Source organism: Theobroma cacao, chromosome 1 (assembly GCF_053813885.1).
Source record: "Theobroma cacao isolate CCN51 chromosome 1, ASM5381388v1, whole genome shotgun sequence".
NCBI lineage: Eukaryota > Viridiplantae > Streptophyta > Magnoliopsida > Malvales > Malvaceae > Theobroma > Theobroma cacao.
In genome coordinates this window covers 17,166,568-17,279,181 of record NC_142639.1, presented here as the reverse complement: position 1 = coordinate 17,279,181, position 112,614 = coordinate 17,166,568, and the positions used below count along the sequence as shown (strand labels likewise).

Sequence of the window (112,614 nt, the reverse complement as noted above, 5' to 3'; positions counted from 1 at the left end):
AAGTTTAGTTTAGGTGGCTTTTGGTACAAGTAATGTGATTGCAGGGAAAATAATATTGCAGTGTTTGGTATATAAGCAAAGTAATAATTAACATGTAAGACAGATAAAATTGCAGCGTTTGGTTTACATGTACTCTACAAGGAATGTAATGTCATTTTCCAAAATTGTCCCTATTTATTAAAATGTAAGTTTAATATACTTGTATCTTTTATTGTTAAATTTAATATAGTAGAATCTTTAAATATATTTTTAATGTCATATATTTTATTTTTATTTTTTATTATAATCTTATATTTTTTATTTTCATCTCTTAATATAACTTTCTATATTATATATTTTATTTTAATTATTTTCTTTTAAAAGATAATATAAATTTCATTGATAGTCCCATGACTACTGAGAATAATAAAAAGACATTCTCGAAATCTATATAAAAAACAAATTATAACATTATAAAATATTTTTAACAAAGTAATAAAGTTGAAAGGTAAAAATATCTTTAAAAATATTATAAAGTGCAATGCAATCGATTGCATTAGTTTTAGGTTGCAATCACATTACATCCATTGGCTATAATGTGATTGCATTGTAATCTTACATTACAGTGGTTTATTGCAAAACAAACATTGTAATGTAATTTAATTGAACACATTGTAGGGAATGTGCTCTCGTTTCCTTTTACCAAACGTTACCTTAGCACAAAACATTTACAACCAAATGGATGAAAACATGCAATGTTGGGCTTTTTACCTTGGTATAGCTCATTGGGTGTTTTCTTTAGTATTGGCCTAACCCCTATTTAGAATGTAGTATGATGTGTTAATTGCTTCAGCCCATAAATATCTAGATAAGTTATTTTCACACAACTTAGTTCTAGCCATTTATTCTAATATTCTATTTATTCTCTCAATTACTCCATTTTGTTGTGGAGTTTTAGCAGCTGAAAATTTATAACTATATCTTTTCCTATCGCATAAATCCTCTAAGCCTGTATTCTCAAATTCTTTTCTATGATCACTTCTAACATTAGTTATTGTATATCTTTTCTCATTATCAACCTTCTTGCAAAAATTAGTAATAGCATTTAAAGCCTCATCTTTTGTGGCTAAAAATAGTGCCCAAGTGTATGTAGTATAGTCATCTACAATCATAAAGCCATATGATTTTCCTCATAAACTAATGGTTCTAGTTGGTTTAAAAACATTTAGGTGAAATAGTTGTAATGGCCTAGAGGTTGTAACATCATTCGTTGATTTAAGTGAACTTTTCTTGTGTTAAAAATAGAGAATAACTCGATACCTTGATAACTCGGAACGATTTTTCATTAAATATTGCCAAGTGACATGAGAATAGCCATCAACAAAAGTAGCAAAGTATTTAAAACTAGACTTAGACACAATAAAACAAGGACCCAAAACATCAGAATGGACTAACTCAAAAGTGGACATAGCTTGCTTATTGACTCTAGAAACTGAAGGGAGACGATGATGTTCGGCAAACTAACATGACTCACAATCCAACAATGATACATTTTGAAATTGAGGACATAATTTTTTAAGGGAAGACAAAGAAGGATGTCTTAACTAACAATGCATCTCAAAGGGGGTCAATACACTTGAACAGGCAACAGATATTGGCACCTATGTGTCATGGTAATAGAAACCTCCAAACTCAAGACCTCTACCAATAATGCACTTCTTCATAAGATCCTGAAATAGACAATGCACCTCAAAAGGGGTTGTTGTTTGATTTTCTACCCACATAAGTATACGTATCGAAAAGATAATATAATAATGTGTAAAGTATCGTTCTCACAGTGAATTGTTTTAATTCCTATTGTTAAGTACTAAAATTGACACACCTTAATCTTATCCAAACAATTAAAATTATATTCAAAACTAATAAACTAATAAACTAAAAATAAAACTAATCTAAAATTTATTAGCAAATTTACTTTATTAAATTTAAGTGATTACCAGATGTAAGATCATGATGTCTCTCAATACTTCATCTGATTATTGTCTTTCTTTCTTAACTCAGTATAATGGATTAAGTTGTTAACCTAAAGTCTTAAATTATTTACAAGTCTCTATCGAGTTTCTCATAAAAATATCTTTTTCAATTAATTTACTATATGTCTATGCAAATTAAATTGAAGAAAGATTCATTAAATTCATGCTTTAATCTTGGCTACGCATGGCCTATAGGTGTATGTCTACCCTATATACAAATTAAATCATCTAATCAACTAAGTGCATTCGATCATAGGCTATTCTCTTCTAGGTCTACTTAAATCTCCTTCGTCAAAATTTAACTTAGGTTTCCAATTCAATCTAATTAGTGGCCAGTCAACTAGAAGCATTAAGAACATAATAAAATAAACAACTTAAATCCATAAAATATAGGCAAAAGAGAGATAAATAAATCAGACTGCATATTGAGTTCAATCATAATCTTCGATAAATAATTTAGTTCATCATCAAGTCACACATTATTATCAAAATAAGTTTAAACATTGAAACTAAACCAAGAAAAATAAAGAATAAAAAAACTCTAAGAGTGAAACTCTTGATCTCCAAATCTTCTTGAATCCTTCAATTTCTTTTCAGCTTTAATGAGCCTTTTTTCTTTTTAACGATTTTGTGGCTTGAATCTCAGTTGTCAATCTGGTGACTCATTCTCTTCCTTCTTAAAAGTCATTCAAAAGGTTGTTTTTTATAGGGCTTTGAAGTTAGGGCAAGTTGAGTGAAGAAAGAAGTCAATTCCAATCAAGATTTCTTCATCAGACTACGTGGGCCACGACCTGGACCAATTAATTAGCAGAAATCACAATTGTTTTAGGATTGTTGCAGTGCTTCAAATTTGACATGATTTTTTACCACTTTTTAGGCTAAACTAGGTGAAGTATAGACATAAAAATTGTAGCTTTTTTACTTAGCTTTCCAATGGTCCAACAATCATCTCATTCAGAGTTCTTAAAGAGGGTTATGGTTGAAATACCGAAACATATATAGTGAAAGTTTTCACCTCAAAATTGCTCTCATTCTTCCCTTGAAATTCTCCCTTCATTAAACACCTACAAAAACACAAATAAATTAGCAATAACCTATCTCAATCACATTAACACTAAATTAAGCATAAAATTAATTAAAATTAGATTGACTCACCTAAAATAACTAACTTAAAATAATTTAAATAAAACTTATTAATTTCTATGCATTATTACAAGAACTAAGTTAAATTACTATCAAAATTAAGCCAAAATAACTCTATATCATAGAGTTATCACTTCCTCGAACTTAATATTTTGCTAGTCTTCGAGCAAAAGGTAAAAAGAACTAACTTATGAGAATCAAATTCAGATAGCGAAAACAAAATAAATATATTTATTTCTACTAGAGATAAAGTGCACCAACTTAATGATTTCCTCATAATTTGCTCAAAAGTATATCTATCAATCATTAACTTACGGAAAAATATAGGCATCATTTAAATTCATGTTTCAATTCCAATGCAAGAACATTCTCGAATGGATTTTTGTGTGTGTGTAAAATCTTTTACCAAGAATATTAAGATATCCAAATGAGTTTAAAGAAGTACAAATTTCTAATTAGTACTAAATTCCATAGGTTTACTTCATCTCTCTCTCTCCACTAATATAGACTAACACCAAGCTAGGGATCAATAGGACTTTAATAAGCTTGTAATGTATGGTTAGGGTCAAGGTAGGATAAGAGATATTAATGTGGCTCAAACCACCCTAAGCACTTAATTATTCTACGACCTATATATAGAGCTCTATTTTCCTTCCCACAGTATATCTTTTCGTCCACATTTGGACTTTTCTTTTATTCAATACATTTGTTTTTTACAATTTCACACCCCCAAACTTATTTTCTTTGTATTGTAGGTAGTGCGGTGATTTTTAAAATCTTGAACTTTTTCTTTTTTTTTTTCACATCAACATCACATTTCTACCTTTTCTAACATTTAGCTCAATTTAAATTTCCTAAAACAATATACATGCTTAGGACTGAAGGTTGTAAAATTGAAAATTTTATTTTAAGGCTAAGCTCAATTATTATGTAGTTAAACAAAGAAAGGGGAAATTAGGCTCAACAGGGTACACTAGGGATACAAATTTAACAAGGTTCACTTTTTAGGCTCAAATGGTCAAGAAACGACCTAAATCATCTCCCTAACTAAGTATTGCCTAGGATTTTACCTCAAGAGAAAATCAAGCAAATTCTAGAATTCATGACATAATCTAAAATTCATATCAATATAATCATTCTCTAGATATTTAGAATAATTCAAAGTAAAAGATATAGTGCTCAAAATTGCGAAAATCATATTCTAACAATGATACTCAGCGACAGAATCTAGCATGAATCCAAACAAAAACTTTATTAACCTAAAGTTAAGAATTCAAAACAACTAGTTATCATCATCAGATAGGGGAATTATTGAAAAAAAAATTAGCACAACTTTACATTAGATTCCTAAAATTAGAGCAAGTAATAAATTAAATTACTAACTAATCCACATTATTTAAAAATCTAAATACACATGCAAATTAAATCTACAGCTTCCACAAAATATTTACCACCAAAAAAATAAATAAATTGACCCCCCCAAACTTAATCTAAACATTATCCTCAATGTTAGAAAAAAATAAAGAAAAGGCAAAGAATACTCCCCTGATGGTTAAATGAGTCTGAAGAAGCTATAATCTTTGTTCTTTTTCTTATCGTCATTTTCCTCATTGTCACTTGTGGGAGGATTTTTTTTTAGTACAAAAAGAAAAAAATAGAGATTAATGTAAAAATAAAACAATTGAAACAAAAGATAAAGAAAACAAAAGTTTGAAGTAAGATTAGGAATGCTTGTTATTAATATTAACAAGAAAGAATTAAAAATCAATTCCCCAACAATGGCACCAAAAACTTGTTGTTCAATTTTCTAACCATGCAAGTATACTATCGAAAAGATAATATAATGATGAGTAGAGTATCGTTCCCACAAAGATTTGTTTTAATTCCTATTGTTAAGTACTAAAATTGACACACCTTAATCTTATCCAAACAATTAAAATTATAATTGAAACAAATAAACTAATAAACTAAAAATAAAACTAATGTAAAATCTATTAGCAAATTTACTTTATTAAATTTGAGTGACTACCAGACCAAAGATTATGATGTCCTGCAATACTTCATTTGATTATTGTCTCTTTCTCTTAATTCAGTTTAATGGATTAAGTTGTTAACCTAGAGTTCTAAATTATTTACAATGTCGAGTTTTTCATAAAATATCTTTTCCAATTAATTTATTATATGTCTATACAAATTAAATTAAAGAAAGATTCATTAAGTTCGTGCTTTAATCCTAGCTACGTATGGCTTCTAGGTGTATGTCTATCATATATGTAAATCAAATTACCTAATCAACTAAGTGCATTTGATCATACGCTATTCTATTCTAGGTCTACCTAAATCTCTTTTGTCAAAGTTTAACTTAGGTTTCCAATTTAATCTAATTGGTGGCCAGTTAACTAGAAGCATTAAGAACAAAATAAAATAAACAATTTAAATCCATAAAAAATAAGAAAAAGAGAGATAAATGAATTAGATTGCATATTGAGTTCAATCATAATCTTAGATAAATAATTTTGTACATCATCAAGTCACACATTATCATCAAAATAAGTTTAAACATTGAAACTAAATTAAGAAAAATAAAGAATAAAGAAACTCTATAAGTGAAACGGTTAATCCCTAAATCTTCTTGAATCTTTCAATTTCTTTACAACTTCAATGAGCTTTTTTTTTTTCAACGATTTTGTGGCTTGAATCTCAGTTGTCAATCCGTTGACTCATTCTCTCCCCTTTTAAAAGTCATTTGAAAGGTTATTTTTATAGGGCTTTGAAATTAGGCCAAGTTGGGTGAAGAAAGAAGTCAATTCCAATCAGGATTTCCTCATCAAACTACGTGGGCCACTACCTCAACCAATTAATTAGCAGAAATCATAATTGCTCTAAGACTGTTATAGTGCTTCAACTTTGACATGATTTTTGACCACCTTGTAGGTTTAACTAAGTGAAGTGGTAAACATGAAAGTTGTAGCTTTTTTCTTAGCTTTCTAATGGTCCAAGAATCATCTCATTTGGAGTTTTATAGAGAGATTTATGGTCGAAATACCGAAACATATGCAACGGAAGTTTGCATTTCAAAATTGCTCTCATTCTTCCTTTAAAATTCTTCCTTTATTAAACACATACAAAAGTACAAATAAATTAGCAACAACCTATCTCAATCACATTAACACCAAATTAAGCATAAAATTAACTAAAATTAGATTGACTTACTTCAAATAACTAATCTAAAATAATTTAAATAAAACCTACTAATTTCTATACATTACTACAAGAACTACGCTAAATTATTATCAAAATTAAGTTCAAATAACTCTATATCATAGAGTTATCATGGGTCAATACACTTGAACAAGCAATGGATCTCAACACCTGTGTGTCAATGTAGTAGAGACCTTCAAACTCATGACTTCTACCAATAATTCGCTTCGTCATAAGATCTTGAAATAGATAAAGATCGAGAAAGAATGAGATATAACAATTCAAGGCATAAGTGAGTTTACTAACAAAGATTAGATTAAAAGAAAACTTGGTAGATTTAAGACATTGGACAACAAAATTGATGGAATTGGATTAACAGTTACAGAACCAAGAACACAAGAGTTTGATCCATCTGCTAAAGTAATATTAGAGGAGGTTGTATGTAATTGGAAAGTGGAAAATAAATTCGAATTACTTGTCATGTGATCTAAGGCAGCAGAATCAATGACAAATTTGGATAATGTGGAAATAAGACATGTAGTAGAGTTACCTAACTCAGCGATAGCCATGACAAAAGAAGGAGTGGATTTTAACGATTCTTGGTACAAGAGAATTAGGTAATTCATTAGCAGAAACTATAAGTCTTATAAGAAAATGAAGTATTAGAAGCTACAACATTTGCTAACTAACCTCATTAAGACTTATTTTCGAGTTTCTTATAAAACGCTTTGTATGGCCTGACTTATGACAATAATAGCACACAATTCCTCTTAACTCCTAACTACGACTATCAACATCTTGGTTAAGATTACCCGTTCCCCCTTCTCTATTACTACTCCTATTATTCTGAGGACTTACAAGAGCATTGTAATTAATCTGTGCCAACGTGGAGTTGAAGGTTTTTGTATGAAGTACTCTCGTAAAGGTGTCATGTAGGGAGAAAATCTTGGAACAAAAAAAATATAAGATTTTACAGTTTTAAGCTTTAGAGAAAGACTTGTAAAAAAACTCATAACCGCCATTTGCTCCCATTGAGCCTACTAAACTTTCACATTAGGACTAAAAGGCAATAGAACATTAAGCTCCTCATAAAATTTTTAAAATCCATAAAATAGGTTGTGAAAGACCTATCTTGTTTCTCTGCATGATAAAATGCTTTACATACCTCATAAATAGGAGAGATATTCCTTTTTACCAAAATACAAAAAATCTAAATAATCCATCAACTTTTTAACAAACTCATAATGATTAATTAGACTAATAATCTCACTATTAATGGAATTTTGAATTTGTAAGAACAACTATGCATCTTCCCTCATCCAGTTTTGCCTTGTATTATCAGTAGAAGAATTATTAGTAATATAATCATCCTTATCGATGCTTATTAAATAAACCTGGATTATCCTACTCTAATACAGTAATTAAAACCATTAAGTTTATGCTCTGTGACCTTTGTCATCACAAAAATCACATCAATCACTATCATTGATTTTTTCTCTAGCATAAACTCTGTCGTCTTAAAAACCCAATAACAAAACCCAACATGAGTACCAAACTATCTTGTTGAAACCTTTCGGCTTAAAGATCATAAGAGAAAATCAAAGTGAAAATCTCCTACAGTTAGCCTTCACGTGCTGACGTGTAAAACAAAATCAGAAACTAAAAGTGGCATGTGACAATTACTCGCAAGGACTCTAGTGGCAGGATTTTAGGAAAAAGTTGATCAGCAAGTGGATCTCTTCCTAGTGTTGTTTGTGATATTAGATTGTCACCCTATATTGGTGACCTAGGTTTGGGTTCATAAGAGATACTAAGAACTCTGTTACAAAGGAAACAAATTTGCCAAACCTGGCTCTAATACCATGTTACTTAGGAAAAAAAAACTCAGCATTTTTCATTCATAATACATCATCTATATATAGAACCTAAACATCTTTAAAATAAGAAAAAAATAAAAAAATAAAATCCCTATAATTATGATGATTCTCAATCTCTATAATTATGATAATTTTTAATTTTTATAATTATGTTAATTAATAAAGGAATATTTATAGATTTCTTATTGTATAACAAAGACATTTTACAAATAAAACATTTTTAATTTGAGATGAATAATTTTTACTAATTGTACCAATACTTTCTATGTAAGATTTTGAGTCATCTCTAAAAATCACATTTTTTCTTTTTTTTTTGTTTTAATTCTTTGAATGATTCTTTGTTCCCGATCATGTGTCTAGAGCATCCACTATCAAGGAACCACATTCTTATTCCTTGTGCTCTTGATTTTAAGCATGTATGTTCAACCTACAAAGAGAAAATTTAAATTTTTTACTTTGGTACCCAAACTTTCTTGGGTCCATATGAGTTAGTGCATTTGGTTCATTTTGGAACCCACTCCAAATTTACTACCTTGCCATGTAAAGGTTTGGTTCCTTTTGAAACCCATACACTCTTGATAACTTTTCCTCTATATATAGTGATTCTCAAAAGACAAAAATAAATTGAATTTCTCACTTTTTGGCAGCAAATGCATCTAGTGAATGAACCATGTTTTTCATTTTCTTTGATAAAGAAATTCTTTAAATGAGTTTATTTTTGAGTGCTATTAAAACCTAGTCCTTCTTTAATCAGAGAATGCTCATTGTGTTTCAAGCATGTCATTCAATTTTTGTTGACTCATGTGAAATTTTGAAAATGAATAATGCAAGTTTTCATTTTTCTTTTTCAACTCATTTCTTTCAATTTCCAAATTCTTACCTATGCTTTCTAGCTTTCTACTTTAAGTTTGGATATGATGCTCTTATATTTCAATATCTTTTCTTCAAATTCAAAAATAATATCATCATACGCATTTTATAGTTCATCAATTGAATATGAGTTCTCATCTAAAGTATATGAGCAATAATCATAAGAAGTAGAGCATACCATGGAGTCTTCAAGTGCCATTAAGCAAAGGTTGGCAAATTCTTCTTTATTTTGAGAATCATCATTATCGCTTTGTGTAGTAACCATTGCTTTTTGCTTGAAGTTCTTTGAGGAACTCTTTTAGTTTGGGCACTTATACTCAGTGTGTCCTAATTTTTTACACTCATAACATATCAAGTGATCTTTGCTATGTTCTCCCTTGGGCATATCTCTTCTAAAAGGTCTTCTACCTCTATAGTTCTTTCTCATAAACTTATTAAACTTTTAGTTAGCATGGCTATGTCCTCATCCTCCTCACCATCATCTCCCATGCTTCTATTTTCTTCCTCAATTGTGGATTTTAATGTAATTCCCTTTTTCTTAGTGTCTTTTTTCCTCTCATCATCTCTCTTACTTTCATGTTTTAAGGTCATGTCATAGATGAGTAGTGATCTTAAGAGCTCTTTTAATTTGAAGTTGTTTAGGTGTCTTGCTTCCTCAATGGTTGTCACTTTTGGTTTTCATGATTTTAATAAGCTATAGAGTATCTTCTTAATTAGTTGAGAATTTGAAAAATATTTTCCTAAGGCTTTTAATCCACCAACTATTTTTTGTGAATCTCTCAAACATTTGGTTTATAATCTCACCCTCATTTATTTGAAATAATCATAGTCATGTGTACACAATCCTATTTTGGATTTCTTAACTTGGTTTTTTCCCTCATTAGTGGTTTTTAAGGTATTTCAAATTTGCTTTGCGATTTCACACATGGCTACCTTGTTAAATTCACTAGCACTAAAGGAGCAAAGAAAAGTGTTGTAAGCCTTATAATTTGTTTGTATCAATTTTTTTTCTTTATCATCCCACTTTCTCCTAATCTTAACAATTATCTTTCCATCTACTTCCTTATAAAGGACATGGAGACCATCTAAAATGACATTCCAAACCTCAAGATCCATAGATTAAATAAACATTTTCATCTTTTTTCTCCAATAAGGGTAGTTTGTACCTGAGAACATTGGAGGTTTTTGAATTGAATGTCCCTCACCAAGAACAATTGCGGTGATATCCATCTTGATGTGTTGAGCTTTGCTTTTAAATCACTCACGGTTGTTAGACTTGCAAGGTTGAGCCCTAGCTTTGATACCAATTGCATGACCTTAGATGCTACCACTTCGCTCAAAACTAATTGGTGATAAGAAGGCGCATACTTTAGCTTTATATTGCATTTAGCACACAAGCATCCATGGCATTTAATTATAATTCAGCCAACACTTGAACTTCTGCTACGGGATAATTGTTGCCAATACCTTGACCAACAAATCAAACCACAAATTAAAGGTTAAACCAACGATAATAAAAAACATGGGAAACAAAAGGAAGGAAATACTTGAAAAGGGTGGGTACGGCAGTGAAGTTCTACCACGCAAATTGGTGGAATCAATAGTGAAGTTCTATCCTACAAATTGGTGGAAACAATGACAGAGTTTTACCTTGCAAACCAATAGAATTGGGGGCTGAAAGAGTAGCTTAGATGACGGAGAGCTTGGGTCTACCATTATTCACAATCAGGTAGTGGTCAAGGGGTGGGGATGGGCTCTGGAGGCGTGGGTTGTGAAGGGTTAAGGTTGAGAGAGGCAAAGAAAGGAGAAGAAAAAAATGGGTGGGAAGGAAATTAACTCTATTAAATAATTAAAATTACTAACGAAATTACCGATATAATTTTTTGTCAGTAAGCATGATTGATGTTTGATTGACATATGGCCATACTTTTCTCAACGAAAAATCTATCAGCATTTTGAAAACACTCATCGATATCTTGCTGGCATTTAGGTTAGTAGCTACTGATTGAAATTCTATTGGTAATTTCGTTTTTATGTTTCAAACCCCTAACACTTCATTTTCCAGTTATCGACGAAATTAACAACAGATAATTCTTTTGGCAAGCGTGATTGACATTTGATTGACGTTTGAGTTTACTTTTCATGGTTGATGGAATTTTTGTGGGTATTTTACAAATTTCGTTGCTATTTTCTAACCCCAAACACTTTATTTTAAATTTTTCAACAGAATTAGCGATGGCCATTTCCATTGGAAAAGGTGATTGACGTTGGAGTTTACCTTTCCCCATTGACGAAAATTCTATCTCCATTTTTTAAATTTTCTTTGTATTTTTGTTGCAATTGCTGATGAAAATAGCATTGGATGATTTCGTTGGCAACCATGATGGACATTTGAATGTACCTTCTTGATTGACGAAAATTTCATCGCCATTTTTGAAAATTTTGTCGATAAACTACTGAACTTTCGCAAAGTCATTTTCGACTGATATTTTGTAGGGATATTTCATCGATATCTCTGCCAATACCTTCTATCCTTGCAAATGTAATGCATCAATAGTCTTTGCGCTAATTGCTGTTATTACCCGCCAAATAAACACCAATCGAATACTGTCAAAAATTGTTCCATCAGAGTTTGTTGTCAGTATTCCGTCGGTGCTCTACCAAAGAATTGCATAGATACTATTCATAAAAAATTCATCAACAATTAGTTGGCATTTAACAATAGAGTATTACAAACGAACACGATTCCATTGATGAAGCTCAAATTTTTTATAGTGAATAAGAGTGGGACACAGAGTAAACTTTATTTACTTTTTTAATTTAATCTAAAAAATTCAAAAATCCATTCTTGCACACCCAATCTTGTTATAAATTCAACCTTTCTTCCTTTGACTTTTAACTTCCATTGATTGATACTCTGATTGCTAAATGACATGAATATTATTCAATACTATATTGGAATAGCCTAAATAACACTTAATAAAATCTAAATGTTATTCTAAGTGTTAGTGTTCAATCAATGTAAGAGTCAATGTCTTACCAATTTCATTTTATTCAATACAAAAGGAGATGGTGGCATAATTTCATTAATGGTCACCTCCATGGTCAAATACCATTGGACATGGATCAATGCTCATGTGACAATTGATCTCTACATATACTACTTTTTTCTTTATTTTTCTTTTATTTTTCATTCCTGCCCTAATATTATTTTGGCACAGGATGGGCAATGGTCAACCTTGGCCGACATCACACCTGGTAGGGACTAATTTAGCCTCAACTGGTCCTACTAGAGCTACCAAGGACCAAAATTTCTGCTCCTTGAATCCGTATATACAAGTAGGGCTGTGCAAACGGGTAGTTCGGTTAATTCGGTTACTGGATATCCAGTAACCGAACTAACCGAACTCCTATATAAAACTAACCGAAACCGAACCAAAGTAAAAAACTAACCGAACTAACCGAAATCGAACTAACTCGGTTAGTTCGGTTCGGTTATCAAAAATCGAACTTAATAATTTTTTTTTTATAAAACAAAAAATTATTTATTTTCATTAGTAACCTGTACATTTGCAAAAGAAGGCAAAACAAAAGAATTGCTAATAATGTTATTTACTCTCTTTCGGCACCTCTTTACTCCCAAATAGGGCTTGTGTGACAAAATATATGAAACAAAGGTAAAGTCAACTTTAATACAAACACAAAAATGTACATATTTAGGGCACGAAAGGTAGAGTCAACTTTAATGGAGACACAAAAATGTCCAATACCCTAAAAGTTCCTACAACTCCCCTGAATATATTTAAGAAACAGAGCAAGAAATATCCCACAGCAGCACAACTATAACCAAAAATCAAGGAAAGATGCTGCACTTTTACAACAATTCAGATATGCAAAAAGAAAAAAGGACCTACATCATTTCGATCCTTATAAATTTCAACATAGTAGAAAAGCAAAAGATCCAACAACAACAAGAACATCCAACAACTAACAACTATCATTACTGTCATGATAATTAAACATACAAAACAACAACAGAAGGGGGTTCAGATGGAAGGAAAGATGCAGGAGACAAGAGTGGTGCAACAAAGGGAAGTGCAATAGCAGGTGCTTGGGTTGGATTTTCAGCAGCAACCTAAAATATAAAATTCAAGAATAAAGACTATCAATAAAGACTATCAATAAAGGCTAAACTTTTTCAAGAATACAATAATATAAAATTGTTAATTTGATAAATATTTAAGAGTATATTTATCAAGTACTAAACCTTACTTGATTACCTTAAAGATTATCAAGTACATTGTCCACTGCAATCTTTAACAACTCTACAATACATAAACAAGAATATAAGAAATAAAACAATAACATATTAAAAATTGAAACAACAAAAACGAAATGATGATATAAATAAAATACTTACCTTCATCAACTTTCTCAAGCTCTGCCAAATCATTCTCAGTGTCATGAAGATAATAGGAAGGTCCACGTTGCCAATCTTGAGCACAAATAAGAGCTTGCACCATCTTAGGCATTAAAGAACTCTTATATGCATCAAGCACACGACCACCGGTGCTAAAAGCTGATTCCGAAGCAACTGTGGATGGAGGAATTGCTAAAACATCACGAGCTAGTAGGGCAAGAGTAGGATACCTATGACTATTGAGTTTCCACCAAATGAGAACATCAAAATTGTCACGACCCGGAACCTCCCTCAGGCCCATGACAATCGCCGCGACGTCCCGATTGACACTCATTATCCGGAATGCCAACCGAAATCCCGCAAGGCTTACATATCAGTTTCTTTCCTTTCCTGTGAGCAATCATTGTTAAATATCGAGTTTTTAGAGAATATATACTATTTTAGATCAAAAACAATCAAAATAAAATTTTCGCCACACAAGGGTATTTTGGTCATTTTTTTCTCAAAAATTTCGAAACTGGCTAAAACGTAATATACAAGTACAAAACACATAATTCATATTCAAAATGAGTTTAAAAGTCTAAAATCTTCATTTAAAACGAAATTACGGTTATTTGAATATAATAAGAAAATAAAAGAAATATTAAGGAAAATATTCTATTTTCTTATAAAACAATATTTATAGAGTTATACGTGAATAATTTTTATAGCGTAAAAGCTAAATAAATTTATTCATACTGAAATACAGTAAGCCAAAATATTTAATTTAATTTACAATAACAAGAGGGCCCCCGAATAAACAAAAGTAAAGAGGATTGTGAACCTACGGTTTGGAAAATGCAGATCCAATGGTAGTCCTCGATGAGATCAGCTATCTACAGTCTATACTGAACCTGAAATGGGTGGAAAGGAGTTGGGTGAGATTTTGCAATCCCAATGAGTAAACAGACATTATCATAAATATCTAAAGGTGAGTAAAATGGAGGCAAGTTTAAACAACAAATTTCAACCCATTTCATAATGTTTTCAATTTATTTTTTAAACTATAAAATATTTGTAATTTACTAAAACAATTGTTAAGGCTTATGTCTTTTATTAAAACAAGGCTCAAGCCAAAACTAATCCTCGGGGATACCTTGGTCGAGATATCTAACCGAGTCCGCCAAGGGTGTTAAAATATTCACACGTGAAACACATTTTTATTTTTAAAAACCAGCCGTTCCTTGGCGTTGGCCGAGTTACACATTCACGTGAGGGTTCGACGTGAAGTGAGCTCTAATACTACCCCAGGAGTTACCCTCCTCGCCTCTACAACCGGAGTAACTATATAACTGGGTTTACCGTGCCCCTCTAATAGGCAGTCCACGGAAACCCGTCACTGCAGTGACTAACCCACCAATTTTAATAAAATTTCGACAGTATAACGTGGCTTTTATTTATTTATCCAGCCTGCATAGTAAAAACAACTTACATAAATTTCCCAATGCATTCACAAAATATAGCCACGTATACTCATTTCTCATAAGCCATTCCTAGGAAAATATATATTTTTCAAGTAATTTACAGCCTCCAATTACTCAATTTCATAATCAATATAATATATTTTTATTTGTCACATTTATTCCTAAAACATCAAAAATCTCGTTTTAATCTCGTTCTCATTTCATAAAATACATAAAGGGTATTTAAAAATAAACTCTAGATAATTTACAATAATAATAAGTTTACTCACCGTTTGTACAAACTAAAAGCTTTCTAAGCGCCCCGATCACTACTCGTCGGGTACGACTTCTTTGCCTTTTTTGGAAGGCTCTCTTCTTAAACACATTACAAAAATTTACACAATTCATCACATTGATGCTAAATCACTATATAATTAACTTAAATCCTATACTAATGCATGGTATGAAATGCAATAGCCTAAAACGGCTTAAACGCGGAATTAACCTATTTTTGGCACTTTGCCCGATAAATTACTAACGCGCTCCATTTTAGCTCTAAATCTTCCCATTCTCTCTCCAACATTTCTAACCATTAAATATCAGCCAATAACCTTCTAAAAACAACAAAATCAGCTCACTCCCTTCCTTGGAAAATTCGGCCAAAAATGGAACATTAACTCGGTTAATTTTCTATTTTGTTCTTCTATCACGTTTAATCGTTTTTCATCATTTTCTCTTCATTTTTCTTAGAATAAAATCAATTCATCATCATTGTACAGCATTGAGCATCCAGCCAAGAGTGGGTATTGTGAAAATTTAATGATTTCTTGCCCAATTTAATTTCTAAACACATTTAACTAACTAAAACTATCAATTTAACTAAAAATCAAAACCTAAAAATTTCAATTTCTCTCCCCTAGAATTTCATCCAGGCCTTGATATCACTTTTTGATCTCTCTCCTCAAGCATGCTAAATGGAAATAAAGGCATAGGAAAGGTAGAAATCAAGCTAAAATCGAAAAATCTTACCGTTAGACGCGTAAACGGTAGAAAACCGCGAATTCCCCTTTGAATTTTCTTGTTTCTCTTTGGTTTTTCTTTTTTTCTTCCTTTCCTCTCTATTTCCTCTCTTGTTCTTCCTTATGGCCGGCCATCACTTAAAATTTGGCTTTAAATGGGCTGACTTTTCATTAAAATAATATTATATCATTTTAAAAAATGCCACATGTCACTTTCCCATTGGCCCATTTTTAAAATTTCATCCATTTGTTTCTAAATTTTCACCATACACTTGTCTCATATATTCATAGCTTAGATAAAATTCTCAGACTCATCCAAAGTCTCGGTGGAGTAATTTTTGAAATTTACACTTTTGCCCCCGTAAAAGTCAAAAATTACATTTTTGCCCCAAAAATTGAAAAATTGCCCATAGACATATTTTTCATCCCTTATACTCATAGCATTCTCCAATTTGTCAAATTTGATCTAAATTCTCTCAAAATCTCAAATTTTATCCGTGGGTGGCAACATTACGATTTTGCCCCTACACTCCAAAAATCCCCGGAATTAAACTTTTTCACTTCCTATCATTAAATTATACTCCAAATAGTTAATCTTGGTCAAAAATTTTACTCCATGATCAAATTATTATCTTAGGTGGCAAAATGACGATTTTACCCTTGAATATCAAAATTTCTAATTTTACCCCAAATGAACCCTCGAACTCCGAACAATCATTTTTAGTCATTCCTGGACTATAAAATATTAAATTTCATCCTAAAATTTCTATTTGAACTAGTTCGAGGTTAAATCAATTTAAGTGTACCGTTAGGTACAATATCGGGTTTCGTCTATTCTTAGGTGCTTTTCTAGCGTAATAACATGCTACTCAATGCATGTATGTCATGACATGTATTTATAGGGTCGGGTTTTACAAAAATCATCACTATCGGTTGCATTAGGCTCATTTAAATTCAAATACTTCTCCAATTCAGACTTATCCTCTTCCCTACCAATTGCAATCTTATATCTCTTAAATTTATTCAGAAGAGCAACACTAGCACTGAAGTCAACATCATCATTAAATTCTGAAATTTAGCTCACTTGGGATTGGCTATTATCACCAACTTTCTCAATAGGAGGTTGTACATTTTTCTGGTATTCAACAAGCAACTCTTCCATTATTTTCTTCAAACTCACACAAATCGATGAAGCCTGCTCATTCGAATACATTTTCCTCAAACAAAACTCCACAAATACAAGTTTTTTCCTTGGATCAAAGAACAGAGGCAACATAAAGCAACTTATTCATTTTTTCTATATTTCCCCAATACTTATCAAATTTCTCTTTCATTTTCTTTGCCATTGTTTGCAACTCAACATCAGGATGCCTTTGTCTATCTCTCATAATGCAATAAATACCACAAATATCATCAAGAAAAGTATTAATAGTGGCATAAGAAATACCTGAAACTTTTACTGTGAGTGTGTAAAAATGTTTCAAGAAAAGATTCAACCTCCTAACATTTTCCCAATCTTCATGTTCAGGTATCCCATTTCCCATCAACAAATCAGTTCTATATTGAGAATCAGCTTCCTCAAATAAAGTAAAGGCTTCTTCAAACTTTTGAGCTGTTTCTAACATCAAGTAAGTAGAGTTCCATCGAGTACTAACATCCAAACACAACAAATTTTTTGATTGAATATTTGCAGACTCAACACATTCCTTAAACTTTGCTAACCTAGCAGGTGACTGTCTCACATATCTAACTGCCCCTTTGATACAAGCAATTGAATTATTCATTTCCTTTAATCCATCAGTGACAATGAGATTAATGATATGTGCAATGCATCTCATATGTAGGAATTTGCTTTCTAAAAAGCTATTTCCTAAAAAGTTCAATTTTTTCTTCAAATATGCTATTGCAATATCATTGGAACTAGCATTATCAACAGTAATAGTGAAAACCTTACTAATCCCCCAATCACGCAAACATTTATCAATCATTTTTCCAATGGCCTCACCTTTGTGACTATAAATGGGACAAAAGTTTAAAATTCTCTTGTGTAATTTCCAATCATGGTCTATAAAGTGAGCCGTAAGACACAAATAATTCTCTCTTTGAATTGATGTCCATGTGTCTGTGGTCAGAGAAACTCTAAAAGAATATGTTCTCAATATATACTTGAAATGGTTCTTTCCATCAACAAAAATGTTAAAGCAATCTCTAGCAACAGTCCATCGTAATGGCACAATAAATCTAGGACATGAAGTTGCCACGAATTCCTTAAATCCTTCCCCTTCTACAAATCTAAAAGGTAACTCATCTCTAATGATCATCTTAGCTAGAGACTTTCTAATGGCTTCTTGACTAAATTTTCAAGTTCCTATGGACCCATCCCCTGATTGAAAAGCTAACTCAGTTTGAGTAAAATCATTAGTAGAACTAGGAAACTTTTTGCAAGAATTCATGTGATTCTTCAATGAAGTTGTGCCATTTTATTTAGTATTAGCAGAAAGTACCCTATCACAATAATTGCATCTAGCTTTTTGTTCACCTTGATCATTGACGAATCTGGTGAAGTGTTTCCAAACTTCAGACCTCGGTGGAAGTGCTTTCCGTTTCTTAGAATTGACAGCATCACTTTCATTAGTGGAGATTATAGTTTGCTGTGTAGTTGGTGTTAGTGACGCTAACGGCATGGCAATAGGAGTAGATTGCGTAGCAACATTACTAGGAGTAGAAGTTGGAGCTAGATTATCACTTTCACTTGCCATTGAAATCTTCAACCTGGCACTCAAAAAAAATAATTAATTAGCAAATTTGTCATGATAACTTTTTGTTGGAAAAAATTAAATGCTAAAAAATTTGTAAAAGGAACAATGGGCTAAACTTAATTAATCAGCTTTACACCTTGAAACATAAGAAAAAGAAAATAATAGACTTTTTGCTTCTAATTGTCAAGAGCTTAAGTGTGTTCTAACTAAATGGTTGTCCATTGAATTCAAATGAGAAAATTCGACTTGTATTCAAAGATTAATTGCTCAAGGGAGCTTGAAATAGTAAATGAATATAAATGTCATGCCAATATTTTCATTTTAATATTGATGGAAGAAAAAATTAACATATGGTACTATCACATTCAATGAATCAAATTTGTGCTGATATTATATTGGAGGAAATTAAAAATAAATGTCATAGTTATTAAAATCAAAACATTAACTTTTAATTGTTTAGTAAATTTATTTAATCATACCATCTAATGAGTAAACAGTAATCACACTATCAATATTTTATTTTCTGAACATGTTGGAAACTTGGAATTGTTGAATGAAATGAGATTGAGCTTTTAACTATTAAGAATTTAATTTCTTATATGTAAAATCATTACTGTCATGATAATTTCTTAAATGAAATGAAAGAGCAAAACTTTTATACAATTATTGTCGACAAAATTTAATTTCTTAAATGTAAAATCCTTACTATCATGATAATTAAACATACAAAAGAATCAATCAAAATCCAACAAAAAAAATACAAGTAAAATTTTTCATAAGTTAAGAATCTCGGCCTTTTCAAGTCTGTTATTACATGTCTAGGCAACTTCCACAGGAAATTAATGCATTTGATGTCCGTTTGTGTAACTAACAACTATCATATCATGCATCCATCTCTCAAAGCCAGTTAAACACATATGGCAGATTAGTTCAATTTTTTACACTGAAAAACAGAGAATAGACATGTCTAATCATGACCGCCCTTCCTTGATTATCCATGTTTACAGATATTAACATAATTCTAGAAAATTATATTAACTATGATATTAACAAGTAAAATGGAAGAAAAAATTTGGCTAAAAATCCGATATTTACTTGTGAAAATGTAAAAACTTGATGGCTAGAGTCTTTCTGTCACAACCTGGAACTCCCCATCGAGCCCGTCACAACCGCCGCGAGGCCTCGACATACATTCTTCACCCCGAATGCCGATCGAAACCCCGCAAGGCTTAGCATCAACTTCCGCATCTCTTCGGTGAGCAACAATTATTAAATCTCACATTTAAAAAAAATCATAAGTCATTTTCAAATAAGAACAATAAAATATTATTTTCTGGCTCATAGGGGCATTTTCGTAATTGTTCGTCAAAAATCTCAAAACCTGCTAAAAATGTAGTAGGTAAGTAGCAAATATATATTTAATGATTTAAAAACAAAATAAGTATCTAAAACGTTCATTTGAAAGCAAATTGTTAACAACTAGTACTATTAAAAAATAATCAATAAAATATTTTATTTTCTCATAAAATAAATTTTTATAGAAATATTCGTAAATAATTTTTCGCACATGAAAGTAAAGTAAAAATTGTATGAATAGAAATACAGATAACCAAAATATAAGTTTTGATCTGCAATGACACGTGGGCTCCAATTGACCAAGAGGATGTAAGACTGTGAACTCTTACTTTTTATAATGCAGTTCCGAGCTTAATTCTCGTCCTACTCGACTATCTACAAACTGTCCTGAGCCTGAAAAATGTATAGGAAGAAGGGGTGAGATTTTATAATCCTAGTGAGTAAACAGATACCATCTAAAGTATCTAAAGCCGAGTAAATGGAGACAATTAAAATAAGTCATCATACTGTAATTTCATTACCTTTCAATTCATTTCAACCAAATAAAATCAATCCATATAAATCGAGTAATCAACTTGGCTTATGAATTTCTTAAAACTTTGGCTCGTGCCAAACTCATACTCGGTGATACCTTGCGCAGGGCATCCAACCGAGTCCGCCAAGGCTATTAAAATTTTATATACACTTAAAATATAATTTTAGTTTAAGAAAAATACAGTCGTTCCTTGGAGTTGGCTGAGTTCCCCTTCACGTGGTGGTTTGGCGTGAAGTGAACCCTAAGCTTTACCCCAGGAGATACCCTACGCGCCTCTCCGTTCGAGGTAATAATATAATGGAGTTTACCGTGCCCCTCTAATAGGCTGGTCCATGGAACCCCCTCTGCAGTAAATAATTAATATATACTCCACCAATTCAATAAAATTTATTCTAGCATGGCATGACAATTTATCGCAATCTAGCCTCTCAAGGCTGAATACATAGTATAAATAATTATAACACTAAAATCAGTTTAGCCATTCATGCTTATTTATTGTCATAAGCCATTCAATTCAAAACTATAAATTTGCAACACAAACTAGCAGTCTCCAATTACTCTATTTTCAAAACCAATATTCGATTTTCCAGAAAATTTATAAAATCATTTTATAAAATTACAATTTCTCTTAAAACATAGCAATTTACCATTTAAACTCATTTTTTATAAAATCACACAATTGTATAAAACTACTCTAGATAATTAAGACGATAATAAGTTTACTCACAGTATTAGGAGTAGAAATACTCCTATATTCCGCCCTCGGGTGCAGTCTTTTACCCGAAACAATTGACTCACCACTTATCCATAATCTATGACACAAAATTCAATAAATTGTGTCAATTTATCATAAATTATTTCAGGATCTTATCCATGCGTATGCACTAGATAGGATTTGAAATGTTTAAACAATCGCTTAATTGCGGTGTCCGACCTAACTCGCTTATACACGGTGTAAAGTCTTAAAATCTCCAATTCGACTCCAATTCCATCCATTTCAATTTCAATTATCCAATTATATCCACAATACCTCAATGACTGTGAATTTGGTCCAATTTATCAGTCTGGACTATAAATTACGCTTTTACCCCTAGTGGGTAAAAATTTCAATTTATTGCACCGAAAATTCCCATTTAATTTCCAACCTCATAATTCATCATTTTTCCACCCAATTCTCTTAAAATAAAGTCAACCTCATCCTCACATACCATTGGCTAGATTCGGCCTAGAGAAATTCATGGAGAAGATAAATATTTTTCTTGTTGTTTTACTTATAAACATGCTAAACTAACACTAAACACTAACATAGCTCAAAATCAAATTTATCTAACAACTTTCTCTCTCTAAACCCATATGACCAGAATTGAAATCATCCTCAAATCACATGATTCAACCATGAAAAATGATGGGAAATGCATGGGAAACGTAAAGCACAAGACAAATTTAAGAAATGTTACCTTTTTTCACTTGATTTTTGAATTTCCACCTATTTTCCCTTTAAATTTCTTAGCTAGGGTTTTATTTTCTCCTTTCTCTCTCTTGTTTCTTGCTTGGCCGAATGTTGAAGAAGAAGAATGGGTGGGCTGATTTTTTTATGCCTTTTTATTGTTTAATGAAATAATATTATTTTATTCATATTTTAAATATTTTATTAATTCATTTTTTTTCTAGCCATCCACTTGTCCTACTTTTTCCACCATGCATTCCCTTTGACTTATCCAAGTTTTAAGTAAAATTTCCAGATTTTTCCAAAGTTTTGGTGGAGCAAATTTTTTAAAATTACACTTTTGCCCCCGAACTTTTCAAAAATTACATTTTTACCCCAAAAATTGAAAATTTGCCATAATGCATAATTTTCACTCCTCATACTCATTTCACACTCCAAATAATTAAATTTGATCAAAATCCTTTGAAAAATTAAATTTTCGATGTCGGATGGTAAAATTACCATTTTACCCTTTTACTCCAAATTATACTGAAATTAAAATTTTTCACTTCTAAACTTCAAATCTTACTCCAATAAGTCAAATGGAGCCAAAAATATTTTCTAAAAATACCTTTTTTGTCCCCAGGTGGCAAATGACCATTTTACCCCTGGATAGCGAAAATTCTGGTTTGACTCCAAATTGATCCTCAAACTCCGAATCGTCATATTAAACCATTCTGGGACTTTAAAATTCTTAAGTTCATCGTGAATTCTCTATTTGATCTAGTTCGAGGTTTAAATCAACTTTATTGTACCTCTAAGTACAATACCGACTTTTGTAAATTTTTCAAGACTCTCTTAGCATATAAACATGCTATCCACCACATGTATGTCATGACAAATATTTCTGTAGAGTCGGGCTTGTCATCTTCTCCCCCACTTGGATCAACCATATGATCCTCCTTCTTGATTGACTTCGACATCCGGCTAAATATTAATATTTTAATATTATTTTATTAATAAAATATTATTTTATTCTAAAAATTTTATCTTGTCTCCTTGGTACCCAAAATACCTTATTATTCCTAACTTGACTTCCAAATTGCTTTTTATCTCACAAATTCTCCTTCGATAAAATTATTATTATTTTATTATTATTTTTTCACTTGCGAAATATTTTATCCTAAACTACTCCTTTCATCTCTTATCACTTTTAAACATTTTAATTGACCTCAATTTGCATTCGATCAACTTTATTTATCACCATATCAAAGTATGGGGTATTTCAATCTCCCCCACTTAAATAGAATTCGTCCTCGAATTCCCGTCGATGTTGCGTTATCAATCTCCCTCTATGATCCTGCTCCTTGTTCCTTCTATAGGGACGTTCAATTTGTTCACCTCATTCACCTTCAGTTCAATTAAATGCTTTATTTATGGCACTTATCATCCTTTGGAGCTGGATCAGTAATACTTTTCATAACCATGATCTCTTATATCGAGACACTAAGCATGCCTTTATCACCATTATTAAATTTGAACCATAACTTCACCTCAATTATACTGATTTCAATCACATATCATACTTACTTATGTATACCTAATCATCATTTTATTAATTCGCTCCGTACCAAATTTCTCAACCTTGATTCATCCATCTTATACTGGTCCATACCCTTCCTTTATTAGAGTTCCATTAAGAACTTAAACAATCCAAGGTTTACCTTCAAAGTCATTCATAACTTTAATCGTTCATTACATGTTCGTTAATACTTTAGCTCACTAACCTCTCTGAACACTATTTCAAAATCTCTCAATTATTAATAACCATTCTTCACTTTAGTTAGTAAAATTATCAATTTCATATATACATAGATACATGCATTTTCAAATGTCAACATCTCTCTTTATATATAGGAATCCATGTGTTCACATGCCTTGGACTACATTCCCCCTTTATTCATCCGTATCCTAATCCTCGTTTCAATATAATAATTCTTATAGTGCATGTCAACCTTCTTATTATACTTGTGTATAACTTCATATCATTCATATCATTTCCAACCATATGTTTGAGTTTCCTTATATTATATATCATTCATCACAATGTCATCTCTATTGAAATATAATCTATTATGTGTGTATGCTTTATAATGCTATTGATGCCTCAAAGATTTATCTCAACTTGATCATTGCATCTCATGCAATACCATAATTCCTAAGAGTCATCCTTTTGTCCTTAATCATCTTTCATGCCTCTATATTACCTTGTATCTTTCTTGCATTACGATATTGATTTGTCACTTAAGACTCAAACCCATTTGAATCATGTATGCCTTAAGCATTTTCGAATTCCAATTTTCATAATATATTAGGAAAGTTTCATTATCTGACTTCATTTTCAAGGTCAACTTCTATCATCGTTTGTTCCACTCCTTCATATGAACATAACATCATTTTTCCTTAACTAATTTATAAATTGTACTTGAAATTGTAAAACTTAAAACTAGATTCTCCTTAAGTATTTTTCAATATTAATACTAATATCACTCTCAGCTTACAGCTTCCTTTTTATAATCACATAACTTAGTGCTTGCTTTAACGAGATCCAGAGTAAAACTTCTCTTGAGTATTTCCTTGGGAATATCTATCTTAAAGTTATGTCTCACAGCATGTGATCCCTTAACTTGTGATTTAGCCGTTAGGCTTCTCAGCAAGTTTTAAAAATTTTACGTTTCATACTTGCTATGTATGATTAGAATCTCTTCTCAAAGATGTTTATGTATTCTTAAAACACTTACTCTTAAAGATATATAAATACGTACTCATCCATTCAATCCCTAACTCGTCTTCATAGGTTTCTAGGGTGTCACACAATTAGCCTCATGTCGTTCCTAACTCTTGTCATTTTACTGTATCAAAATAGATATTACAAATTCTCGTAATAATATTCTATATAAACTGATTTCCTATACCAATCTCGTAATTCTTCCTTCACACTTTCATTATTTGGTATCTCATCTCAATATAGTCACTTCAAGAATCTTTCAATTTTTTTCTTTTAATTATATGCCTATATACAAGGCAATAAAGAAGTTTTTCAATTCATTTGGGTAAACATTCTCCAGAATATTTAAGACTCCCAGATAACAAAACACAATGACCAACAACAAAAATTCAATTTGTAAGCTCACTATTATGTCACTCCTATCTTACTCATGCATCATAAGCGTGAAGTATTCGGAGCATTACAGCGTTGAACAGTCAATGTTGAAGTACTGTAGCTATTAGAAATTTTCTCATCAAAGCTATTTGTTTGCATTCAAAGTCACCACATCAATCATTCTCAACCAGTGGTTTCCCTTTTAGATATATATCATGAGTTCCATAAGTATAGGTACCTTCTATTTTCTTGTCATACACACTAAGCCAGATCAATACTTTCATCTCATGTCATCTTTTGACGTTTATCAACATTCATAAAATTCCACCTCAAAACATCCTTTCCATACAGTGTAATAAATTCATGATAAATATACCACTCCACACATAAGTTGCTTACTATCTACAACTTTCCTCAAATTTATCGTCATCCCTATCCAATTATCTTCTTTGTCTTATACTCCAATAATTTTATTGACTTTCGGTATAATTAACTACGATAACAGCTCAGCTTCCTCCTTATTTTATTCTCACAATCCTTACTGAATCAAAATTTTATATTCCTCATTTTCCATAATTTAACTTCATTGGGTTATATTTGGCCTAACTATTACCTCATAGTGTCATAACATCACTGAATAATCCCCTTCATGCTTAAATTACAATCATCAACTTAATCACGTTACCTATTTCGAATGTCATTTATAACCTTATTGGTTCTTTCTATAACTTTCCTCAATAATTATATTACCAATTTATCTCTGTTATACTAAAAGATTCCCATACATATCTAATTATTTAAACTGCTATTTTACATTCCGTTCGAGTCATACAAAATAAAAGCCACTCTTAACTCCTTTACACAAGTAACTACTACATTTTCCCTTAAACGACACTTGCCTAGATTTATGACAATACAACTTCAACTAAAGTATTAAACATCTTTAGGTTCCTCATTGTCTTGATCCGGGCACATCAATGGATCCTCTTCCTCCTGAGATTTTCTCTTTTGTTCTTCAATCTAGGCTTGTTGTATTCTCCTACGTTCCTCATCACTTATCGGTGCAGCATTTCTTTCACAACCGGGAGGAAAATATCGTACAACGTTCACCCCTTTCCTAAGACGAATATCTTCCCTTGCAATTGCCTTCTTCGTATGTTCTCTATGGTACTCTTTGGATTGTTTCAAAAGGAAATCCATTTCAGTTTTAGAATATTGGAGCTACTCTCACTTTCAAAATTTCGGCTACTCTCAAAGCGTTCCTTATTATGAACCCATTCTGCTAAGTTTCGATGAATTCTGTTATTAGGAATTCGGGATGGACCACCTTCCGAATCACCTGTATCAGGGTACCATTTGCTTCTAGCCGTAGAATCTAGAGATCCCTCGTTATCACTATGAGAGGTATCGGGACTACCACCTCTTCTAGACATGGTGTGTATGTCACCAGTGTACCTCAAAACCTATATGCAATCAAATAGTAATTACTTAATCATTCATGTATCCCAAAAGTAGGTAGGTTTATATATGTAGATGCATGCATTCTACTCAATCTAACCTAACTTAACTTATCTTAACTTAATTGGACTTGGGACCACGCAGTGTCAGTGTGGATTTCTTAAAACAATCTTAAAATAAAAAACTTTAAAATCCAAAGCTTTAAAATCAAAATATCTGATCTTTAAACCACGCTCTGATACCAATCTAAAATTGTTACGACCTGGAACTCCCCATCGAGCCCATGACAACCGCCGCGAGGCCTCGACAGACATTCTTCACCCCGAATGCCGATCGAAACCCTGCAAGGCTTAGCATCAACTTCCGCATCTCTTCGGTGAGCAACAATTATTAAATCTCACATTCAAAAAAAATCATAAGTCATTTTCAAATAAGAACAATAAAATATTATTTTCTAGCTCATAGGGGCATTTTCGTAATTGTTCGTCAAAAATCTCAAAACCTGCTAAAAATGTAGTAGGTAAGTAGAAAATATATATTTAATGATTTAAAAACAAAATAAGTATCTAAAACGTTCATTTGAAAGCAAATTGTTAACAACTAGTACTATTAAAAAATAATCAATAAAATATTCTATTTTCTCATAAAATAAATTTTTATAGAAATATTCGTAAATAATTTTTCGCACATGAAAGTAAAGTAAAAATTGTATGAATAGAAATACAGATAACCAAAATATAAGTTTTGATCTGCAATGACACGTGGGCTCCAATTGACCAAGAGGATGTAAAACTGTGAACTCTTACTTTTTATAATGCAGTTCCGAGCTTAATTCTCGTCCTACTCGACTATCTACAAACTGTCCTGAGCCTGAAAAATGTATAGGAAGAAGAGGTGAGATTTTATAATCCCAGTGAGTAAACAGATACCATCTAAAGTATCTAAAGCCGAGTAAATTGAGACAATTAAAATAAGTCATCATACTGTAATTTCATTACCTTTCAGTTCATTTCAACCAAATAAAATCAATCCATATAAATCGAGTAATCAACTTGGCTTATAAATTTCTTAAAACTTTGGCTCGTGCCAAAACTCATACTCGGTGATACCTTGCGCAGGGCATCCAACCGAGTCCGCCAAGGCTATTAAAATTTTATATACACTTAAAATATAATTTTAGTTTAAGAAAAATACAGTTGTTCCTTGGCGTTGGCTGAGTTCCCCTTCACGTGGTGGTTTGACGTGAAGTGAACCCTAAGCTTTACCCCAGGAGATACCCTACGCGCCTCTCCGTTCGAGGTAATAATATAATGGAGTTTACCGTGCCCCTCTAATAAGCTGGTCCACGGAACCCTCTCTGCAGTAAATAATTAATATATACTCCACCAATTCAATAAAATTCATTCTAGCATGGCATGGCAATTTATCGCAATCTAGCCTCTCAAGGCTGAATACATAGTATAAATAATTATAACACCAAAATCAGTTTAGTCATTCATGCTTATTTATTGTCATAAGCCATTCAATTCAAAACCATAAATTTGCAACACAAACTAGCAGTCTCCAATTACTCTATTTTCAAAACCAATATTCGATTTTCCAGAAAATTTATAAAATCATTTTATAAAATTACAATTTCTCTTAAAACATAGCAATTTACCATTTAAACTCATTTTTTATAAAATCACACAATTGTATAAAACTACTCTAGATAATTAAGACGATAATAAGTTTACTCACAGTATTAGGAGTAGAAATACTCCTATATTCCGCCCTCGGGTGCAGTCTTTTACCCGAAACAATTGACTCACCACTTATCCATAATCTATGACACAAAATTCAATAAATTGTGTCAATTTATCATAAATTATTTCAGGCTCTTATCCATGCGTATGCACTAGATAGGATTTGAAATGTTTAAACAATCGCTTAATTGCGGTGTCCGACCTAACTCGCTTATACACGGTGTAAAGTCTTAAAATCTCCAATTCGACTCCAATTCCATCCATTTCAATTTCAATTATCCAATTATATCCACAATACCTCAATGACTGTGAATTTGGTCCAATTTATCAGTCTGGACTATAAATTACGCTTTTACCCCTAGTGGGTAAAAATTTCAATTTATTGCACCGAAAATTCCCATTTAATTTCCAACCTCATAATTCATCATTTTTCCACCCAATTCTCTTAAAATAAAGTCAACCTCATCCTCACATACCATTGGCTAGATTCGGCCTAGAGAAATTCATGGAGAAGATAAATATTTTTCTTGTTGTTTTACTTATAAACATGCTAAACTAACACTAAACACTAACATAGCTCAAAATCAAATTTATCTAACAACTTTCTCTCTAAACCCATATGACCAGAACTGAAATCATCCTCAAATCACATGATTCAACCATGAAAAATGATGGAAAATGCATGGGAAAGGTAAAGCACAAGACAAATTTAAGAAATATTACCTTTTTTCACTTGATTTTTGAATATCCACCTATTTTCCCTTTAAATTTCTTAGCTAGGGTTTTATTTTCTCCTTTCTCTCTCTTGTTTCTTGCTTGGCCGAATGTTGAAGAAGAAGAATGGGTGGGCTGATTTTTTTATGCCTTTTTATTGTTTAATGAAATAATATTATTTTATTCATATTTTAAATATTTTATTAATTCATTTTTTTTCTAACCATCCACTTGTCCTACTTTTTCCACCATGCATTCCCTTTGACTTATCCAAGTTTTAAGTAAAATTTCCAGATTTTTCCAAAGTTTTGGTGGAGCAAATTTTTTAAAATTACACTTTTGCCCCCGAACTTTTCAAAAATTACATTTTTACCCCAAAAATTGAAAATTTGCCATAATGCATAATTTTCACTCCTCATACTCATTTCACACTCCAAATAATTAAATTTGATCAAAATCCTTTGAAAAATTAAATTTTCGATGCCGGATGGTAAAATTGTCATTTTACCCTTTTACTCCAAATTATACTGAAATTAAAATTTTTCACTTCTAAACTTCAAATCTTACTCCAATAAGTCAAATGGGGCCAAAAATCTTTTCTAAAAATTCCCATTTTGTCCCCAGGTGGCAAATGACCATTTTACCCCTGGATAGCGAAAATTCTGGTTTGACTCCAAATTGATCCTCAAACTCCGAATCACCATATTAAACCATTCTAGGACTTTAAAATTCTTAAGTTCATCGTGAATTCTCTATTTGATCTAGTTCGAGACTTAAATCAACTTTATTGTACCTCTAAGTACAATACCGACTTTTGTAAATTTTTCAAGACTCTCTTAGCATGTAAACATGCTATCCACCACATGTATGTCATGACAAATATTTCTGTAGAGTCGGGCTTGTCATCTTCTCCCCCACTTGGATCAACCATATGATCCTCCTTCTTGATTGACTTCGACATCCGGCTAAATATTAATATTTTAATATTATTTTATTAATAAAATATTATTTTATTCTAAAAATTTTATCTTGTCTCCTTGGTACCCAAAATACCTTATTATTCCTAACTTGACTTCCAAATTTCTTTTTATCTCACAAATTCTCCTTCAATAAAATTATTATTATTTTATTATTATTTTTTCACTTGCGAAATATTTTATCCTAAACTACTCATTTCATCTCTTATCACTTTTAAACATTTTAATTGACCTCAATTTGCATTCGATCAACTTTATTTATCACCATATCAAAGTATGGGGTATTTCACTTTCCTACAATAAAAAAAAAGGTAGATAAATCAGACCTCATTGAACCCTAAACCCAAATCAAGGAAACCCAGATTTGAAGAAAAGAAAGAAAAAGAAGAAAAACCCTAACCCAAATAAAAAAAAAGGTAAAAAATCATATTTAAAGAAAAAGAGAAATAAGAAAGACTAAGCAAAAACTCTGAGTTGAAAAAGAAAAAATCAAATTTGAATAATAGGGCTTACCAATTGAGATGGAAGTCTAAGAGAGAGAGAGCCTTCAAAATCGACGATCGCTGTGGTGTGTATGTGTGAGAGTTTGAGAGAGAGCCTTCGAAGATGGACAGGAGAAGAGAAAGCGAAGAGTGGAGATGGACAGCTCACTAGGGGATAGATTTGCCTGAAGATGGACTGGAGATGGATTAGAGATGGAAGGCTCATGGGGGAATGGTAGAAAGCCAAAAACCAGAAGGCAGAAAGGGATAACTGAGATTGGGAATATTTGGGTTTAATAGTTTTTTAGATAAAATGTCTAAAATGCCCTTCGACTAGTTCGGTTAGACATTTTTCTAACCGAAATCGAACCGAAGCAATTATACTAACTGAACTATTATAACCAAAAAACTGAACTAACCGAATCGAAAAAATCGAACTCATTTCGGTTCGGTTCGGTTGTTCGGGTCGGTTCCAATTTGCTCACCCCTATATACAAGGCCTACATCTACCTCCAATGCCGATTCCACGTTGCCCAAAGTCACATCGGCCCCTCCCTAGATTCCTGACAAAGAAGGAGAGTGATACCAAAACACACACCTAATTGTTTCCACATGCTTAAATTTCATTATGCCGTATAATGTGTTCAAATTTTGTCATTCAATGAAAATAAACAACATATTTTTTTAACAAATCATATTGTAAAATAAATAATTAATTGAAAATTAATATATATATATATATATATATAATATGCGTGTGTTCAGTTTTAAAGCAAAAAGGAAAATGAAGAGAAGTTCAGTTTTAAAGCAAAAAGGAAAATGAAGAGAAGTACAAGGAAAAATACACGACGATGGAGAACTTAATGAAAGTCAAATGTTGACATATGAAAGCATAAAATTTCAAAATGTCTCTAAATTATTTAAAAAAATTTAAATTAATCTTTATTTTTTTATTACGATCAATCATATTCTTATACTTTTATCTTATCTTAAATATGCACTTATTATTAATAGTTGATTAATTGTTATTAATCAAAGAGTACTTATCATTTTATATTATATGGCATTAGTATGACATATAGATATAGCATAAAAAACGATGTTGTGGTATGTTGATATGGAATAATAACATGACTATATAATATTTTTCGCTCTTGGCATCAATATTATGTAAATATAAAATGACAAGTAATATTTTAATTAATGACAATTAATCAATCTTTAATCATAAGAACTTATTTAACTTAAAATAAAAATACATAGATTTAATTGACCATAATAGAAATATAATGACTTATTTAAATTTTCTTAAATAATTAAAAAAAAAATTCAAACGTTATGAATATAAAGTATATTTGACATTGATGCTTTAGATCAAAGTGGTGCAGATTGGTTGCTATTAAAATTAGCATAGAAGGAGATCAAGTGCCATTTTAACTTGTAGAATCCAAGGCTTGAGCAGAAAACAAGAATGGTTATATCCCGTTTCTAGTCGTAATTGGACTATTTTTTTGTATATATCCATAACATAAGTAAAAGGAAGCCCCAAAGGGGCTTCCTCCTTTAACCACGTGGAGGGCTAAGAAAAAAGAGAAAAAGAAAAGAAGAAGAGAAGTAGAAAGAGAAAAAAAAAAAAACTAGAAAGAGGCCCGTGTGCAACGCACGGGCCATAATCTAGTAATAATAATAACAAAGCACTTTCAAAAGCATCTTTTGCAAAAGCATGTTAGAAGCCAAATGACTCTTTGAAAAAGCCACTGGACTCTCGGGGTGACAAGACTGAAATTGAAAAAGCATCTTTAAAGATTGTAAGGCATTTTCGTCAAAATTCAAAAAGATAGTAGAAACTTTCGAAATTTTAATGAAACTTTGTAACAATTTTCAATATTGTTTGTTAAAGGCATCTTCAACAATATTGTTTATGAATTTCTTTATAAAAGATTTTCTGAAATAAAAGTTGCAAATTTTCATATTCTTTCTTTGAAGTTTCAATATTTCTGTTTCAAATTTGTTTTCGAGACTTCAAATTTTCAATATTGTTTTCAAGATTAGTTGTCCCAAATTAACTTTCTGTCTACCCTTTTATATAAGCATTTTGTTTGAAAGATTTATACTTCTTAGATCCTAGGTGACAATTCTATAACATACATAAAAAGAAGCCCTTTTGAGGCTTCCTCTTTGGACCACGTGAAAGGTATAAAAGAAAAAGAAATAAAAAACAAATAGAAAGAGACCCGTGTGCAACGCACGGGTCATAATCTAATATACTTAAAATAAATGTCAAGCCACCAGGATTAGGTCATAGATTTAGGTTAATCTACGGTGCCACTTGTCAACAAAGCAGGAACGTACGGCAATTAATTTATTTGGGTCCCATATATATTTTCAGGCAGAAATTAAACAATCACATGTATTTATGCATGAGGGTGAGTCCAATCCTAACTCCTGGAGACGAAAAGTTGCAAGCCGTGGAGAAGCACTGACCAACTCTCGTAAACTCTCCAATTCATTTTTCAAGAATTCAAGGATTAAACTGCAAGTGCAAATCTTGTTCTTGGTACGTGCTTTTTATTTCTATTAATTCTTGTTTCGTCATCATCATGAAGGAATATTGAAGAAGAAGAAGAAGAAAATGTATTGCTCATTTGTTGTGTGAACTTGTACTTGTTTCTCTGATTGTCAGAGTTTTTTCTTGTCTTTCTTCTTCTTTTCTCGGTTGTTTTTCTTCTTCTTCTTTTCCCGGTTGTTTTTCTTCTTCTTTTCTCGGTTTACCTTGTTAAACCAAAACAACTATGTATATTTGATATCTGCAGTTCTTTATAACGTTTTTAATTTCTGCTTCTCTATAAATCTACATGGTTTCTTCAGTTAGTAATATGCTAACTATATTTGTACTCACAATTGCACTGCTTTAATGCCCTGCTACTTTGTTTCTTGATATTCTCCCCGGTCTTTCATTACTAGCTTATGTTTGGATCTTTCTTGAGTAATTGCCACTTGTGATTTTCTTGGATATAATAAGGTCTCCGCTCTTCCATCTTAGACTTAAATTTCTTGATAATCTCCAACTCTCCTTTGTTCCATTTCCACTTTACTAATTTTTGTTTCTTTAAATGGACCATAGCATTATTCCAAGCAAGATTACCGCTAGAAATGAACACCGGAGGGAGGGACGGAGACGATGGAGTCAGAGGAGAGCGGGGCAGAGGAAGTGGTAGAGACGCGGGAAGAAGGGGCAGAGGAAGTGGTAGAGACGGGGGAAGAAGGGGCAGAGGAGATGGTGGAGGCAGAGGGAATGAACCAGATGAAGCCTCCTCTTCGCAAGCAGCGACACAAAATCCTTCCTTGGTCGGACAAGAACAATCACTGCCAAGTCACTCCTTGCATGGTCCCGATCAGCCAGCTCGACCCTCCGTAAGTCCGAGAAATCAGACCTTTCACCAACAGCAGACTTCAGGACAACAGGCTCCTCAAGATTCAGAACATCAGAGGCTGGCAGGTCACACAAACTTGCGTCGTAATAACCTTCATAACGAAGCAAGAAATTTTCCGTAAGTCATGCCACATGTTTATCTCAATTATATTTTTCCTCTCAAATCTTCGTTTCTGTTGGCAAATACGTATCTTTCACTTTTAACTGACACCCTGGAATTTTATTTGCCGCACCAAGCCCATCTGCATCATTGCCAGTTAGAGTTGTACGACCGCAAAGGCATGATATTGCTTTACAGCTCAGAAAAAGAAACGTTGTTGTTGGTTCTCAGCAGAGTTCGTACACACCACTTGCTTTGTTCAACTTTCTAGAGCCAAATAATTTTACATTGAACTGTCAGGAAATGAAGTCGTCTCTCACAGCAATGTTCTTTTTGCAGCTCGTAAGTCTGGTTCATTCGGAATTGCAAGGGAGAAGCCAGCGACAACGTCACAGCTAGGACCTTCCTTTCCTCATAGAAAGAGAAGCGCTACTGATATATTACTAGCTGACAGAATATTAGCTGCCTTTCTGTGTATGAACATTAGTTCAAATTTCTAAATAAATACCCAATTTCTTGCTTATGGAAAATAAGAATTGATGTCTATATATACCCATCGGCAGCATTGCCTGTTCAAGCGTGGCTTCCAGATGGAGTAGCACAACCGCAGAGGCAAGATGCTTTGGAGCGCAGCGAAAGAAACGTTGCTGTTGGTTCTCAGCAGAGTTCGTACACATCCCTTGCTTTGTTCAACTTTCTGGAAACAAATAATTTTACATTGAACTGTCACGAAATGAAAGACTTTCTCTCACATCAAACTTCTTTTTGCAGCTCCTCGGTTTGGTTCATCTGGAATTGCGACGTCACAGCCAGGACCTTCCATTCCTCGTAGGGAGAGAAGCGCTACTGGTATATTAGCCGACTTTCTGTGTATGAATTCAAATTTCTAAAGAAATAACCAATTTCTTGCTTAAGGAAGACAAGAATTGATGTTTATATATATATATATATATATATATATATATATACATGATGCAAAATTTCTAGCTTTTTTTTTTTAGGTAAATCAACTCCTTTAGCAGTAGACAGAAAACAATATGCAAAATTTTCTTTATGAAAAGATTTGGGGATGGAACCTTTCCTAACAATAAGTAAATTCATAGAAATCCTAATTTCTTTCCAAGCAAGAGCAAAGATTTCTATAAAAGACGCTACATGGAGCTTATGACAGTGTAGAAGCCGCAAGTTTCAACCAGGAACTCAATAGCTTCTTTAATAGAAACAAATGACAGAAGTTTCAACCAGGAACTCAAAAGCTTCTTCAATAGAAACCAATGACAGAAGATTCAACCAGGAACTCTATTTGGAAAAAGAAATAAGCCAAATTCCCTTATTATCAGATTAAACATCACCTCTGTATTCATTTATATTCATTCTCAATGCTGTATAAAGGTTGCGCAAAATGATTTCCTTCTTGGTCAGTCCTGAGGGCTTATATTCATTTATTGATGTAACAAATAGTTGTCTCTAGGATTGGCTCAAAATCAGGCGCTAACTCAACACTTTCCATTCAAAATGGTTATTGAATATTCATTTATTTCTATATTGTCATATGAAGCCAATTCTGTTGCTAATGCTGCATATTTTTATTTTCAGCTCGTAATTCAGGTTCATTTGCAGGAGCAGTTTCACTTCAAGGGATGGGTGGATCAATGACACAAACACAAGGAGACCCTGTTGGATCCTTCCATCAGAAGGAGGAAAAGCCTTTCCCAGATTCTGAGCCGAATTCATATGCAAAATCTGGTTTGGCCCTCCGTCAGAAATTTTCACAGAAAATTGTTTGTTAATTTGCTTTTCAATATATACAGAAGCTATACTAGAGCACCTGTAGTTTTCAAGGTCTTACATTTTCTGTGTGCTTAACAAACCTGAAGAAATTATGACTTCCATAACTAAATCACATCAATTATACAATGTTAAAAATTCAGTACCCTTTCTCGCAGCATGTTATAAGAAGTTGCCTTTCATTACCTTTCTGAATATCAGATTGTTTTGTGCCAGTGAAAAAGAGAAAGAAATCAACAGAAAGCACGGATGGCAGCGATGAGCAAGAAGCCCCCTCAGCAAGTGATATCACCATCAGAGAACAGCAGCCAAGTAGCAGTGCGAGACCGACAGAGGCTCACCAAGGCAACCCTGATGATTCTGACGAAAGCTTAGATACAGATTTAGGGTGAAGCAAAAGGCAGTCACAAATAAACTTACAAGCTTCTTGCATGCATGTGCTAACTGATGAAGGGAGAGCTCAAATAAGATCCCAGCATTTAGCAGAACCCCAACTATTAATTGCACAGATCATTAAGTATGTGGGTCTTGATGGAGAAGAAATGGCTTATCAATGGTAGAGCCTTTCTTAGAGTTGTTGAGGCTTTAAACTGAGTTAGTTTGTAGACTTTTGTGAGTTGAAGTAGAAATGGCATCTAGATCAGAAACTTAACTGCAAATGATGATACTTTTTATATTTCATCTCACTAATGTTGCTGTGCATATACAACATAAGAACAATACACACATTAGATCTCAGAGATGTGTGACCTGTAATATCTTCATTCTCGGAAATCAGGCTTCGGCATCCCCAAAGGAGTCCCTGACGCTGACTCAAGAAGATCTCGAAGCTCCTTTACATGGCTAGTCATCCTGCTGATTGAATAAGCCTTAATCATGGTTCTATAGGTGACCTTATCAGGCTTATATCCTTTCTGCTTCATCATTTCAAGCACCCCTTTCATCTCTGAAAAGCACCCCATCCTACCATAAGCATCCACCAGACAATTGAAAAACACAGTGTCCAACGTTACATCTGAATTTTCAATGAACCGCAAAACACCTGCAATTTTTTCAGCTTTTCCAGCTTGACCATAAGCCCTTACCAGAGAGCAAAGGGTGACACAACTAGGCTTGATTCTCTCTGACCGCATTAGCCTAAACAAATACTCCATCTGTTTTAAATCACCAGCCCTTCCAAAGGCATCTATGACTACATTGTAGGTAACAATTGTCCACGAGTAATGGTATTTTTGCATATATTCCATTACAGCACTCATCTTATCATAGTTTCCAGTTTTCCCATACGAGTCTAGAAGAATGTTGAAGGTCTTAATATTGGGCTGGATACCAGCACGCTGAAACTTCTCATAACACTTCTCCATTGTTTCAATTTGCCCACTGCTGCCAAAGGCTCTGATTGTGGAGTTCATGGTCCAAACATCCGGTCCACAATCCTTCTCCCGAAGCATCTCCACAAGCGTCATTTCCATCTCTTGAAACCTTTCAGGAAACAAAAATGATGAGTTATTTCTCAGTATGTGAACTTCAATCTCTCCATATAGTCACAAATTTTAAGCCGATTTTCTTTTGTATGGAGATCCATGTCTCATCAAAAAGTTTTGATTTTAAAACTACTCTGTTGCATTATAATCATGGCAACCAGATGTTACATTCCTGAAATTTTTGTGAGGGATTAACAAGATACATTTTTGCTTTGCCGTAGGCGTCAATAAGGGTGTTGTATGTAACTGTGTTGGGCCTGATTCCCTGACTTGCCATGTCGGAAAGCAATGCCTGTACTTTGTCAAAGGCTAAAACTTGCAGGCATGACTTTATGAGGATTGAATAAGTCTGCACATCAGGATGACAATTAGGAGTGTCTTTCATCTCCTCCAAAAGGGAAAATGCTTTGTCAAAGAGAGCACTCCTACCGTAGGCAGACAAGAGGGCAGTGTAGGCTTCATGGTTAACAATACAACCTTCATCAATCATAGCCTGGAAGAGATCATGGGCTTTCTCAGGCTGCTTACATTTCCCAAGCATGACAATAAGCTTAACATATATAGCAGAGTTGGGTCTGTACCAAAGCTGCTCCCGTAGTAGCTCAAAAACCTGAAAACATAAAGATGCAAAAACCATGTGATGAGCCCGGTATTGTCACTGGAGTATGAGCTCTAGAAAGTTAAGATTGTTCTAAACACAACAATGAGAAAGTAGAGAACACTGACAACCATATGCGGAAAAACATGAGCTCAAAGTTGAAAATATTCCAAAATTAAATTGGATCCCCAAACACTTAGGTGCGCTTCTTTTCTTGACATAGCACACAACAAGAATTTACAAAGATAAATAAGCAAAATCATAATTTAATCAGATGTTAGTGCATGATCCCCATCTGCAAATTATCTGCAGGCACTTAAGGAACTCTATCACTCAATTTGCCCTTCACCTCATGGTGGTCATCTTAAAGCAACCATCTAAGTTCACATTATATAAACATTGCTCTTTCATACAAGCTATCCGAGTATGCTTTAGCAGTCATATCAACTGGCATGCTCGTTCATTTCTTAAGCGAACTTCTCCACCATCAAGCCAAGCAGCAGCAGTCTAATGAAGCAAACTCTTACCAGAGTTTGACCCAAGCAACCTGAGCAGCTCTAACTTAAGATTGGCTTCACCTTTATGGCAAATTTGGATGTTTAAAGCAAGTGTCAAGGTAAAGATATGGTTCTACTGTTAACTATGGTACTCAGGCAATGCCTAGGGGCCATTTCACACAATGGAGCAGGGTGGTGGGGAGCCATAGGAATCACCACACCACCCCATGGTGCCAAACACACCCCTACAAGATAAAGGGCAATGATAGAGGCCAAAATTTTACTTCAAGCCCACTCTCTAAAGATAAAGTTGGTAAAAGGAGAGTCAGTAGATAGAGTCTAGTAGCAGTTAAAACGCCAAAAATAAGCGCCCCTTGCAGAAACAAGTTTATCATACACGCACACGCAATAGGGTATGAAATTACCATAATATCCTTAGTGTGATTTTCACCCACCACATCAGCCCCCTACTCCACGACCCTAGATAATATAGGTCGGGCTAAGGGAGTAAAGGTACATTGGACTTGGTGGTTCTATCAAGAAGTTACTTGCAAATGTTGCTGCTCATATAAGGTTTACTCTAGAATTGTTAGAGCAAGGTTAGAAGTTGGTTTTCTATACAACTTATGGCTGGATGACATAATATGTAGAAAGATTCTTAAGGTTTGAGAGTTGTAGTTGATGCTCGGAAGCATTTGTTCCTCATCCATCTAGTGTTCTTTTGGTTTTCTTTAGGTGTAACTCGAAATAAAAGACAGTTATAATTTATTATTCCCACTTGTAGGTAGTAAATACTTAAGGAGAATGCTTTTATTTCATCCATTATTTTGATCTTTTAAGGTGTTTTGTTTTGTACCAAATTATAAGGAAAAAATGGCAAAATTGTAAGCTCACCAAAGTTTCCACAATCAAGAATTGAGAAAGACCTTTTCTAGAGAAATTTGAGCCAAGTGGAAATGGTCGGCCGTTCCCACAAACAGTGCCATAATGTTGAAGTAAAAAAGAAAATCTTAAACGGTAAGCTTGTTTCTATAAGGAGAGACTAATTCTTCACTGTTACTAGAATCTCTTTCTCTACTCTCTCTCTTTAATCTCACTCTTCACTATCCTAATTGTTAGAAAATTTGGGAGAGAAGAGAGATGTTTGCAATAGAAAATTGAGCTAGTTGAGACATGACCATGATTCCCACAGGGAACTCCAAATGTTGCAGTAAAAAGAATGATTTAATATGATAAGCTAGTTTTTGTAATACTCAATTTAAAATGCTTGTAAACTCTCTTCCTCTATTCTCACTTTTTACTGACCTAATAATTGAAGAGTTAGGCTAGAGTAAAATGTCTGCTTTGCTCATTGTCACCTTGTCTTGTAAATCATCAACTAAGTACCATCATTGATGATAGAACTAGAATTTTACCTCAATATCTAACGTTGTCTGTGAGAATGGTGGTCTTATCTCAATTAAAGGTGGCAATTCGTGTAATTATGTCATAATTGTGTTGTGTCACAGTAGTGTCACTATTAAAGTATGGGCTGACACAAAACATGACACAATTAAATAATCATGTCAAGAAGTCCTATTTGTTAAACAGGTTACCCAAGATAACATGAATAACAAATTTAGCTAAACAAGAAGTGTTAAAAGTACAACACAACAAAACACAATTGACCTTTTTAAAGATGGTTAATTGATTAAATCTATAAACTTTAAAATATAATTAATAATTTAATAAATGATTTTAAACAATTAGATATTTTGAGTTATGTGGGATAATAATTAACAAGATTAATTAATCATGCCAAAATGGGTTCTAGAAACTCAACTCGCATTAATCATAGAATTTTTCATTTCAAGATCCAGTTAACATAATTGTGCAAAATCAAAAACTTTTTTAAGAACATGTCATGTCATTGAGTTAAAGGTGAGGGTATTATGGTAATTTTCTGTACCCGATATACAGTAAACTTATATTCATAAGAACTATTTTCATTGCCAGTGAACTCTATCTCCTTAATTCCCTTCTCACTACTGACTTATCTTTTCTCACTATTTACTGACATGGTCATGGAAGAGTTGGACTGTGATAAAACTTCAGCCTCTTTGGACTGTCACTTCTTTTACAGGACTGGTTAAGCACCATCATTTATGGTAGAACCAGATCTTTACCTCAACAATGTACAAGATAGGTTCTTAAATTCAAGAGGGCAAGAACCATTGTCACAAGTAAATACTTGTAGTATGCCATGAATTATTTTTAAGGCCTCTATCAGAAGATTACATCTTATATAACCAATTGTTTTTAAGTCTGACAACCCAAACTTATCATTACGCCGAATTACTTGTTCTACAAGAGTTGCTACATAACAAATGAAAATCCATATAATAAATGCAAAATCATAATTGATTAAAATTAAATTTTTTGTTATTATAAGTATTAAAGCAAAATATGTATTTAGTAATAAAAAGAAATCTTTTTTAATTTTTAATCTTGAAAATATATATTTATATATAGTTACAATTTTTTTTCTTTTTCTTCCAAAAGCAAAGAGCAAGTACATTAGTCACTCATCAAAGACCCAAAACCCAAACTTTATAAATTTCCCATCAACCTAATATACCCTCCAAATAATGAACCTCCAAAAGAAACCATTTCTCCAAAAACGAAAACCAAGGTAAAAACTCTAAATTTCAATCAAACAACAAAAAAATAAAATAAAATAAGAAGACAGACCTTGAGAGCAGACTCCCAACGCAAAGCAGTGATTCTGTCATGAAGGGCTTCAAGCACAGTCCTGGGAAGCAACTTCTTGGAATTGTTGGGTCCTCTCTTCTTTTCGATCAAAGCTTTAGTGGCCTCTCTTCGCAGAACGACGGAAATAGCCTTCCTTGAAGCTATCTTCCTGTTCACTTCGTCTCTCCTCTCTCTTACCTCCCTCTGTTTCAGCTCCTCTGCATTTACAAGTCCTCTATTTTTTCTTCTTCTCTCTGTCACTGTTAAGCTACCCGTTTCCTCTTCTGCATTTTTGTGTGAGGCAGATGCTTCGGGTTTGGACGCGGATATGTGTGAAAACCGTATGGGTTTATGGTTTTGAGCCGGTCGCCGGTTCACAGCCTGTGGAAATGGGTGGGGGTGGCTTGAGAGTGAGGCCATATGGATTTTATGTTTTTCCTGTTTTGAGTTTGCAGCATGGAGTGGTTAAGGAGCAGAAAAATAAGAATTGAAGTTGGCGTGGCTTTTGGGACTGAGAAAGCTGGGCTGGGCTAATAAATTCTTATAAAGGCCCAATTTAAAGAAAATATGATCAATATTGATCTTGGTGGGCCTCTGCCCTCAATTCAAACCAAATGTTCCTAAAATAATAAGTATTAGAAATGCACCCATAGGTTGTAGATGGATATAAAAATACATCTCTATTAGTTCGGACTGGTTATAATCTAACATGGATTTTGTACACATTCAAATATGTGATAAAGTAGTTGATGTGTGATTTTTATGTTCAAAAAGTAGAAATCCATAATTTTTTAAATAAAAAGCGAATTTTGTATAAAAATAAAACTTTAGAAATGAAATTATGAATTTGGGTCATCCGAATTTCAAAACATTTGAGAAAAGCACGGACAACTCCCCCAAGTTGGAAGAAAGGAAAGAAAGATCTGGAAGGCAAAAAGAGGTTGAAGGAAGAGTAACACGAAAGCAGTGATGGACAATGGTATAGGAGACACCATCCCTCAAGCCAAATAAGCAAAAGGCAAAAGCCATTTCAAAACACAGATTAGGTAAGCCCTACGGGGAGATGTGAGCTTATGACTAGTTATGCTTTTAGGGTAATAAAATTTGTCTATGACTTCTAGCTTACACCATTGAATTTCTTTTTGTATTTTTTAATCACCTTTTTTATCTCAATTATTGTCTTTATTTTAATATTTGACCAAATGAATTCGATTGGAGGGAATGGAATAGTCATTTCTCTTATATTCTCATTCTTAATATAAAGCTGCATTTGGTTCAATAAAATAGTTATTCGTCGAAATAACCATTCCAAGAGAAGCCTAAATAGCTATTACCAAGGCTTCTCTTGGTAATGGCTATTACAAATTGTTGGGAATAAAAAAAAAAAAGTTGATTAGATAAATATACCATTTTACAATTTAAAAAATTACCTTATAAAAAAAACTAAATCTATTTTTTCTCTCTCTCTTCCTCACTTCTTCTCTCTCTCTAAAGCACAAAGACACAAAATTTTTTACTTTATTTTTAAAAAAAGGAAATAAAAATATTTAAATATTATTTAATATATTAATATTATTTAACTATAATAAATATTATAAAGAATATTATTTAATATTATTATTTGAATATAATAAATGTAATAAAGAATATCATTTAGTATTATTTAAATTTAATGAAGAATATATTTTGTCTTTTAATATTAAATATTATTTAATTATAATAAAAGGTTTAATTATCTTCTAATACAAAATATTATTAAATTATAATAAAAATATATTTGTATTTTGATGAAAATATTATTTAATTATAGTAAAAGTTATTTTGATTTTATTACTTAGAATATTTTTATCTTTTAACAAAATAAATTCTTTAATTTTAATAAAGAGTATTTTTTTTTAATTAAAAAATTTTTAAATTTTAATGAAAGGTATTTTTATCATTTATTCATTATTCTTTAACTATTCTTAAAATTATTTCTGCTTACCAAACAATGGAATAAGTAATAATCGTAATTTCTATTCTATTCTATTCTCATAAACCAATCTACATAATAGATATTCTTTCTCTATTCTATTCCTTTGGAATGACTGTTCTATTATCATTCTATTCCTTCTAGTGAACCAATCATACTATTAGCATTATCTTTATGTTGTAAATTTTATTTAGATGAGGAGTTATTAGCTTATAAATAGACCCCTTACTTCATTTGTAAATACACACTTGAATAAGATCTTCTTACTCCCTCTAAATACTTTCTTTTATATTTCTCTTATAATTGTTCTTTTGAGTTATATTTTATAGCACGTTATTAGTATGATTCTCTAATCTCTCAAGTTTTGTTATGGATTAAAGTAATTCAAACGCATGTGGTATAATCGCCTTAGTGAATATTTGTTGAAAGAAGGCTATAAAAATGATTCTATATGTCCATGTGTTTTTATAAAAAAATTTAGATATGAATTTGTGATAATTGTTGTTTATATTGATGATCTAAATATTATTGAAACTCTTAAAAAATTATCAAAAGTTGTAGATTATTTTAAGAAAGAATTTAAGATGATAGACTCTGGAAAAATAAATTTTAGTTTGAGTTTTCAAATTGAATATTTGATAAATAAAATTTTTATCCATCAATCAAATTATATAATAAAAGTGTTAAAATGATTTTATATAAATAAAGCACATTCATTAAGTTCACTAATGATTGTAAAGTCATTAGATGTGAAAAAGGATCATTTTCGACCTCGTGAGCATGATGAAGAACTTCTAAGTCTTGAAATATCGTATCTTAGTGTAATTAGAGCACTAATCTATTTTGTTAATAATAAACAATCTGTTATATCATTTGCTGTAAATTTATTAGTAAGATATAGTTTTTCTCCAACTTAAAAATATTGGATATTTCGATATCTTCAAAGAACAACGAACATGGACTTATATTACTCAAATATATTAAAATCGAATTTAATTGATTATGCAAATACAAAATATTTATATGATCCACACAAAAATCGATCCCATACAAGTTACTTATTTATATGTTGAGATATGACTATTTTATGGCATTCTATAAAACAAACTATATTTGCTATTTCTTTTAACTTTACAGAAATTTTAAAAATTCATAAGATAAGTTGTGAATATATCTAATTAAAACTTGTAACTCAACATATCGGACAAAAGTGTGACTTGTCAACTAAGAAAAAAATTCCAACAACTTTATATGAGAACAATACCACTTGCTAAACATAGTTAAATGAAAGATACAATATGCAACTTCGAGTTGTCAATTATATCCTTTATGGAAATGAAAAACAGACTCGGAGAATTTCTGATACAAGTATTCAACTAGCTCGGACTTAGAACAAAACATATTTCACTAATTTTTTTTTTATAATTGAGAGAGAGAAGATTCAAACTCTACTCTTTAGGCGGTGAGATTATGCATCAACTAGTGAGCTAAATACTTGGGTGTATATTTAACCAAAATTTTTTCACTCATGATTTCTAAGAAAATAATGATATTAATGTTCAACAAATTCGTTCAAGTGACAATCTAAAAAATTTATTCATCAAAATCCTTCTTACTATAACATTTAAAAAGTTGGTACAAAAAATTGAAATGCTCCATTTTAAAGATCACCATTTTCTTACTTGTAGGATATCAACATTGAAGAATACAATAATGAAGACCAAAGGCAGTAAATGCTTGAGAAACACAGCCTGTCATGGTTATAAATCCTCATTTGTACGATGCAAACAGTTCACAACTAAAACGGGTCCAAAGAACCTACTGAATTGGCCACAGATGGATATTGGTGATACAGATATTTAATTCTCATCAATCTCACAGTTTATGACCAATGCTCAGCCTCAGCTTACTCTTGATCAAGGTGATACTTAATATGGAATCCCAACCATCCTGATCATAACAACAAAAGGATATATGTTTCAATTATCAGGAGAAGATGCAGGCCATATATGTAGTAAACTAGATTCCAACACTTGCATTTGATTTTCAACTATCAGATATTCAATCCTTATAAAAATTGGAACTTTTATCACAGATCAATCTGTTTCAAGAAGGGAGGAAAAGGTATCCAAATACACAAGTTTTACTCACCAATAACATTAATCATGTCGCTCTCACAAAAAAACAGTTTATGAATCATAATCCTGAGGAAATTTCAAAGATTTTATCCATCATTTAACCAAAGTACGCTATCTCATAGTAAGCAAACAACTGTAAAAGTAAACCCCAGCCTCAATGCCCAAAGCATCCCTAAACAAATTCATAAAAGCACTACGCAATAAAAGGGAAAAAAGTCAAATGAACAAGATGATCAAAAAACGAAAGGAGTTTTATTAACGGGGAATCAATAATTACAGTTAAAGAAAGCATCAATTGCAGAATGCTACATAGAAAATCAATTCCATTCCCAATCAGATAGAAAATTTAAGAGTCGACATCAATGCCAATTAAACAAACACACCAAGAGTTTGTTAAACCTTAAAACGACATAGACAGAGACTCTGAAAACCAAAAAAGAAACCCAAAGATCTGATTCCCCAATCAACGTATATAACACTATCTTTACCCTCCACCCTAAATCATTTCACCCAGCATTACATTATTATTTCTTGGTTTTACTTCCTGCACCAGCGCCCGCATTGTTCCCTCCGGCCGCTGCCTGCGCCCCCTTCTTTGCAGCCTTTTCTTGCAAGGCCTTTGCATCTCTGCCCATAAAAAAAGAGGACACAATTCCCAAAATCAGAACAACATCAAACCGAATTTTACAAAATTAAGAAAATTAAAAGAAAAAGAGAAAGAAGGAAACCGTTCACGGCGTTGTTCGGGGGTTAGCCCATCGTCCTTGACACTCTTGCCTTTGTTGCCTGTTCTGGCTTGAGCCCTTTCTCGATCTCGTTCTCTCTGGTTACCGCGTTAGCCTAAGTTAAAGAATTAACAAAAATAGCAACACCTTAATTTATATTAACAATTAAAACCAAAAAATTCACGAATTTTCCATTAATCAAACAAATTAAAGGATATGAGTCATTGTCGAATCTCGGAAACCACACAACGATTAGCGAAGATTAAGCCCTGGAAAATTCACACAATAGATAAATCAATCAACCAATTAAAAGAAAATCAGGGTAACCCAAAAAGAAAAGAGAAATAATAGAGAGAATGAGAAAGAAAAATTACCTTCGGTTGAGGCAAAGAGAGGAATAAGGTGTGAACAAGAAAGAAAGCGTGGACTCCGGGGCAGAAGCGAGGGGACTTAAAAGGAAGAGTCTTGTTGTGTTGTGAGCCAGTAGATCTGTGGAAGACTGGCGAAGCCGCACATATTCCGCTCTTACGTGTACCAAGCATAATACTCCTTTAAAATACTAATACCATTTATTTTATGATCTATTAGCTGGATGCCAATTGACAGCCCTCCGATTTGTGGAAAACTGGATTCCGACGTTGGGAGTAATCTCCTCTTTGTTGACCGCCATTCGGTGTTGAATTTAGATTTGGGCCGTTTCTGTTGGGCTTACATTTTTCCACTCTCTAAATATGTCTTGTTTAGGCCTTCTTTTTATTAGGAATAAAAAAAAGTCAAACTTATCACGCTTTTGGATTGGGTTCCATATTTATCAATTTTACTACACATAATTAATTAAAAATTTTTCCAATATGAAAATGACATAGCAAAAAAAAAAAAATTTTGACCAAATATTCTATTTGAATCCATCTGTGACTAGAGTTTCACTTTAAAAAACCAGAATGATAAATATGGACCCTCAATATAGTATATGGGTAAATTTGATCTTTTTTCCCTTTATTATTGTTGTTCATTTGTGCCAAGTTTTATTACCTTTTTTTATACATGCCAAGTTTTATTATTGAAAAAGGAAATTACTTTTTTTTATTCTCAAACCTTGAGATACATATCATTTATTTTTTTTAGTTTAAAAAGTTATTTTATAATTCTTATAAATTCAATGTTATAATGAATATAGTTTTTTTTTTTTTTATGTTTAGTGTCAGCTACCGACAAGTGAGGAACACGTGTGAGCTAATAAATGCTAATATTGAATTATGTGAAATTTTTTATTTCATTTCTCTCGGCTTTTTCATTTTTTTTCTTTGTTATTTCTTTTTTCTTTTTTCTTTGTTCCTTTTTCTCCTTTCCTCCCATTTTGCCCACCAACCAAAAATGCCTTTTTTATCATTCAATTTTTTTTTAAACAAGCATGCACATCCAATAAAAACAAGTCAATAAATATATTTTTTTTGAAAAAGAAATTTATTGATTGATTAAACGTGGAGTACAAACTCCCAACATATCATTCAAGAGTAGAGAGGAAACTGTTTCTGGTGGAGAATCGTACAAACTACTATCAGAGTTTAACTCAAATCCTAGATTAGCCATAAAATCAGCAATTTTGTTCCCTTCCCTATATATATGACTTATACTAACCTCTCAATGCCTACTTAACAAGCCTTCAATTGCTCTAATTAAGTCTAGATTAGAGCAAGGATGAGCAGAAGAAAAGTTGATCGCTTGAACCACTGCCTTGTTATCAATTTGTAATTTAACTTTGCGGAAGCCTCGCTCCCAAGCCAACTGGAGGCCTTCGCAAACCCCCCACAACTCCGCACGATAGGCTGAACTTGTAACTAACTTGCAGGCATATCCCACTATCCAAGTACCATGTGTGTCTCTCAAGACCACTCCTGCAGAAGCAGTCCTTGCTGCACTCTTGTACGCCCCATCCGAATTCATTGCTATCCATTCTTCTAGTGGTGGTGTCCATCCCACTAGGATCTCCTCTTGTCGCCTCATACCCTCACTTATCAAAGGAATAGTTGTCCATGTGCTATGAGTATCCACAACCATGCTTTTGATTATACTCAGCTAGCCTTCAATGGGGAGTTCGCGACCTTCAAATATAAACAAGTTTTGCCATTTCCAAATATACCAACAAGCTATTCCAAAAACAATATTCCAAGGGTCATCAAAGGTACTAAGATACTTAAAACTAAGGTTCGTAGACAGCCAATCAATCAATGGTGCTTGAAAAAATTGATTAATACTATTATGAGGCAATATACAGCTCCACAGAGCCTCTGCTACAGGGCAATCTCTAAGCACGTGCAGACATGTTTCCTCTACTCCATGATAGTGGGGACATAACGCATCTGATGAAATCCTGCGTCTAACTCTTTCTGCATTTGTCAAGATGCGCTTGTGCAAACAGAGGAATAGAAAGAGACAAATTCTATGGGGACCTTTCCAATCCCAAGCCAAGTACCACATTTTTTTGTTCTCTACTTGACTAGAATAGGCAGAACTCCCTAATTGCTCATATGTTGAGGAAATAGTAAAATACCTAGAAGGAGAAAGAGCCCAATAAGGCATATTTGGCGAGGCTAATAAGGTGGGAGGGATAATGCAAAGGATTTGATTCACCACTTCAATTGGTAGAGAAACTGTTAACCTATCCTTATCCCAATCTCCATTAGGCATAATATAATCCTTTACCCGTGCTCTTGAATTTAACATGAAACCCATATCTGCTACAACATTAATCAATGGCCTTTCACCCACTTAAATATATGTCTAGAAATTAACTAGAGCGCCATCCCCAATTGACCATCTCACATGTTTGGTGAATTCACCCCATAACCTACTCATTGATCTCCATACATTTGAACACCCACAACGCATAGGATTTTTTGAATACTCTGCTCTGTTAAAATTATATTTGTTCACAAGAACCCTTACCCAAAGTGCATCAAATTTAAAAAGTAGTCCCCAACATAGTTTTAGAATAAAAGTGTCGTTCATCAAAGATAGTCTTCGGATGCCCATCCCTCTTTGTGACTTAGGTTTACAAAGTGTATTCCACCTCAACAAGTTTGCCTTCTTGTCTTGACTTTCACCATGTCACAAAAAATTTCTACACAAACACTCTATCTTTTTACAAATATTTAATGGAATAGAAATTGTCTGCATTGTGTATAATGGAATACTTGAAATTACTGATTTGACAAGAGTTAAACGTCCTGCATAAGATAGGGATGATGCCTTCCATCCACTCAGTTTGCTTTTAACTTTATCAACAAGATACTTATAGATGTTAACACTTTTTTTGCCTTTCAATAAAGGAACTTCAAGATAATTGCCCACATTTTCAGCATAAGAAAAGCCAGAACAAGCCATCAATTGATTAATTACCTCTCTGGATACATTCTGTGAACAAAAGAAAGTTGATTTTGTAATGCTCACCTTTGCTCCTGAACAGGCACAAAAGTCGTCCAAAACGTCTTTTATTACCTCTATCTGATCTTCTGAGGCTTTTGCAAAAAGTATGAGGTTGTTAGCAAAAAAATAAATGAGATAAGACTGGTCCCTGTTTGCTCAAACTAATCGATTTCCACAATTTCTGATCGACAGCTTGTCTGATACCATGAACGAATCGTTCTATGCACAGCATAAACAGATAAGGGGCTAATGGATCTCTTTGTCGCACTCCTCTCGAAATGGAGAATTTCTCCAAGTGCCTCTCATTCCATAATATTTGAGAGCTACCATTGTTCCAACTCCTAATGAGAATATCAATAATAGTATTTGGGATTCTAGCTTCCACGAGTGAATCATGGATGAATTCCCACCTCAGTATATCGTAGGCCTTCTCTAAATCAATCTTAATCATCATCCAACCCCTTTGCCTTTTTTTTTTTTTTTTCGAAAAGAGTGCATTGCCTCCTGAGCAATAATTATATTGTCGATGATATGTCTCCCGAGAATAAAGCTAGTTTGCGTATCCTTTATTAATAAGCTCATATACGGTTTTAATCTGTTGGCTACCACCTTCATCAAGACTTTGAAAGTGACTAGTAATAAGCTAATAGGTCTGAACTGTGAGATATGTTCAGGAGCCCCAGTTTTGGGTATCAAAACAATCAAGGAATTACACATACTTTGACCAATCTCTACACCATTGAAAACATCTTGTATATATTCCATTAGTTTTTGTCCCACCACTTTCCACTGTGATTGAAAGAATAAGGCGGGAAAACCATCCAAACCTGGTGCTTTAAGGGGTTTCATCTCAAACAACGCTTCTCTAACTTCCTCCATGTCAACCGGATGTCTAATAAATTCATGAGCTTCCAGAGGTAAAATGGGAAATTTGTTCCGGATAGGATATGGTGGGAGAACATTGCCTTCTTTAGAATATAAACTTTGAAAGAAATCCACAACATGCAACTATAATTGTCTTTGATCATCACACCACTCATCATTTAAAATTTTGAGGTGTAGGCTTTTACATTTTTTTCTTTGTTTTTTCTTTTTTCTTTGTTCCTTTTTCTCCTTTTCTCCCATTTTGCCCACCAACCAAAAACGCCCTTTTTATCATTCAATTTTTTTTAAACAAGCATGCACATCCAATAAAAACAAATCAATAAATATTTTCATTATAAAACAAATTTGTTTAAATTATATATCATTGTAAACTCAGTGATGGCAAACATTACTCACTTATGAGTTTATTTTTGCTTGAAAAGTACCAATTCAAGTAATCAAAACTTATCAAATTCATTTTTAATCATCTTAAACTATTTACACACACCTCAAATGACAAAGTAAAGTTGTTCAAGTGGCTGCTTAATCCCGAGCACAAGGAAATCATAAAATCAACTCTTCAAACTCAATTTTTCATTTTCAGACTACTAGAGTAGATAAAAATACAAATCAAACAAGTAAACTCGTATTGCCATCATACCATCAACATCAAACCTTTTATGCTTAAGATTAAAAAAAATTATTTTTTAAAAAATATATAAAATCAATTTCATAAAATATGAGGAAAATATGCAATATACACACATATATCAAATTATTTTTCACTATCAAGCTAAACTAATTAAAAATCAAAGAAACAAGAAAAAGCAACCAAACTTTCACATTTGACAAATAAATAACTTTTGGGATATAAATCACTTATTTTCCATTGTATGTGACTAAAGAGCATCTAATCTTCAAGAAATTGTTTCGCTTTGCACTAGCGCACCTACACACTTTTCACTTGATTTTTGATATCCAAATTGCTCTAGATCCTTGAGAATTAGTGTCATCACACAAAGTTCACTTGTCTAATCCTATAAGATTGATGTTTTCTAATAGGACAAGCAAATGAATTATAACCATGAAATTTACAATAATTGCATTTGGTTATCTTTGAAAATGAGGAATTCATGAAAACTTTTCTATTTTTATTTGCCAAATCTTCAAGTTTCATTTTCACATTTAAATTTTTCTTTTCTAAAACATCAATTTTCCTTTGGAAACTTCAAAATCAATTTTCAATTTTTCATTTCCTTTTCGGAATCATTTTTTTCCTTCAACAAAAATTCATTTTCAACACTAAATTGTCAAATAATTTTGTTGTATTTTAAATTCATTTTCTCAAATTCACAAGCTAGTTCTTCAAAGGCATTTTGCAATTCATCAAATAAGTACGAAATAGGTTCACAAAGTGAAAAGTTGATAACTCTATTATATTGAGTTATCTTGCACTATTTTTGGGCATAAATTGAACTAAGTTCTTGTGTTTTTAAGTTGCATTTAGGTAGTTTTCATACTTTCAATTAATAAGTTTCTTGCATGTTTAATTATTTTAATTCCATGATAAAAAAAATCCCAAATTGAGCCATCATTGACTTGATCCTATTGTTATTGAAGGTTTTTATATGCAAGAGAGCTCAATGGATGATGAACTATGCAAAAAGGCTTAAAGTGTCTCCTAAACATGCTGCAGTATTTTGAGTAAAACTCAAGCTACAAATGTCTAATCATAGTAATTTTTGGACCACTAGAAAACTAAGAGGAGAGGCTATAATTTTCATGTTTATCACTTCACTCAGTTCTAATCATCATGGTCAAAATCGTGTGGGAAGTGACTGAATTGTAGTAAGGATAGCACAAATGTTGGAAGGCATAAGGTGCCAGTCCCTTGCTGCCACAACACCAGCATGAGAAATTCCATTTTTTGCAACTTCATTTTTTTTTAAATTCAGGCTTTTGAATATGTGATATAAATAGAACCTTTTAAGCTGAAAAAGGAGAAGGAGGTAAAAGCAACTATTTAGAGGAAAAAGAACCATAAACAAAAGAAGAAATGAAGAGAAAGAAAAGAAGATCAAGGCTCAAAAAGCTGCAGAAATTTATTTCTCTCTTTGGATTTGTTCGTCTTTCACCTTTTTTTTGCTGTATTCATGGTTTTTTTCTTGTGGATATGTTCGTTGAGAATATGATGAACTAAATAGGTTTTTCTAGGATTGTGGTTGATTAGTTAATTTGGTAGGTCATCGAAAAAGCATCCAGTAAGCATCAGTCATACTCCATTAATCAAACATTGGGTCATACTTTGTTATGGATTTTGGATTATATTTGGATTAATGCAATAAATGTTATAGTTTGGGTTGTCATAAGATGGCTTACATTGAATGTTAGATTTGTATTTGCTTTTGCACTTTGAGCATGAGGCCATGCAAATTGATAGATGTTGATATTTGATATAAATATTAGTATACATGCATTGTATATGATTCCATGGTGATACGTCCCATGATGTGATTTGAGTATTTGGATTCATATGATTTGAGGTTTGTTTGGACTAAGTGAGACCTTCTTATCATACCTTTGCACCAATCATGACTCCCGAGTTCGAATCATGACAATGTGATATAGAAAATATTTATAAATATATAAAATTGGAAGGCTTTTTATCTTACCTTCCTTGTTTTATGGCAAATTATGAAAAAGAAAATCATATTTTAAAAAGTTTTTTGTTATATCTTTTTATAATTTACCAAATCAAAAGGAAAGTTATAAAAAAATAAATAAATTTATGAGTATTTTATATATATTTGTAATTTGCCAAATGAAAAGGTAAATTACTAAAAAGGATAACGTTTTAATAAATTTTAAATACCTTTTTGAAATTTGCTAAAACAAAAGTAAAAATTACAAACGAAAAAAAGCACTTTTATAATAAGTTTTCCATACTTTTTGTAAATTTTTTGAAAAATAATCGAAAAAATTTATAAGTTTTTCATATACTTTTCTATAATTTTCCAAATTACAAGTAAAACTATGGTTTTTTGTAATTTATCAAACCAAGTACATATCTTACAAAAGCACGATGTAAAATTTAAGATTTTTCCTACTTTTTAATAATTTATCTTCATATGTATATCATATGTACGATGACTTTTTCTTTTCCCTTTTTTCATTACATAGCGAAATAAGTAACCAAAAGAAGGAAAGGTAAAGCCACCTAATTCAAAAAGGTGCATCTTTTTGCGAGACATCACTACAACCCAATTGGTTGCTCCATTCAACTCAAAATGATCAAAAGAGTTAGACCAACTTATGATATCTTTTGTAACCTATTCTCTTTAGGAGTTGTTTTACAGCGTAATATTATACAAAAAATAATGAGAATAATTAAAACAAGTGAAGTACTATTTCGCACTCAAGCATTTGATTCATTGGTTGGTGCATGATCCCCTTATATAAAGAGTAGGATTCGAATCCCTCTTTTCTCAATTATTAAAAAAAATGAAGTATTATTTCACACGGAACAACTAAAGTAAGTGAAGCATTACTTCATGTGGAACAACTACTTTGCGTAAAACAACTACTTCACGTGGATAGCAATGAAAGCAACCCAAAATAAGTGGTAGAATTCTTAGTTTACTTTCACCTTAAGATGTTTCAAAGAGTTTACCTTTGTGACTTAGATATGAAGATAGTTAAGAGGTCTTTCTCTTAATATTTTCTTGAAGTACAAGTGTCTCTCTCTCGTACCTTATTCTCTTGTATCATTTTCAAATACAAGTGTTTTTCCCTCTCATCCTTACATTGTTCTCTCATACCTGTTCACATACACCTTTTTCTCTTATCTTATTCTCTTGTACATTTTCACGTATACATTTTCTCTCTTACCCTGTAATGTACATTAAAGCTCTTTTTAATAATATTATTCATTTCATGCATTAAAGTCTATTCTTGAGTAACGGCCTCAATTGACACTAGATGAGAGCTTCTCAATTCATTTGGGTGAACCTTTTCCCAAGCTTCTCTCTAATTCTTTTATATTCACTAATTTTTCACCTACCAGGATACTCAGTACTTTAGAAATCACTTCAATTTCCCTCTCCATCGCCTTCGATACATATTTTTTTTACTTATTTGCAACACTTCCTTTTCTTTTCATAAAAAAACCCTTTACACATTCCAATATTAAAAGGGCTAAAATTCACACAGGAGCAATTAATTTTAGATAAATCCTAATTTTATTTTTTATTTAATTAGACAATGAAAGATATTCGAATGAAGAAATTATGTTCTTAGCATTGAAGAAGAGATGTTATAGATTCTATTATTAATTTTATAAGCAGTCGCTGCAATTGGTTTACCGAAAAAAACTTGCAAATGGGCTACAAAACTTATAGGTGACCGCTCCCACCATATAATAATAAAAAAGAACAAAAGAATATTAGGAATACGTGGTGGTCCATGAAGCTATTAAATTATACATGTGAGCTCATAAATATTAGATAAAGATAACAGATGGTGTCGAGTCAACTGATGGTGAACAATTCTCACCTATATATATAATCAATTCTTTGTTGTATTTATACATGCATATTAGATTCATATTTGACAGCTACATGTAAAATGAAATTGGCGTATCCGTAAGGAACCTGCCAATGGCTATTAAGTTGATAAAATTTTGCTGTTAAGTCGCATTTAAAGAAAGTGGGTAAATTTTTGCTAGTGCCAGGCAAGTAATGTTAATGAAATGATTGGAAGGCAGTCATGGAGTACATGCAAAGATGGTCTCAACACAATGGTTTTTAGGTTTTGGCAGCTAGCCAGCCAACGCCCGTCTCTCTTAATCAATTGCCGTATTCAATTTGTGCTTGCGGCCGCCGATAATAATTCTTGTGTTTCTATCTCCTCAACGTTGCACCTCAAGCAACGATCACAACTAATAGTTATTTTTCCGTTAACATTATTGACGTGATATTCATCATATAATAACATGAAAATTTTTAAATACTAATAAGACATAAACCGCAATCATTCATTTTGCATATAAAATTTAATTGAAAAAGGATTAAAACTTATTTACTTTTACTTTAAATTTTATATTATTAATTCTACTGTTAAATTTCATGCTCTTTATATATTTTAAATATATAATTAATTTTTTGTAATAAAAATCTTTAATTTTTTTCATTTAAAAGAAAGAAATTCGATCATTTACCAATCATGTTTGGATATTATGAAAAACTTTAATTTTAAATATATATATATATATATATAAATACCCAATTAACCTAAAAATTTTACAAACGCCATCATAAGTATTAAAAGTGGAATTCCCGCAAGGCAAGGAAATAAAATAAAGGGACCCGCATGTTCCCCTTAAGACTCGCTCAACACTGGAAACTCTCTCCCTCCTCTTTCTCTCCCCAGAGAAAACAGAAAAACAAAAAAAACAAAGAAAAAGAAACCCGAAGCATAAAAAGAGAAAGCAAAAGCAAAAAAGGACGCATGGACAAAGGAAGTGCTTTTGGTGCGTGGCCCTCCGTCTTATCTCTTCTGTTCAATCATTCTTCTCCTTTTACGGTTATTTGGTTTGGGATAAAAGAAGAGAAAATGAGATTGTTGTCTCATTTTATGAATATAAATAAAATATAAAAATCTATTTTACTGCGTGGTATATTTATTTTGCAGGTAAGTAAATCAAACGCTGTGAAAAAATTTTCACCCAGAATTTGTGTACAACCCTACAAAGTGCCACGCCAACCTAAGGTATCCGATGTTTATTTAATTTTATATTCTTTTTTTAATCATGATTTCCAGGCTTAATTTACCACAGATACCTCTCTTCTCTCTAAGCTATAAACCACGTCAACTCCCCCGTTTTCTCTTCCTCTGTGATTTCCAAGACATCTAGCAACTTTCCTCCATCCTTTTTTTTTTTATTTTCCCCATAAATTTTATATTGCTAATGCCAGACTATTCAAATTCTTTTTAACTGTAATGCGATGGAAAGTAGTAACCGGCGGCTTACACTTTTTGAGCAGATGTCAGCGGTTGACGACGGTCGGAACGCTCTGGCCGGTTTAACTCTCGACGCCATCTTGGGAAACGCCAAGCGCCCTGAACCACCGCCAACTCAGAACCGTACGCTTCTGGATATCATTCGAGAGGATGGGCCCACCAAAGACAAGAAGAGTTGGAAAACGTTTCGGGACAAGCTCCGCCTCAAGCGAGCGGGTGCTGCTTGGACCTCCTCCGTTCATATCCCGGCTTCCGATGTTAACGTTCATGGTAACAGATCGCACTTCTCGCGACGCGGTTCTTTCGCTTCTAACTCCGCTGATTCCACCCGTGTTGAGGATGGAGGTGAACGTGCCCCGGTTTCTGACCCTACGGTTATGAATTCTCGGTTGCAATTGGCGCGAAGGAGTTCGGTTCGGTTCGGAAACAATCTGTTTCAGACCGATCACGATGATTCGGCCGATGTCAGCATGCCGAGCGATGCTCCACCGTCCAGAAGCTTCAGGCCGCAAATTGCCCGCCATCGTTCGACCCGTTTTCCTTCCTCGAACACTGCCTCGTACGACGATGACAACAGTAGCGAAGATAACTCTCCGGAGGCGCGTGATGGAACGCATCGGCTGGGAGCGGCATTGGCGGAGGAGAGGGCATTATCTGCGAGAGAAGCGGTGGCTGCACAGGAAGCAGCCGAAGCGGCTGCCGCAGCTGCTGCAGCGGAACAAGCAGCGGTAGAGAACAACGAGGCTCCAACTGTTGCGGCTGAGGAGCCGGTGAGGATGTCATTGATGGATTTGTTGGAGGAAACGGGATCGAGATACACGATGGGCGACGACGACGACGATTACGACGAGGAAGAGGAGGAGGAGGAGGAGGGGGAGGAGGAAGTAGCGGCAGCGAGCGGTGGGATCGAGTACACGTGTTGCGTGTGCATGGTTAGGCATAAAGGTGCGGCGTTTATTCCATGTGGGCATACGTTTTGTCGGCTTTGTTCAAGGGAGCTTTGGGTCCAGCGAGGGAACTGCCCACTGTGCAATGGCTTCATCTTGGAAATTCTTGATATCTTTTGATAATTTGATATTTGTATTTTAATTCTTTCTTTTCCCAATCTCTGATTGTGGAGAAATTGTGTAAACGATAGTTCATCCTCTTCTTTGGTTGGTTTTTGTTTAATTTTTGAGATGGTAAATAAGCAAAGAGTTGTCGCTTCTGGGATTGCAATGAATGGTTATAATTGTTGAGTGGTTGATTCATGATGATGACCCTGACCCAGGTCCCAGACAGGGAATTTGCATCTTTTTGGGCTAACAAGAAACATTTGTGGATGGAGCTGGAAGGGGAACTGGGTATTGGTACTGGTATTATTTTCTTGTCTGCATGTGGAAAGGTGCAGCTGGACCCAGTGGGGCTGATGGCTTCTTTATATTTTGAAAGAAACTCAGCATGAGAGAGAAGCTTGGAATGGTTTTTGCATCTGAAGGTGAGTAAAAGAGAAAGAAGGGGAAGTTGAAAGCTCCCTTGTCTTGTGTTATTAACTAGCACACAGTGATTACAATAGAAAAGCTTGTATAGTCATTCAGCGATCAGCATCCATCTCATAAAAAAATTGTCAAATCCGTACTGAAAACTAGAATTGAAGCTGTAATGGGGCTTCATAATTTGTATAGGGAAATGCTACTACTGTTTTCTTCACATGAATGTAATGGAATTTACATACTAGACTAGTAGACTAGCTTCGATATGTTCACGTTGGATCCATATTTAATATCTTAATATTAAGCAATTCTTATGTTTGAACCCACCTTCACATTTTGTTGATTTAACATGACTCTCAAGTCTCGTAAGGGTATGCCTGCAGTGCAGGAAAAACCTCTTTAACAAAAACTATTTAAGATCCTTCAAAGGTTCAATGTAGCAAAATCAAACCAACCCCAACTAGTTTGGGTTTACTAAACTGTTTTAGTTTTCCTATCAAGTCTTACATACTACTAAAGATTTATTTAACAAACTAATTGGAGTAAATAATTGTCACGACCCAATTTCTTGAGCCATGACCGACACATGAGCTCAAAGAGTATAGCTCACTAAGCCCAAGCAAGCCTATCCATTTATCTTTGCTTAACAAATTTATCATATCATGCATACACACACACACCTTTTTCCGTGTGTGAACATAGCCAAAACAAAATGACATTATCTATAATAATATACATGCACTATATCAGTCATGTATTTAGCAATTTACATTGCATACACATATTCACATTGTTAGATTGTATTCATAATACAAAAAGACCCGTGACTTCCAGCGGAGATATTTACAATAAAAGGGATTACTATCGAATGCGAGACACATACCCAGGAGATGCACTACGGGGACTCCTCGATCTAGGGTTCAGCAGTCACCTGATCTGAAAATATGAATTTTTATAAAACGTGAGTACAATACTCAGTGAGTGAACAAGAAGGGAACAAGAAGGGAACAAGCATACCATAAGGAATGTTTATCGAAATCATGATGCATTCATTTTCTCAAAACCATGCAATTGTTTTAGCTCATTTAAACTCCTCATGTAAACCCTACATGAGTAAATCACTTTACAAAAATTTATGCTTAACTATGGTACCAAAGAAATGGGAAATATGACAAAAACCTACAAGTTAGCAAAATGGACAGAAAGTTTCTCGCTGTAGCGAGAACCAGTTATGGTGAAGGCCCTCAAAACTCGAGAGTTTCTCGCTGCAGCGAAACAGAGCAACAAGAGAAAAGTTTCCCTTCACTCAACAAAAAAGCCACCCTACTAAACCAACAAAGTCAACATAAAACTAATGAAAATTCTCAAAGTGCAAAGTATCAAATTTCACATATATGTCAACCATATATCACATTCATGAGCTTTCATTTCATAAGTCTAGATATGCATAATTAGATAGACAAACATCAATATTATCATAATCACACCCGGTTCATGTACATCTCCCCACATCGTGCACAATTAGTGCAATCGTGTACATCCCCCCACATCGTGCACACGGGCACTATCATCATCCACCTCTCACGCCACCATAAAATGGGGCTCTGATACCAAGTTTGTCACTAAAGAGGGACATACCACTCAACCCCTTCACTACGGAGGTGACAAACGGTACCTATCAGAGCACTCATAGGGCGGCTCCACCTCTTTGGGTAGCCCTTTCCTCTATAAGTCCCTAGTCCTGTTCACGCGTTAGAGTTCCTAGGGATCGAGTAAAACTCTTTACTCTTATACCAACTTAATTCTTCCCATATAGTGCACACACACGGTTACAGTCATTATACACAATATCATTCATCATGCACAACACACACACACACACACACACACACACACACACACACACACACACACACACACACACACACACACACACACACACACACACACACATATATATATATATATATATATATCATCATCATATTGCAATGATGCATGAATTCATAGCAATCACATATCACAACATCAAACCATTTAACAAAAGCTTGTTCCCAAGGTACATTTTCTAAGACAAGTTGGATAGAATCTTTCATATTCCCCAAAACAAGTTTGAAATGCAAGTCCACTCACCGATATCGAAAATCCAGATTCCGAGTGCACTCGGACTAATAGTCCTCAGGCGCAATTCCTTTGCCTTTTTCGGACGTCTCACTACCTTGACAAATAACAAAGTTAAGAAATTTACTATATTGTCCCTAAATTGATATAAACTAATTTAAATTACTAATGCTTGATATGTAAATGCAAAAATATGTCCGATTACCGCTTAATCGCGGTATTGATTAAATACGACTGATCACCGATTAATTAGCGATTGTGTCCAAATCACCTCCAAATTAATCCATTTCTCCTCTAATACCTTAATTTACCACATACCATTTAAATAAAGCCAAATTCAGCATTAGAATCCTCACAGTTCCTTATAAAAAAATTCGGTCATTTGGTGCACTAGCATCGAAATTTTTTTCTACATAACCGTCTCACCTTAATTCATCATTTTCCAAGCCATTTTCCTTGAAATAAAAACAATCCCCCATTGATATTCAACCCTCATGGTTCGACCAACAAGGAACCCTAGAGAAAATTGAATATTTCTTTTGTATTTTTATTCATAACCATGCTTAACTATCCCTAAACACTAATATAGTCTAAAATCAAATTATTCCAACAACAATTCCTCTTCCATACCCATTTTTCATAATTGAATTCATCATGATAACTCAATATTCAACCATGAAAATCAAGAATAAAAGCATGGGTAAGCTAGGTATCAAGGAGAATTAAAGAAATTTTAACTTACCTTACTTGTTTCCTTGATTTCTTCACTTTTTCTTTGAATTTCCACTTAGGTTTTCTTGTTTTTCTCTTTGTTCTTCCTTTGTTCTTGTTGCTGGTTGCCTAGGCCAAATATGGTGAGAGAATTGGGGATTTAATGGGCTGATTTCTATAAAAAATAATAAAATAATCAAGCATGTCACGTGTCACATGCTTGTTGGCCCAATTTTTTTTAACTTTTTGACTTTTTTTTCTTAATTTTTCACCACAAATATTCTGTTATTTATCCAATCCTACCACAATTAAAATCCCCTGGTCTTAACAAGTGCTGGGGTGAAAAATTTATCGAGTTGCCCCCGAGACGAAAAAATTACGATTTTACCCCTATACTCCGAAATGTACCGAAATCACATTATTTCTACTTTTCAACCTCAAATAACACTAATATTGATCAATATTAACCAAATGGGGTAAAAATCGTTTTATAAAAATTCCCGTTTAGTCCTCTAGTGGCAAGATTACTATTTTACTCTTGTGCTCCAAAAATACCGAGAATCATAATTTTTCACTGTTAAACATCATTTTATACTCCAATAATCATAATTATATTTCATATAATTATTCTTGGTCAAATGTGATCAAATCTTAGCTAAAAATCTCCATTTTATCATCAAATGGTAAAACGATTGTTTTATCCCTAATCATTCAATTTTCCTGATGGACTCCAAACTGGACCTTGAACTCCGAATCACTATTCTAAGCCATTTTGTGGGTTTCAAAATTTTCAAATTTCTCTTAAAATTTCTATTTGAACTAGTTTAAGGCTCGATTTAACTTAGTTGTACCACTCGGTACAATACCGTCTTTTAATCGAGCTTGACAAGGTCTCACAATAATAAGGTAAAATACCCCCACTTTCTAAGTTTTAATCAAAATTTGTCTATTAGTTTTTGAAATGGATACTTCATCCTAAAAAAATATCTTTCACTAGACACAAAAGTCTAGCCTTTAGTGAACTATTAATGTTTTCGTTAATCTAATGACGTGATAATATTAAAAAGATAATTTTACTTTTTATTAATTTTAAAAATTGCTATTATTTTTTTTGTAAAAAAAATCAGGGGAAAAAAAATTCAGGGGTGCATTGGTCATTGATTAGGATTTCTCACTAAAGTACGCTTAATGTGGAAAACCCTAATCTGTGGCGGCCTATGAAAGTGTAACCAACCGAAGTTCCCCCACCATTGGTTGTTAAGTTGGCGACTAACCTTATGCCAAAAGTAGGGCTAAAGAGAATGAGGGGTAGAGCGACTGGCATTACTTCCCAAGATTCTCCCCATATCACCATCGAACCTGCACCCTTTATGGTCAATGAAAGACCATTCAAAACGTCCTATAGGAATATGTTTATGCATGGTGAATAGGAAAATTTTTCTAATGAGGATGATTCTAATGAAGTCGCCATTAAGGAATCGAATATAAGATTGTCCAAAGAGGAAAAAATAAAGATCGGGAAGCCATGGAAACACACGCTCATTGTCAAGTTATTGGGGAGAGCCATCAGCTATACGTTTTTAGGTAATTGTGTAAGATAGCTATGGTCCCTAGTAGGTGTGTTTTAAACGGTGGATCTAGATAATCGATATTACTGTTTTCACTTTAGTAAGAAGTCAAACTACAATCATGTTCTACTTGAAGGCTCTTGGTTAATCACAGATCATTATTTAACCATTTGTAAATGGACACCTGAGTTTCGCTCTGATGAAGCTACAATAGATTCTGCGACTGCATGGATCCGTTTGCCAAGCATGCCACTAGAATTCTATGATTGAGGAGTTCTTGAAAAAATAAGAGATGTGTCGGGGAAAACTTTTAGCGTGGACCGAGCTACATCCTTTTGCAACAAAAGGAAAATTTTCAAGGATGTCTGTGGAACTTAACTTGATTAAACCATTTATTCCACAAATTTTCATAGGTAATAGATGGCAAATAGCAAAGTATGAAGGCCTTAAGATGGTTTGCTTCCATTATGAAAAATTCAAGCATAGTCTAGAGGGTTGTATGGTGAAGCAAAAAGAGGAGGAAGGCCACTTCGAGGAACAAGCTTTAAAGATGGATGAAAAGAAAAAAAAAACCCTAAAGAAGGACTATGAGTCATCTCGTTATAGCCCATGGATGGTTGCAAAGAAGAATTACAAGAGATAGCAACCACGATAGATAGAGAATTGAAAAATAAAGGTAAAACTTCTATACAAATTGAAACATCAGAAGACTAGCCAAAGTAGGGTCATGGTTCTATATACTTGAAGATGATAGCACAACTCAAGGTGAAGATGAAGCCATTCTAGAGACAATGGAGCATCATGTTCCAAAGCCCTCAATAGCTAATCTCATGAAAACCTAAATGGTCCATCACGATAAAAATGTGATAAAACAAAATCTTCAAGCTTCAACTATTGTGTTGAATAGAGGAGCCTTAGCAAGTAAGAAGGAGAAAAATAGCGGTAGGGGTTTAGTGTGAATAGCTTCTTCAAACCAAAATTCAAAGTAAGTAGAGAGTGATAATAAGAAGAACAATTTGATGTCATCAAAAGGAATTAATATGGTCCCAGGGAAAGAGAAAACACAGATTTCAATGATTAAGCCCCACACAATTGTTCAACAACAGGATAACCATACTAAACCCAACTCTCTTTCTCTTACATGGCATAAAGGAAAACAAGGGAATTTAGGCATTGGTTATAATGGTGCAACACAAGAAAAAGATAATGAGATCATGGAAGTTGATGATGATAGTGTGAAGAATACTGCTCCTATTCAGTCATCCATGGATGGGGGGGTAGCTGGTTTGGACTTAATGCAGGTTTAATTTGTAGCTTTTCTTTTAATAATTTGGTTACTGATTTATCTATCTTTTTCATTTATGTTTAACATACTTAGTTGTAATGTGAGAGGTGCGGCCTTTCAGAGAAGTGTTCGAAATATCAAGAATCTAATCCAGCTGCATGATTTGAAGATTCTGATCATTTTGAAACCACAATTTTTTGATGAGAAAGAAGATAAAATTTGTAAGAGGCTTGGACTCCCAAATTTTTTTTAAGTTGAGGTTGAAGGGTTCTCAAAATGTATATGGATTTTATGGGAGACAACTGTTGTTGACGTGGAGGTTTTAGCATACTAATCTTAACTGATTCACTGGATGATTGATTTTAATAAAGAGCAATGGTTATTGACTCTAATTTATGGAAGTTCTATCCATGATGAGAGAAGCCAACTATGGAAATCTCTATCACTAGCTAGCTCAGGTCATAGCATGCCTGGGTTAGTTTTAGGGGATTTCAATCAAGTAATTTATCCAGATGAAAAGTTTAGAAGAGTGGGAGTTAACTGCAGCTGTTGCAACCAGATGTTAAATTGTATGTGAAGATGTAGCCTGTCAGACCTAGGGGCAAATGGACCGAAATTTACATGGAGGAGAAAAAGTGACAGTATGGGAACAACAAGAGCCGGTTGGGCTGAGCATTAGCCAGCCAGGGTTGGAATTTTTTATTTTCGCATTTAAAGGTGTTAATTTTACCTCAAACCCACTTCGGTCACCACCTTGTGCTTGTTCATTGTCAACAATTATCATTGAACTTTGCATCATAAAAACATTACCGTTTTGAAAAGGTATGGATGACCCATCCTAATTTTGCAAAATTTGTTAGCAGAAATTGGAGTGTTATTGATAGCAACATTATCAATAGCTTCAAGCTTTTTGCTAAGGTGTTAACCAAATGGAAAAACAAAGTCTTTGGAAATATCCATAAATGGAAAAGATGAGTTTAAGCTCATTTGAAAGGAATTCAAAAGCTTTAGATAGAGGTTAAAATAATTTCTTGTAGAATCTTGAAGAACTCATGGTTGAGGAATATAATCTTCTTTTATACTAGGAGGAACTGTTGCGGCAACAGAAAGCCAAGATTGATTGGCTTAAATATGAGGGTGGGAATTCCAAATTCTCTCACTTAGTGGTTAAAGGAAGGCAAAGAATGGAAAAGATCACAGCTTTAAAAAATGATAAAGGTTCTTGGTGGTATGACCTCTTCGATTTACAGCAATGGGTAACAAACTTTTATTTGAAGCTATATACAGATGATGGAGTACTAAACCAATTACCTGTCAATTCGACTTGGTAGATAGATGAAAGCACCACCCAAGAGTTATCAAAACCTTTGAGTGATTAAAAAATCAAAGCAGCTCTGTTTGATATGGATCCTAATAAATGCCCTAGTTATGATGGCTTTCTAGCAAGCTTCTATAAAAAAAAATTGGAATGTGGCAGGCCCATAAATTCAAAAGTTTGGTAGAGATCTTTTAATTTAGGCTCTTTCTCGACTAAAATTAATCATAACTTTGATTCCTAAAGTAGAGTATCCAGAATCAATATCGTAGTTTAGGCCATTAGCCTATGCACGATGCCCCTAAAAGCAAAATATTGGTTGATAGATTGAAACCTTTTTTGGATGGTATTGTAAACAGGACACAATGTAGTTTCAGCCCAAGTCGACATGCAACAGATAATATCATTATGGTGCAAGAAGCAATTCATACGATGAGACTCATGAAAAGAAAAAAGGTGTTATTGCTATCAATATTGATCTAAAGAGGGCTTACGACAGAATTCAATGGAGTTTTATATAAGCGATTTTGACAGAAATTGGTTTTCCTGACTCTTGAATTCCTTTGATGATGTTCGTTGTTAAATTGCCCCCTTTTTCTGTTATTTGGAATGGTCACTATACAGGCTCTTTTCTCCCAACCAAGGGAATAAGGCAAGGTGATCCATTATCACCTTATCTTTTTGTTCTGTGTATTGAAAAATTGTCACAGTCAATCAATCATGAAGTGGAATTGGGGAATTGGAAACCACTATGCATGATGATGAGAGGTACTCTTTTATCTCGCGGATGATCTTATGCTCTTTGGAGTGGCCACCAAACCTCAATTAAACATAATGATGTGAGTCTTGGACAAATTTTGCTCGGCTTTAGGTCAAAATGTAAGTCTAGCAAAGTCTCGAATGCTAGTTTCACCTAATGTAAAACAATCACGAGCTAAATGCCTAAGTGATATTGCTAAAATTCCATTAACAAAGCATTTTGGCAAATATCTATGTACTCTTATGATCCATGGCAAAATTATTAGACTACATATACTGATAATTAATAAAATCAAGAAAAAACTGGAAAATTGGAGCAACAAATTTCTTTCTATGGCAGGTCACATAGCTTTGGTTAAGTTTGTTACCAACACAATGGCTGCTTATTTGATGCAAACCACGTTGTTGTCCAACCATGTGTCTTAAGAAATTAATAGACTTAACAGGAACTTTAGCTGGGGACAATTGGGTGGGATTCAAAAATGCCATGCCTTAAGTTGAGAGAAGCTATGCCTGCCTAAAAATTATGGTGGTTTGCAGATTAGGGTTGCCAAAAAAGACGAACTTTGCCCTTCTAGTAAAACTAGGATGGAAGGGAAAAGACTATCTATGGGTTGAGATTTTGAAGAAAAAGTATCTGAAAGATCATGATTTTGTTTCAATTCTTGTGAAGCTTGTGGAATCTCATGTGTGGAGAAATGTGTTAAAAAGCAGAAATGTGCTGTGACAGGGTCTTGGTTTGAATATTAACAATGGACATAATGCAAAATTCTGGATTGACATCTGGGTTAACAATGGTCCTTTACTTGAACTAGCCATAAGAAACGTTACAAAAATGGAGTTAGACCTTCTTGTTGCTAGTTTCTGCAATGAGTTTGGTGGTTAGGATTTAAATTATTTATTACAACTGTTACCGCAGCATACCGTACTCAAGATTCTGGTAAAACAAATTGATCCTTCTTCCTAAATAGAGGATGTTGGCTTCTGGATGCTAAATTTGGAAGTTGGTTATCTTACAGTGCGCTGTAGGCGGTGTGGTAAGTGTACAAAAACGTCTTTACACGCGCTAAGGGATTGTTGAAAGTCCAAGAATTTATGGCTACAGATTCATCTAGCACTAGCTTCTAGTATTTTCTTTCACTTAGATTTAAAATCTTGACTATTGGAGAATCTGTCCAGTGGGTTATTATGGGATGGTATTCTATGGAGTGTAGTATTTGCTTATGCGCTATGAATGATTTGGTATTGGCGCAATCTAAGTCTCTTTAAGGACACCTTTACTTTGCTTGCAAATGCCAGTCAACGGATCCGAACAAAGGCTAAAGAAGCTTGGGATGTCTTATGAAGAAATGAAATGCGTTTGAAGGATGAACTAACGATTTCTTGGAAGACACCACCTGAAGATTAGGTTAAGTTGAATATCGCGGAAGTGCTAAGGGACAATATGGCTTGGCTGCAATGAGAGGGATAATTTGAGATGCTAACGGAGGTTGGATTGCAAGTTTTACATATAAATTCAATATCTCACATTCTTTGACTATTGAAATGTGGGCGTTTTTTCTTGGATTGTTGCTATTGGAACAGAGGGTTTAGAAAGATTATAGTTAAGTCAGATTCTTTGCTTGTACTGCAAAAAATTGCAAATCCTTTATCAAATTTGGACTCAAATTCTCATTTGTTAAGGGACATCAAGGAATTGATTCATCGTAAATGAGAATGTTCAATTATTCACGTTCATCATGAAGTCAATCAATGTACCGACTGGTTGTCCACACATCATGACAACCTTCTTATAAACCTCCATAATTTTGATCTTCCTCCATCGGGGATTCTATGCTATATTTTTGTTGATAAGTTAGGAATAAGTTAGATTAGAATGATGTAATCGTTATTTGTTGATTATTTTTTCTCGTATAAAAAAAATTTAAACTTAATAAAAATATTGATAAAGAAATCATTTCAACATAATATTAAAAATATAAACTAATAAATTATTTTTTAAATATAAAAATGAAGCTCCACAGTTCAACCACCACCTTCCATCCTCGAGGCTTGGAACGATTGTTAAAGAGTAGCCAAACGGACACACCAAATCTGCAAATCTAATGCCAACTTTATTCTTTTTGAAAGAAATAAGTGTTGATCGCAGCGGCAAATGAGCATGAACAGACCCTTTTTTATTTTTTAGTTCAGTTTTGTTGACGCATGCAAGAGAATAGAGATGGTTCGCTAAAAAGTTAAAGCTAACGGATGCTTTAATGCGTGCGGTCAAGGCTCATCATGTCTTATCTACTTTGCGCGCAAGTTTAGAGGGAAAGGACCCTCTCTTCTGTTCAGAAGTAGCAGTCAAATGTCTACAACCTTTGTAATAGACTTTTAAATAATTTATTTTTATTTAAAGATATTAAAAATTTCAAACATACGTTAACTTTGTTATACGTTAAATTAAATTAAATGCTCCAGCACCTACAACCGTGGATAAAACCATAAAAAAAAGTCAGCGATATACATAAATACTCTGAGAAACGTTTAACAAGTCATATCTATGATGTCATCTCTATTCATTACGCAAAAGTTGTTCAGAACTCTGAGATGGTGAAGCAATTAAGGACTTTTCTAAATTTCAAATATTTTCTTTCTTCGGGCGTTCAACTTCTTAACGCATCTTTTTATTTGGATCAATTTCTTAACAGATTTTAATTAAGACATAATCTTTTAAAAAGTTCTTACACTGTTTGAAAAGATTCAAATATGATTTTATTTTTTTATCAAGTCTTTTATTTTTATTTTTATCGAATAGACATTGATATATGTTATTTTATATTTACATAACACTTACTTAAAAAATTAAAAATATCATATCATATCAACATGTCACGTTACTATTTAATATGATAAGTCAATACATGTCACTTCAATATCATGTTGACATAAAAAACTAAGTGACATTTTAAATAATGACAATCAACCGTTAATTATAAAAATTTATTTAATCTAAAATAAAAATATAAAAATTTAATTAAATATAATAAAAAAATAAAAAAATTTAGATATTATACTTTTAATTAACAAGGATGATCATGGTGAACATTTGGTTTAATAATAAATACACATATTTTCTTATTTCAAAAATTTAAATTTAAATCCCTTTCATTTGATTAAAGAAGCAATGGTGATGATAATGACTTTAACATTCTCTCAATTCAATCATTTTGTTTTAGCCACAGTCGGTAAACTTGCTAAGCTTTAGCTGTTAAATATATTTTATTTTGTATTACTAATTTCTCGAATATAAAAGCAAACAAATAAAAGCAATAAGGTGTAAATAAATAGTACTAACGGCACCGCAGCAAGAAAGCGCCAATGAACTTAGTAAACTTCTTTAATAATTATGTCTTTACTCTAAAAAAGAAACCAAAATCAAGGCTTACTTTCTGAAGGAGAAACGGTTGTTATCCTTTATAATGAAATGCAACTGTTAGACACAAAAAGCCCGGAAAAACTTGATAGCCACCATCAATGATCGACAGCCTGCAGACATGATAATATCGGGCAGAGTTAACACAAGGCACGGAAAATGACTGTTCAGGAAAGCCTTTTACTATGTTTAATGAGGTGGGGCAGAAGCTGTAGGCTGTAGCATCCTCAGAAATTCAGAATCAATATCAGCCAGAACCATGTGACTCAAGTCTGTAGACCAAAAAACATAATAATACCAGCCTAAGCCTACTCAGAAAGTTACATATATTTGGCTACTTGGGAGAAGCCAGGGGTGCATTAATGAACCATGATGCCCCATTATCGGGGAGGCCACTCTCTTCATTAAAGAAAGCTTAGGTAGGCTTTCGGCTTTACCAGCAAGCAATCACTTAGCTAGATTCTGTTTGTTGATTTTGGGGTTTTTTGCGTTTGTATTGTACTCTAAACTGATATAAAGGTTCCTCATAATGCACAATTGTCCACCATTTCTGGGCAAAGCGTCCAGAAAAGTTAGTGATTTAGGAGAAAACTGCAAGTACTATTATGACTCTTGTTTCTCTTTGCACACATTCCATGAGCTGTATCGTATGTAACTATAGCTATCATGGAAAGAACTGAGGGAGAGAAAGAACAAGAGCAAGAGAGCTGTTAGCTGCTTTTTTCCGATTTTCTATCTGCCCAAAAGTACCTGGATCTTCACTGAAGCCCACCAAGAGCACAATGAATTTCCTTTGTAAGGTACTAACCTCACTTAACTGTCTGCAAACCAACGTTTTGGTAGCGTGTGATGCACAGGACAAATATCAGGTTGCCTCACTATGTAAATTTGATCGCCAACCTTAGTATTTGAGTCCTGGTTCCGATACCATGTCCATAGGGCCCAAGTCTCGTTCTTCACCTACAATCCATGTGTTGAAACCAATTAATGATCACAGCAATTCAGTCCAGAACATACCTATCACAGGCTCACCATAAAATTCAAAAGAGAGAAACTAGAAAAAGTATTGTTACTCGTTTGAATTTTTAAACATGTAAACATTTTGGGTGACATTTTCATCTAATTGTCTTATATGACATTCGAGTTGAATGACAGTTTAAAATTGACCCCAATTGATGTATTAATTCTCATTTCCAATCAAAGACATGGAAGGATGATGGGAAATCAACACCATTTAACCGATCTAAATTTGTTTCTACATATCAGCCAATGCCTGCAAATTTTCCATCAATGCAACTTCATGAGATAAGCATAGAACAACTTTTCCTACAAGGTACATACATGATGAAGGGCACCATAACAATGTTGATGACTCTGGCATATTTCAAATCAAAGTTTCCCTAAGGGCCTTCAGAAAAATTGATACATAACGCAACACAGCACATGGCAACTAAAAAATTCAAATTTAATAGATCAGAATATATTGACTTTACTATGATGCTTCATCTGTTGAACAAACGCGTGAAGAGAGACAGAAATACACAGAGATACCTCCAGGATCCCATGGCCAAAGCTACTTTCTCTGAAAGCACTGTAATCAGGTTGCCGATCCCAACAGAACTTGCCAGCCGCTGGACCACTTGTGAAATTTTTTGCACAAAAGCCACCCATATACATGTCATAAGTAGATGATGCCTCTGGACAGTTACCAGTTTCATCAGCATGTTCAATTGCCATCTTTTCACGGTTTCCCCCATCTCCTACTGTGATATGTACCGGTCCACATGGATCTAATGTAAAATTGTAAACTCGATTGGACCTCTCGTATGCATGAACCTAGTGACATTTCAAACAGAATATAATTTTGATATCACTAGGAAATAATAGACATTTAAGAAGAGTGGACTCCCCTTATAAGCCCTAAAGGAAAGAAACAACCCTATTCACTTATATCTTCAGATTCTATTTGTGAATTGAGCTGTTTTCTTTAAAATAAAACAATATTAGTTCTTGCCGTCCAATGCTTCATGTTGTTTAACTACTTGCATCTTGAAGGTTAACCTTGGTCCCTCAATGATATGGAAAATATAATTGAATAATCATTGCCCCAATACCAACATAATATTAGTTAGTTTTCATCACTTACATGTCCATTAAGGACTATGTCAACACCATAACTGTATAGTAGTTCTTCCATTTCCACCCTCATACATTCTGCCTCTTTATAATGGGCTTTATACGAACTGTACCATGGTGGGTGCCAAGCAGCCACCAGCCATGGAGTCATGGATCTATCAACCTTAGCTAAGTCCCTCTCCAGCCACTTGTATTGCTCCGCTGCAGAAGAAATAAAACAAATCCCTTAGCAAGTGGTTAACACAATAATTTGGAAGGAGGAAGGGGGAGATGAGAGTTATTAATTTTATACTTCATATTAGACACAATACATACACACTCTTAAAATATGTTTGCTCCCTAATATTGTAGACTATAAGCTTTCTATAACTGCTTGCTTTATTTCAGAGTTATTAAATGCTTGAAACTATATATTATTCTTGCATATCATCAATTTATATAAACCACTGATCCCCTATAAGCAATTAATCATGAGGGTATTTAGAAACCTACTCAAAGAAGAGGTGCACTGTCAAAACTGAAAAGTAACAGAATACTATCCTTGGTACCATAGTGAAAAAGCTGTGTAGAATGAATATACAAGGACAGATGTAGTGCCTGATTTATTATAAGCAATATAGGCTCCAAGCATGATAAAATGTATTCCCCCTGCATTGAAGGAGTAGTAGAATGTGGATGACGATTCGCTTTCTTTGGAAGGGAATGCAAACCGAGAACTGTAAGCTACAAATCTCTGGTTCCCAGCTTGCTCCTCTATTTCATGGTTTCCTTCTACCACCATTATTGGAGTTTTAGAAATTAAACTCTGCATAAACCTGCAGAGACACATCCGATTAACAAAACTTCAGCAGTTTCTTGATTAAACTCAGACTTAATGAAAGGCAACTCAACAAACCCTTCTGTCTCCTAGCCAGAACCACAGAAGGAGATGACAAAAAGACAGAAGGTAATAATTCATTATCAGACCTCCCCCAGTAATCCCAACGAGGTTGATAGGTCTCATGTATTGGAGTATCAGGAAATGAGCAATCATAGCAGTCTGAGCCAGTACCATTTGTGAGGTACAGGTTTGCATAAGTTACATCACCGACCAATATAACTAGATCAGGATTGTTCCTTGTCAAATGACTAATTGTGTCAGTTGTATTATATGTTAGTCCAAGATCTCCCACAACTGCTATTCTCTTTGGGTAGCTTCGGGGACCAGAAGTTGGCAGGGTCCTGAAGTGATAGATATCACTCATGGCTGATATTGAAGGATCTCCACATCGATAATAATATAGTGTACTAGGTTTCAGCCCTACATAAAACGAAGAGCACAACACTCATTAAATGACCCAAATCAAAAGTCCTCATTGAGGTTATAAAAAGGTTGAACTCTGAATTTGGTCCCTCTACTATCTCAGTTCAGCAGTTTTAGTCTCTCTTAACCAATTCTAATGAACTTAATCCTTATACTTTTATTAAAAGTCAATTTAAAGACAACTGATAACGAAGTTAAACTTCCATAGTTAAATTCAGCTGCGTAGCTTTTTTTTATGATGTGACATACTAACTTGAATTTTTTGATCACATGGCACACATTAATTTAAAAAAAAAAAGCTTTACTTTTTATAAAAAAAACACTAGAAATTGTTTTCTTAGAATTTAAAAAATATTAATTATTATTTAATTAATATCAAATATGATGTTTTCCAAACTGATATGTATTACATAGTCAAAAAATTAAATAACCCAGTATGCTAGAACATCACCCAAATGCTACATCATCCAAGTTAAAGGCCAAACTTGACAACCTTGTCAATTGTCCTTAAACCAACTTTTAATAAAAGTGTAGGAATCATATTCATCAAAATTGAGGTAGAGGAACTAAAATTGCCGAATGGAGATAGTAGAAGGACCAAGTTCAAACTTCGGCTCTATAAAAAAGGTTAGGAGGGAGACAATCCAATAGATTAAGTTACTTATAAGCAATCAAATTGGGAAGTATTCAGCAAAAATAGGGGAGAAAAATACCTGCAAAGAGCCATTAAGATATGATATTTTTTCAAGAGTAGAATGTTTGAAAAGATATCACTTTTCATTAAGTACTAGCCTTCAATAGTCATCAGGAATCCTTAATCAAGTGTCTTAGCAGAACTCATGCAGTATCTTGAGCCCAAATGTTTTTGCATATCAGAATGATGTGATAAAAATAAAAATTGGATAGTAATAGCATTTAAAGTCAACCTTGCTACTTCAAATGCAAACTGCATTGTAGAAAACGTAAATTGGATGAGACAACTCCTCCATCAAATTGTCCAACCGGTAAACACTATACCAATCCAAAAAGCAACAAGAAAAAGGCCAAAAAGTATTAATTAGGCTTGTCTTGTTATGCCTTCTTTGATTTTAAACCTGTTCCTATTAATGGATTTCATCAAATAACATGATCACTTTTTTGTCCCTACTTTATACAGACAAAATAAAATTCAGTGGAACCAAAATATTGGACCTATCTTTCAATTTGAAATCTATATGACACTGAATTAAACTAAGACAATCACTACACCAAACCTGTGAGACGAACATGGTGGATGATCCCAGAAGTATAATTCTTAAGGCCCTCAAACGGGTAAAGTTGATTATACACCAAAGAATAGCCGATGGCTTCATGAGTTAGTGGAAACCTTGACCTCCCATAACGAACCAAACTCGCAACAGCATTAGGGTTTAAAGGCTTTATGTTGTTACCAATTTGGAATTCCCCTGCAAAACATTTCCAATATCTAACTCAGTAATAGATTAAAAAAAAAAACAGAGACAAAGGCAGAGATAAAGCAAAGACGCCGCTAAATTAAAATATGAAAAGAAACGCAAAAATAAGAACATAAAAAGTTTGGGTTTTAAAGAATTATGGCGGATTCAGAGAGGATTTTGGAGGACCAACCTGTGACCCATGAGATCCAAACAGAGTCGTAACTAACGGAAAGAGAGACCGAAATCTGCTCGGGCTCGAATCCTTTGACGCGGCGGCGGACACGGGGATCGGTGTCGGGCAAATCGACGGCGTTCCCGCGCAAGCTGACGTCGTAAGGGACGGTTACGGGGTCGAAAGGCCCGTCAAGGGTGGAGGGAATCCTCTTGGCGTCGGCAACTACTAACGCCACGACGTCGTTGATGGCGATGATGGAGAGTAGGAAAAGGAAGGAGAGCCAAAACATCATCGGAAAGAGTAGCTTGGACTTTCCATGGAGAGGGAGAGTGTGAGTGTGAGTAGAAAGTAATATTTTAACGTTGGAAGGTGGAATAAGGGGAAGCTGACGTGTGGATTTTGTTGACAGTTAGTAACCGCCTCAGCTTACGAACCTTGTCCTCATCGTTTTCTTTTTCTCTAATTAAACAACTCTTCCTTGGACCAGACAGCAGTACATGCCTCAATCAATTTGATTTTTGTAATTGCACTAAACATATGAGTGCAAAGGCCAAGACCCTGTTATTTCCATCCCTTTTTTTCTCTCTATTTATCTCCTATTCTATTCTTTATTTTTTATTATCCAATATACTGTCAATGAAGATAAAAATAAAATATTTTATTTTATTTTGATATAATATTTTAAAAAAAAATTAAACAATTTAAAATATTTTAAATAAAATTTATTATTTTATTATATTCAATCAAATTCATTTATTTTTATTTAAATCAAATAATTTTTTTTATAACTAATAGTTGATTAACTGTTATTGATTATATATTACTAACATGAAGGGATGAAAATATCACGTGATTATATCATCATGTCATATCACTATCTATTATGACATGTTAATATGTTATGTTACCGTTATATAGTATAAAACGACAAAGATTTATTTTTAAAAAAAAAAAAACTCATTTTAAGTTTTTCTAAATAGTTAAGAAGTTTTTTTAAGTATTATGCATTTTATTATGTATTCATGTATCATGAAACCTTTCTCGGGTGCTTGTTGATTTTTTTTTTTCTCTTGGAACTTTTGCCAAGTAAATCAAGATACACCTATAAACAGATGATGCCATTTAATTAGAGTAACGGAATTAATTTACTGAGAAGCTCCTTAAGCTAATAATGGAATCAAAATCACTCCCTACACCGAAGATTGGACGAGGCTATCCTAGGTGGGCTTCAAGCTCAGTAAATTAATTCCGAAATCAGTCCTAACAACACAAGCCCAAGAAGGCAGTCCATTTCAAGAGTGGACACCAATGGTCCAAGCCCGAAATCACCACCAGACGGCAGTTGATACAAATTTAATAAATAAGGTCATGCATTGATTCTATCCGGAGAAGCCTTAAATTTAATAAATAAGGCCTTCTTATAGTGAAAAGAAAAGAAAAAAAAAAAGAACAAAACATGTGTATGTATGTCTGATTTCATATTAATAATTTTTCTCTGGTTGAGAGATGTATTGTACTTAGCATGGAGTGATTTCGAGGTGTGGACTTCCAATGAACTTGCTTGCATTCATCAAGATTTCAACAACAACAATCCAAGCTTAAAAGTGCTGTGGGTGCTTAAGACAGCTTTCACAAGCTTCAAGCATTCTGCATTCTGAAGCCTGTACCACGAAAAAGTGAACATTTTCCTCATCAAAATACACTGCCCAAAGTTCTTCAGAGCATTAATATATGTCAGTCGAAGCCCAGAGACCAGACAAGAGCTTGCTGCATCACGCTAGCCACAGCCTTAACTTTTGGACCAAGAGGCAACAGGTATGAAAAGTGATGATGAGCATGGTAACTCTTAACACTTACACAGTATACAATAAAAGGCACTGTTTTCCAGAGTCCTTTGCCTTTTTCTATTTGGCTTAAAACCTTTCAGATCAAACAAGCGTGCTAATATATCTATCTTTCGACTAACAGCCACTGTAGTCAAAGTAGAGTTCACTCAAGCTCATATCTACTATTTGGAAAATGTACAGGGCATAATAAGAGACTTTCCATTCGTTCTATTTCGTTTTCTAAGTATAATCACACTTTAAGCTCTTGTAATATAAATTTTTTTGCCATAAGCCCTTGCATAAATTTGTTGTCAAATTGAATGGAATAGCTTTACCAAAATATACAAAAAGTTTGAGAAATAAGAGCCTGTTTGGTTTAATGTTTTTTTTTTAACTTAAAAACTATTATTAAATTTTTATAAAAAATAATAACTTTTAGAATTAAGTTAAAATTGTTTGGTAAACTGTTTAACAAAATAAATTATATAAACTATAATTTCAACTAAAATTATCATAAAAAGTATTCATATTATTTTCAATCACCTAATAAACTATAATGTAATGCTTCTAGTTTATATATAATTTTATATATTAAAATCAAATAAATTAATTAAAAAAAAATAACTTTCAAACTTGTATAATAATAATAGTATTAGATTTTTGTTGATCTAACAAGTAATCGGACCATGATATTTCAATTTTTAAAAAAATGAAGAAGAGAGAAAATGATGTATTTAACATTAAAACCCTTTCTGATAAAAAGAAAAATTTTAAATAGTATCTAAACGTAATTTTGAATTTTAATTTTTTTTCTTTTAATCTTTGTAAGAATAAAAAAATTATAAATTTTGATATTCTATTGTTGAATCTTTTATTTTTTTATTAATTTTTATAGAGAGAGGTGGAGAAGAGAGAAATCATGATTTTTGTTGAAGAATAGTAATTTGTAGAGAGAAGGAGAAGAAAGAGAGATTAATTAAGAACGAGATATTTCTTGAAAAATTAATGTGTTTTTAGAAGAAAAGATAACTCCTTCCTGAAACTTTTTTTTTTAACTCTTTTTTTAAAAATTTTATTCTTAAAATTTTTTTTTTTTTAAGTTTCTCAAAAGATCATATTGATAAGTTAAAAAAAAATCAAGTCAAACAAGCACTATGAAAAGAATCAACTTCAGCTTTGAATGCAATAAAAATATTTTTAAAAAAAACCCTTAAAGATAAAATATTTTCAAAAATAATCATCTTTATAATTTTAACTATTTTAACCAAGTTTGATAAAATTACCCTTAATAAAATTACACGCTACGATGTTACATATCATGTAGAAAACCATATTACACGTCATGTACAAAAATATGTGACATATCATAGTTAAGTTGTTATATACCATGTTGAAAAAAATACTGTTGTTACACGTCATGATTAAAAAAATTATTACACGTCATATTGAAAAAAAAATAATATTATTATATATCATGTTGAAAAAAATATTATTGTTATACGTTATATTTAAAAATATTGTTACACTTTAATGTTTAAAATGTTATTGTTACTTACAAACCAAAACTTCAAATCCTCTTTAACTCTCTTCATTTCTTTTTATTTTTTTAACAATTTGACATTGATTAAGGTGTTTTTAACATATTTTTATAAATCAAAACATAAATTTTTTTATTTAAATACCTGTTTCAACTAAAAATAAAAATAAATTCTTTTAAAAACCTAAATTTATAAATTTTAATTTTTTAAATTTATTACTATCTAGGTCCCGAATTGATTCAATTAAAAACTATTTCAAACATCTATGATCATTTCTACAAATTTAATTTTATTCAAAATACCTAAAAATTAAAATTTTTAAATAATCACCCACCCAAGCACATCAAAACCATTGCTTGATGTCTTGAGAGCTCAAGAAAGAAAAATTTGAAAATACGAAAGAAAAAACTCGAAAGCATAGCAGACGAATGTCGAAGAAAGAAATCGATAAAATTTGAGAGACTAGGATGATGAGAGAGAAAAATTAAAAAACACAAATAAAAAAAATTGTGATAAATAATTTAATTTATTTGAAATAATTTCAAATGCATTTTTGTCAAGTCATAGCTAAATATGGTTAAAAGCAGTTAAATTTATTTTAATAGTTATTTTTAAAATATCCTTATCAAGAAAGACTATTTCTCGTAATTTCCTCAATGCAAAAAGGGGAAAGGAAAACGAGATTACTAACATCATCCAAGGAAACGAGAAACTTTCTATGTCAGGTTCAACCATGAACAAACGAGAAAGGACAACTTTCTTCATGAGAAGTTTAATAGCAGCAAGTTATAAAAAGCTGAACAAGGTGGACAAATCTCTTAAACTACTAAGAGCAAATCCTAATATACAGAAAAAGGAACAAGACAGACATTGTTTCATTGAATTTTTCCTGGTATTAGTAATTAAGTGAATAATGCGTGAATGAAAAATCCTATCTGTTCGGGCAGAAATTCACCAAAAGTCACTATTATCTCCAAGCTTGGTATTAAAGCTTAGTCTGGTGTAAAGACACCGAAAAACTAGTGTTATTTTAACTATAACCAGAAAGGCCTGCAGTAAAACAGTAAATATTCGTGAAAGCAAAGAGAGAGATCAGAGATCCATTGTTCCTCTCTAAGGTGCTCTGTTAACATGATAATTAACTTGGCAATCAGGGTAAAAAGGAAAAGAAAAAAATAAATTGCGTGTATGTTGGAATTTGGAGCTCCAAAATCCTTCTGAGGCATGAGTATCAACACCAGACAAATAACTATCTACTGTTTGAAACTTGAATTGAATCACCTGCTGACCCCAAACTAATATCAGGCAAAGGCTAGCACAATAAACCATACAATATAGATGTTTAAGCAGAGATATGCGTTAGCAAAAGATGTGTGACAACATAAAAGTTGATACTAATGATCCTTTACACAGCAATATACTTATGTTGTCATTGAGTTAGAGAAAGAGAGAGAGGTCAACCATACAAGCTTATGCTTCCACTACATGTAAAAGACATTATCTAGATATACCATGTGAATACACAAGTTCTGCATGTTAGCGAAAGCATTAATTAGGTCTTTTCCAAAACCAAAAGAACATAGGTGGATCTCAGACATCATGACTTTCATTTAGAGCCTAAAATAAAGCCACCATGTAAAAAACAACTATTTGGCACCTAGAACAATACTTGGAAACATAAACACTTTACTGTGTATTATGACTTCCAAGATGTCCAACAAAAAAATGCAGTATCAGCTTCTATACTAGTCAGACCCAGGAATAATACAGAGATACTCTACCACAAGATTTAACCCGGAGGGAGATCAAAGGACCATAAAAAAGAAAGTTCAGAAGAACACTTATCTACTCACTCAGCCTTTGGTTCTCATTATTGTGATGCTGCCTTTTCCTCCTTCAGTACGAATTTTAGTTTTGCCAACAACAGGCTTCCCAGAAAAAGCAGAAGTTGGAAAAGCAGCAGCAAGATCTTCATTGCTTTGTTTTGATTTTGAGGGTGGTGGAGTTCGGATTCGCTGGTTTATATCCTTCAAGGTAACATCTCCATGGAAACCACAGGGTTTAATGAAAGCAAATGGATAGGCCACAGAAGATGCTAGCTTAGGGGGCGTCCGTATGAAAGACTTCCTACCTAAATGAGCAAAATCCAATCTGACAATGTTAATCTTAATTAGAGCAATTGAAAGTTTAATGTAAAAGATGGTAGGTCATTGAAGTCCTACTTAAAGGACATGATATTTGAAATGGACACACACAATTTATAAAAGCTTATACTTTTCCTTTATAACAACAGCAGGGGAAGGAGATGTACTGGAAAAAAACAGGCCAAAACATAACAAACAGAAGGAAAACAAAATTCAACAGACATAAACAACAAAGAGAGAGAAAAGAACAGATCAGTACCTTTGAAAACAACATTTCGGGGAGTTCGAGTTGCCTGCTTTTGGACAGCATCAGCGCCAGGCTCAGGTTGGGCAGTGCACAACTCTACGAATGGAGAATCAAGTCTCATAAAGTTAAGATAATATGCAATTTAGAGACAGAGAGAGAGAGAAATGATGAAACAATGACACACAAGACTTGAGAATAAAAGATGAAGATAACAACAGCACACATTCCCTCAAAAGGAAGGGTCTCGTGTACCTGAAATATCAATTGGAACATCAGATGCCCCAGTAAGATTCCTGAATCTCACATTATAAAGCAATCAGAACATATTGATAACATGATCAGACAAAAATGTTGAAAGTCAATAGAAGCATACATATCATCAGAGCTAAGAAGCATCTCTGCATCATTAAAATATTCAGCAAGCCACCCTTCACACGATTGATCAAGGCCCTCATAACTGGAAGCTGATGCATCTTCTGCAATATTTTGCTTTGATTAAAAACCCAAATACAATTCAGTTCCAGTTGATTATTATTTGTATGAAAATGAACTTGCAAGAGATACCTGAAAATCCCGCAGCCCACTGTGATGCATCAGGTAAAACCTCTTCAAATGACTCATCCCTCTCCTAAGCATGGAAAAAAAGAAACAAATAAACAAAAACATTGCAACACCCAGCCTACATAAACCAATATTCAAAAGTTTTAATTACATCTCATGAGAAAGTAACTAAACATAGATCCAACATGCACATTTTTCAAAGGCCACCACAATAGGCAACTTCTTGAAAACAATGAATGAATGAATTATAGGAAAGATAAAATTTTGAAGATATCAGCAACCTCTAGCCAGTAGATAGAATCATACTAGATTGACCAGTGCAAACCAATTGCTGATTGATGCACAAAAATGATGGGGATGAAATAGTTTTCCTTCTGAGTAATATAAAACAATTTACAATTAACTGATATGTTTTCTAACATCAGGTTCCATATCTAGCATATGATTCTCGGTCAAACTTTCGAAACAAAGTTTAAAGATAGCAGCTTGAAAAATATACCTTCATGTTCTCGGAAATAAAACTGTTATCTAGCACTCACCCTTGATTTTAGGAATGCAGATGGCATCTCTTCACAGACAAGGGAAGAATCTATTGCATGAGTGTCGAATTGAAGCATTCTGCGCCTTTTAACTTGTGAAGAGGTCTCCCTCCTATCTTCTGGTTCCTTGCTGATATTATCTGAAGTTCACCATCTTATTACTTTTGAAGGAAAAGGAAGAAAAGCTAGTATTACAAAGACAAGAAAATTTCCAAGAATATCAACAGAACAAAGGTTACCATTATGTGCAACATGGTATGACAGATCCCCACATTCCTTAACAGGAGTTGTTTCATCAAACATGTAGGAAAGGTCTTCCTCATTCAAGGTCACTTGAGTCCATACACCTTGGGAGGCGTCTGCTCAGATGTTATCCAGACGTCACTAATCATATTTTCTTAAATCTTTTTTCTTACTTCGCTACTTCAAATATGTTGACCTGTATATAAATTATTGTCTGAGGTATTAACTTACCAAAATTGGAGTTCTTTTCAACACCATAATTCTCCCCATGCCAATTCCAAGGCTCCCTGCCACCAATCACACAATAAACATAAAAAATACATCTACACCATATTCAGGCCAAAGCAAAGAGCCAATGCAGATGGACTTCACAATGAATCATCCAACGCTTGACCTAAAAGTGGACTTCATGATACATTTTACCAGCATGAAGAAAAACCTTACATAGGCTTGGAACAAATAAGTTGAGAATTAAATCACCAACATAATCCATAAAACTACATAGATATAAGGGGGGAATAGTGAAATGGAATATTATCCCGATGAACAACAGCAAACAGGAAACATTTCCACCACACAAGTACAACCAAAAAAAAAAAAAGGAAACAGTAAAATTGAAGCATTGGATCCTATAATAGTGCCCCAAACAAACATCACATGTAGAATAATAAAAAGGACACTTGTACCATTTGGATCCAGCAACAAGGAAAGGGGATCATAATCTATATGTTTTTCAGCATTGATGTTTAAGCTAATCAAAAAGCACAAAAAAGGGGATAAGAAAAAAATTAAAAAACAAAGACCCACCATTTTATTCAGAGCCCACATCGTCACTCTCTCACTCTACCATTTCAGTTACAGTACAAAAAATAAATCCAACATATCCCAACTTCAAAAATTGAAGGGGAAAAAAATCGAAGCAAAGACATTTACCAAATGCAGCATTTAATCCATAAAAAAACGTAAAATCAAGCAAAAACCCATCTAAGAAACACAAGCATTCATCCCCCAAAAAATGCAAAAAAAAAAAATTATAATAAAAACTTAAAAAAAAAAAAGAACCCAGAAACAATCATCAGAAAAACACGCATTTTAAAAACCAAAAGATAAAGGAAATTTACTGATCATTGTTGTAATCCATTCCCTCTGCTTCCCTTAAAAACTGAACCAAAGCACAGCCTCCTTTTCTTCTCTGTTTTTTTTTTTTTTATTTCTCAGTCTTCACTTCTTCAACAACACCATCAAAAGTAGCCGTTACACAGAGATCGATTTTTTTTCCCTTTCAACTATTTATCAAAGCAAATCCACCAACACAAATGCAGATATAAATAATAACAAAATAAAAATATAATATCTATAAAGCAGTAGAAGCAGCAACTTCACTGCCTTGCTCTTTGGCCTTCGCTTGAGATATGCGCTGTAATAATACTCCGGTTAAAACAAAAAGGCGCCGTCTCTCTCTCCCTCTCTCTCTTCTATTTTTCCTTTTTCCCCTTTTTGTTTTAACCTTTTTTTTTTTTTAACAACTGTCTTTCAGTGAAAGCATTTTAAGGGTTCTATTTTTGTTAACACGTCATTAATTACGGTTAGATTTCCTACCAAAATTTAAAAAAGAAAAAGCAGTGCATTTTCCTACTTTTTGGTGGGTTTTTTGCCGGGGGTGAGGGTGGGTGTTGGGGCGTCATTCACGCGATTGTTTTGCGGGCGTGGGTCAATGGTCCAATTGCCCAAGGAAAACTGTCCCCGGGTAGTTTGAACCTGCCTTGTTTGGTTTGGTCCATTTAAGGGCACTAGGATTGAGGCGCGTGGTGCTCGGGCTTCCCCAAAAAAGGACTGTGTGGTAGTAATAAGAACGTGAGAAACTTCCTGCTGCAATTAAGATGGGTCCTCTTTTTAGTTGGCGGTGAGGTCACAATGGGCTTAAAGAAAATGGACCCCTCATATGAATGAATCGAATGCAATGCAATCAATTCTTTCTTCCTCCTCTCGTACATATTAATAATAATATAAATATAATAATTATCAGATCATCACAAATTTAAGACACAATAATAAAGAAAACTAGATAAGAAGATAATAACAAACAATCTCGATTGAATTACTTAATTTTTTTTATTTATTTATGTATTATTTACTATTTATTTGTTTTATATACGTCTAAGGAAGTGGTCCATTGCTTCATTTCTATATATTGCCACTTGCACAATGTGTTTTGACTTAGTAAGTCAAAAATTGCACACTGTCTAATGCGAACTTAACATCTTTGCCTAACATAGAGGATAATAAATATGAGAATAGTGGAAAAGTCATTGTATTGTCTCTATATTGGACAAGATATCTATCAAACTTCAATCATATTTTAATCCCTTTACCTAACATTTAAGATTATCATTCATCTTTCTAAAATAAATAATAAAAGATTACTATAAATATTGACTTCAAAGACTATAGAAAAAGAGTACAATGTGTGTGTAATGACATATATATATATATATATACACACAAAAACACAAGTAATGTCTTACAGATCTTAACAATCAAAAGAATAAATATTTCTGATTAAATACTAAAATTAAGACAGTAAAATAATTGATTTAAGCGAATAGAGAAAATTAAATAATCTATGGAGGCAGTTGGAAAAAATAATAACCCTTCACTCCAGGCCAGCATAGTAATGGAGAAATCCATAGGAAAAGTGAATACGACATCTTCACCAGCAACATAGCATCCTCCCAACAAATGAACCTGAGAATGAAAAATGTGATAACGAAACGGAATTATTTAAATTTGGCATTTTTTTGTAGTTTATTTTACATAAGATTTAAATGTGTGGAAAATCAAATCCTGCCATGTATATTGCTATCGAAGTTGTTGCTAAATTTTCAAGGTATAATATTTTAAAAATTCTCAAATTATTTAAGAAAATTTAGATAAATCATTATTCTTCTATTGTATTCAATTAAACCTCTATAATTTTAGTTTTGGATCAAACAGACTCTTATAACTAACAATTAATTAATTATCATTAATTAAAACATCACTTGTTATTTTATACACATATGATACTAACATGGAGGGTGAAAAATATCCCGCGATTATGTTATCATGTCACGTCACCATCTATTACATCGTGTTAATATGCCATGTCAATACCACATGCTATAAAATGACAAGTGACATTTTCACTAATGTTAGTTAGTTAACCGTTAGTTATATGGACCTATTTGACCTAAAATAAAAATTTAAAAACTTAATTGAAATCAATAAAAAAAATAATATTTTATTTTATTTTTTTAAATAGTTTAAAAAATTTTTAAGTATTATATCAATATTCAATAAAATATAAACAAAACAAAAAAAAAAATTCTGTTACACTTCTATCATACATGAATCTCATAAAATATATTTCTTTGTTGTCCAATACTTGAGTTGGATTTTTCCCGACTAATTTGCTGTTTAGATTATATATACACAAACCCATCATTTTATTTTACTTTTTAGATTATCATAAGTTTGGGCATCCATGATCTAATTTGCAAAATAAATATGAAAAACAGAAAGAAAATGTGATTAAATCGTTATGCAAAAAGGAGTAGATTAGAAAAGATAAAAGCAAGTAATTTACCTATTTTTGGGAATCAAAATACTTAAAACTCAATCTGCAAATTTATACAAAGAAGCATAATTTAGAGAAAAGATGAAATATATCAAACGTTTGCAAAATGAAAATAAAATTCAAAGAAAAGATATAACTATACCTTAACGCCTGTTTAAATTTGTGAAGATAAACGCTATGGTGAATGCTATAGTAAGTCTAATCTTACTGTAAGGTCAATAAATAAAATTTTTAAAAAAATAATAAAAACCTGTTTAATAGGTTAACAGGTAAACAATATATATAATTTTTAAATTTATTCATTTTAGGATAACAACGGAGATAATTTTTAAATTTATTTAGTTTATTTTAAAAGTTATTTAACTTTTAATTTTATTTTATTTTTTACTTTAAACTATAAAAATATTATTTTTTTAATATTAAAATTATATTTAATTAATTAATTTAATAAAAATTATTATTATCACTTGTTACGTTAACTCTCACACATTTACGTTAAGATTTTAAATTTGCTTATTTCACTTTTATAAGATTTTACGTTAATTCTTACAATTTTACGTCAAGCATTTTCAATAGTAACTTTCAACTAAAATTATCTTTATCTTTATTTTTCTTTATTTAAAATAAAAATTTGAATATCGTTACATACTTTTAGCCCGATAATATAAATATAAATACTTATTTTTCATTTAAATTAGACTTTTTTATTTAATTAACTTATTACGTTAACTCTCACACATTTATGTTAAAATTTAAAATTTAGTTATTCCACCTTTATAAGTTTTTACGTCAATTATTACAGTTTTATATTAATATAAAGCCCGATCTTATAAAATACTTGTCATGACATACATGTGATGGATAGCATGTTTGCATGCTTGGAAAGCCCCGAAAAATCATCAAAAGTCGATATTGTATCAAATGGTACTATTAAATTGAATTAAGCCTCGAACTAGTCTAAATAGAGATCTTAAGATGAAATTGAGAATTTTATAACCCCAAAATAACTTAAAATGATAATTTGGAGTTTAAAGGCTGAATTGGAGTCAATTTGGAATTTTCATGTTCTAGGGGCAAAATGATAATTTTGTCACTCGAGGACAAAATGAGAATTTTGTGAAAAGATTTTGATCACATTTGACTCATTTGAGTATGATTTGAGTTTGAGAGGTGAAAAATTTAAATTCTGACATTTTTGGAGTCTTAGGGGCAAAACGATAATTTTACGAGTTTACGGTGGCAAAGTTGGAATTTTAGAATTTTACACCACCTAACACTTGTCATGCCCATGGATTTCAGCCATGAACATTTTACATTGTGGATAATTGAAACATTTTATGTGGTGGAGAGAGATTGCTAAATGAATAAGTATTACACATGGACCAATGGAAACATGTCATGTATCAAGCTTGGATTATTCTAGAATTTCCTTGTAAAATCTATTTAAAACTCTCTTAGTCCCACCCATATGGCCGGCCAAAGCATGAAGTGAAGAGGAAAGGAAAGAACACAAACCCTAGGTGGGAAAATTGAAGAAAAAGTGTGGGATTTCAAGGGATTAAGCTAATAAAGGTAAATTTTTGTGATTTTATCTTGTGATTTACACTACCCATGCTTTCTTTTTCATTTTTCATGCTTAGAACTCAAGTTTGCATGATGAACCCATGCTGGCCAAATTTGAGAGGAGAGGTTTTAAGCATTGATTTTGCTAGATTTCAGGCTAATTAAGTGTTTTTGGTTGTTTGGTAATGGAAAGTATGAAAATCTAGCAAGGAATCACTTTGTTCTTCACAAACCCACAAGAGGCCGAATTTTCTAGGAAGGATATTAAGGCTAAAATTGATGATATTTCATGATATTTTGGTGGTATTTAATGATTGGTGAGGCTAAAAATTTAATGGGAAATTTTGGCATGAAAATCTAAATTTTTACTTAATGTATAGACATGTGCGATTTATGGTTCGGACTAATAAATTGAATCATATTCATAGTCATTGAGGTATTTTAAGTATAATTGGAGTGTAGAAAGTGAAAGAAATCGATTTGGAGTTAAATTGGAGGTTTTAGCCAATTACACTGAGAATAGTACGAATTAGGTCGAATACTGTATTTAAACGGCTATTCGGACATTTTGCATCACATTTCGTGCATTCATATAGATTTATAGAGCCTGAAATAGTTTATGATAAATTGACACAATTTATTGAAATTCGTGTCACGTATGATGTATAGATGGTAAGCCCTCTAACAAGGGTAAAGAGATTGTGTCCAAAGATCAGGAATAGGAATATATCGAACTCCTAATACTGTGAGTAACCTTATCAACATCTTAATTATTTAAAGTATGTTTTATTTGATTTTGTGAAATTTATGAAAAATGAATTAAATGATTAATTTTTCGATTTTATAAACAAAATGTGTTTAAATGAAATAATTTTATAAATTGTTTTGAAATTAAATGATGGCTTTAAAAATAGAGTAATTGGAGACCACTTAATGTGTTGTAAATTTATGGTTTTAATTGATTGGTTATGACACTATGGGCATGATTGACTGGTTGGCAATTGCATTGAAATACAGATTGTTGATTTGCCTTGAAAGGCTGTGAATTATAATAATTGGTATATCATGTTATTGAATTTTATTGATTGGTGGGATAATTATTAGCTTACTGCAGTGGGTGGGTTTCCATGGACCAGCCTATTAGAGGGGCATGGTAAACCCCGTTATATCTTACCTCAATATGAGAGGCGCGAGTGGATAACTCCTGAGGTTAACACTTTAGAGTTCACTTCACGCTAAACCACCACGTGAGGGTGAACTCAACCAATGCCAAGGAACGACTATGTTTTCAAAATAAAAACATGATTTATGCGTATAAAACTTTTTTTACAGCCTTGGTGGACTTGGTTGGGACAGCCCTCGATCAAGGTATCCCTGATAATTGGGTATGAGAATGATTTTGGCACGAGCCAAAACTTTTAAGAAATTCATAAGCCATGTTAATTACTCGATTTATATGAATTGATTTTATTTGATTAAAACAAGTTGAAAGGTGATGAATTTTAGTATGTTAAATTGTTTTATCTGTCTCTATTTACTCGACTTTAGATGGTTTATATGGTATATGTTTACTCACTGAGATTTTATAATCCCACCACTCTCCTTTTCAACCATTTTAGGCCCGAGGTAGCCTGTTGATAGCAGATATCGTCAAGGATTATAGTTGACTTTACTACTCCAAAAACTATAGGTTTACTGCCTTTGTGTACTTTTATTTTTTGTGGGCCCACGAGTCACTATAAAGTAAATTTCATATCTCGGTTATCTGTATTATAGTACGTATGAATTTATTTAGCTTTTACATTACAAAAAATTATTTACCAATGACTCTATAAATATTGTTTTATAATAAATTAAAATATTTTATTGAATATTTTTATTTTATTCAAATAATTGCAATATCATTTTTAATAAATGTTTTAGACACCCAAATTTATTTTAAATCATGAAATATGTGTTTTCCACTCATCTACTACATCTTTAGTCAGGTTCGGAAAATTTCGAGAAAAAATAACGAAAACGCCCCTATGAGGCGAAAATTATTTTTTCACGGTTTTGAAAGGAAAAAAGCTTAAAATTCTTTAAAAACGAGGTTTGGCGATGATTACTCACAGGGGAGATGAAAAAAATGGTACTAAAGCCTTGCGGGGTTCCAGTTGGCACTCCGAGTAACGAATGTCTACCGGGACGCCGCGGCTGTTGTCACGGGCTTGAGGGGAGTACTGGGTCTTGACAGTTAAGATTTATTTTTGCCAATTTTGAACTATAATTATTTTTATTATTATTATTCTTTATTATAAAATTAAAATTTATATATTGTTAAACATTTTTAGACCCTAAATATATATCTAAATATTTATTTTTTACTAAAATTAGATTTTTTTTTACTTAATTGAATTGTTACATTAACTCTCATACATTTACATTAAGATTTAAAATTTAGTTAGTCCACTTTTATAAATGTTTACGTCAATTATTACAATTTTAAGTTAAGGCTTATCTATGTCAATTTTGAACTATAATTATTTTTATCCTTATTATTCTTTATTTAAAAATTAAAATTTATATATCGTTAAACACTTTTAGTTTGAGAATATAAATTTAAATATTTGTTTTTCACTAAAATTAGATTTTTTTTACTTAATTGACTTTTTATGTTAATTTTCACACATTTACGTTAAGATTTAAAATTTAGTTATTTCACTTTTATAAGTTTTTATGTCAATTATTACAGTTTTACGTCAAGACTTTTTTATGTTAATTTTGAGCTATAATTATTTTTATCTTTATTATTTTTCATTTAAAAATTAAAATTAGTATATAGTTAAATACTTTTAATCCGAGGATATAAATTCAAATATTTACTTTTCACTAGAATTAGATTTTTTTACTTAATTGACTTGTTATGATAACTCTCACACATTTACGTTAAGATTTAAAATTAGTTATTTCACCTTTATAAGTTTTTAAGTTAATTCTTACAGTTTTACGTCAAGGCTTTTTTATGTCAAATTTGAACAATAATTATTTTTATCCTATTATTCTTTATTTAAAAATTAAAATTTATATATCGGTCAACACTTTTAGTTCAAGAATAAAAATTTAAATGTTTGTTTTTCATTGAAATTAGATTTTTTTACTTAATTCACTTGTTACGTTAACTCTCACACATTTACGTTAAAATTTTAAATTTGCTTATTCCACTTTTATAAGATTTTACATTAATTCTTACAACTTTACGTCAAGCCTTGTCAATAGTAACTTTTAACTATAAATATCTTTATCTTTATTATTCTTTATTTAAAATAAAAATTTGAATATCGTTACATACTTTTAATCTGATTATATAAATATAAATTCTTATTTTTCATTAAAATTAGACTTTTTTACTTAATTAATTTATTGCGTTAACTTTTACACATTTACGTTAAAATTTAAAATTTAGTTATTCCACCTTTATAAGTTTTTACGTCAATTCTTACAGTTTTACGTCAAAACTTATTTATGTCAATTTTAAACTATAATTATTTTTATCTTTATTATTTTTATTTAAAAATTAAAATTCGTATATTGTTAAATACTTTTATTCCGAGAATATAAATTTAAATATTTATTTTTCAATAAAATTAGATTTTTTTACTTAATTGACTTGTTATGTTAACTCTCACATATTTATATTAAGATTTAAAATTTAATTATTTCACCTTTATAAGTGTTTACATCAATTCTTACAGTTTTACGTCAAGATTTTTCTATATTCATTTTGAATTATAATTATTTTTATCCTTATTATTCTTTATTTAAAAATTAAAATTTATATATTGTTAAATACTTTTAGTCTGAAAATATAAATTTAAATATTTATTTTTCACTAAAATAGATTTTTTTATTTAATTAATTTGTTACGTTAACTCTCACATGTTTACGTTAAGATTTAAAATTTAGTTATTCCACCTTTATAAGTTTTTACGTCAATTCTTACAGTTTTACGTTAAAATTTATCTATGTCAATTTTAAACTTTAATTATTTTTACCCTTATTATTTTTATTTAAAAATTAAAATTTGTATGTCATTACGTACTTTTAGCTCGATAATATAAATTCAAATGTTATTTTTTATTAAAATTAGACTTTTTTACTTAATTAACTCATTATCTTAACTCTCACACATTTACGTTAGAATTTAAAATTTAGTCATTCCGCCTTTATAAGTTTTGACGTCAATTCTTATAATTTTACGTTAAGGTTTATCTATGTCAATTTTAAACTATAATTATTTTTATCCTTATTTTTTTATTTAAAAAATTAAAATTTGTATATCGTTAAATACTTTTATTTCAAAAATATAAATTTAAATATTTATTTTTCAATAAAATTATATTTTTTTACTTAATTGACTTGTTATGTTAACTCTCACACATTTATGTTAAGATTTAAAATTTAATTATTTCACCTTTATAAGTTTTTACGTCAATTCTTATAGTTTTATGTCAAGATTTTTCTACGTCCATTTTGAATTATACTTATTTTTATCCTTATTATTTTTTATTTAAAAATTAAAATTTGTATATCTTTAAACACTTTATTCCAAAAATATAAATTTAAATATTTATTTTTCACTAAAATTAGATTTTTTTACTTAATTGATTTGTTACATTAACTCTCACACATTTACGTTAAGATTTAAAATTTACTTATTCCACCTTTATAAGTTTTTACATCAATTCTTATAGTTTTACGTCAAAACTTATCTATGTCAATTTTAAACTATAGTTATTTTTATTTAAATATTAAAATTTGTATATTGTTACATACTTTTAGCCCGATAATATAAATATAAATGCTTATTTTTCATTAAAAGTAGAATTTTTTAATTAACTTATTACGTTGCACATTGACATTAAGATTTAGAATTTAGTTATTCCACTTTTATAAGTTTTTACGTCAATTATTACAGTTTTACGTCAAAGCTTTTTTATGTCAATTTTGAGGTATAATTATTTTTATCCTTATTATTCTTTGTTTAAAAGTAAAAATTCGAATATCATTACATACTTTTAGCCCGATAATATAAATATAATTATTTATTTTTATTAAAATTAAAATTTTTTACTTAATTAATTTATTATGTTAACTTTCAAATATTTACATTAAGATTTAAAATTTAATTATTCAATCTTTATAAGTTTTTACGTCAATTCTTATAATTTTACGTTAAGACTTATCTATGTCAATTTTGAACTATAATTTTTTTTTCATTATTATTATTTATTTAAAAATTAAAATTTATGTATCGTTAACTACTTTTAGCTCAAAAATATAAATTTAAATGTTTTTAATGATAACTTTAAAAATATTTATGTCTAGGTTTTTTAATGACAATTTTAAATTACATGTGTTTTTATTTTTATTATTATACATTTTTAATTTTGTCTTTTTGATTTATTATAGTGATAATCCTATTTATAATATGAAATTTCAACCATTAAATAAAAGAAATGCAAATAAGTGGTTTCTATTAATAAGGCATAAAAAGAGTCCATCAAAGGGAGGATTTTTTGTTTGCTAGTTCAATTAGTTTACCAAATTTTTTATGGGTTTTAAATCAATTTAATTTTATAGATCAAATGATCTTTATTAATTGACCTTACAGTAAGATAAAAAATGATGACCTTACTATAGAATTTGCCTAAAGGCTATATATATTTGAATTTGTCATTAAATTATGATATATTTTGCATTAATGGTAGTCACTAATAGAGGTCATTCAAGATTGGAATTAGATCATGCCAATGATATATATTAAACTCAAACAATTCATTCTTTTGTATTAATTGTGTCGTATAAAAATAAGATATTAACAAAAATTGAAATACTAACATGATACAATTAACTAAATGTATCAAGGACCTAAACACGTATATGGATTTGTTTATTAAACATGTTATCTAACAAGATATATTAACACGTTTATTAAATTGGTTGAATTAAATTCTATACGGCTTAACACGATTGACAATCCATTAAAATACAATTAATTTGTTTAGATTTGTAAATGAATTCATAAATAGATTAAATGCCGATGAACTTTTGTTTTTTCAACAACTTTGGGATAAAATTTTCGATAAGAATTCCTTTTATTTTCACTAGTTTCTCAAAGGATATTTTTGTTGGAAAATTTTTTGACAAAATTTTAAATTTTCCAACGAATAAGTATACCAACGAAAGTAAGGGTACAAGATGTTTTGATGAAATATTTTGTCAAAAATCTATTGAAACGTTCAATTTTCAACGAAAAATTGGTCATTTCAGACAAAAACGATCATTTTTTTGTAGTGGTCTCTTTATGTCAAATAGTCAGATTCTCAAACCCATATATTATGACAATTATAATTAAGATCATTTTATCTATGTAAGGGAGTTTAAAATTTGGTTAAAGATTATTTCCCAAAAAAAAATGACCAAACAAGTCATGTTATCCCATGTCTTGGAAAAATTGGATTTTGTTTACTTGAATTTTAGGATTCACTTATGTGAACAAAAGGTACAAAAAAATTGGCGGGGAAAAGATCATTAAAACAATTCAAAGAAGCTTGATGGTTTTAAGTACCTAACATTACTTTGTTTTTAAGTAATAATTAAATGTGGTCGATTTAATCTTCCAATATTAGAATAAAAATTTTGAATTGATTAGTAGATTTATAGCATTTATTTAGAATGTACATCTGTCAAAAAAATTAGCTATCCACATAAAATTATTCTTTTACCAAAGCCTTTTTTTATTTTTATTTAGTTGACATTAAATTTGAAAATTCAAATGAAAAGAGATTAAATGACAATGAATTTGACCTAAAAGTTTGAATAAGTTAAGATTGAATTTTAATAGAAGAATTGCTTCTAAAAGTTTAATAAATAAATTTGTTTAGTAAAGTTAAGTTAATTAACGATGAATTTGACCTAAGCTAATCGAAAACTCCTTTGTTTCTCATTTCTTCGCCCTAGGAAAGGAAAGAAAACTTTCTTTTTCTATTAATTACAATTTTGAAAATTTATACAAATTAGAGAAAAAATTTTTGTTTCATTGTCCACTCTCGAAATAAAGCTGTTAGTTACTGTAGATTCAACAACCTTGAGTTACTTGTCACGACCCGGTACTCTCTTCGAGTCTATGACAACCGTCGCGATGTCCCGATAGACAAACCTTACCCGAAATGTCAATCGAAACCTCGCAAGACTCTAGCATCAGTTTTTCGCCTCCCCTGTGAGCAACAGTTACTAAATATCATGTTTTAAAAGAATATAGACGATTTTCATTAAAGACAATCAAAAAGTAATTTCTACCGTACATGGGTATTTTGATCATTTTTACCCAAAAATTTCGAAACCTGTTAAAAATATAATATTTAAATGAAAAATATACATTTCATATCTAAAAATAAATTTAAGTATCTAAATCATCCATTTAAAATGAATTTTTATCTAATAGAACTAAATAAAAATATTGGATAAAATATTCTATTTTCATATAAAACAATATTTATAAAATTCTACGTAAACAATTACTGTAACGTAATAACAAAATAAATTTGTCACGATCCGGAACCTCCCTCAGGCCCATGACAATCGCCGCGACGTCCCCGATTGACACTCATTATCCGGAATGCCAACCGGAACCCCGCAAGGCTTACATATAAGTTTTTTTTCCTTTACTGTGAGCAATCATTGTTAAATATCGAGTTTTTAGAGAATATACACTATTTTAGATAAAAAACAATCAAAATAAAATTTTCGCCACACAAGGGTATTTTGATCATTTTTTTCTCAAAAATTTTGAAACTGGCTAAAACGTAATATACAAGTACAAAATACATAATTCATATTCAAAATGAGTTAAAAGTCTAAAATCTTCATTTAAAAAGAAATTACGGTTATTTGAATATAATAAGAAAATAAAAAAAATATTAAGGGAAATATTCTATTTTTTTATAAAACAATATTTATAGAGTTATACGTGAATAATTTTTATAGCGTAAAAGCTAAATAAATTTATACATACTGAAATACAGTAAGCCAAGATATTTAGTTTAATTTACAATAACAAGAGGGCCATCGAATAAACAAAAGTAAAGAGGACTGTGAACCTACGGTTTGAAAAATGCAGATCCAATGGTAGTCCTCGATGAGATCAGCTATCTACAGTCTATACTGAACTTGAAATGGGTGGAAAGAAGGGTGGTGAGATTATAAAATCCCAATGAGTAAACAGACATTATCATAAATATCTAAAGGCGAGTAAAATAGAGGCAAGTTTAAACAACAAATTTCAACCCATTTCATAATGTTTCCAATTTATTTTTTAAACCATAAAATATTTGTAATTTATCGAAACAGTTGTTAAGGCTTATATCTTTTATTAAAACAAGGCTCAAGCCAAAACTAATCATCGGGGATTCCTTGGCCGAGGCATCTAACCGAGTCTGCCAAGGGTGTTAAAATATTCACACGTGAAACACATTTTTATTTTTAAAACCAGCCGTTCCTTGACGTTGGCCGAGTTACACATTCACGTGGGGGTTCGACGTGAAGTGAGCTCTAATACTACCCCGGGAGTTACCCTCCTCGCCTCTACAACCGGAGTAACTATATAACTGGGTTTACCGTGCCCCTCTAATAGGCAGTCCACGGAAACCCGTCACTGCAGTGACTAACCCACCAATTTTAATAAAATTTCGACAGTATAACGTGGCTTTTATTTATTTATCCAGCTTGCATAGTAAAAACAACTTACATAAATTTCCCAATGCACTCACAAAATATAGCCACATATACTCATTTCTCATAAGCCATTCCTAGGAAAATATATATATTTTTCAAGTCAATTTGCAGCCTCCAATTACTCAATTTCATAATCAATATAATATATTTTTATTTGTCACATTTATTCCTAAAACATCAAAAATCCCGTTTTAATCTCGTTCTCATTTCATAAAATACATAAAGGGCATTTAAAATAAACTCTAGATAATTTACAATAATAATAAGTTTACTCACCATTTGTACAAACTAAAAGCTTTTTAAGCATCCCGATCACTACTCGTCGGGTACGACTTTTTTGCCTTTTCCGGAAGGCTCTCCTCCTAGACACATTACAAAAATTTACACAATTCATCACATTGATGCTAAATCACTCTATAATTAACTTAAATCCTATACTAATGCATGGTATGAAATGCAATAGCCTAAAACGGCTTAAACGCGATATTAACCTATTTTTGGCACTTTGCCCGATAAATTGCTAACGCGCTCCATTTTATCTCTAAATCATCCCATTCTTTCTCCAACATTTCTAACCATTAAATATCAGCCAATAACCTTCTAAAAACAACAAAATCAGCTCACTCCCTTCCTTGGAAAATTCGGCCAAAAATGGGACATTAACTCGGTTAATTTTCTACTTTGTTTTTCTATCACGTTTAATCGTTTTTCATCATTTTCTCTTCATTTTCCTTAGAATAAAATCAATTCATCATCATTGTACAGCATTGAGCATCCAGCCAAGAGTGGGTATTGTGAAAATTTAATGATTTCTTGCCCAATTTAATTTCTAAACACATTTAACTAACTAAAACTATCAATTTAACTAAAAATCAAAACCTAAAAATTTCAATTTCTCTCCCCTAGAATTTCGTCCAGCCCTTGATATCACTTTTTGATCTCTCCTCAAGCATGCTAAATGGAAATAAAGGCATAGGAAAGGTAGAAATCAAGCTAAAATCGAAAAATCTTACCGTTAGACGCGTAAACGGTCGAAAATTGTGAATTCCCCTTTGAATTTTCTTGTTTCTCTTTGGTTTTTCTTTTTTTTCTTCCTTTCCTCTCTATTTCCTCTCTTGTTCTTCCTTATGGCCGGCCAGCACTTAAAATGGGGTTTAAATGGGCTGACTTTTCATTAAAATAATATTATTTTATTAAAAATGCCACGTGTCACTTTCCCATTGGCCCATTTTTAAAATTTCATCCATTTGTTTTCAAATTTTCACCATACACTTGTCCCACATATCCATAGCTTAGATAAAATTCTCAGACTTATCTAAAGTCTCAGTGGAGTAATTTTTGAAATTTACACTTTTACCCCCGTAAAAGTGAAAAATTACATTTTTACCCAAAAAACTGAAAAATTACCCATAGACATATTTTTCATCCCTTATACTCATACCAATCTCCAATTTGTCAAATTTGATCTAAATTCTCTCAAAATATCAAATTTTGTCTGCGAGTGGTAAAATTACTATTTTGCCCCTACACTCCAAAAATCACCAGAATTAAACTTTTTCACTTCCTATCATTAAATTATACTCCAAATAGTTAATCTTGATCAAAAATTGCACTCCATGATCAAATTATTATCTTAGGTGGCAAATTGACGATTTTGCCCCTAAACATCCAAATTTCCAATTTTACCCCTAATGAACCCTCGAACTCCGAACAATCATTTTTAGTCATTCCTTGACTATAAAATATTAAATTTGATCCTACGATTCATATTTGAACTAGTTCGAGGTTAAATCAACTCAAGTGTACCGTTAGGTACGATATCAGGTTTTGTCTTTTGTTAGGTGCTTTCCTAGCATAATAACATGCTACTCAGTGCATGTATGTCATGACATGTATTTATAGGGTCGGGTTTTGCAAAATTCATATACATAATAGCACACAGCGCCAGGGTATACAAAAATATTTTACAATGACATGTGAGCCCTAAAATAACAAAAATAAATAGGTTTGTAGACCTACGATTTCTAAGGGTGCAAATCCAAAAGCCAACCCTCGACAAAATCGACTGTCTACAGGCTACTTTGAACTTGAAATGGGTGAAAAGAATAGGGTGAGTTTTTATAAATCCAGTGAGTAAGCGAAGTTCATCTATAACATCTAAAGCCGAGTAAATGAAGACAATTAAAACATCTTTTCATAATATGATTCATAACATTAAAACTCATTTCAACCATATAAAACAATTACATTTCATCTAAAATAATCAGTAAGGCTTATGACTCTCTTAAAACTTGACTCGTGTCAAAACTCGTACTCAGTGACACCTTGCGTCGAGTATCCAACCGAGTCTGCCAAGGCTGTTAAATTAACATTTACACATAAAACATGTTTTTACGTTTAAAAACATAGCCGTTCCTTGGCATTGGCTGAGTTTCACCCTCTCATGGTGGTTCGACGTGAAGTGAACTCTAAACTACCTTAGGAGATACCCTTCGCGCCTTTCTTACTAAGGTAAAATATAACAGGGTTTACGGTGCCTTTCTAATAGGTTGGTCCATGGAAACCCACCCACTGCAGTAAGCTAATCACTCACCCCACCAAATCAATAAAAATTTCAACAGCATGACATGGCTAAAATGATATTACCCAGCCTGTCAAGGTAAAACAAAACAATTCATACATTCCACACAAACACAAATCCAACCATTCATGCCATCACATTGTCATAAGCCATCAATTCAAATCATATGTCAAAACATATATATAACACAAGTATATAGTCTCCACTTACTCAATTTCCAAAACCAAGATTCAATTTCAAACCAAATTATGAATCTCATTTCATTTAACCAACACTTCAGTTATAAAACATAATAGTTTACAATTTAAATTTATTATTCTTTAAAATCATAAAAACGAGTATAGACTACTTTAGATAGTTAAGATGATCATCTGTTTACTAACTATAATAGGAGTACTCCTACTCTTAGTCCTCGAGTACGATATCCTTACCCTTACCAGAGGGCTCACCACTTATACATAATGCACAACAAGTAATTCAATACACTTGTGCCAAACTGTTATAAGACAATTTCAAGCTCTTTATGAATGTATGAAATTGAATGAGAAGTGTTCGAATACTCACTTAAAGATGGTGTTCTACCTAGGTTCAATTATTTTTGGACTGAAATGGTATTCGACCTAACTCGCATTATACACTGTTTAATTAGCCAAAACATCCAATTCAACTCCAAATAGATTCATTGCACTTTCGGTACTCCAATAAGTCTGTATACCTCATTAGAAATCAATTCTAAGTCCATTTACTATAATTTTCTCATTATCGTTCAAGTCGTTTACTAAAGGAACTATACTTTTCGATAACCGTTTTCGATATCCGATATCACGAATCATCAAATACGAGCTAGATAACATGAAATATGACAAAATTCATCTTTAAAATATTTTCTATAGAATTCGGCCAATTAGGGTTTGATGAAGAACATGTTATTTTCTTGCTTGTTTTTCATACCGAATATCACAAAACACTAAAAACGCCTAGATAACATGAGATCTAGCAAAACCCATCCTCAAAACCTTCCCCTCTTGATTCGGCTAGCATGCTTCCATCATGAAAACTTGAGTTTCAACCATAGAAAATGAAAAAGAAAGCATGGGTAAGGTAGATCTTAAGCTAAATCGCGAAATCTTACCTCCGATTGCTTCGTTTTTCGAAAATCCAATGAATTTCTCTTGAATTTTTCCTCCTTAGAGTTTTTCTATTCTTTCCCCTTTTGTTGGCTTCCACGGCAATGAAAAGTGAATTGGGAAAGGTTTGTGCTGGTTTATAAAGGAAATTATAAAAAAATTAAAACTTGACACGTGTCGCCACTTGATTGGTCCATGGTTAAAACTTAACAATTAAGCATTCTCTTACCACCACATATAATACCTTAATTATCCAAGATATAAAAATGATAATAGGTGAAATTCATGGGCTTGACAAGTGTCATGGTGGTGTAAAATTTCAAAAATTTCAATTACGTCCTCGTGGACACGTGAAATGATCGTTTTGCCCTTATGCTCGGAATTGAAATTTTTCACTTCTTAAATTCAAATTATGTTCCAACTAGTCAAACTTGGTCAAAAATCTCTTCTAAGATTCCACTTTTCTCCTTATGTGGTAAAATGACTATTTTGCCCCTACGTTATGAAAATTCTCGATTGGATTCCAAATTAATTCTCGAACTCCAAATCACCATTTTAAGACATTCTAAGATTCAATAACTCTCAAATACATCCCAAAATCTATATTTGGACTAGTTCAAGGCTTTAATCGACTTAATTATACCATTAAGTACAATACCGACTTTTAACGATATTTCGAGACATCCAAGTATGCAGACATGCTATCAAGTACATGATTGACATGGCAAGTATATTATAGAGTTGAGCTTGACATTACTGGTTGAATTGGAGGGCATTGATGTGCTCAATTATTGTTTTGATATCAATTATTATAGCATTGTTTATAATATGGAAATATAAAGGTATGAAACAAGTGAAATGTGAGGGAAGTGAAAACCATGAAGATATAGGTTGTGATGAGTTATAAAATGATGATGTATGGAGGCCTTTTCTTCCAGAAATCCATCCTTGGTTTATTGAGTTCTTGTATTCTATCTCGCCTTGGCAACAATTATATTCAAAGTTGTTATTAATGAAGGTGACATATTTTTACTATTATACACAGTAGACTTCTATTTTGGTTACCATTTATTTTGGGTTTGGAACATTGCTCTCCCTTTAAAGGTGTTAACAACATCAAAAGATAAGCAATTGTGATTGTAGTAATGTACAACATGCTAGGGTAGATGCAGAGCAAGGATACTACATGCCTTTAATTAATAGAAAAGATACAAAAGTATAAAGAAAAGCCTTAATTCCCCAAGATGCAATGTTTCACAAGCTGCAGGCTTTATTAGTTATCTCTTTCAAGTTATATTACAAGTAAATTCTATTTGAAATGAATCGAGTTTTAGTTATAGAGAAGTAGCATGCTAATATAGGCAAGTTGAGTTTGCAGCATTCTAGTTGCTGGCTTTTAAATAAGCAATTGCTCTTGTGGATATACTCCATGTTTATAACTTTACTTCATTGTTCACACTTCATGGTGAATCTTTTTCCATTTAACACAAATCAACAATTTGATGGTTCAAAACCTTCTAATGTAGATACCAATGAATGTTCGAGCAGTTATGCTTACTAACTTTATTTATTAGTCCATTATTTTTCCATTCCATTAGAGATTATAATTTGAATTTTATGATTGTGAACATGCATACACTCAACGTCGTCCTACTTCTTGGTGATACAACCTCAAATAGCTTGCAATTCCTTTGATTTAGGATTTCTTATTCTATTATATGGATGAGTGCTTTCATCATTTTTCAGTGCATCATTCTTGCCTATGTCTCAATTTGGTGGGCATATCCATTCCTTGATTTATGATCACCTTATGCTTCATTATGGTACTATTCTCTAGCATTCATACACTTACCATGCTACGACACGCTTACATTGATTGTAAATGCCAAGCATTACCTATTGTCAAAATGGTTCCCTCAGTCTTACCAATGTGTAAGATAAAGAATGTCAGTTTTGTACTTTGTCAAAAGACTAGATAGGGGAATTTAGGGGATTTGTCGATGTTGCTTCACATATTCAACCAATTGTAAGAAAACATATTATACTTAGATTATTGCCTTGTGTTGGGTTTTGTGTTGCTATGGTTTATGGTTTTTTTTTTTCATTTTCTTTGGTCTTTGATTTGTTGATATGCTGTTCCTCTTAGTTTCTTTACTTTTTTGTATTTTGATTTGCATTTTGTTTTTTTTCTTTTTTCTAAATTTTGGTTTTCTATTGTTTTACTCTTTCTATCTTTGTCTTCTCTATTTCTCTCTTTTTTCTTGCCTTTAATTATTCTTGTCTTTTTTATTTTGATTTTTCTTTTGTTTAGACCTATGGGTTTTGTGTTGCTTTGGTTTGATTGTAGTTTTTTGTAAGTTCTACTCTTTTTTAATTTGCTTCAAGTTTAGATTCTTCTAGTTGTATTTCGCTTTCAATTTTTTTTCCATAACCTCAAAAGCAGTGGCCCAGGACATACATATCACATCCCAGACGATGCATATATATATATATATATATATATATATATATCTTGGGAAAGATAAAAGAACTATTGTACAAAACTATGATAGTAAAAAGAGATAGACTTACAACTGAAACATGAAGCTCTTAGCAAACTTTTCCTTCACACCAGCATTATGCACAATCTTTATGCTTTGTTTGAATTGAACTAGCAAGTAGTCAAAAAAATCAACAAGATTAAGCCTTACCAAAAGAACCATCAGCTTGATAATAGTTAGTAATCAAAGACCAAGCAAACCTGTAGGAAATAGGATTAACAAAAAGAGAAAGTAACAAAAAATAGAAGAAGTCAGGTGAAGACTATTTTTAAGGGTCACCATTACACAATCAGCACATCAAAAAAAAAAAAAAGCATAAAATCTTGTTAATTGTAATCAATTTGGAAAAAAATAACATCTTATTAATTTCAGCTTGAAATATATATTCAAAGCTAATCTTTGCAATTAGAAAAAAAATAAACGCAACTTAGATATAAAATACAAATCAAAAGGCTACTTCAAATTGGCATTAAATTGCATAGGTAGCTTTAAAGGTGACAAACGGTCGAAAGGCAACAATGTCAATATCTCATATACATCCTTATCAGTGAAAAACTCATCTAACTAGCTAATTTCATCTATGTTGTTAATTCCCAATAATTGATTCAACTCCTTAAGATAGTCATTATCATTCCTTATATCCACCTAATAGCTCAACTACATTTTTCTCAATGACAAGTTCATTTGACTTGCTAATTCCATTATTATTGCTAATCCCATGTAGTTGATCCACTTTCTTGAAAAAGTCATCATTGTTTAATACCTCATATTCACCTAATTATTCATTTATGTTATTATCGGTGACAAGCTCATCCAAGTTGCAAATTTTATCATTGTAGGTAATTTTTAAAACTTGATGCACCTCCTTGAAAGGATTTTCATCCAATAGCTAATGCATTAAAGAATAACCCACATTTGCTAAGTAATTGGAATCCATTTGTCCAAAACCATTTACAAGAGATTCTGATTCTTCCACCAAAGTTGATGATTGACATTTTGGGTTATTTGATTGTTGCAACCTTCCATCCATGTAGTTATCTATTTAAGGATTGCACTATCCATTATTTGATAAATGTAAATTTCCATTGAAAATATCTTCTTACACCAAAATAGATGACTGACATTCTTTGTTTCCAAACAACTCATTAAGCCAAAAAGATATAGAGTTATCTTCCTCTAGATAGCGAGTGTCTTTGGTCTTATGATAACCCATTTTGAAACTTCTCTCTAGAAGACGATACTCATGCGTAAGACAACTAGTTTTGGTGGCACCCTTTGAACCTTGTTTATCACTCTTGTACTTATAGAAGTTAAGGGTATTCACGTACCTTATAATATGCTCTTCATGTTCATCAATAATAGGCTTCTTACTAGTTGAAGACCTTTAATAACCATCATTTCTTACTGCTTGACTGTTAAGAACCCTTCTAAGTCATTTTCCATTTACATTCTTTTGAGAAATCTTCTTACCATAAGTGAAGACAAAACACTGATTGCATTTGATGAATGGAATAGAGCCTTTGATAACATCAAACAAGGCACTTAGCTTAATACAATATACATCACAAAATTCAGTCAAATAGCTAAATTCGTTGGGCCCTTCACCAGTCATCAACTTTGGCAGATAATGGGAACTATCTTTTGATTAGAATGATTGAACACCATTCCTATAGCTAGAGGAAAATAATGAGAAACTATCTCACGATCAAAAGGATGGAACATCAATCCTAGGTTTGGAGCTAGCATGAGATTTTCTTTTTTTTAGGAAGGAGAATGACAAGGTTTTCTATGTAAAAAGTAAACAATATTCTATTTTTATAGAAATGAAAGAAACAGTTAGCTTAAATCGCATTTTTTTTAGTACCATTGCTTCTACTGTTTTCTTGATCACTTTTGTTATCAAAATTCCATGATGGTGCAAGTTCACTAATGTGGTGCACTTGACTTGTGCCAACTCTGAACAAAATGTGATTTCTTTTATAATTGTTTTTTCTTTGTTTAGATCTACAAAATAGTTATGCTTTGTTGTATAATGTGAAATTACCTACCTTTTCAACAAATGTAATCAAACATTTGTATTACCTGTTGCTTTTGTTTTATATATTAAAAATATTAACAATATTGTAATACATAATTATATATAATAACACTATCCGGTCAAAAATGGCAAACTTTGATTTGTACAAGCCATTGCAAAATATGTTGTGTCCATTTTTTTTTAGTATTGCATATAGAGGACAATACATGTTGAATGACAAAAATTAGCTCAAGGAAGTTACAATGAAAGAAGATGTAACACTTTAAGAACACTAATATTAATTAATCGGATAAAAGTTGCCTTATCCTACTCAAATGCATACTTCACCATAAACCAATGATACAAACAAATTTGAATGTTAACTCAAGGCTTTAAAAAAATTTACAGATTGAAGTTATACAAAAACAAAAAACATAGAACAGGAGTTTGCTAGATAAGGGTTGTCATAACACAATTGTTTGTAAGAGTAGTTCTAGTACTTAAATGAAGAGTTATTTTCAACAAAGATCATTTTATCCTAGACGGCATTTTTTATTGCAATGATCATATATTTTTATAAATGGCAATCAAAAGTATACCTGGCAATGGATATAGCCTGGATATACTATCATATGAATTAAACTTAGGCAAAGTAAAAAAATTTTGACCACTAATTAATAAAGTTTTGGTGATAATGATCAAGTAACAAACTCATTAACCATAAAATTTTCCAGGTTAGAGTTAGAATCTATCAAATGATCATTTCTTTTTCAAAAATGTAGACTAGGCATATTCTAAGTTATAGCAACACATCTCCCATGATCACATTCTCCTTCCAAATTGATTACTAATACTAAGATAATTACAATCTAGCTAGGATATAAATACAACGATTCATTGTGATTTTTCAACAAACTATAGTTAACACACACCAATACAATATAGAAAGCATCAACATAGACCTGACAATTCGTGTTTTTGTGTCATAAACATGTCAGACATGATTAGATACGAAACACGTTAAGGCTAAACACGAACACGATACGTTTAATATTCGTGTCTTAAATTTAAAATATGTACATGTATACGTTTAATAAACGTGTAACACAACACTACATGATTAACACGTTTATTAAACGTGTCAATATACGACACAATACAATTAATAACACGTTTAACATGATTAACATGTTTAACACGATTAAATAAAAATATTTACAATTAAGTATAATTTTATTATTTAAAATTAAAAACTATAATTATAAAAATAATTACAACAAAACAAAAATAATAATAACATCAAATATAATAAAATTTAATATAAATAACTTATATAAAATTCATTATCATATAATATGATAAAATACATCATTAACATCTAACCTTTAAATACTAATAGTATAAAAAATCATTCATAATTTTTAATCGTTATAATTACATTATTACCTTTATAAAATTAAAAAAATTATTAAAATAATTATTTAAAATTATTTATATAAGGTTAAAATAATCTTTAACTATAAATTTTTAATAAATTAATAAACGTGTTACGTATACACGTTTAAACATGATAACACGATTAAGTAAATGTGTTTGTTATGTCTGACATGTTAAGATTAAACCCAAATCTTGTTTAACCAGTGTCATCTTGTGTCGTGTTAACGTGTCGTGTCCAAAATTACATGGTCTACATCAGCACTAAATTGCAACTTGAGAAAAAATAAAGGTAATTTTGGCCATACACTTGGCACACACTGTATAAGAAATTTTGTTGCTATCAATTGGCTAATCCTAAGCTTCTAAGGTGTAAATTTGTCACTCTCATTACAAAAATTTTTTGCATGTAAGGAAGCATTTAATGCTCTCATACATCAACTACTGATACGTCAAACCCATTTAGGATAACAATTCAATTTATGCCTTAAAGAGATGCTATAGTTTTATCATTAAAAAGGAAACAAAAACAAAGACAAATAAGTCAGCATTATAAACCAAATGAGGGTTAGATCAGGTGGTTAAGTGATTGCCTTGGGCTTTGCCATTGTTTTTCTAGGCTTTTGTTTGTCTTTTTGGGCTTTCATTTGATGCACTAGAGAATGGCTTTCAGTTGATGCATGGAACCAGGTTATCGTCAGCCAACGGATTTATGGTCTGAGCACCTTGATTCATCGCAATGGTTGAAGCTGTTGGTTTAGGTGCAGTTGCATTTTTCTTTTTAGAGCTCAATCCTTGATGGGCTCGGATATGTAATAAAATGGTTGCTGGAGACCAACCAACTAGCTTTCTTAAATACTTTGTTGGCACCAACAATAAGAATGGACTAATGGGAGCTATTGTTCAAAAAACCAATTTTAGTCAAGCAAAGTTCAATTATAAAGACCCTTTGATCTCTATTTCTTGTGACAAGTTCTAAAATATTAAGTTCTTGAATCTAGAATTTAGTTTTCCATTTCATAATTCTATTATTGAATTATTTTATTGCTTTATAGCCTATAGGACAATGATTAGCTATTTGTTTTTTTTGTTAAATACTGAACTGAAAATTCTCTGTTTTTTCAACATTGCAGGTTATATGTTTAATAAAGAAAATGTGGAATATTGTAAATATAGTTGGAGGTGTTGTAGAGGCATTTGCATAATGAAAATTATGAGAAAATAGATGAACACTCAGGTACGGAAAAGTAAGATTAGTTTGCAACTAGTGGTGCAACTACTTTTCATAGTGATAAGAAACTATAACATAATTTTGCACTAATATACAATATATATATATATATATATATATATACACACCTTGATTGATTATCTTGCTTTTGAGAATCAGCTCATAAACTCCTTTCAACGATTGAGGGTAACCACATGTGAGTGACATGCAAGTATACTTGATGTGAAATTAAAATGGAGATGTGAAGTGTTATGTAACTTTTTCTTTCTCATCTTTTTTTCAATCTTTTTGTTGCACTGTTTGCCTTATCTTTTTGTTCTCCCTTCATTTGAGTAGTTTTTTTTCTTCTTTTCTTTACTTACTGTTCTCTCTCTTTACGTCGGTTCTTTCGAATCATCAGTTGTGGTCTAAAGAAAGAAAATTTTAAACAATTTTTGATTTCATAATTAAAATCTAATCCTATAGAGTATTTTTTCAAAATAAGTTTTCATAACATTAGTTTTATTTGATAGAAAAACTAAAAAAAAAAAGACATAACATCCATAAACACCTATTACAAGGCCATGGATCAGTTCATTTTTCTCTCATTTCATTCTTGTTGGTTTTAAGTTACTTTCTTTAGTATGGTTGAGATATAATAGGAGGCATGATCATGGTCTTGTTCATGTATAATAATTAATACTGGATTTCTTTCTAATTAGTAATAGATTAAAAGAAAACTTGGCTTTTAAATGTTTTGCAAAATACACACCCAAGCATTTAGCTCAGTGGTTGGTGCATAATCCCCCTACCTTAAGAGCAAGGTTCGAATCTCCCCTCCCCTAATTAAAAAAAAAATTGTTTTGCAGAATACTTATCATGGCTATGATTTAATCCACTTTAGCATTGTAGATTTACTAGATTATTTTTAAATGAACAAAACATAGTGGCATAATAAAAATCCATTGCAAAGCTTCTTTAACTTTCTTGAGTCTTCATATAAGTAATGATTTTGTTTTGTTAGCTTTAAACCTTTTAGTTTGAAATAAATACTAGTAACAGAGATAATAACTTATCTTTATCTTATCTTATGTGATTTTTTACTAAGTAAATCCATCCCATTTAACCAAGAAAAGTCAACTTTTTTTTGACTAGGACTTAAGAATTAGGAATTGGAAATTAGGTAAGGAAAAAAGTCAACTCTAGATCATTTTTTTAGATATAAAGTTGCAAAAGGCAACCCCTAAAAGGCCACAATTCCAACTTCCAAAGGCAATGCTGGTAAAGAGTGGTGGCCCATGTTTAGATGTCTTATAAGTTTGGAGTTGAGTTTGGAACATCATTGATATTCAATAAGATGACTCAATTTTGAAAAGCTGTTTATCCTTTCACAAACTCTTTTGACTTTAGAAACTAAATGTTTTCTTCCTTTCCCAATGAATAATTGAATTTTTTTTCTTTTTTGTATTATATATGTTTTGTTGTCAACCAATTTTCTATGCTTTTTTTTGTTAAAGATCGAATATGATACTTGAGGTGCTTTAATTTTAGTGCTTGTTTTCTTCTCCATAATTTTTGAATGTATTCATTTTTGTTAAGAATGATTAAAATGATATGATATCTTGCTTGTGATCTTATATTTGAAGCTTTAACATCATGTATTTGATACTCTTGATTTGAGTATAAAATTTTAGCATATATAGCGTCATAGATGTTTTCTTTATGCGCACATGAAATTATATTTATTTGAATTGGTTTGAAGTTCCTTCATCATCATTGTTCAAACTCTTATAATTTTTTTGTGTGAATATTTGATTCCTTATGACTATATGATAAAATTGCTTATTTTACTTATTGTCTTTCTATGATACCCCAAAATTTAATATACTCGTAAAGTAATGTAATAGTGGTGATGTGGCCCAAGGGTAATTTTAACTTCTTTTTGGTGAGTCTTAGCAAATATTTTATATCCAAGATTCAACAAATTATTCTTATAAAAAAAAATTTTCTTTTTGTCAAATCAAATTAGAGACTCAAAAGGCTAGATTCATGTAAGAAAATGTAAAATTTTCATTAAGGGTAATTTTGTCTTTTTCTTGATGAGCTTAGATCAAATGTTTTAAACCCAAAATTCCAATAGTTATGCTTTTGAAAACTTATTTTATAATTACTTTAATGTATTTGAAATTTTTATAAAAAGGAAAATGAAAATATGAGGACTTTTGTGTCGCGACCCAAATTCCGGGCCATGACCGACGCATGAGCCCAGTGGATGTAGCCCACTAAGCCCAAGCACGCCTGTTTACGTAATCTCATTCATTATGCCATCAATTTTTCATCACCATTACTAAACCACCATTTGTAATTTGCAACTAAACGTATTTTCATAATACAACATAGATACAAAAAATTTACATTTTTTTTATCTCAAAATAAGGTTATTCATAGCCATCTCATAATGGCACCATCATTCCAAACTATACATGCATTGTTAGCAAAGTGATTCCTAGCAATTTACATTTAATGTACATGTACTCATATAAAGGACTTCTGACGACTAGCAGAGTGACTTTGGTGATCAAATGCCATGATACCTACCAAGAGTGAATGCAGGTGGACTCTTTAGCCTCGGTCCCAACTATCTACGGATCTGAAAAAATGCAATTTAAAAGAGTGACTATAAACTTAGTGAGTGAACATAAGAAGGGAACAAGCAACGATAAGGAATGTTTTAGAAAACATGATGCACTTACGATAAAACCATACAATTTAGTCTAAGTTTTGGTTAAAACCCCTCATTCCAAACTTTGAATGTTTAATCCCTTAATGTTGCAAAATCCATGATAAACCATGAAGTTGAACAAAATGAAAATTTCAGCAATGACTAAGCAAGACAAGCAAACAGAGGGTTTTCTCGCTGCAGTGAAGAGGTAGTCTTGGTTTGCATATTCTTCAGTTTTTCAAGAATAACTCCCACTACAAAAGTCCGATTGACATGATTTTTAGGTCATTAGAAATCTAAGAGGCTGAGATACAACTTTGATGTCTACCACTTTGCCCAGTTCTGATCGGAAGGTGGTCAATATCTTTGTCGAATTGAAAGCACTGCACCAAAATCTTGGAACCCCCCGAGAGTTTCTCCCTGCAGCGAGAAGCTTTAGCAAATTTCTCGTTGGAGCGAGAACCAGGCCAGTGTAACCCCCCCAACCCAAAGTTTCTCGCTACAGCAAAAAACAGAGCAATTTAGTTAAAATGGGTATTGTTACATCAAAAAACCATTTTCTTGCTAAAATGAAAAGCAATTTGGGAGCAATTAACAATGCCAACATACAACACAATCACAATATTTTTCATAAACTTTCTATAACATATATATACATACATCATCATGCATACCATCCTACAACACCAGCTCATGTGCACTCCCTACATGCACAATACAATATCATCATCATCAGCTCACGTGCACTCCCACACCGCACATAGCTAAATCATCATTATCACACAAAAGGAGCATCCAAAGCATAATATACATATCAATATAATGTGAGAATGCATTAACTATTCATGTTTCACATTTCACAAGATAGAAACATTTCATCAACGGCTTGTTCCCCAAGTATATTTTTAAAGCAAAAACAAATGAAACTTTCAAATGATTTATTTAAACATAAAGGCACTTCCCAAAACATTTTGAAATGCAAGTTCACTCACCGGTATTTGTTAAATCTTTACCCAACTCCAACTTCCTCTAATGGTCCAAATGGGGCGGTGGATCTTCGTTGGAACCTATCATCACAATAGCATCATAATTAACTCAATCACATAACTATAAATTCTAAAAGCTGTCTTCTAACTAGCTTCCAATTGCCATTAAGTGGCTATCTGTTTTCACTATCCTAATCACTCTAAAATGAATAAACAACCTCAATTACAAAACACTCACAAGTTTAATCACTAGCCATTCGCAACACTTAAAAATCAACTATACTTCACTGTTCACCTTGGTAGCTTTGTAATTGAATTCCTTTCCAAAAATTTTCAAGCTATTATAGAAACTCCCTCTTTCTCTCTCTAAAACACCTAACTAGTGAGAGGAAGTATGGAAGTAAGACTTTTTAAGGGTTTTAAAGTGAGAGAGTGAAAGAGCACAAAAGGTTCTATGAAAAAGTGCACAAAAGCATGAAAATTAGAGTGAACTTGAGATAAGTTATGGAGGTTTCAAAACGAGCTTCCATAGAGGATGAAAGAAATGTAAGATGGGAGGAAGAAGAAGACGAAGCTGCTGGAAAATGAGATTTATACCTAAAGCTTATCCAAACTCCACTGAAATTACAAAAATGCCCTTAACAAGTTGGCTTTATCATCCTCCAATCCTTTGTGCAATCTTTTTACTCTTTTGACACTGAGACAGAGTCCATAATAGTTTAGAAATGCTCGGGTGCACAAAAACTTAAAAATTTCGACTTGAGATGAAAAATGATCATTTTGCCCATACCTTGGAAATCATCATTATTTCTATTTCCTTCATCATTTTATCCTTATTTTCATCATTCATTGATGCCTTAGGCCTACTTAGGCCTTAATAATGTTTGAAAGTATACTTTTAGGGGATCACTAAGGAAATGATGAAATTACCCCTAGTTTGTGATATAGCGTCTACTTCCAGCTAGGAGTCTATAAAGATCAAGGTCTCACATTTTGACATAAAGGACCAAATGGCAACTTTACCATTATGCTTGGTCAAAGCTTCCAAAGAAACTTTGACCCTTGCTTTTTCCTTAACACATGACAGACCATCACTTGAAAACATTTCCTTTATCAAAAAAAAAAAAAAAGAAGAAGAAAAGAACCAAACTTCCAAGAGAAGCTTTGCCATTTCTTTAATCTTTTGATTAAATAAGTTGCATTTTTACCTTTTTGACTAAATCAAAAGGTTTAATATAAAGTTTACTATTTTCTTTCTTCCTTTCTCCCTTGAGTTGAACGACCATTGCTCACCTAAACTATTTTTTTTCTCTCATCTCCTATAGTTAGCCAAATACCATTCCATTGTCCCTCCCTCATGTTTTCTTCATTCTTTTTTTATTGTTCTTTCTTCTTCCTTCTTCCTTCTTTCTTCTTCCTTACCAACTAAACAAAGAAAAATCAATGACTCATTTTCCACTTTTTTCCCACAGCCGAACCCTAGGAGAGTTATTCATTTTTCCATTTATACTCCATCATTTTCAACACAAAGGCTTTTAGCTTCAAATCTTCATTTTTAAAGCTAGTTGGTATATATTCTTAGCTCTTAAACTTTCAAATTTATATGCTTTTATTTTCAGATGTTATCTCCAATATTCCAATAACTTTTTCTCCTAAAAAAATTAGGATTTTATTTCTCACCAACAAACCAAGCTCACCAAGGTAAAGATTTTACAAATTTAAATTGCTGATTTAGTGGGTTTATTATTTAGACTAGATTTTTAAGTTGAACTTAAGATTAGATTTAAAATGGGTAGATATTGATTTATGAGCAATAAATTCTAAATTCATTAGAAACAATTGAGTTGAATGTGTTGTTGATCATTATAGGATCTATTGAAGCTTCAAGATCCAAGTTGGATATAAGTCTTGGTGCTGGTTTGGAAAGGTAACATAAAAGGTGAGTGAACTTGCATATAAAATGTTTTGGATAAATGCAAATACGTTTGAATAAAATACTTCAATATACTTATTTGAATCTTTTAAAATATGCATTGGAACAAACCTTTGATGAGTGATATCCTTATGTTGCAAAATGTATAATGTGATGAACCATGTGTTTGAATTATTATATTGAATAGCTAAGTGAATTGCGGTGTGTGATACATTGAGAATCTTGGATGTTGTAACTAGTGGTATGATAGTTGATATTATTTTTCTTAAATTCTAAATTCATTAGAAACAATTAAGTTGAATGTGTTGTTGGTCATTATAGGATCTATTGGAGCTTCAAGATCCAAGTTGGATTGAAGTCTTGGTGTTGGTTTTGGAAAGGTAGCATAAAAGGTGAGTGAACTTGCATATAAAATGTTTTGGATAAATGCAAATATGTTTGAATAAAATACTTCAATATACTTATTTGAATCTTTTAAAATATGCATCGGAACAAACCTTTGATGAGTGATATCCTTATGTTGCAAAATTTACAATGTGATGAACCATGAGTTTGAATTATTATATTGAATAGCTAAGTGAATTGTGGTGTGTGATACATTGAGAATCTTGGATGTTGTAACTAGTGGTATGATAGTTGATATTATTTTTCTTAAAAAAAAAATTGGATTGTGTAAATATGTATATGACCTAAAATAATGAACTATGTGGAAGGTATTAATATGAAGAGATTCTTATTCACATGTTGTTATGTATGTTATGGCTTATAAGGTATGGTCAAATGACTTGGCTAAATTGTGGATGGTGATGGTTATGTGCGGTGTGGGAGAGCACATGACATCTATAACCATGTATGTGTGGTGTGGGAATGCACATGATAGTAATGGTGGTGTACAATGTGAAAGAGCTCATGGTATTTATAACCATGTATGCGTGGTGTGG

At 32.1% G+C, this 112,614-nt stretch overlaps 6 protein-coding genes, 1 long non-coding RNA gene and 1 pseudogene across 12 annotated transcripts; 3 read left to right on the top strand and 5 right to left on the bottom strand.

Annotated features, from left to right (window-relative positions):
- Window positions 1-18,496: 18,496 nt before the first annotated feature.
- On the bottom strand, window positions 18,497-22,201 carry LOC148764600 (uncharacterized). The gene is made up of 5 exons (XR_016024185.1): window positions 22,092-22,201; window positions 21,362-21,446; window positions 20,429-20,492; window positions 19,839-19,993; window positions 18,497-18,756 (listed from the first exon to the last, which is right to left on the bottom strand). It is a non-coding gene; the product is annotated as an uncharacterized LOC148764600 (long non-coding RNA).
- Window positions 22,202-33,023: 10,822 nt separating this feature from the next.
- LOC18612775 (uncharacterized) lies at window positions 33,024-36,419 on the top strand. Its single transcript, XM_007049700.3, has 8 exons — window positions 33,024-33,156; window positions 33,724-34,150; window positions 34,270-34,367; window positions 34,472-34,606; window positions 34,696-34,797; window positions 34,904-34,981; window positions 35,729-35,878; window positions 36,137-36,419. The coding sequence occupies exons 2-8, from the start codon at window positions 33,753-33,755 to the stop codon at window positions 36,310-36,312; spliced, it is 1,137 nt and encodes a 378-aa protein (XP_007049762.3). The 5' UTR covers window positions 33,024-33,156; window positions 33,724-33,752; the 3' UTR covers window positions 36,313-36,419.
- A 149-nt stretch (window positions 36,420-36,568) lies between these two features.
- Window positions 36,569-41,700, bottom strand: LOC18612774 (Pentatricopeptide repeat (PPR) superfamily protein). The gene is made up of 3 exons (XM_007049699.3): window positions 41,230-41,700; window positions 37,608-38,014; window positions 36,569-37,402 (listed from the first exon to the last, which is right to left on the bottom strand). The coding sequence occupies exons 1-3, from the start codon at window positions 41,647-41,649 to the stop codon at window positions 36,682-36,684; spliced, it is 1,548 nt and encodes a 515-aa protein (XP_007049761.3). The 5' UTR covers window positions 41,650-41,700; the 3' UTR covers window positions 36,569-36,681.
- A 3,934-nt stretch (window positions 41,701-45,634) lies between these two features.
- On the bottom strand, window positions 45,635-46,582 carry LOC18612773 (uncharacterized). The gene is made up of 4 exons (XM_088803172.1): window positions 46,439-46,582; window positions 46,284-46,333; window positions 46,068-46,174; window positions 45,635-45,966 (listed from the first exon to the last, which is right to left on the bottom strand). The coding sequence occupies exons 2-4, from the start codon at window positions 46,287-46,289 to the stop codon at window positions 45,864-45,866; spliced, it is 216 nt and encodes a 71-aa protein (XP_088659298.1). The 5' UTR covers window positions 46,290-46,333; window positions 46,439-46,582; the 3' UTR covers window positions 45,635-45,863.
- Window positions 46,583-56,177: 9,595 nt separating this feature from the next.
- LOC18612772 (uncharacterized) lies at window positions 56,178-58,098 on the top strand. Its single transcript, XM_018114339.2, has one exon. The coding sequence runs from the start codon at window positions 56,357-56,359 to the stop codon at window positions 57,437-57,439; it is 1,083 nt and encodes a 360-aa protein (XP_017969828.2). The 5' UTR covers window positions 56,178-56,356; the 3' UTR covers window positions 57,440-58,098.
- A 10,827-nt stretch (window positions 58,099-68,925) lies between these two features.
- LOC18612771 (purple acid phosphatase 15) lies at window positions 68,926-74,501 on the bottom strand. Of its 4 annotated transcripts, none has more exons than XR_016028344.1 (8): window positions 74,087-74,501; window positions 73,714-73,905; window positions 72,124-72,457; window positions 71,755-71,972; window positions 71,168-71,358; window positions 70,515-70,857; window positions 69,830-69,981; window positions 68,926-69,134 (listed from the first exon to the last, which is right to left on the bottom strand). XR_016028344.1 is itself a non-coding variant. In XM_007049693.3 (8 exons), the coding sequence occupies exons 1-7, from the start codon at window positions 74,361-74,363 to the stop codon at window positions 69,835-69,837; spliced, it is 1,644 nt and encodes a 547-aa protein (XP_007049755.3). In that variant the 5' UTR covers window positions 74,364-74,496; the 3' UTR covers window positions 68,926-69,134; window positions 69,830-69,834. The 4 variants fall into 4 exon arrangements, 3 of the variants coding, with proteins under 3 accessions (XP_007049755.3, XP_007049756.3, XP_017969622.2); XM_007049693.3 differs by having other exon boundaries at window positions 70,573-70,857; window positions 74,087-74,496; XM_007049694.3 differs by having other exon boundaries at window positions 68,926-69,981.
- Window positions 74,502-78,839: 4,338 nt separating this feature from the next.
- On the bottom strand, window positions 78,840-82,673 carry XRI1 (x-ray induced transcript 1). 3 transcript variants are annotated; one of them, XM_088808221.1, is made up of 9 exons: window positions 82,291-82,673; window positions 81,401-81,456; window positions 81,166-81,285; window positions 80,927-81,066; window positions 80,391-80,454; window positions 80,200-80,299; window positions 80,079-80,119; window positions 79,839-79,922; window positions 78,840-79,566 (listed from the first exon to the last, which is right to left on the bottom strand). In XM_088808221.1, the coding sequence occupies exons 1-9, from the start codon at window positions 82,308-82,310 to the stop codon at window positions 79,289-79,291; spliced, it is 903 nt and encodes a 300-aa protein (XP_088664347.1). In that variant the 5' UTR covers window positions 82,311-82,673; the 3' UTR covers window positions 78,840-79,288. The 3 variants fall into 3 exon arrangements, with proteins under 3 accessions (XP_088664347.1, XP_017969848.2, XP_017969849.2); XM_018114359.2 differs by having other exon boundaries at window positions 80,200-80,302; window positions 82,291-82,670; XM_018114360.2 differs by lacking the exon at window positions 82,291-82,673 and adding an exon at window positions 81,614-81,763 and having other exon boundaries at window positions 80,200-80,302.
- A 17,002-nt stretch (window positions 82,674-99,675) lies between these two features.
- LOC148764599 (uncharacterized) lies at window positions 99,676-100,772 on the top strand (annotated as a pseudogene).
- The last annotated feature ends 11,842 nt before the right edge of the window (window positions 100,773-112,614 follow it).

Excerpts from the sequence above, each read along its gene's own strand:
- LOC18612775 (XM_007049700.3), top strand. The coding sequence starts at position 33,753 with ATGAACACCGGAGGGAGGGACGGAGACGATGGAGTCAGAGGAGAGCGG. Across the intron at positions 34,798-34,903 it reads TGCTGTTGGTTCTCAGCAGA|CTCCTCGGTTTGGTTCATCT; the intron begins GTTCGTACACAT and ends TTCTTTTTGCAG. Across the intron at positions 34,982-35,728 it reads TAGGGAGAGAAGCGCTACTG|CTCGTAATTCAGGTTCATTT; the intron begins GTATATTAGCCG and ends TTTTATTTTCAG.
- LOC18612774 (XM_007049699.3), bottom strand. The coding sequence starts at position 41,649 with ATGGCCTCACTCTCAAGCCACCCCCACCCATTTCCACAGGCTGTGAAC. Across the intron at positions 38,015-41,229 it reads GTTGGGAGTCTGCTCTCAAG|GTTTTTGAGCTACTACGGGA; the intron begins GTCTGTCTTCTT and ends TTATGTTTTCAG. Across the intron at positions 37,403-37,607 it reads GCCTACGGCAAAGCAAAAAT|GTTTCAAGAGATGGAAATGA; the intron begins GTATCTTGTTAA and ends GTTTCCTGAAAG.
- LOC18612773 (XM_088803172.1), bottom strand. Across the intron at positions 45,967-46,067 it reads CCCGAACAACGCCGTGAACG|AGATGCAAAGGCCTTGCAAG; the intron begins GTTTCCTTCTTT and ends TTTTATGGGCAG.
- LOC18612772 (XM_018114339.2), top strand. The coding sequence starts at position 56,357 with ATGGAAAGTAGTAACCGGCGGCTTACACTTTTTGAGCAGATGTCAGCG.
- LOC18612771 (XM_007049693.3), bottom strand. The coding sequence starts at position 74,363 with ATGATGTTTTGGCTCTCCTTCCTTTTCCTACTCTCCATCATCGCCATC. Across the intron at positions 73,906-74,086 it reads TTGGATCTCATGGGTCACAG|GGGAATTCCAAATTGGTAAC; the intron begins GTTGGTCCTCCA and ends AATGTTTTGCAG. Across the intron at positions 70,858-71,167 it reads ACATAGTCCTTAATGGACAT|GTTCATGCATACGAGAGGTC; the intron begins GTAAGTGATGAA and ends AAATGTCACTAG.
- XRI1 (XM_018114359.2), bottom strand. The coding sequence starts at position 82,310 with ATGGATTACAACAATGATCA. Across the intron at positions 81,457-82,290 it reads ATGGATTACAACAATGATCA|GGAGCCTTGGAATTGGCATG; the intron begins GTAAATTTCCTT and ends GATTGGTGGCAG. Across the intron at positions 79,923-80,078 it reads TGTTCCAATTGATATTTCAG|AGTTGTGCACTGCCCAACCT; the intron begins GTACACGAGACC and ends CTCCATTCGTAG.